This window comes from Panthera pardus, unplaced genomic scaffold (genome assembly GCF_024362965.1).
Source record: "Panthera pardus isolate Hobbes unplaced genomic scaffold, ASM2436296v1 HiC_scaffold_15, whole genome shotgun sequence".
NCBI classification, from domain to species: domain Eukaryota; kingdom Metazoa; phylum Chordata; class Mammalia; order Carnivora; family Felidae; genus Panthera; species Panthera pardus.
The window spans coordinates 51,780,260-51,922,184 of NW_026526710.1; the positions used below are offsets into that span (position 1 = coordinate 51,780,260).

General features: G+C 42.4%; 3 protein-coding genes across 8 annotated transcripts; 2 read left to right on the top strand and 1 right to left on the bottom strand.

Annotated features, from left to right (window-relative positions):
* Window positions 1-262: 262 nt before the first annotated feature.
* Window positions 263-23,143, bottom strand: SLC39A6 (solute carrier family 39 member 6). Of its 2 annotated transcripts, none has more exons than XM_019465387.2 (10): window positions 22,853-23,143; window positions 20,014-20,748; window positions 18,368-18,551; window positions 16,877-17,046; window positions 14,842-15,060; window positions 9,311-9,416; window positions 5,469-5,846; window positions 4,200-4,280; window positions 2,685-2,875; window positions 263-1,557 (listed from the first exon to the last, which is right to left on the bottom strand). In XM_019465387.2, the coding sequence occupies exons 2-10, from the start codon at window positions 20,737-20,739 to the stop codon at window positions 1,405-1,407; spliced, it is 2,208 nt and encodes a 735-aa protein (XP_019320932.1). In that variant the 5' UTR covers window positions 20,740-20,748; window positions 22,853-23,143; the 3' UTR covers window positions 263-1,404. The 2 variants fall into 2 exon arrangements, with proteins under 2 accessions (XP_019320932.1, XP_019320933.1); XM_019465388.2 differs by lacking the exon at window positions 22,853-23,143 and adding an exon at window positions 22,705-22,789.
* A 445-nt stretch (window positions 23,144-23,588) lies between these two features.
* On the top strand, window positions 23,589-67,232 carry ELP2 (elongator acetyltransferase complex subunit 2). Of its 3 annotated transcripts, XM_019465382.2 has the most exons (22): window positions 23,589-23,883; window positions 26,457-26,535; window positions 28,732-28,802; window positions 32,678-32,834; window positions 33,099-33,176; window positions 35,592-35,656; window positions 36,434-36,500; window positions 37,025-37,165; window positions 38,251-38,346; window positions 39,777-39,877; window positions 40,075-40,206; window positions 43,734-43,883; window positions 45,909-46,097; window positions 48,411-48,480; window positions 49,004-49,099; window positions 49,244-49,301; window positions 50,071-50,143; window positions 57,584-57,776; window positions 59,197-59,318; window positions 61,598-61,731; window positions 62,714-62,827; window positions 66,675-67,232. In XM_019465382.2, exons 1-22 carry the CDS (start codon window positions 23,746-23,748, stop codon window positions 66,829-66,831), a joined length of 2,481 nt encoding a protein of 826 aa, XP_019320927.1. In that variant the 5' UTR covers window positions 23,589-23,745; the 3' UTR covers window positions 66,832-67,232. The 3 variants fall into 3 exon arrangements, with proteins under 3 accessions (XP_019320927.1, XP_019320931.1, XP_019320930.1); XM_019465385.2 differs by lacking the exon at window positions 28,732-28,802 and having other exon boundaries at window positions 23,771-23,883; XM_019465386.2 differs by lacking the exons at window positions 61,598-61,731; window positions 62,714-62,827 and having other exon boundaries at window positions 66,675-66,913.
* Window positions 67,233-77,261: 10,029 nt separating this feature from the next.
* On the top strand, window positions 77,262-133,278 carry MOCOS (molybdenum cofactor sulfurase). 3 transcript variants are annotated; one of them, XM_019465381.2, is made up of 16 exons: window positions 77,348-77,459; window positions 80,054-80,207; window positions 83,355-83,444; window positions 86,530-86,596; window positions 87,501-88,142; window positions 90,327-90,403; window positions 92,493-92,692; window positions 99,064-99,180; window positions 100,502-100,960; window positions 108,303-108,465; window positions 114,813-114,891; window positions 116,153-116,274; window positions 121,892-121,997; window positions 125,807-125,945; window positions 131,120-131,224; window positions 133,084-133,278. In XM_019465381.2, exons 3-16 carry the CDS (start codon window positions 83,429-83,431, stop codon window positions 133,234-133,236), a joined length of 2,445 nt encoding a protein of 814 aa, XP_019320926.2. In that variant the 5' UTR covers window positions 77,348-77,459; window positions 80,054-80,207; window positions 83,355-83,428; the 3' UTR covers window positions 133,237-133,278. The 3 variants fall into 3 exon arrangements, with proteins under 3 accessions (XP_019320923.2, XP_019320926.2, XP_053758557.1); XM_053902582.1 differs by lacking the exon at window positions 80,054-80,207 and adding an exon at window positions 79,657-79,707 and having other exon boundaries at window positions 77,357-77,459; XM_019465378.2 differs by lacking the exon at window positions 80,054-80,207 and having other exon boundaries at window positions 77,262-77,459.
* Window positions 133,279-141,925: the final 8,647 nt, after the last annotated feature.

Sequence of the window (141,925 nt, forward strand, 5' to 3'; positions counted from 1 at the left end):
GAAAAACTAGGGGCAGCTTGGAACAGATTGTGGATCATTGTCTTTGTGGAAAAGATTTTCAAACGGAGTTAAGGCCACCTAATAATATAAATGAGTTGATAAGTATACTATAATCTGGATTGTACTTAAAATTAGACATCTCAAATTCATAGAGATGAAAGTAAAATGGTGGTTACCAGGGGCTGCGAAAGGAAGAAATGAGTTGTTATTTAATGGGTGTAGAGATCCAGTTCTGCAAGATGAAAAAGCTCTGGAGACCCACTGCACAGCAGGGTGAATATACTTTAATGAACTGTATACTTACAAATGGTTACGACGGTAAAAGAGAGAAAAGAAAATCAGGTATCTGATACCAAGCCGACATGGGGGATTTATTTTGTAGAAAAGCAACATCTAGAGAATGCCACAGACAGCCCTAGTATGTCTAAAGTACTACATATACACATGATAATTGCTCAAAGTGACAACACTGAAGCACTGAAAGATACCAAAGTACTTTCTGAATCCAAGAAGTCAAATTACACTCAGAATGGTTTTCAGGTCTTTACCTATCTCAAAGTTCTAATATACTGACATCTGGCAAACCAGATAACCAGAACACTCAACAGCCAAGTTTTCTGACCATACATGAACTTACTCGTACTCATCCGGTATATCTCCATACAAATATTTTAAGATTCCAATTTCTTGGTTAAGCTATATATGCTTGGGCTCATTAAATATACTTAGACTTCTCTATTATACAAAGTTAAATGTACAACTAAATTAGTAAAAAGTGCTCACTGTGGTTTATTTTACTCTGACAAAAATGTTTATGCATGTGTACTCTCTACTAATACTGCTTTTTTTTAATTCAAAATTTTCCTGCTCTTTTATAACTAGTTTTGTGACTTTTTGGGGTAAGACATCTGTGTCTTCTTTATTCTTACAGATTCTTCTTTTTATTTCTTAGCTTAAATTCAGTACAAGCTTTATTGGTATCTTAGGCTTTGTGTGCGTCCTTGTTCCTCAACACCAGCAGTTCTTCAGAGGCCTGACATCCAGCACGGGGCTTGCTGTGTTAGATTAGTTCTAGAAAAAGGATTCAAGACATTTTTCCTGAAATATACAGAATATGTCATGCCAAATCTCTTGTTTATACAATAAACTGGTAAAACTGGTAAATTGCACATACAGCTCATATTCCCAAAATAGAATAACTTAAATATTAAAACGTACCTTTATGTTACCACCAAAACTGACCTTATAAAGCACAACAAATGGAAATATTCAATTAAAAAAAACACACAAAATCCACTAACCGTAAAGTCTGCGTATCACAGCGTAAGAACTCTCATTTCCTTATGACCTATTCAAACTACAGACAGCTATATTTTTTAAGCTACTCTAGAATTTACACCCTAATTAGAAATTTATACGAAACACAATTTTATGTTCAAATATGGAAATAAGCAACATAATTCCAAAACCCAGAAGTATTCCAGCATTCTGTAAAAAGAAATATCCCCAGCGGCTACATCCATGGTCACTAGCATCATTGTGCAGCATCTCAGGTACCTTAAAGAAAAAAAAAAAAGGGCAACATTTAAGTTTTCAGAACCACAAATTTGTTTTTATTACAGAACAGTATATAGTATATAGTATACGGTAATATTAGTTGTATACGTAGCTGGATATACTGAGTCAACTCCTTAAAACAGGATCTTAAAACAGGACACGTTGACTCTAGCTAATACTGCCACACAGCATTTCCCAGCAGTTTATCTTTTTTTATGCTTGTTCATTTGAGAGAGAGTGCGTGCATTCGGAGCGCGTGCACCGTCAGCGCAGAACCCAATGTAGGGCTTGATCTCACGAACCACGAGATCATGATCTGAGCCGAAATCAAGAGTCAGACACTTAATCAACTGAGCCACCCACGCACCCCTCCCAGCAGTTTAATTAATAATGATTATTCACAGTATGCTCAACAAGCCACAATCTTTATTGGTCCAGTTTGCTCCGCTATAAGATTAAGAGCTATACTGATTATGCTGCTTCAGTTACTGTGTATAGCTGAACTGAACATGACATATAGCTCACCTAAATTCAGAGATCTGGAACTCTTACATTATATAGAAGTTCGGCAATAAGATTAGCTGGGACTATTGTGTGGATTTTGGTGACAAAAAAAAAAAGTAACTCCTTTGTCCATTAGTAAGAAACTTATGAACAGTTTCAAGTATACACAGCATGCCAACAAAATGTGACATGTGCTGGGTTTCCTACAAATCTATACACAATTCAATACCTCATTACTGAGATTCTACCTTTAAGAAGACACATCAGAAAGGGGTAGATATTTCTGTGTATCCTGATACACATTAGGATAAATGTGCTTGTGATCAATAATCCAAAAGGATAAACTCTAAAGAGCCTGTATTTTCTGTTACCTTACGAAAGTATAGACTCCCTTATCACTACTGCATTTAATATAAAGCCTTTTTATTATTTATTTATTTAAAAAGTTAGCTCTATCCCCAATGTGGGGCTTGAACTCACAACCCTGAGATCAAGAGTCACATGCTCTACTCAGCCAGCCAGATGCCCCTTAATCTAAAGCCTTTATAAAAATAAGGTTTCACTGAGCATTTTCTCTATTTTATCATTAATCAACACTATAATTAAACTTCTTAAAAACTTACCATATCAACCAGAGCAACATACATGAATAAGCCAGCAGTAAGTGCAAATATCCACATAGAAACATTTTCAGCATAATGACCAATGAAGATTCCCGTTGCCATTCCAAGATATGCCAGCATGGCTGACAGAGCATTATAAAGAACAGCCTGCTTAACAGTCATGCCAGCCTTTAGTAAAACAGCAAAGTCACCTTTCATAGAAAACAAAAAGGGACAAAGTAATGAAAAATCACTTTTAAGACACAAACCCAACAGATTTCCCAATTTACAAAATTCTCTAATTTTTTTGAGGGGAAAAGAAAAAGCAGCAAACTTGAGAATTACCCAGGGGTAACAGTGTTAGTGTAAATCACCTAACAGCTCTATAAATTAAGATTTTGGTTTTTAAGTTTGTGATTGTTTGTTTGCTTATTTATTTATTTATTTATTTTGAGAGAGAGAGAGAGGGCAGAGAGGGAAAGAGAGAGAATCCCAAGCAGGCTCCACACTATCAGCACAGAGCCTGATGTGGGGCTCAAATTCACAAACTGAGATCATGACCTGAGCTGAAATCAAGTGTCAGATGCTCAACCAACTAGGCCACCCAGGACCCCTAAATTATTTTTTTCCGGTTTTTGTTATGGCTTTCACTTTGTCGATGAATGATAAATACCACAAACCTACTATTTGTGGTCTTGCACTGTCTTCAACAAGCTTGTAACTGGCCATCAAGAAGAGGAGAGTGGAGAACAGAGGAAATGATTAGCATATGATAAAGGCAATTTATAATTAAGAGCTAAAGAGTCTAATGTTCTAGTTATAAAAGGAGAAAAAGAGACAAATTAAGATAGGAATAGCTGAGAGAGGCTTAATGAAGCATGAAGGATCTAGAATGTGGAACATAAACCAGATGTTGAGGATCATAAACATTGAGTAGGCAGATGGGAGGCCTTGTGAATGGCAGAACACATGCCAAGGAGCAAAAGTGAAAATGGCATCACAGGTGTGTGCACATATGTGTCTGTAAAAAGAAAAACAAGGACATGAACTGGGATCCAGAACAACTCTGGGAAGGTTTTAAGTCCTGGTGACAGAAGAGAAAAATATTCAAAACATAATTCATCAACTTCCCTTTTCTTCAGCTGTAACAAGTCTCTTTGCCAACTTATCTCTGTTAACAGAAGATGACTCTTATTCCTGTGGTCTTATTCATATTGTACGTATGAAGATAATGATCACTGATGTCACCAGCATGCTGGTGTAAGAAGATATGTGGTAGGGAAAGAGGACAAGGGAGGAGACCCAGGTTTCTCTCTGGCAACCCCACATGGACAATTGTGTAATTATACTTATAGGGTCAGAGTTCTGGCTGGAAACAAACTTGTACTCAGTAAGAAAAGAAAGCTAGACAGGTTAGCAGACTTCTAAGAAGGCATGAAAGTTACAAAGAAGTTTGCTGGAACTCTCAATAGCAAAACCCAGCAATACTAGGATACTTCATAACCCTGGAAAATGCCATTTATGTGGTTCTCTTACCTAATTCATGTGGCAACTCATGGCAAAACACAGCAACAGAAGTACTTAAACCACTTGATAAACCTTCAGTAAAAGCAGCCCCTGGGTAAAAATCAGAGAAAGTTTGGCTACATTATATTGTGGGTGTTTTTAAAAACAACTTACCAGCTTACAAAACAAGGTAAAAGATGTGAACCATATTCTGGTCGTAAATAAACAGAACTTTCCCAGCTGCACTCCGTATCTCCTTTATAAGTAATGTTAGATTACATTCCATTAGGTTTACATTTCCCAGTGGAGCATAAGCAGGTATGAGAGAGAAGGGAAAGTTCCACTATGCCTCAGAGTGATTAGAGGATCTTCCCACAGACCCGGGAAGTAACTGCAACCACATAAAACATTTATGTAAAAAATAAACTGATTTAAAAGAAAACACAGCAGTCAGGAGTACAAATATGTTTCGCTGGCCTCAGAAGAATTCACTATGTAATTAGACTTGTTTACATTCATTCTTTCATTGTCTACCAAGGACAGTCTAGGACAAATGGCTCCCCCCATTTTAAAAGCTAACACCATATATAACTGACTGCTTATACAGGGTGACTGAGCACCTGCACGTCCTCCTTTGCTGCTCATGCTGTGCACAGTACATACCGGAGGGAGAGCACCAGGCTTCCAGGGGGCCAAGGCCTGGGCGCATCTGCCCGGCTGCACAACAGCACTACCTCCTGGGGCAGGTGGTTCGCTTTGCCAGGCCTCAGCTGCCTAACCGGTAATTATTTCCATTGCTCCTTCCAGCATCAAGTTACTAAAACTCATAAGTATTCTATTATCTCTTGATTGTGATACAACAATTTAACAGCAAAAACTAGTTTTTTGGATAGAGATTCGTAACTGAACTTATCAGATATGCCAAGATGATTTTGGTATAAAAGATGATGAAAATTCTCTTCCCTTAATACTATTTTATAGACAAGGGAACTTAAATGTAAACAAAAACAAAAACAAAACACATGCTCTGTACACATTAGATCTTGATCTTAAGACTGCAAATTAAAACAACTGTTGATAGTTACAAGTTAGGTAATGGGCTAGGCACTTGTAGCACTTAACCTTACCTAATATTTATTGAGAACTTCGTTGTCGAAGTAGCTACAGAAGAAATAACATTTTGATAATCTTAGAAGTTAATAGCCTTATCAAAATCAACCTATTCTTTGTTAAAATTGGACTGGTAGTTTAATGTGACATTTTCAGAGTCAAACAACAAGCAACTATGTAGATGTATACCAATTGCCAGGCCATCGCTGAAATTGTGCAGGCCGTCGCCCATTATCACCATCCAGGCCAATGTGGCGATGCCGGCGTCTTTCAGCTCCTCCCGAGAGTAGCGCTGACTGTGGCTGTGGGGGTGGTGGTTTTGGTGGTGGTGGTGGTGGAGGATATGATGATAGTCATGATGGTGGTGAATGAGATCGTCTGATTGGCCGAGGGTATCATGGAAATGCGAATGGCATTTATTCTTGCACCCTCGGGGTACATATTCATTATAGACTTCTTGCGGATGAGCATGGGCTATCATGACCTCTTCTTCTTCCAAGATTGCTGGCTGTTGAGAATCAAAGTGGGAAGGCTCCTGTGAGTCTGCTCGTAAATAGCCTTCAGGTCCTAGGTATAAACACAAAGGACATTGGGAAAGAGTCAGAAAACTTCGTTAATGTGCCTGGATACATTTCAAACAGTCCCACTGACAAAGTCCAAAAAGATCTTAGAGCATGGCAAGTACTAAACAGAGTGATGCTTATGAAAAACATCATCAGGCTTCACAGTGACATGCAGAAGAATGAGCCTGGACCACTTTCTTACCCCATACACAAAAATAAACTCAAAATGGATGAAGGACCTAAACGTAAGACAGGAAGCCATCAAAATCCTCGAGGAGGAAGCAGGCAGAAACCTCTTTGACCTTGGCTGCAGCAACTTCTTACTCAACACATCTCCAGAGGCAAGGGAAACAAAAGCAAAAAGTAACTATTGGGACCTTATCAAGATAAAAACTTCTGCACAGCCAGTGAAGGAAACAAACAACAAAACTAAAAGGCAACCTAAGGAATGGGAGAAAATATTTGCAAATAACATATCAGATGAAAGGTTAGTATCCACAATCTATAGAGAACTTATCAAACTCAACAGCCAAAAAACAATCCAGTGAAGAAATGGGCAAAAGACATAAATAGACACTTTTCCAAAGAAGACATCCAGATGCCTAACTGACACATGAAAAGAGCCTCAACATCACTCATCATCAGGGAAATACAAATCAAAACCACACTGAGATACCACCTTACACCTGTCAGAATAGCTAACATTAACAACTCAGGCAACAACAGATGTTGGTGAGGATGCAGAGAAAGAGGATCTCTTTTGCACTGTAGGTGGGAATGCAAACTGGTGCAGCCACTCTGGAAACCAGTATGGAGGTTCCTCAAAAAATTAAAAATAGAACTACCCTACAACCCAGCAATTGCACTACTAGGTATTTATCCAAACAATACAGGTGTGCTGTTTTCAAGGGGCACATGCACCCCAATGTTTATAGCAGCACTATCAACAATAGCCGAAGTATGGAAAGAGCCCAAACGTCCATCGACAGATGAATGCATAAAGAAAGTGTGGTGTGTGTGTGTGTGTGTGTGTATATGTGTATATATATATATATACATATACACACATATACATATATACACATATACACACGATAGAATATCACTTGGCAAAAAAGAATGAAATCTTTCCATTTCCAACTACGTGGATGGAATTAGAGGATATTATGCTAAGTGAAATGAGCCAGTCAGAAAAAGACAAATATCATAGGACTTCACTCATATGTGGAATTTAAGATATAAAACAGATGAACATAAGGGAAGGGAAGCAAAAATAACAAAAACAGGGAGGGGACAAACAGAAGAGACTTAAATACAGAGAACTGAGGTTTGCTGGAGGGGTCGTGGGAGGGGAGATGGGCTAATGGGTAAGGGGTATTAAGGGAGACACTTGTTGGAATGAGCACTGGGTGTTCTTTGTAGGGGATGAATCACGGGATTCTACTCCTGAAATCATAATTGCAATATATGCTAACTAACTTGGATGTAAATTAAGAAAGAAAGAAAGAAAGAAAGAAAGAAAGAAAGAAAGAGAAATAAAGAAAGAAGAAAATACAAACATCAACAGGTTTTATTGAATTTTAAGAAATTAAATGGGCTCACAGATTAAGAATGGATTTTAAACTTTAGCCTTCAATAACAACTGCTCAGATTCTTCCTTGATTTCTTCTGCCTTCTTACGTTTGTTTTTTCTTTTTCAAGTTTTTATTTAAATTCCAGTTAGTTAACATACAGTGTAATATCTGCCTCCTTACATTTTTGAAAGATGACTGTTTTCCTGATTATAAAAGCACCACATACTTTAGAAAAACATTTAAGAAAAATACTGAAATTTGGAAATAAAAAACATGCTTAATCCTATCATCCAACTTCTTCTGTTTTGAGGGCAAAGCTCAAGGAAAAACAAGTACTGTATTTGAAATACAATTATCACCAAGGACCATTTATTGTGCAAAGAGAAGTAAATTAAACTGCAACAATAAAGTTTTGTTTTTTTCCCTTTGTCTTGTCCACTGATGACACTTTTCTTGGGAACATTCTGACCCTGTGGTCCAATCCTAGGGCAGCTATTTCTGCTCAATGTTACATATTTCACTGGACTCCATTAAAAAGGCTGAAGAGAGAAGAGACACAAGAAAAAGAGCAAGAACGTTTCACTTACTCTTTAGAGAAAAAAACATGTGAAAAAACAAAGGGTGGACAGGAAACCTTACAAGTAGGCAGTAGCAAAAAAGTAGTTTTTTCTCCTTTGTCAGCTGGCAACTATGTAGTGAGCACCTACACTGGCCAGTACCCTGCTGGGCACTGGGGATGGAATGGAGCATGACAAGGTCTCTACTTTCAAGGAAGTTACGTTCTTGTGGGGTGACAGCCATATTTGATAAGGAAACACATGTATAAATAAGGTCATTTAAGGCACCAGAAAGCATGGAAAAAAATAGAAAAGGTTAATGTGAAGGACAGTGACCGGGAAACCTTTGTCTTTTGGTGATCAAGGAAGGCCTCTGACCCCCAAATGATGGGAGAAGGAATTTGTGTGAAGATCTGATAAGAGGCTTTCAAGAAGAAACAACAGCGAATGCAAGGCTCCGAGATAAACCTGGTGTGCTCACAGAATGAAAAGACGGCCAGTGAAACTGGACACAATGAACAATGAGAGAGAGTTCATGGCAAGGAGTCTGGTTTAAAAATTTATTAACTCAATCTGTCTAACAAGAAATGCCAAGCTAATAGTCAAGTTACAGGAAAAATAGGAACTTTACAGTGGAGCTTCATGTTAGGTGGCACATCATGTCACTGAAAAGGATACAATATCACGTTGTGGTATTCCTGCCCAAAATGATCAATTAATCATAAAAAAAAAAGAGAGAGAAACCCCAAGTGGGGGACAACTAGACGCAACATTTGATTCTGGATTATACTCTGGACCAATTTTTTCTTTGGGTAGAGGGAGAATATAAAGGAGTCATTAAGACAACTGGAAAACCTTAAGTGATATCTACAGAGACTAGATAATGGCATAGTATCAGCATTAGTTTCCTGATTTCAGTAACTATAGAACACAGTGCCCTTTTTCTTAAAAAAAAAAAAACACATACTGAGCATTTGGGGATACACAGACATCTCATCTGTAACTTACTTTCAAGTGGTTTAGCAAAAAATTGTATATGTGTACTCACAGAGAAATAGAATGATAAATGTAGGTAAAATAACTGGGGAATATATGAAAGAGATACAGAAATTCTTTGTATTATTCTTGAAACTTCTCTGTATGTCTGAATTTACCTCTGGAAAAATAAATATAATATAAACAACTTACAATTAAGAAGAAAAGGTATAAGATATTTCAAAAGTAAAAAAGAAAACATTTAAAAAGGGACATAGTCCCCTTTCTTCCAGATAGTCTAAACTGCCTGTAAATCACGGAGCAATCGACTACCTCCAGCCCTCAGATGTGTTAAGACTTACGATCGTCTGCATCTACTTTCTCCTCATTTGTTGAAAGTTGAGATTCATACTTGGACAGCTGCTTCTTAATCTCCAGATCATCATCATTTTCAGGTTTTTTCTGATTCTAAAATGGCAAGGGAAAGCCATACTTTAAAACAGTTGACTTGCTTAGGTGTACAACTGTAAACAAACAGTTAACCAAAAGATTCAGAAAAAGACAACACAGTAAACGAACTTTACTGGAATAAAAGTCATCCAAAGGCAGGCAGGGCCTATAGTTAACTTATACAGCACCTAGTAGTGTGTTCTAGACATAATAACTGCTCAGAAAGGTGAAGTGTCAAAGTTCCAATAATAGGAAATGTTGCAAAATCACATAGTCATCTTTCTCAATGTCCCCCATGTCATGTACTTTTAAGTGTGCTCTGGGAGCCTGTTAGAAATGAACAATCTTGGGCCACACTCCAGACCTAATGAATCAGCATAGGGATTTTAACTAGATGCCCAGATGATTCATACACACATTAAAATTGAACTCTGCCCCAGGTTATCAATTTGGAATCAACTAGAGACATTTTCTCCAGCATTTAGTGAGCTGCTAACCAACTACTTGGTTCTCTCTCCATTCCTCTTTTGGACACTGAAACCACATATTTCCTATACTTTTTATAACCTGAAACTATACTGTAACACTGATTAAGTATTTCCTATTAAAACTAAAATACTTTTCTTGTAATAAAACACCATTAACAAGCTTTCTTTTTTTATTTAAAAAAATTTTTTTTAATATTTATTTTTGAGAGAGAGAGACAACATGTGAGCAGGGGAGGAGCAGAGAGAGAGGGAGACACAGAACAAGTAGCAGGCTCCAGGCTCTGAGCTGTCAGCACAGAGCCCGACGCGGGGTTTGAACTAACAAACTGTGAGATCATGACCTGAGCCGAAGTCTGACACTCAACCAACTGAGCCACCCAGGCGCCCCCAGCTTTTTTTTCAACAAATCTCTACTGGTTAGCCTTAAACTTATCATTAGGTTTTTTAACCACCTCAATACCATGCTTGAGATATTATCCTTACCTCTGAGCCCAAGCATAATGGTCACCATTTGAACATTGGTGCCTATGTATGATTTACTCATGTAGAAGGTAATATTCAAAATGACATTCAACATCTGTCAATATTCAGTATTCAAAACTGTCACACAAATAATAGATTTCTTATTTGCAGTACTTTTGAATATGACTTAATTACTACTGGATCTGAGATTTCATTCTGGTGACAGCATATAAAATATCTGTATATTTTTAAAGGCCAGCACATAGACACATCTTTTAAAAAATTTTTTTTTTAAATCTTTATTTATTTTTGAGAGAGAGAGACAGAGTGTGAGCAGGGGAGGAGCAGAGAGAGAGGGAGACACAGAATCTGAAGCAGGCTCCAGGCCCTGAGCTGTCAGCACAGAGCCCGACACGGGGCCCGAACCCACGAACCGTGAGATCATGACCTGAGCCAAAGTCGGACGCTCAACCAACTGAGCCACCAGGTGCTCCCATTTTTTTTTTTTTTTTAACATCTTATTTAATTTTGAGATGGGGGTTGGCAACAGGGGGAGACACAGAATCCGAGACTCCAGGCTCAGAGCTGTCAGCATCATAAGCTGAAGTTGGATGCTTAACCGACGGAACCACCCAGGCCCCCACATCTTTTTTTTTTTTAATGATTATTTATTTTGACACAGAGAGAGAGAGAGAGAGAGAGAGAGAGAGGGAGAGAGAGAGAGACAGACAATCCAAGCAGGTTCTGCCCTGTCAGCACAGAGCTGGACACGGGGCTTGATCTTAAGAATGCTGAAATCATGATCTGAGCTGAAATCAAGAGTCAGATGCTTAGACTGAGCTACCCAGGAGTCTCCACAGACATATCTTTATACCTACCCCTGGCTTAATGCCTTAAACAGAGAAAGTGCTTCAATATTTGTGACAAGAAATGAATTCAGGATATTTTATATCACTTCAGTTAATGCTTTCTTATTGGGCAATGACTCACCCTAGAACCTACAGTTTAACCAATTCTTTCATTCTATAAGTATTGGGGACCCATAACGTTCCCTATGCTAAGTGCTGGCAATAAAGCATAAAACAAGATATGCCTGGTCTCCGTTTTCATGGAGCTTATCACCCACAGGAAGGGAGACTGCACAGATACAATGATTAAACAATTCTTCAATTGCTATTTTTGATATGTTTTATAAAGGAAAAACACATAGTGCTATGAGAGTGTATAACAAGACGCAACTAAGTTCCAGGACAGGCTTCCTTGAGAAAGTGATACTTATACCAAGACCTAAAGAAAGCAGGAGTTTGTGGGGGGTGGGGTGGCTGCGGAGGTGCAGAGGTGGATGTATTCCAGGCAGGGAAAAAAGCAGGTGGGAGGGCTCTACAAGAGGAAGGGGCCAGCCCCACCCCACCCCACAAATGAAAGCAACATAAGGTGGTTGGGGCTTAGTAGGTCAGAGACGGGGCTAGAGAGGAGGCTGGGTGGCAGAAAGAGACCTAAACAATGCAAATCAAGTTAAAAGTGTGGACTCTGTCCTGAAAGTATCAACAAGTCACTGGAAGGATTTTCAGTGGTGGTTACAACTTCACCAGATTTTCCATTTAAACAAATCACTTTGCCTGCTCTGTTCTGGACTGGGAGAAGAAAACAATAAAATAATGTAGACAGTCCAGTTAGGAAGTGACTGCTAACACCTAGGTAGGAGATAAGCATGGTTTAGACCAGCATGATAGCAAAGAAGAGGGAGAGAAACTGAAAGACTGTGGATGTATTTAATAAAACTAGCTTGGATATGAGGATAAGGGAGATGTTAGAGATGACTTTCAGGTTCCTAGAGTGAGCAATAACCTTCACTGGAAGAAAAAAGGTTTTGAGGTTGAACTTATTATAAAGGCCCAACTATCTATAAAGTATGAGATGTAACCTAGTCTGCATATAGAGATTTCAGATTGACATACATAGTATGATATATGGAATCGTCCAGAGTACAGAATGGATGTCTTAAGGAAAATGCTAGGTAAAATGTCCTGTTATGGGGCTGACGAAGCTCTCAACACTCACCATATAATGGAGAGTTTTTATTTAATGTTTCTTATACATTCAACAAATATTTGTTAAGTATCTATTATGTGCCAGATGGCATTCTAGGCATTGGGTATGTGGCAGAGGTCCTGGGTCTTAACAGTTTATATTCCAGTAGAAACTATTTTAGAAAAGATATCATCAAGCTTCTTTGACTACAAGCCAAAGTAATGTGTACATAGTAAAAGACATAATACATCGTAATATCACTGCTGCATTTAAAAACATTGGTCATGGGGCGCCTGGGTGGCTCAGTCAGTTAAGTGTCCAACTCCTGATCTTGGCTCAGGTCATGATCTCACGGTTTGTGGGTTTGAACCCCACATCGGGCTCTGCTCTGATGGTGCCAAGCCTGCTTGGGATTCTGTCTCTCCTTCTCTCTGATCCTCCCCCACTTGTGCTTTTTCTAAGATGAATAAACATAAAAATAATTTAAAAACATTGGTGATGACAGAAGACTGATTTCACAACTCATTGAATTATAACCTGGAGTTTAAAAATAATTGTTCTCTATTAAATAAGAGAGAACCTACTTCTTAAGAGTCTCATATTAAAGAGTACCAGATTAAAGAAAAGCTATCTTTAGGTAAATTTGAAAGCTAAACTGAAATTAGAATGTTAAAGAAATGATGGCATTTGAACCAGGGAGACAACAATACAAACAGACCTCTAAACCCCACCTCTTCCAAAAGAAAACTAAAAAGGATCATTTGTTTTTCTAAGGAAAGAATTCCAGAGAATGTAAACAAGTAGGATATATCCTCAAATTAGTCCCAGGGAAGTGCGTGGGACGATGGGAACGTGGAAGAGGACTCCTGGATGAAGAATGAACAAGCTATTCTTATTTCCTTTCTTTCCACTAAATTTAGGTCCAGCAAGGAGAAGGCTCAAAATTTGTAGCTTGAGATTTTAGTGGATGTCAAATCTATCGGGGCAAATAGTCACAGGATGAACGAGGCACTCTCCTGGTCATACACGCACTTGTTTCCCACAGGGAGCTCTGTGTTCAGCAAGAACAACTATGTTCGTTTTCAAACCTCTGCATGCCAGTTATACTTGTTATTGTAATTGCACAATTAAATTACGTACAGCTCAAATTGTGAAATGATGGTGAGAATAGGTATATCTGTGAAAACTTAAGTTGAGTGCTTTTGAAAGATTCAAAGGCAAGGTGCTAAAAAAAAAAAAAAAAAAAAAAAGACTATCAAGTTATGTAAAGTAACCACTGCATAAAACTTTAAAAATTTACAAAACCTAAACTCTACCTTCGAATAGCTTTGCTAACGTATAACCTCTTGCTCAACTTGAGAGAAACTGAAATTGGAGACTGTGGATGAAGTCACATGGCTATAGGAAAACAATGATCATATGGAACTCCAACTCAAAATCTTGGTCAACGTCAAATGACCAGAATATGAATGTATGAATGTTTTATATTAATTAAGACATCTAAGATGTGTATGTGCCATTTTTACAAGTTTCCATAAAGACAGTCTTTTGACTGACTTGCCTGGTCACATCAGACGAGAGGTGGCAGATAACCACAGGCGACACATTGGGTGTTTTTACCAGAGATAAGGAGCTTACTGTTTGCCTTCATACTACTTTCTGGTGTCAATTTGCAAAGGACAAGACTTTGAAAGTCACAAACCCTCTTTTTTTTTTTTTTAAATGTTTATTTATTTTTGAGACAGAGAGAGACAGAGCATGAACGGAAGAGGAGCAGAGAGAGAGAGAGACACAGAATCCAAAGCAGGGTCCAGGCTCCGAGCTGTCAGCACAGAGCCCGACGCGGGACTCGAACTCATGGACCACGAGATCATGACCTGAGCCGAAGTCGGACGCCCAACCAACTGAGCCACCCAGGTGCCCCCACAAACCCTCTTAAATGCAACAGAATATTCAGCTACTGGGTGAATAAAGTTAATCAAGCAGTTAACGCCAACTACCAATAAATACCAACAGTGTATCCCTAATGCTTCTTTAAAAAAACACAAGCAAACCTTTACTGACAGGTATGATTGACACTGAAAACTGTGCATATTTAAAGTATATAAATCAATGAACTTGGGTATATATCCCCGTGAAAGCATTGCCACTATAAAGGCCATAATCGTGATGCTTCTGACCTTTAAGGCTTTAAGGCTCTGCTTGTGTCTTGTTTGGTCATTTACACAGATGTTCATCCTTTGCAGTTCTTACCCTCGCCTGAGTTTGAAAGGAACACTGAAAATAGAGAACTCCCGGGCTATCAATAATATGAATGCCTCTGGGAACAAAAATTATCTCAGGGTACTGAACTCCTCTCAAATGAAGATCACACCCCCTGGACAAGCTCAGCTAACAGTCTAGTTAGAGTACTACTCAAATAAATGTCTGATGTATAGTAAGTACACAGTACTTTTTCTTACCTTTTTCTTCTTATCTTTAAATTGCTTGATCAATGTGAGCACATGTTCGACGAGAAACATGAAATACAAGCCACCCAGAGCTGTCAGACCCTTCCACGTGGAATCAAAATAGGTACTTTCTTCTATGTTTTCAGAAGACAGATGACTGAAAAGTGGCCCTCTCTTTGCTTCCATTGCTGGTTCTTCATGGCTGTGACTGTGCTGGTGACTTGCGTGAGACTAAAGGGAAAACAATGTGTGTTTTATAAATTCATTAGTTTCACACGTGTCAGAAAAACTGGCCAAGATAATAAGGTCAAATACGAAAACATTCAGAATTAGTCAAGTAATGGGATACTTCAGAGCTCAGAGGGAAGTTCAGTACATGAAAATAAAATGACCCGCAGTCAGCTAGCAATTTAGATCTTAATGTACCATGTGCTAAGGCACTTAACAGACTGCATTTGTTTAGTGTGAAGACAGATACCTTCCTTAATAACTCTTACATAGGTAACGGGTATTTTCAATGTTTGACAAGTGACCAGGGCCACAAATAGCAGGGAACTGCCAGATTTAACAGACATACAGTGTTTACTGTCTACACTCCAAACTGAAAAAGCCCACACTAGTCCTGTCACTGTGGTTACAAGAAGCCCCGTGTGTATCACGGGCCCTGGCAGGTACCTGAGATCCAGGTGTGTGGCCCCAGCAGTCCGCAGCTGGGTGCGGTAGGAACTACCACCACTGCGCGTCAGGCAACTGAGTGTGGAGCACACCAGCCGAGACAAGATGGGGGGCGGGGCACGGGGCACCCTACGCATCAGCTGCTTGGTGTAGCAGGTATTCCTGAACAAGTGCCTTCTGGGGCCCGGGGGAACTTATCACAGCAAAATATATGTAGTACTCTAGGAATGATTTTTTTCCCTGCTTACCTATGAACCTCTGAGGAAAATTTAAAGGATGAGATCCGATTATTTTAAGTATTTAATGGAGCTATCAAATAAACTTTACATAATTTAAGAATTTACTTGTGTCAATGAGTGTGAATCTCATAAATTCAACTCTCAAGGAAAATTCGTTTCTTGAGTACACAGAGAATCAGTTTATATTTCTGTCGCAAATACACTAATGTAAGCAGATAATTCACGTTGCAATCTATCACAGTAATAATATCTGAGCAGAATCTGTTTCCTTCTATTAACTGGGTCCAAAAAGTTAAATTCTTTATTTAATAAAGTCCCTTAAAGAAAAAAAGCAAAAAACAAACCATGAACATATATGCAGATCTAGAACAAAAATGCAGCTTTCAGTTACCAGTTTTTTTTTAAATTTTATTAAAAAAATTTTTTTTAACATTTTTTAAAATGTTTATTCATTTTTGAAAGAGATAGAGCGTGAGTTGTGGAGGGGCAGAGAAGGAGACACAGAATCTGAAGCAGGCTTCAGACTCTGAGCTGTCGGCACAGAGCTGACATGGGGCTCAAACTCACAAACCATGAGATCATGACCTGAGCCAAAGTCGGATGCTTAACTGACTGAATCACCCAGGCACCCCTAAAAAACATTTTTTTTAAGTTTTATTTAAGTAATTTCTACAACCAAAATGGGTCTTGAACTCACAACCCTGATATCAAGAGTTGCATGTTCTTCTGACTGAGCCAGCCAGGCACTGCCACAAATATATTTTATTTATTTATTCAATGTTTTATTTTACTCTAAAAGACAGAGAGGGACAGAGCATGAGCAGGGGAGGGGCAGAGAGAGAGGGAGACACAGAATCGAAAGCAGGCTCCAGGCTCTGAGCTGTCAGCACAGAGCCCGATGTGGGGATTGAACTCGTGAACTGCAAGATGATGACCTGAGCCCAAATCAGATGCTCTACCGACTGAGCCACCCAGGCGCCCCTCCAGCAAATGTATTTTAAAATCAACTCTTCTAAACCAAATCTCTAACCTTTTATATATACCAACACAAAGAATTCTAGTACAAACCAAAAGTTCTTGAATTTTTTCAATGTTGAATAAAATATACTAATAAGACAAGTGACTGTACTCACATGTGGGAGGAGGTGTAAAAAAGCATCACCACTCAATGTCCCGACAGCCAGTGCCACAAGGAAACTTAGGAGAAACTTGAAAAACACCCGATTCATGAGAGGCACTAAGATAACGCCCAGCAAGGACAGGAAACTGATGATGGAAATGGCTATAAAGCCACCAACCCAGGCTGTCAAATAAAACACAGCAAAAGGAAAATTACATTAATTGTTAAGCTTTAAGAGTTTTTTAAAAGTTATTTATTTTGAGAGAGAGAGAGCACGCATGCACACAAGCAGGGGTGGGGGAGAGGGTGAGACGGGGGGGGGGGGGCAGGGTGGAGATGGTGGGGGGGGGGTAGGGGGAGGGAGGGAGGGAGGGAGAGAGAGAGAGAGAGAGAGAGAGACAATGAATGAATTTCCAAGCAGGCTCCATGCTGTCAGTGAAGAGTCCAATGAGACGTGGGGCTCGATATCACAAACCTTGAGATCATGACATAAGCTGAAATTGATTTGATTTGGATGCTTAACCAACTAAGCCACCAGGCACCCCCAAGTTGCATTTCTTAATCTTCTTTTTTTTTTTTTTTTTGAAGTTTATCCATTTATTTTTGAAGAGAGAGAAAGAGGGAGGCAGGGGCAGAGAGAGAGGAGGACAGAGGATCTGAAGCAGGCTCTGTACTGACAGCAGAGAGCCTGATGTGGGGCTTGAACTCATGAACTGTGAGATCATGATCCAAGCTGAAGGCAGACACTCAACTGAGCCACCCGGGTGCCACCTCACAGCCCCCCACGCCCCACCCCGCCCCAAGTTGTATTTCTTAAGCTAAAGAAATACAAACTCAGTGGAAGAGGGCTGTGGTAATAGAGCAATAACCAAGAAACCTGCTGCTGGCTCAAATCAACAATCTGACTGAACCCTCCTGGTAAAGAATGTAAGTCTAGTGGAAAGTTCTTTCAGATGGGGGTGAAAAGAGGGCAGAATACTGCTACCAACGATGATTTCTACATCATTTGGGAACTGAGCTTTTCGACTCCCATACAGCTAAATTATGAAAGGGAGAAGAGTTAAAAAAAAAAAAAAAGAAAAGAAAAGAAAGGATGAAAGAGAAGGAAACCAGGAATTCAATAATTTCTTCAGTGAACAAAGCAACTATTCACCATACTTTTTGAGCAACACAGGTCTACAGTAGAGCAGAACTTATCCTAGTTTATTAATTTATTAATAAGAACATACCATTAGGCTCCTAAACAGCAGATATTAACTCTGACCTTCTGAAACAGTGTGACAACATAGAAAAAGCCCAAATTTTGGATGGCCCTGTGGGATGTCCTCACTTACAGTATATTTTTGTTTTTAAGGCAAGGCTAACCAACTTGCTTTGTTCACACTCAGGGCAGAGAACAATTAAGATTAGGCTGAAAAATGAATGGATTCATGTCAATATAGGGAAAAGGACAACATAAATATACCTACTTGAAATTATCTTTACATAAGAAAGGCTACCCTACCTATTTGTAAAGAATAGGTCTTTGGAGGGATTTCAGCTTTCTTTTCACTCGTTGTATGAATTAGACACGATCTAGCGTCAATTTGATTGATGATAGCTGGGCAGAGATAGTTGAACTCTGTTGCATTCAGCAGAACCTGGATGCCCATGCCATGAGACATGAGTAACTTGGACGCATTGAAACACTGTGGGAAACAAAGCAGTGAAAATCACCAGAAAGCATTCCCATTAGACAATCCAAAAAAACTGTCTGATGATACAACACCCTTTCCACACTGAAGCTACTTCCTTATTTTTTCAAGTCAACCCATTAGCATCAACTGTTGTTTTGAGTACTGTGGAACTTGCCTCAAGCTTCTTGGTGATACTGTGTGACAATGGTGGTGTCCCACTTCTTCTGCCTACTTCTTGGGAGAAGCAGTTTAAATCATCTAGAGAGAAAGTCCTGAGCGGAATAACCTTCAGGATAAATGGACATTCACAAGCCTGTTAACTCATTGTATAAACCTATTAAGGAAATGAGCTTTAATATTGAGATGGGAGCTCATTAGAGATTGAGAAATATGTTGATTTAGTACTAACGCTACCCTACCTGGCCTAAACAAGTCCAAAACATGTCACTCTTCCAGCAATGACTGTACTTGCAAAACTTAGCTCAGTTCTATCTCCCTGGCAAAAGCTCTACAAGAACGAGAGATTAAATTATGCCAATTACTCTTGTGGAGGGCAAGGCTGGTTAATAAAACAAACCTGTACCAGCAGGCAGCTGTTTCAACAACGTAATTAGACGACAAGCTCAGTTTGAAGAGAATCCCCTCTAGGTAATCTGAACGCCCCTTCTCACACATACACAAAATTGGCAGTGGCACCTGTTTCTCATCTTCTGTAAAGTTACTTTAACTTCCCACAGTTCTTGGCAAATACTACTCAGAACAAACTTTATTACCGGTGTTGCTATGGGAATGACCATTAAGATTATTTTGGAATTGGTACAGTCATATGGTGATTTGAATGAAGTACTCTTTAAGTTTTGCTCATTAATGTGTACCAACTAATTCCTTGTTCTTGACCTCTCTCAGCCAAGGAAAACTGTGCACAGTCTGGAAGTCTAGTCTAAGAAAAATACATGAATTCAGAACCTCACTGCCCAGACTTTTAATTTGTCCACCACATGGTTCTTGGTAGCTAGGAATCCACAAGCCACAGAGATACCTCTTCCAAAAAGGTAACACTATTCTTCTTGCCTTCTTTTGTGTCTTCAGCCACACCTTTCCCTAAAACATGGATTCTAACTGCTGCTTTTGTGAACTCCCATTTTCTACTTTTCATGAACAAAATCCACCTTTTAAAGGTATTTACTCCAAAAATAACTGATAACTGCCTTCCACATTCATTTTCACTTCTATTAGAAAATAGTTTTAGCTGCCAGCACCATCGTTACCAAAAAACTATCACCCAAGTTTTGTATCAGGAATGTTTATAACACAGTAGAGATCAGGACTTTTGGACCAAATGCCTGGATGAGAAAGCAGACATTCCCTTTTCAGTAATTCATCATTTTATTTTTACTTTATACTCCTTACAACTAAAGATAGAACGGCAATGATGGGACAAACAAGCAGGCATAATGAAAAGCAGTCATCTTACCTCCTGAGTATTTTCATTTGTGTTTCTGGAATACATAAAGCCTTTTCTGGGCTCACTCACAGATTCATTTGTTTTCCTACTGGCCAGCTGGCTCATCCGGCCTTTTTCTGTGATACTGGGTGGAGTAGAACTGCTCACATCTTTGGGGAAAAGTTTTCCAGGTTTTGGAGTGTCTATTGTCTCTAGAAAGTGAGTTCCTTCAGAGACAGTGTTATACATAGTGGAGGTCACTTCACTAGCCGTAACACCATCCTTGATTAAAACATTCCTTCTACCGTTAGCATGTTCTGATCGGTGAGATCCTTTTCCCTGGCTGTTTCTGGGATCTTTACCCGAATTATCAGGCTCATGGTCTGGGCAAAGAGCTTTCCGATTATTTTTATTGGAAGGAGCATGATTACGGTGAGAATGGTGATCATGGTCAGAGTGATGGTCGTGGTCATGGTGTATATGGATTTTTTTAATCTTATCTATGCCTATATTCTGAAGCAATTTCCTGAATCCTTCAACTGACAAGGAATTATTTTCTCCATAGCGATGGAAAAGCTGCTGTAGATGATGTCGCCGTGTGGTGACTGCCAAGTCAACGTTAATGCCAGATTCCCAATTTGTAATAATTTTCTCAGTGGTCTGAGGGAAAGCAGTTGCTGGTTCTAGTTCGTGGAGGGGATTTGTGACTGACAGGGTGAGGGTCAGAATCAAGATTACAGATAAATTCCTCGCCATTGCACTTTCCTAGAGAAAACAGAAAAAAAATTCTTGCTTTCACTTTTAAAACAATTTGAATTAAGAAATTTCATGCTGAAAATTGATACTGAACAATCAAAGTTTACAGAGTATCATTTAGTATGGTTAGTGTAGTGCTACATACAGTGAAAATATAAAGAACTATATATATATATATAACTATATATATATATATATATATGAAATATACAAAAATACAAAGAATTCTAGGCCCTACCCTTGAATATACATGAAACAACTGGAGAACAATTGAGTGCTAAGGGACCATAATTAGCACTGAGAAAGCAACAAGTAATGCAGAAACTGGAGAGATTCATGTGGTTGCAGCCATACTGGTAATTTGTTATGGTAAGAACAATGATTCAAAATGAAACAAAACCCAATTATCTCCACCATCATTATTATTTCATAAAACAATCTTTTTCTTTTTCATAAAACAATCTTTTAACATCGGAAAAAAAAAAGTAGAAACGGTAATCTCAGAATTCACATTTATAACTTTTCTTAACTGTATACAAATCAATTTAAATCTTCTCTCTCCCAATCCCACTCCTCAGAGGCAACCCATTTTGCCAGTTTCTTGTATATCTCTTAGGATATTTTCTTTTTTATTTTTTTTTAAATTTTTTTTTCAACGTTTTTAATTTATTTTTGGGACAGAGAGAGACAGAGCATGAACGAGGGAGGGGCAGAGAGAGAGGGAGACACAGAATCGGAAACAGGCTCCAGGCTCCGAGCCATCAGCCCAGAGCCCGACGCGGGGCTCGAACTCACGGACCGCGAGATCGTGACCTGGCTGAAGTCGGACGCTTAACCGACTGCGCCACCCAGGCGCCCCATCTCTTAGGATATTTTCTATCCATAGTCAAGTAGATGTGTCCTTTAATGACACAAATCGGATCCTTTTTCCCCACTCAACAAATGACACCTTTCAGTGTTGGTACATATAGACTGATCTCATTCTCTTGAATGACTGCAAAATGTCACCTCTAATTTTTTTTTAATATGAAATTTATTGTCAAATTGCTTTCCATACAACACCCAGTGCTCATCCCAACAGGTGTGTCACCTCTAATTAAACTTCATTAAAAAAATCGTTATGTTCCTATAAAACAGTAAAAATTTTATCATGGACTATCATCACTCATTCACACAATAGTATTTGGAACCAAAGGCCTAACCTCCGGGAAAAGAATCAAGTTGAGCCTTGGGGCGCCTGGGTGGCTCAGTGGCTCTTGATTTCAGGGTTGTAGGTTTGAGCCCCACGTTGGGTGTAGAGATTTAAATCTTAAAAAAAAAATCTTAAAAAGAAATCCCATTTTATTAAAAAAAAAATCAAGGCTTGAAAAGCAGAACTCAGTTAAACAAGGGAAGGTATAGTCCAGATAAGCAGAAGAACTGATATCTCAGGACCCAGCAGATGTCCAGCACCAATGATGGATGGTGACTGTGACCAAATTCACCTGCCTTCAGCCAAAGAGGTGGAGGTCGGTTCTAGAGCTAGAGAGCAAGGACGGGGTAACTTAGTTCTCCACTTTCAGCCGTCTCCTGCACCAGGAAAAGCTGGTGCTAGGAGGGCTAGCACCTTACAGGGCTAGACTCCTCAAAGAACAATTTTCCGGGCCTGAAGTTTTGGGAATTCAGTTAATATGCAAAGGATAAAGATTAAGAAATCATTCGCAGAAGAGAAAGTCAAGGACCAGAGTGGGTGGGGACAAACACAAACGGGTGGCTCAGAGGGCAGCTCCATGCCTTTCTCCCGGGAGGATGCTTACTTAGGGCGGTCAAGGACCGGCCGCCGGTTCTTCCCTACAAGTCAGCGTGTGTTGAAGAAAAAAGAAAACCTAAAGACAAGGGCCTGGAAAAAGGGGAGAGTGGAGAAAACGGGAAAAAAGGGCACAAAACTGCTTCCAAAGGCTTTCGTATTTTTAAACACGACAGTACCTTCCTCGAAAATGAGATGAACAGGACAGACCGTTTCCTCCGAAAGTCCTCCGCAACCCATCTATGCACCCGAAACTGGGAAGTCCGGCCTCCACGGACCGCGAGGTTCCCCCTCTCCGCTGTCCCCTCCCGGACCTGCGGGACTCACCTCTCCGCGGCCTCGCCGTCCCACGGCCCGGCCCCGCGCGCCGGTTCAGTTCCCCGCGGGCGGTCCGGAGGGCTCGGAACCGGTCCGTGCTTCTGTCTCAGAAGCCTCTACAGGGCACGGAGAAGCGGCGGTCTCATCTGCCCGGCTGCCCCTCGGGCCGGGCTGGGGTACCGCCGCGCAGCCACCGGGAAGCCGCGCCCCACGCGCCTCGCCTCCCAGGAGCAGGAGGACAATTACTAATTACCGCCGCGCGCAGCGCGCCGCCGCGAACCACCGCCTCCGCCAGCCATGACTGCAGGGCATGCGCAGTGCGGCCCGGAACCCCGTCCCCGTCAGGCGGATCCACGAGTCCGCCTGTTCGCCCGCGCCGCGGGGCTCGCAGGGGCGGGTGAGACGAAGGCGCGGTCCGAGCAGGCTGTGAGAGCCGGCACCAGTTAGGAGCCCTTTCGTCCAGCCTCTCCCCGGCCCTGCGTCGCTCTGAGGCCCGAGATTCGCTCTTGAGTTCCCCCGGCCAGCTTCCGTCCGCTGCTGGGAGCCTGGCCGTGAGGGGCAGCGGGACGTTCCTGACGCTCTCGCGGCACACGAGCCCCGGGTCTTTGTGGAGGACCCTGAGCTACTCCACGCGGGTCTTCGTTCCTGCGACGCAGCCCGTGCTCGGGCGCCGGGCCACGGTCCAGCACAGAGTGCCGCTAGCTAGCTGTGCCCAGACACTAAAGACCGCTCGCGCCAGGAGAGTGGGCGGGCCCGGCGTGGGCGTGGCCGCCTCCGCCCCGCCCTCGGACGCCTCTGAAAAGCGGTGTGGATAACGCCAGCAGGAAAGGCCACCACGCGGGTAGTTCCGCTCCGAGGGCGGAAGTGCGCGTCCAGGCCTCCGCCGCGGCCCAGCCAGCAACATGGTAGCGCCCGTGCTGGAGGTAACTCACGTGTTTTGCTGCCCAAACCGGGTGCGGGGAGCCCTGAGCTGGAACTCCGGGCCCGGAGGACTTTTGGCCTTCGGCACATCCTGTTCCGTGGTGCTCTATGACCCTCAGGTAAGAGAAGTGGCTGGACGCCTGTTTCCACGTTCTTCGGGGTCGGAATCCTCTGGGTGCCCTGCGGCCAGACTGTAGACGCTCCTGCAGAGCGGCAGATAAGGTGTGTGGGCGAGGGGTCGCCTTCGGGCGTGCGGGACTCGTCTCGCACGCCGCGGCAGCCTGGGGTCACCGTGTACTGCCAGTAGCCTGTTAGTCTCACGTAGCCCCCCACCTGTCCCATGTAACTCCCCACATGAATGACAGCCGTTTCTGAAACCTTCCGTGGGAACGGCCGTACTGTTAATGAGTTCGGGTTTTAAAAGATTCGCAATTTAGGTATGGATGAAAGCCATTATCACAGGTGGTACCTCACTTCTGTATTTCCTTCAGATTTACTTAACAAGCTTGTATTGGGTTTCAAAGAAATATTACTTGTATTTTGACTTAGGGAGTAGATATTTTAAAGAAGGCGCCGGTGGGGTAAATGTCAAAGGGATTAGGAGTCCTAAGCAGTGGTTCTAGGGCAGGAAGTACATATTCTTGGAACTTTACCAAGTCAGTTAATTGTTTTCTTGGTGCTTTAACCAGGCTTTTTTTTCTCCCCCTTTAAAACGTTTGTTTATTTTGAGAGAGAGAACGCATGCAGGGGGAGTGTCAGAGGGAGAAGGAGAGAGAGAATCCCTAGCAGGTTCGGTGCTGTCAGCCCGCGGAGCCCAACAACAAGCTCTGTCTCACCAACTGTGAGATCTTGAGCTGACCGGAAATCAAGAGTCCAGCGCTCAATCTCGGGAGTCCAGAGCTCAATCGACTAAGCTACGCAGGCGCCCATAACCAAACTTTCCAAGTGACTAGTTTTTGCAGTCTTACCAGAGTTATTATGACTCCATTCCCACTGTCTGATTTTGGAGGATACAATTAGTATCGCTTCTCAAAAGGAGCCTCAGTGTAAAAAGTAGAGTGCTAGAAATGAAAATGCAATGCAGGAGATAGCTCTATGTATTTCTTATTGTACTGCTTTATTTGATTAAACATCTCATTCTCATAATCTTTTCACATTCAGATTTATATATGAAATAGTTGTATTTTCTGTATCTTGAGCTGGCTTCCTGCCTCTTTGTTTCCTATTGTTGCCATGCATTCTTTTTTTTTTTTAATGTTTATTTTTGAGAGAGCATGCACGTGCGCGTAGGTGGTAGGGGAGGGGCAGAGAGCAAGAGAGAGAATCCTAAGCAGGCTCAGAGTTGTCAGTGCAGAGCCCCAACTTAGGGCTCAAACTCACCATGAGATCATGACCTCAGCTGAAACCAAGAGTTTAAACGGCTGAACCACCCAGGCGCTCCGCCATGCCCTGCCATGCGTTCATAACTGGCAGGAGAAAACATGGAAAACCAAGGAAAACTTTACTGAGACAGTCAACCAAGGACTGACTCAGCTGTAGAGGGCAGTTTTTCTGCAGCCACTTAATGTATTTGTGCCCGTGTCTTCCTTCACATTTTTACTTTTAATGATAGCCTCGTGGCCATGTTAGGGGATTTTAACTTACCAAGAAAGAAGTATGTTGGGCCTAAAAAGTACTTTGTTAAATATCTGTTGTTTGGGCTCTAAATTAAATATAGGAATAAGAGCATGTCAAATGCTAAAGTAAAGTTTTGGTGTGATACTCAGCAGATTTTTGAGGACCCTCTGTGCTAGTCCTGGACTGGGTGGTGATGACACAAAGATAATGGGTAATAATTCCTGCCCATCAAGGAATTCTTAATCTAGTGAGAGAGACAGTGAAATACTATAAATTGTTTCACAGCCTCAAATAACTTATGTGTGAAATATACCAGTTTTTGCACATTCACATCTGAATTTCAGTTGGCATTTAAGCAGATAGGAAGCTTGTGCTGTTCATAGTAAATAGGGAAAGTGGCCCTAAAGAGGAAGGCACTGTAGTCACAGAGTTAATATCTTCAGTGTGTGAAGTAAAATAAAGCCCAAGTGTGGAGGGATGTTACTGAAAGCACAGTCTGAGCGGCTGCTGGGAACTTGACTGTAGCCCTTGAAGGGATCCCATGTCTGAAGACCTTAGTTGTGGCCTGGTAACTTTGTTTCTTTAAGGCTGATGACCCAACATCTGATCAGCCATGGCATGTAAAGAGAGCCATGAATTTGACTCCAATAATCATGAATTTCTCTATTGAGGGGGTTTTTTTGGTCAGTAAAACCCCGAGATTGGTACAAGCATGGTAGCAGTAGGCCCTGAGACCTGTGGGAGCACAAGAAAGAGTTAGCCTGGGGTATCCAGACAGGCTCCCCAGTAGAGAAGGACCAAGGTGGTCAGGAGGAGCTAGCAGATAAAACCTGAGAGCTCAGTGTGCTGAGAACAAGGAACATCCAGAATACGGAGTGGTGACAAAGGCAGGCACACATTAGAGTGAACGGATAGTTTATGGTTTAGAGTTTATGAATTAAGGGAAGTGATTCTGTTTGAAATAATCCTGAACTTTTTATTAGCATCAAAACCATTGACATCTGACTTTTATTAATTTATTAATTCCTCTGTAGGATAATTTGTAATTTACTAACTGGTGTTTTCTTTTGTAAAGGAAAGGGTTGTCATCACCAACCTGAATGGTCACACTGCTCGGGTCAATTGCGTACAGTGGATTTGTAAACAAGATGGTTGTAAGTATTCATCTCTTAAAGGTACTTTCAGTTGTTTTCTGATAAGTATGGTTAGTCATTTTTCTAAAAAGAATTGCTTTTCGATGGTGCTTCCAAAATCCTTTGGAATTTGCTGAAATGTCATATATACCTACTGTGGTATTCTTATGGACTCTGAAATGATTTTATTTTCTATTCCATAAACACTTATTGAGAGCATTCTGAGCCATGCACAAATACAGAATTTGCTGAATAAGTATGACTTTGCTATGATTTTATCTGTGACATTAAAAAAAAAAGTTTAGGGGCACTTGGGTGGCTCAGTCAGTTGAGGGTCCGACTTTGGCTCAGCTCATGATCTTGCAGTCTGAGGGTTTGAGCCCCGCGTCTTTGCTGACAGCTTAGAGCCTGGAGCCTGCTTCTGATTCTGTATCTCCCTCTCTCTCTCTGTCCCAGCCCTGCTCATGCTCTGTCTGCCTCTCTCAAAAATAAACATAAAAAGATAAAAAGGTTAATAAGCCACTTACTTCAATTGGTAATGCAGTATTAGTCATGTTAGGTCAATAAAAACCATTAAATAGTAGAAAGAGTGGCTGTTGGTGCAGATATTAAAGCACAATTGTAATTATATTAATTGCCACCAAGTGACATCAAAGATTACTTGAATTTCAGTATAGGGATTTATTATAAAATGTTAATTTGGGCTTGTATATTTTATCTTTAAAAGTGAGGTTATATAAAATGAATTGCTTGTGTTTCAATGTAATCTGTAACTATTATGTTTGATTTCCTAAGATTAGGGCTCTACCAGTAGATAATTAAGATATTTTTTCTAACCCAAGTATTAGTGATATATAAAATGTTAATAATAACATTTCATAATTTTAGGAGAACCTGTCTGGCTTGGTTTGTAGAGCATGTGACTGGATCTCAGGGTCATGAGTTTAAGACACATGTTGGGTGTGAGCCTACTTAACAACAACAAAAAAACCTTTCATATTTTTATTTTCATTTTTTTAATGTTTGTTTTGTGAGAGAGAGAACACGGAGGGGCAGAGAGAGAGGGGGACAGAGGATCTGAAGAGGGCTCTGTGCTGACAGCAGAGAGCCCAATACAAGGCTCAAACTCACGAACCATGAGATCATGATCTGAGCTGGAGTTGGATGCTTAACCGACTAAGCCACCCAGCTGCCCCATTTCATATTTTTAAAATGTCTGATTTTTAACACATTACTTTTAGGGACCTTATAGTAATTCTCAAAATCATGTAGTTAAATAATTGGCTTAGTGTCTGTGATCCATGAAGAAATTAAAGCCCCAGGATCACAGCTGGCTGGCAGTAGGGTTTGGACATGAACCTCGGACTTCTGACTATGGATCTAATGTTCTTCAGACAGTCCCCCTGTTGCTTCCCCTAAATATCTAGCACACAGACCAGAAGAAACATAAGTGGAAAATTATATTTGATTATTTCTCCCTTTTTGGTTGTTACTCCTTATTCTTCTGTTATCCACAAGAAGTGTTTAAAAGAGCTACTCTGAAATATTTGTCTTATTTCAAAAATATGTCATATACTTGATAGCAGTTGACTGTAAATGTCTCACATAGGTCATTCCTGCTGAAAGTATTTAGCGTGCATCTTACATGTTGAAACAACCAGGTATATCCAAATTGAGGGACATTTGCAAAACAACTGGCTGGGACTGTCATTGTCCCAAAAAAAGGGGACTGGGAAACTATTCTAGGTTAAAGGATATTAAAAAGATATGGCAACTAAATATGCAATTTGTGGTCCTTAGGTTCAGAATTTATAAAAGTTATAAAAGACGTTACTGGGACAATTCAGGGTAATTTAAATATGGACTGTGTGTTACATGATGATACTGTATCAATCAACAATTAAAACTTTTGAATATGTTAATTGTCCTGTGGTATGTACGGAAATGTTCTAATTCTTAGGTTACATATAATAAAGTGTTGGAAAGTCAGAGGTCCTGATGTCTGCAACTTATTTTTAAATGGTTTGTTAAAATAAAGGGATCTATGTATGCGTGTATAGAGAAAGTGAGATGTTAGGCAAATGTGGCAAAATGTTAATAGTTGGTGAGTCTAGATAAGGGTATATGAGTTTTCTTATATCTTTTCTATAGCCTTGAGAGTTTGCAAGACAGCTGGGGAAAAAATAAAAATATTTATGGAGATTTAACTTTTTTCAGCTCCTTCTACTGAATTACTTTCTGGAGGATCTGATAATCAAGTGATTCATTGGGAAATAAAGAATAATCAGGTGGGTGGACATGTTTATAGTTATAAGAAAAGACCTTTATCTGCTTTTATTTTCAGGTCTTTTTGTCCTTTCTACTGTATTCTTTTATGAAGTTGCTTTATTCTTATCAGTAATCCAGGTCCTGTATCTTCTATACTTCACGTGCCCTGTACCCTTCCTTCTGATATTTGCTCTCATATTCACATGCTGTCATTCATTTCTGTGAATTTCTCATCATTTTGTAATAGTTTTCACACTGCACACACAGGGGCTATTTGTTCTGTCTTCACTGATAGCATAAGTTAGTACTGCCTTCTTCACAGGACAGCTGTTACCATGTGGATATAGATTTACATAATTCTGAGTGATGTTATAATATGCAGTGCTGAGTATGGACGGATTTCTATTGATGGACACTAGGTTGTTTCTAGTTGTAAGCAAAGATTAAAAGCGTGTTAGACATTTGAACATCTGTCATGCGGTAGATGTAGATGAGGCAGAATCCTATTCATGATTCATGTACATGGTTTTGAAGGCAAAATCTACTTGAAGAGTTAAAGAACAAGGGTAGCTCCATAGATAATGTGCTCTAGCTTGCTGTACCACAACCGTGGTGCTGTGAGTTTAGTAGAGTTTTAAGAGGTGGTCTTTGAATTGGGTCTTAAAGTATCAGGTGGTTTCCTTGGGAGGAATTAAAAAAAAATTTTTTTTAATGTTTATTTTTATTTTATTTCTTAAAAAAAATTTTTTTTTAATGTTTATTTATTTTTGAGAGAGAGAGAGACAGAACGTGAGTGGGTGAGGGTCAGAGAGAGGGAGACATAGAATCCGAAGCAGACTCCAGGCTCTGAGCTGTCAGCACAGAGCCTGATGTGGGTTTCTAGTCCACAAACTGTGAGATCATGACCTGAGTGAAGTTGGGTGCTTAACCTACTGAGCCACCCAGGTGCCCCTAGTGTTTGTTTATTTTTGAAGGAGAAAGAGACAAAGTGTGAGCAGGGGAGGGGCAGAGACAGAGAGAGGGAGACACAGAATCAGAAGCAGGCTCCAGGCTCTGAGCTGTCGGCACAGAGCCCAACATGGGGCTTGAACTCATGAGCCATGAGGTCATGACCTGAGCCAAAGTCGGACACCCAACCGACTGGGCCACCCAGGTGCCCCTCCTTGGGAGGAATTTAAGGGTCTAGAATTCCTGGTGGGAAATTCCTGGCATGAATGAAAAAGCTCAGTTGATAAAGAAGACCACCTGTTCAGCAGTATCCAGTCTTAACCCAAGCCTAAGCTTTAGGACAGGGCTTTCTAAAAAAGTTTGTTCAGGGAGGTATTCACCTCTCAAGAAGTTAAGTGAAAAAAGGAATCTATGGCCAATCAAGGTTGGGAAACACTATATTCTATACATCCTTTAGAGAGTCCCAGTGCACCGTGAGTATAGTGAGGGCTCTGCAAAGTTCTGACATGGACCAACATGAGTATCTTTAAGTACCATTTCCCAAACTTCTTTCAAGTCTTAACTTTTTTTTCCCCTTTTAAGTTTCTTAGCATTCCTTGTAACTGAGTGACATAGTTCTGGACATGTTTCTTGATAATTCATTGTAGGCAGTACTACTAGAGAAGTACGGTAGGGGAAGATCATGTGGAAATGTAGATACCAGCTTTAAGAGTTTGTTCTTTATTAGCAGGCACTAGGAAGTCCTTGATGATTTCTAAGCAGAAGAGTATGAATAACAGAAGAAGATTAATCTGACAGCAATGTGCCATATCAGAGTAGGAAAAAATAGGAAGAAAGCGATGTGGGGTGTTTTTGAAGGCAAAATGATTTTGACATTGACTAGTTAGTTACTAAAGGAGTGGGAGCTGGTGTTAGGGGAGTAAGTAATAAAAATAGTGGGATTCTGTTTCCAGGTCTTGGGAGAAAGGTGCTTCTACAAAGTAAGATAGGGAAACTGGAGGAAAGATGTGGAATTTACTTGTAGACATTTCACTTGAATTGCTGGCCTGGCATCCATACTTGTCCTCAGAAGGAGAGGGCAGGTGTGGAGGTGGGGATTTTGGAAGTACCTAGACGTGAATGAGAGCAAAGGGAGGTGTAGCAAACTTAACTCCTGTTTGGACTGATCTTGGTAGAGGAATCCAGAGGGAGTGAGTGATTTGAACACTTGATTTTGAGATCTTGAGGTGAGACTTGAAAAACTCTTTCCTCATTGCTGCCCCACGCTTCTGTCAATAGAGGATCACAGACTGAGCAAGTATCTGGTGGCAGCAAACTTCGGGAGGAGCCAGAGGAGAAAATGTGAGGCCAGACAGGGAGGAAGGCAGGAGGGTGAAAGGCAGAAAAGGGGGTTAAAGGGAATAAGAGGATTTAGAGGAAGGGGCCACACATGGAAACCTTAGAGCCTTACAGGCTCCTTTCCGTATGCATTTCCATGTATGCAGGTGTTCAACACACCTTGACTTCTGATAAAAGGAAATAATTCTAAGCTGGTAGAATGAGAGGTTTGTCTTTGAAGAGTGAGCATTGTTTTTTTAACAAGGTGACAAACTTGAGAGGTTTCTTTTGAGTTTTTAAAATTCTCTGATGGTTGACATACACCCCTGCTTAAAAATGTAAAATGAGTATTTTCAAGAGATTTAAATTTGGGGGGAGTAATGATATAGACACATGTGAAGAAATTTTACAGAAAAGCATGAAGAAGGAAAACAAACTAAGTACAGAACCTCAACAGAGTTAACATTCTAATGAACATTGTTGTAGTTCTCTATTTCGTGTGTATAATTATACATACAAGAGATTATATTGTACTTGAGTTTTTTAAAATGAGTTTTCCAAGAAGCCAAAAGTTAATGGCTGCAGGAAGTTAGTGTACAGAACCTTATACACAATTATTTTCTTGAATGGCAGAGTTCAGCTTAATTGGGAAAACAATTGAAACATTTAAGGGACCCCAATATTTTGGGAGATAGCAAATTATAGAAGATACTTCTCAAAGGATATGATGGAATCTCACACATTTTGAACTCTAAAAAATACACCTAAAATAACAGAAATGATACCACAGGGCATAATCTTGCATGGCAAGCATTTAGATGATAAACAAATGGAGTTTCTTAGTTCTGTTTGCCATTTTTTTTTTTTTTCATTTTCCAGCTGTACTTGATTCAGGCAAGTATCATGAGTGTATGCTAAAAATATTTGGTTAAAGTTTGATGGAGAAGTACCAAGTTCCAAAGTATAATCTTACATAACATTACGAAAAAAATTTTTACCTTCGCAGTGAAAAAACAAGGCAGACACTACCTTTACTAGGATACCAAGCTTAACTTCACTAATATTGGCACAGAGTGATATCATGTGCTTCCTGATGGGATGCACATGGATAGTACTGTCAAAATGTATATCATGAATCTATTCATGAGGAAATATCAGACTGATCCGAAAGAGAAACATTCCACAAAGCTGGCTCTAGTCTTCAAAAAATATCAATGTTGTGGTTGTCTTTCCATGTTATCCTTTTTGTTGACTACAGTGTGTATCTACAATCATTTAATCAGTTCCTCTTAAAAATTTTAGGTTGATTGCAATTTTTCACTAGGATAAAGATTGTGTGATGAATCTTTTTCTGCATTCGTTTGTTACTATTTGTTACACTAGTGTGGTTAGCATCTCAGAGTAGATTCTTAGATGTGAGATTGCTGTGTCAAAGGGTATGCACACTTTAAGTGTCCTTACTGCAGTCAGACCAACTTCTCTGAAGTTTACTTTCTCTTCAACTCTAGAGGATGTATTTCTGGGTCAGGTAGTTTAACAGTACTTTTAATTCTGTGATTTTAATTCAGTAAAGGTAAAACTGTTAATTCCTTTTTTATCGCCGTGTTTTTGTCAATTCTTTCTGATGTAGCTTTTAAAAGCAGTCCATCTCCAAGGCCACGAAGGACCTGTTAATGCAGTGCATGCTCTTTACCAGAAGAGGGCGTCAGGCGTTGCATTCCGTACACTGATGGTGTCTGCAGCTTCTGATTCTACTGTTCGAGTCTGGTCTAAAAACGGTTCAGAAGGTAGGTTTAGAGAAATTATAATACAAATGAAATAGTAATTGTCAAGTGACGAAAGAACATACATGTCAATTTCTTTCAGTCTTTGAAGTCCTTTTATTCTCTGTAACGTTGTTAAAAATTGACCATTTACGTCCACATGGTCATTGGGTCTCAGGATTGACTTCTCTCATCCCCTGTTGCACCCAGGGCTGTTGACGATGCTGCCCAACCTTTCTAGGTGGATAAGCTCAGTGTTAGTTGTTCATGGTGTTTTTTATTTCTTAGTAACATGCCTTCAGACCTTGAACTTTGGAAATGGATTCACTCTGGCTCTCTGCTTGTCTTATTTGCCTAATACTGATGGTGAGTATCCTGCTGAGTATACGTTAAAACAGCAGTATAGGTGCCTGGCTGGCTCAGTAGAGCATGTCACTCTTGATCTCTGAGTTGTGAGTTCGAGCCCCATGTGTAGACCCTACCTAAAAATCCCAAAACACCACGAAAAACAGCAATATATTTTTGTATCTCCCTACAACCAGACACGTTAGGTTTTAATATTGTATCTAGATAAGTTGAAACATGGAAAATAGACCTTTTAAAAGAATGGAAGTATAGGGGCGCCTGGGTGGCTCAGTCGGTTAAGCGTCCGACCTCGGCTCAGGTCAGAATCTTGCGGTCCGTGACTTTGAGCCCCGCGTCAGGCTCTGGGCTGATGGCTCAGAGCCTGGAGCCTGCTTCCGATTCTGTGTCTCCCTCTCTCTCTGCCCCTCCCTGTTCATGCTCTGTCTCTCTCTCTTTCAAAAATAAATAAAGGTTAAAAAAAAAAAAATTAAAAAAAAAAAAAAGAATGGAAGTATAGTTGACACAATGTTACATTAGTTTAAGGTGTACAACATAGTGATTCCACTACTGTGTTCCTTATGCTACGTTACCCAGAAGCTACCCAGAAGCGTACTTTTGTTTTCAGTCTTCAAATGATTTGTGTATAGAACATAAAATTAAGAGAAGTTGTAAGAATTTTGATAGCTGTTGAAAATTTAAGAGACCTAATATGTACTTGGGATTGATGCTATTTATCGTGTACGTTATCAACATGTATAGATCTAATTTGGGAAAATGAACTCTTTGAAGGCTGAGATCTGGCATAAGTTGAAAAAAAATACTAAAGATGAACCCTGTGAACATTCCTCTGAAGATGAGAGCCTCTTCACATCCTGCATAATGACCATTGGCCCAAGATCACTTAGAATCTCCCAACAGAAAAACTTCCCTTTTGCTATGAAACCCATCTGTACGTACCTTTGATTGTCCTCCACAGAGTTGTTGGCCAATGTGGTTCAGTCTGTCTCTGCCGCCTCAGTTGTCTGGAGGACATACCTGGTGGAGAGAGGCCACCAGCCTCCCTTGCCCTCTGCAACCGCAACTGCAACTCCATATTACGATGTGATGAACTTTGTGCAGGGGCTCCCCGGGAGGAGGAACTCCCACATTCTGGCTTCATAGCAGAGAATTTAGTTTCTTCCCATCCACAGTGAGGCCAAGTGATTGGAGTTTTTGTTTTTGTGTTTTGTTTTGTTTTTTGATGTTTGTTTGTTTGTTTGAGAGAGCTGCCATTCAGCATGGGAGGGGTGATGAGTGAGGGGGACAGAGAATCCGAAGTGCTGACAGCAGCAAGCCCCATGCCGACTAAGCCACCCAGGTGCCCCTGGGGTTTTTTTTGTTTTTTTGTTTTTACCTGATTTAAAGTGAGAAAATCTTTGAAAAACAAATTTAGAAAAAGACTCCTAATTTTATCTGCTGTCCTTTGGTAACGTGAATTTTTTTAGAGTCCTACCTTTCATAACATTTTAACCATGTATTTAATTACCTGCTCTTTTTTTAAAAAATTGAGGTATAATTGACACGTATTAGTTTTAAGTATACAATGTAAGGATTTGATATTTATATATATTGTGAAATCACCACAATAAGTCTGGTGAACATTCCTCACCATCCATAGGTACAGAATTTTTTTCCTTGTGATGAGAACTTTTAAGATCTATTCTCTTAGCAACTTTCAATTATGAAGTAATTATATGCGCTTTTATTTTGTTCACTACTTGCGTCATGAATTTTGTTTTACTGTTGAATTCTCAAAGTGTAAGGTCCTTGAAGTAACAAACCCTTAAATCTTTGTGCAGTAGCCATGATGCTGGACTCCTACATAGCTCGTACATTTTCTGGCTGTGTTGGACCAGCAACTTTTCATATTAATCTTCTGGTTGACATGGTGAAATGCTGCCAACTTGCTTTTTGTGTTTCTCTTTTCACTGCTGCTTCTATCGTAAATGACACAGAATGGAGGAAAGGACTTGCAGCTAATTAGCAGTGATTCTTTGCTGAGTAGCTGTTTGGTTTTTTTTTTTTTTATTTGTTTTGAGAGACAGCGCAGGGGAGGGGCAGAGAGAGAGGGGGAGAGCGAATTCCAAGCAGGCTCTGTGCTGTCAGTGCAGAGTCCAACACAGGGCTTGATCTCACAAACTGTGAGATCATGACCTGAGTTGAAATCAAGAGTCTGATGCTCAACCAACTGAGCCACCCAGGCACCAAGTAACTAATAGAACATTTGAGATTATTCATTTTATTCCTACAGACATTTATTGAGCACTTTCAGTTTGTTTGTGCAGGGTGTGGGAAATAGAAGTCTGGATTCTTTACCAAGTTCTTAGAATCCATGATAGGTGATAATCATAACATGTGATGGAATATTTACAGTAAAGCCTCTTTTTATCCTCCCAGTACCAATATTAGCATGTGGTGATGATGACTGCAAAATTCACTTATTCGTTCAACAAAATGACCAGGTAATTAATGATTTTATTAAGATACTGGAATTACGTTCTGCTTAATTACACATTTTAATGCAGCCTAGTTCCAGATGATAAATTTTAGGGATGTTCTACTAAACTAAAATAATCCGGTATGAGAATCTTTTTTGAAAGTCCTCTTTTAGATGGTTTTCCACTCTCTTTGAACACAAGTAAGTGCTGCCTTGGCCACCTGGTCCAGAGTTGTTAGGTGGAAATGGATCATTAGATGGTGGAAGGACAGGAGGAAGATGCTGTGGTGGTGGTTTATAAATTTTTTTTTTGGTAAATTCTAAATAAATTATATCTATGGTGAAATACAGCTGGTAGTGTTTGTCTTTCTGAGCTTACCTAGATATTGAGACATTAGAGGAGAGAAGTTCCAGAAAAGGGGTTGGGTCACTTAAAACTTCAACAGTAGAGATACTTCTTTCTTTACCTTCTATAGTAAAGTTTAAAATGGTTGTGAATGTCCGACCACCCGACTTTTTTCTACAGAATAATACGTGTCATTTTATCCTGTAAAAATTTAGAGTATTTATCTATTTATAGATATTACGTACTCAGCATTGCTCCGTTAGATAAGTTAGATGACTATGAGATTTTTTCATTCCCAAATGAGAGCTCTACCTTATGTCTGATCAGATAGTATTGCCAATTTAAAACACAAAAAAAAAGTGCATCAGGACTGGCTGTGACCCCAAATGAAATCACTGATATACATGAAAATTTAAATTCTTACATCAAGTCTGATGATTTTTGTTATCTTACTAGTTTCAGAAAGTGCTTTTTCTCTGTGGACATGAGGATTGGATAAGAGGCGTGGAATGGGCAACCTTTGGTCAGTATGAAATCCTGCTGAAGTTCATATGATGGGGCAAGTGTGTGGAACTTCCTGGAAAGCAGCCTGTTGTGTTTTCATTTAAAATTTTCTTTGTATATGTGCTCGCTTCGGCAGCACATATACTAAAATTTTCTTTGTATGTAACATTTTTCTGTTGTCCCTTTTAGAAAAGAGGATACTTACCCCTTTTGTTAACTATCAATTGGGGTGGCAGAGGATGAAAGCAGTTGATGTTTTAAAGCGGACACTAGCTGACTATTACACACATAGACATTCTTGAACAGTTCTTTGTAGAATTTTGTAGACTGTATAAGAACACATGTCATAACCATTTGTTAGTATTGTATGTATATTTGCCAATGTTACTGAAAAAGAATATAGGTCAAGTGAATAAAGGGCTGGGAGGCAAAGTCTAATTTTTTCAGGAAGTTTAAAGATCTGCATATTGTGGAGGAGAAAGTCTTACACATAAATTTAAGATATAATGTTTAAAAAAATAATAAAATTTGTTGTTTTATTAGGTAGAGATCTTTTCCTGGCGAGCTGCTCACAAGATTGCCTGATACGAATATGGAGGCTGTATGTAAAATCAACATCTTTAGAAACTCAGGATGATGATAATATAAAGCTGAAGGAAAATACTTTTACGATAGAAAATGAAGGTGAGTAATAATGAAAATATTTGATGTTAACAGTTTCCTGACTCATTCATAATATTATTAACACAACACACCTAGGTGAAGGTTAGTTTTTCAAAAGTATCAGATACCTACGTGAAACGGATACTGTGCATTTTTAAAAACAATTTTTTTAAGGATAAGTTATTTTTTGTATATGAAACTTACTTTTCTTCTAAACCACCTTTGTAAGATTTTTAGAAATTGCTGAAAATGTTTACTATTTTCTCAAATTATAAATTATAAGATGCCAAATTTTTCGTTTAGCATCGGAAGATCTAAAAGAATAAAGTAAGTTATCCGTACCTTTACCGGATGAGAGAAGACGAGCCAGAGCCCTACATTTGAGTGGGATGTGTAATCTGATTTTCTTATTGGGTGGTAATCAGAGCAGTACCCCTGCATGGCAGATCCTGTTGGGATGTTGTATTTGAAGGAAATATTTTTAAGTGTTCAACTAAATTATAGTGTTGTTCACCTAGCAGTACTCTCCTTTGTTATTACTCTTCTTGGTTTTGAAGCCCTTTAGAGTTGAGATTTTGGTACGTGGTTTTATGGGGAAAACCTAGAAATCCTTAACCAGCATGTCATGAGTAGCTGGCTGTTCCCAAATATGAAATTTTGTTAACATTTTTATTAATGACTTTGAAAGGTCACAGTACTGATTTGACCTCCTTTATTTCTGCATTTTTCGTAAGTTTTTTTAAAATGGTATTTTAGGCTATTATATGCTGATAATGACTGAGGATAGCCAGGAGGCTGACGTGTCTGTTTTTCCTTTTTCATTGCAGTATAACAGCAGCTATCCCAGAAAAGTTTTAAAATTGGACATACTCCTTAATATGTACTTACGACTAGAGAAAAATTTATGCAATTTTAGAACTTTTTCTCTTGTAATTTTGAACAGTGAGTGAAGTCAATGAAATTCATTTTTTGTTGAATTATTGACTCTAAATCATGTTTCTGTTCCGACTTTTGGAAAGGGAGTACATAGTTGTACAACTTTGTTGGTAATGGAAATTCTTTTTAGAAGAGCTTTCAGGAAGAATATGTCATTCTTTTTGTTGCAGGTATTAAAATGGCATTTGCAGTTACTCTAGAGACTGTGCTGGCTGGTCATGAAAACTGGGTAAATGCAGTTCACTGGCAGCCTTCATTCTACAAAGGTAGGAAGAAAACATACTACATACTTGTCATTTCAGTTGAATCACACATGTAGAATTTTAAGCTGACCAAATGCAGTGGAGCAAGTGTTTTTAGTGTGACCAAGTGCTCGCTAACTGGCTGGCTCAGTCAGTAGAGTGTGCAACTCTTCATCTCGGGGTTGTAAGTTTGGGCCCCGCATTGAGTATAGAGTTTACTTAAAATCTTGGAAAAAGAACAAAACAAACCTAAAAATCTCATATATAAGATATTTTTAAGTTGGCACAATATAATACTACAGTTAGGTTCTCCTGGACATTCAATCCCATTGAAACTTACACTCCTAAGTGGGAAAAGTGTGATTCCTGTTGTGATGCTGAAGCCACCATGTCCCTTTTCACTTGCTCTTTAAATGCTTTCATCTAGTCTTCATGGCGTTTAAGAGAAATTGACTTTTTTTTTAATGTTTTTATTTATTTTTGAGACAGAGAGAGTCAGAGCATGAGCAGGGGAGGGGCAGAGAGAGAGGGAGACACAGAACCCGAAGCAGGCTCCAGGCTCTGAGCTGTCAGCACAGAGCCCGACGCGGGGCTCGAACTCACAGCCCGTGAGATCAAGCCCTGAGCTGAAGTTGGACGTTTAACCGACTGAGCCACCCAGGTGCCCCAAGAGAAACTGACTTTTAAGCCAACTAATCTGGAACTTTTCCCCCTGGAAATAGGAAGTTGGTAATACTGAGCCACATCATTTATGAACAAACAAGACTCTTTCTCTCTCTTTCTTTGGCCCTTAACCTGTCTTTGTGGAGTGATGGTTGCTTGCTGAAGCTGGTGCTGTATTGTACAGCTGAATGAGGCACAGGCCTCATAATCTTCCCCTGACCCCCTCACCGAGGCAAGAATAGAGACTATCATTAATGAATACTCAAGTAACTGCCGTCCAACTGTTATTAATATTGTCATATTTTTGCTGCAATTAAAAAAAAGTAGATATTATTGGTATTGGGGGACCCCCTGTGTATTCTTTCCCGAACTCTTTCCCCTCCATTCTTCCCTTAGGACAACTACAAGGCTGAATTCACTGCATATCATTCCCACGAGTGTTTTTATACTTCTACTATACATTTCTGTAGCCACAAACAGTATTGCTTTACAGTTGTTAAAACTTGATAGCGATATGTATTCTCTTACATCTTGGCTTTTTAGCTTAACGTGTTTTAGAGTTGTACTCGTGTTGATTCATGTAGCTCTAATTTATTTATTTTTATTGAAGTATAATCCATTGTCTAAATGTACCACACCTCGTTTATCTGTTCTAACGTAAACCTCTCTTGTGTTTCTAAAATGTTGCTATTGCTACAAGTGAATGTTCTTACAGTAACGGTATTGTGTTTTTCTGGTAATCTACAAACAATGCTTGTTGATCACCTAAAGGCATTAGTTTTTTTCTTTAGATGGTCTTCTGCAGCAGCCAATGAGATTGTTGTCCGCCTCAATGGATAAAACCATGATTCTCTGGGCTCCAGATGAAGAGTCTGGAGTTTGGCTGGAACAGGTAAAAATGTGAATATTTACGGAACAGAAAATTGGGTTTAATAAATGATATTTAGCCCCCAAGTCTTTGTTCCTAGAGCTGCAGAAGTGTTCACTCTTTCTATGTGTTAAGTAAGTGAGAACATAAGAATCTCTGGAATCTGATTTCTACTGTGAGAATTGTGGACTCTTGATTACCACTTATTTTCTATTGCATAGGTTCGAGTAGGTGAAATAGGTGGAAATACTCTGGGATTTTATGATTGCCAGTTCAATGAAGATGGCTCCATGATCATTGCTCATGCTTTCCATGGAGCATTGCACCTTTGGAAACAGAATACGGCTAACCCAGTAAGAAAAGCATTTTTAAATAAAGCATTTGTTCTCACATAGAGTGAAATGAAACTTAGGTAAACAGTGTTAGGTACTTCCTATACTCTGCCAGAAACATAGTTGGGGTGTTTATGTTCAAATGACGTCTTTCTTATTCACTTCTTCTTGTAGACGTTATACTTTAGTTACACTAAGTGAGAAACTTATGCTTTCCTAAGAGGAAAAGTATTCATTTGTTCAGTATCGTTGGGGTTTTGAAATTTGCACATAGGTCAGTTTTCTATGTAAGTGAACTTTAAGCTGTATAAATTTTTTTTTTTTAGCATTTGTTTATTTTTGAGAGAGAGAGTGAGCTAGCAAGGAAGGGGCAGAGAGAGAGGGAGGCACAGAACCTGAAGCAGGCTCCAGTCTCTGAGCTACTAACAGAGAGCCTGATGTAGCATCTGAACCCACAAACTGAGATCATGACCTGAGCTGAAGTCGGAGGTTTAACTAACTGAGCCACCCAGGTGCCCAAGCTGTATAAATTTTAGGCTCTGCCTTTAAGCTCTATAAATTTTTTGATGAGAATATTTCCTATAATGTGTAACATTCTGTCGTCTTTAAAAAAATTTTTTTTTTTTTTTTTAACATTTATTTATTTTTGAGAGACAGAGTGTGAGTGGGAGAGGGGCGGAGAGAGAGAGAGACACAGAATCCAAAGCAGCCTCCGGGCTCTGAGCTGTCAGCACAGAGCCTGACATGGGGCTCGAACTCACAGACCATGAGACCATAACCTGAGCTGAAGTTGGACGTTTAACCGACTGAGCCACCCAGGTGCCCCATGTAACATCCCTGTCTTCTTAAACAAGATAACATAATTTGGTCTTTTCTTGGGCAGCGAAGTACTCCATAGACAATTACTGGATGAATGACTGACAAAAGGGCAATAGGACCACCTGTTATTTTGTGAAGGAATATATTAATGCTCTCAAGTTGTTGATGGGTGTAATTTTAAATGGTCCTGTAAATACTGGGCTATTTTACATCTTTTTTATAATTGTTAGTTTCTTCTCAAAGAGGGAATTTTCCTTTAGTCATCTAGCTGCCTTTCAGTATTATTCCTTCTCTTTCTTTTTTTTAAAATTTTTTTTAATGTTTATTTATTTTTGAGACAGGGAGACAGAGCGCGAGTGGGGGAGGGGCAGAGAGAGAGGGAGACACAGAACCTGAAACAGGCTCCAGGCTCTGAGCTGTCAGCACAGAGCCTGATGCGGGGCTCGAACCCACGAACCGTGAGGTCATGACCTGAGCCAAAGTTGGATGCTTAACCGACTGAGCCACCCAGATGCCCCATCTCTTAACTTTCTAATTTGCTTCTGATCCACTTCTTTGGGTTTGGGGAAATGAAATTGCAGGAAAAGTGGCTAAGAGCACAGACTTTGGAGCTGGACAGCCTGGCTTCAGGCCCAGACCCCAGCACTTACTGGCTGTGTGCCCTTGAGGTCTTTGCCTAACCTCTGTCTCAGGTTCCTCCTGAGGAGGGTAAATAGAAAATGTAAAACGTGAATAGAAATATCACCTACTCTGGGGTTTCTATGATGCTTCAATGAGTTAATATTTGTATAGTATGTAGAACGGGTCTGGCACCTAGAGGTTACTGTGTGAATACGTTAAGTAAATAAATGAAAGAAATAAGAGCATTGAGTGAAATGTGAGTCAGCAGATTCTGAATGTCCATCTGATGGCTTCCTTTAAAAAGTAAAAATTCATGAGTTTGCATAAACTTTAGTTGGTGGGCTTTGTAATAGTTGTGTCATCTGTGAGGCTTTCTCAATGCATGGAGTGATTTACTCTTTCCCTTATATCTTCCATTTGGAGTTGACCTTCGAAGACTGTTTCTACAAGTATGGAATCAGACCTGTAAATACAGAGAACACACTGATGTTTTGCTGAAGGGGAAAGGGGATGGGGGTTGGGCAAGTAGGTGAAGGGGAGTGGGAGGTACAGGCTTCCAGCTGTGGAATGGGTAAGTCACGGGAATGAAAGATACAGAGTAGGGAATATGGTCAGTGGGTATTGCAATAGTGTTGTGTGGTGACAGATGGTAGCTACAGCAGCAGTGAGCGTAGCATAATGTATAGACATGTTGAATCACTGTGTGGTACACCTGAAACTAATGTTAACATTGTGTGCCAACTGTACACACACACACACACATAAACACATAAACACACACACACACACAACAAAAAGATTGTTTCTACTATGAAATGAGCTAAGGCACTGTTAAAGAGGATATTTTTTAGGATAAAATTTGTTCTTGGAGCTCCTCTGAGTCATATTCAGCTTTAGTTTTTGAGGGGCTTCGTAGAAAAAAAAGCATCAGATGAGTAAAAAGAAACTCAAACCGCGAGACAGAATTCAAGGAAATTTACTTGTGCTTATAATTTGACTTCAAATTTATATTAGCCCCTTACTAAGGTGACTTTTTTTTTAAGAGACTTTATTATTTTTTTTAAGAAGTTTTAGGTTCACAGAAAAACTGAACAGAAATTACAGAGTTCCTATATACCCTCTGCCCCCACACATCCACAGCCTCCAGAGTGGCACATTTGTGACAATCAGGGCTGATTTTAAGAAGAAACACTGTCCTTTAGGACTGTTCTAGTGGAAAACTGTACTGATAGTCCAAAAGTGCTGCCTTTCTTTCAAAACTTTTTGGAAACTGCCATTGGTGCTTACCATAGAATCAATTTTTTCATCACAAAAGAAATTAATAGCATTTCTTAGTCACAACCTTTTTATTTTTTTGACCAGAAAATAATATAGCTTAGCTTAATCACTGTATTCAGCATACTTGTCTTTGAATGACGTTTTATTGATACAAATTTAATTTTTCCTCTAAAGATCACATTTTACCACTACTTGTGATTCTGTGTGGACCAACGACATTTTGTGTATTTCATTGTCACTGTTCACATGGTTGCTGGTACAGGTTCCCTCTGGAGGTGGCCAGCTAGGTTTGATTTGGACTGTGTTCTCTATACCTGCAGCTCCTTTTGTTTAATAAAGCCGTCAGAATCTACCAGTTTTACGTAATACTCTTTATTATGTAGTTTAATAGAAAAATACTCGCATAATACCTAGTATGTGCCAGCATTGTTATGAGTGCTTTACAAATATAAATTCATTTTATTCTCATAACAGCCATACAAGCTTGGTAACTTTCCTACGGAAGAGTTCTTTGAGGCAGAGAAAAGTTAAGTAGTGTCTGACTTCTAGGAAGCATTCAGTAAATGATGAATGGAGGGAAATTTCCGTGGGTTACTGCTTTAAAGGAATATAGCACAGATTTGAATGTTCAAGTTCTCATATGCTTGATTGGAAAACCCGTCCTTTTATTTTAGGATCCTACTATTTTAAGATCCCATCTTTTTTTTTTTTTTTTTTTAAAGCTTTTCACATGCCTGGGGGCATCAGTCTTTTTCATCATTAGCCCTGAGGGCATTCTGAGTAGTGCTGATCTTTGATTATTTGGATGTGTCACAGTACTTTCATTGCAGAGAGAGTGGACTCCAGAGATTGTTATCTCAGGGCACTTTGATGGTGTCCAAGACCTGATGTGGGATCCGGAAGGAGAGTTTATCATCACTGTTGGTACTGACCAAACAACTCGACTTTTTGCTCCATGGAAGAGAAAAGACCAATCACAGGTAAGTGACTTCCTACTTGACTGATCTACATTAAAAAACCTCCATGAGCACATGAAAAGTGGGGCAACATTGTTAGCCCCTGCGGAAGCGCAAGTTAAAACCATGCCGCCATGCACTGTATACCCTCAGCTGAAGTAGACGGTACTGACGGTGAGGAGCGGTGGGAAGGGTGCAGAGCGCCTGCAGACTTCCTGTGTTGCCGGTAGGGGCGCAGAATGCTAACAGCCAGGCAAGAGGGCAGTTTGGTATTTTCTTAGAAACTTAAACATATGTGTACTCTTGCCAGTTGAGACAATTTAAATGTTAGTTGTTTTCAAAATGTGTTTACTTCAGTTCTACATAAAAGTTCAGTTATCCCTTGTAATTTTAGGTTTAATTCATAAAACACTGCCAAGTCTGTAGCAAAAGCTAATTTCTAAAGTCATATAGTATTAGATACTAGTGCTTATAGGCAGTTTTTGTTGAGTAACTTTTCAGTCTTGGCCTTGAGCTCAAAAAGTCGCAACAGAACTTTACCACTGACAAGCCATTGACCTGTGCTATGTCGTAGAGGAAGTCTGTGTACTCAGCTTCAGTTCCTGACAAAAATTCATGGAACTGCCTGTGTGTTGGTTAGTCCACAGAAACGAGTGAAAACTGCCACTGACATTACTACTTCGGTAGCGGTGGGAGGTTCAAATTAATAGAGTTGAGTCAATTAAAAAACAAGGCAAATGATTTTCACTGGTTTTCTGTGGCTCTTTGTGACTTGTTACCCATATAGCTCAGCTGTTGTTTATTAATCATCTATTTAAAAAATAGATAGGGGCACCTATCAGGTCATGATCCCATGGTTTCCGAGTACAAGCCCCACATTGGTCTCTGCACTAACAGCACAGAGCCTACTTGGGATTCTCTCTCCGTCTCTGCCCACCACCACCCCCCTGCCTCAAAATAAATTAAAAAAAAATTAAAAATTAAAAAATGGATAAATCAGACTTGACTAAAATGTAAAATTTCTGCTCCTTGAAAGATACTGCCAGGAAAATGAGAAGTCCAGTCACAACTGGGAGAAAGTATTTACCAAGCACATCTCTGGTGAAGGATTTATATCTAGAGTGTATATGTATGAAGAATATCTCAGAAGTCAGTACTAGGATAATAGTCCAGTTTGAAAAAACCAAAAGGGCAAAAGATTTGAACAGATGTTTCTCCAAAAAAGATATAAGGAAATAAGGAGAGGAAAAGAGTCTCAACACCATTAGTCATTAGGGAAACGCAAGGTAAAGCTGCAGTGAGATACCATCACACATTCACCTATCAGAATGATTAAAGTAAAAGACAATACCGAGTGTTGATGAGGGAGCAGACAGCTGGCACTCTCGTACACTGCTGGTGGGATTGTAAAGTGCATATCCTCTTGGGAAAATAGTTTGGCAGTTTCTTAAAAATGTAAATATGCATCTATTATATCATCCAGCCATTCTACCTATAGGTAGTATTAACCCAAGAAAAGTAGCAGCCCATGTCCATGCAAAGACCTGTACATAAATGTTCACAACTGCTTTCTCAATGAAAGACAAGCTGGAAACAACCTGAATATCTATCAGTATGTAAATGGATCAGTAAGCTTATATATGTGTGTGTGTGTGTGTGTGTGTGTGTGTGTGTGTATATATATGTGTGTGTGTGTATACGTATATATATATATGTATATATATGTGTATGTATACACACACACACACACACACGTATATATATGTATATGTCTCCATACAAGAGAATCCTACTCAGTAACAAAAAGGATTGAATTATTGGTAAATACAACACAGATGAATCTGCTTTGTTGTCCTATTTCCATGCATGATAAAGTATTTTGCATCTGTAACAAAAAGGATTGAATTATTGGTAAATACAACACAGATGAATCTGCTTTGTTGTCCTATTTCCATGCATGATAAATGATTTTGCATCTGACATTTTGCTTGTTGAAAAGAATTTGATTTTTGAAATGGTCATTTTTATTTATCCTATTTTAATATGCAGGTTACTTGGCATGAAATTGCCAGGCCTCAGATACATGGGTATGACCTGAAATGTTTGGCAATGATTAGTCGGTTTCAGTTTGTGTCTGGAGCAGATGAGAAAGTTCTTCGAGTATTTTCTGCACCTCAGAATTTTGTGGAAAATTTTTGTGCCATTACAGGCCAGTCACTGAATCTTGTGCTTTGTAATGTGAGTATTCCTCTGAATTTAGTTATGTGGAGCTAAATCCATTGACTTCATTTAAAAAATATTTGCTTAAACCTGTAAATGGAGATTATGGGTAGAAAGGAAGTCAGATCGGATTTATTATTGTCTTGACAAACTTGCACACTGTGGCATGCAATAATTTAAATGTTTAAACCAGAAATTTCTTTAAAAAGTTGTCTAAGACACTGTGAAGAATTAAAGTGTTAAATCAAGGCAGGAATACCACGTATCATCACTGTGATTGGTACTTAAAACAATATGTGATAGGTCATATTTTCAGGGAGATTGCCTCTAACTGTGGTTAGAGGTAGGGAACAGTAGAACTGAAGTGCTTGCACTTATTACATAAGACCAAGGATTTTTTGGTGGCTAAAGTAAAATATTCATAGAAGGAAGAGGTTACTGTACTAATGAGAAAATGTTTAATGGGACCTTATTTGGGTTTTGAAAGGGTAAATTTTTTTTATGTTTATACTCTTTACAGAAGATTTGAGCTACTGATAAAAATACATAAGTTATAGGGCACTTGGGCATTAGGTTGGGAGTCCACCTCCTGCTGTGGTTCAGGTCATGATCCCAAGGTCGTGAGATCTAGCCCTGCGTCAGGCTGCATGTTGAGCATGGAGCTTGCTTGGGATTCTCTCTCTCCTTCAGCCCTTCTCCCCCTCTGTCATATGTGCATACTCTCTATTTCTCTCTCTCTTTGTTTCTCTTAAAATTAATACATACATAAGTTATAAAAATTATAAAGTAACTACTTTTGAAGGAAGGGAAATTAGGAAAATAGTTGTGTTACATAGAAGTGTACCATCCTATGGTTCTTAAAGTTTGGTCACAAATTTGGTTCTGAGATTGAAAAGGGTAGGTAGGTACACTTGATAGGGAAAAGGGAGGAGAGAGAGAACACACACACGCACGCAGTAGGGTGGCTCTGGCTATTCAAATGAAGAGTAGTATATCCAGAGAAATGGAGAGAATGGGAGAAAGTCAAATGCTGGAGGACCTTGGGAGGCAGGCACAATTTAGACTACGGGATGCTGTTGTAGGTCCCTAAACAAAGACAGTGATGAAAAGTACTTTGGGGTGAAGAGAGAGCAGGATACATTTGAGCCTGGAGACTCTGAGGACAGGGCAACTAGCACCAGTCCGGATAAGACTGGAGAAGAAAGTGTCATTTGAAATAAAATTTCCAACTAAGTTCTATAGAGTGTAGACTGAGCACCCCATGACACAGGCATTCTTGATTATGTGAAGAGGGGTTAAGGTTCTGTTCTGCTTCTTTCTAACCATAATAAACAATGGGAATGAGATCAAAAGGGAAGTCTTGATTGGGATTATAATGCAGTGCCACAGGGTGGGAGGGCAGTTAGTTTCAGGATCTCTTAGTTCTAGGGATTGAAATGTGGTTTTAGGGCTCCATGAGAGCCTTAGTCCCAGGTAGACAATCAGTTCTGTGTCCTAAGCTAACAGAGGTTTCATGGACTAGAAAGCCTCTTGCTGTGTTTTGGGTTTTGTTCCCCTGCTGAATGTTGGGTTAGGTTTGTAGGAGTGCTTCTTACTGCTCTTTTCCATGCAGTTTTTTCTTGGTTTCTGAGATAAAGCATGCTGTGGCTTATGTCCCAGGTGGCTGTTCTCGATGGTTTAAATTCCCATGGCTCATGTTTATGTTGAGTTCCACCTCCTGTATTAAAGTCTAAATTGTGAGAAATGTTCTTAGCATATGGACATATGCCAGTTTTGATGGTTAGCATATCGTTTTTTATGAGATGATTTGGTTGGTATGCATTGCAGAGTATAAACGGATCATTGGCACTTCAGATGGCACTCTAAAAGTTTTTAAAAATACTGAGTTATTTAAATATGTTTAATGAAAATACTATATGCCTTTTTGGGAAACAGCGGTGTCTGCATGCACATCATTAAAGATGTGCTTGGGAGACTCTTGGAAGTAGAGCCCTGGGCGTGCCATTTCAACCCACTCTGCTATTAGAAACGAGCCCAGTGCATGCCCTGTCAGACTCCAAAACTCACTGAGCTGTTAGGGTTTGATGAGCTCATGGATGACAGGATGCCCGACTTTATGGATTGGGTAGATCCATTGGGGGGTTAACTGCAGCCTGTTTGTGGAGAGTGCTTAGCATTGCATCTTTGATTTAGGAAATGGAAGTGTGGGCAGATATCCACACATGTGTTCTTTAAATTGTTCCTCTGCATTTATGGGCATGACATTTTTGGTTGCCTGAGGTAACAGTAACTTTTAGTGTTTTAAAACATGTATCATACTTTTTATTCCAGCAAGATGGTGATCTTCCAGAAGGAGCTACTGTCCCTGCGTTGGGGTTATCAAATAAAGCTGTCTTTCAGGGTAAGACTTTAGTGTCCAACATTTTTGAACCCATTGTATTTTAAAACCTAGTTACACACTTGTATAACATGTTCCTTGTGTTCATTACTGATCTTTTTTTTTTTTTTTAAATCACAACGCATGCATTTGCTTTCTCCACCAGATATTTCACGATAAATATTCCGTGCATACACAGACCCTGAAATAGATACAGTTTTCACAAAGTGTGTTTCATGGAGCTCTACCACCACACATGCTAATACGGGTAGCCTGAAGAATGTGTCTAAAAGTTTGGGAAGTGTTAGGTCAAAGAGAGAGGAAGAAATCGTTGAGGAATTGACTAGTGCTTCAAAGAACACATTTGGCAAATACTGGAGTACTGGAAGTACCCTTGGATTTGGAATTGCATTGATACGTCTTGAAGTACAATCAGTACTTTGAAGTTCCACTGCTTTGTAATTGATGCTCTTAATATTAGGATGTATATAGGATGTATAAATACCGTGACTATATACATGATGTTGACGTGTTTCTTTTAAACTAGGAGATCTAGTTTCTCAGCCTTCTGATGAAGAGGAGCTATTAACGAGTAATGGTTTTGAATATCAACCAGTGGCCTTCCAGCCTTCCATACTTACTGGTAAGAAATGGTAAAAAGGTGGTTTGATAGTCATTAGTACACATAGTATGGTACCTGTCACTATTGACCTAAAAAAGTGCTATGGAATTCACTTATTTGCGTGAAAATAGAAAAAGTAATTGCAGTGCTATCCATTTATCGTAGAACCTCCCACTGAGGGTCATCTTCTGCAGAATACTTTATGGCCTGAGGTTCAAAAACTGTGAGTTAAACTGTGCTAAGCTCTCTGATCTGATTCTGTCATATCTTGTGATTTTTTTTTTCCCACACAACTTGCTTTTTTCCTTTGCTTTCTTCATACCTACATCCCCCCGCCCCCCGATCTAAAAATCTTCAGTGGCCTTCCCAAGAGGCAAGAATCAAACTTCACATAGATTTTTATATTACTATGCATTCTATTTCCTAGATTTGTTTATTGGTCTTAATTTTTAACATTGTATTTCTTTTCCTTTCTTAAAAGGGCTTCTAAGATTTATTATTCTGTTTTTTGTTTTTGTTTTTTCCCTTTTGGTGGCTCTCCGTCAAAACCTTTCCCAGATATATTGTGTATTGTATACACTAGCTAGGGTTGAAAACTTGTATTTTAATCTAATTGTTTGAGTAACTTGTATCACTTGTAGGAAGCTGGCATTTTCCCCAGTATCTCTGTTTTTTCCCCAAATGTTTGCCTAGACAGAAATGTCCCCTGAAAGAATTGCCTGTTAGCTAGATAGATTGATGTTGTTCTTCTCACGTTTTAAAACTTTGCAGCATGAGAGTAGGTACTTTTACTAATACAGGGGTCATGTATTTTCTCTTAAATTTTCTCTTAAATTTTAGATTTTCTCTTAAATTTTCTCTTTTTAATTTTAAAATTTAATTTTTTAATTAAAATTAAAAATTTTAATTTTAAAATTTAATTTTTTAATTAAAATTAAAAATTTTAATTTAAAAATTTTAAATTTTCTCTTAAATTTTCTCTTAAATTTTAGATATGGACACGGTTATGAAATATTTTGTGTTGCTTGTAGCAATTCAAAGACTCTGCTTGCCTCAGCATGTAAGGTAGGGGATTATACTTTTTTATTCCACTTGGTCACATGAATCACATGAGTCCTCAGGCACCTGCAGGTTGTGGCGATGGAGGCAGCAGAACCCTACGTGAAAGGCCACTGGGGCCTGCTTTTTCGGAGTTTTGCTTTCTCAACCTCTTTTTCCTTCTGTCCTTTCAAAAGCTTGCAGTTGAGGAGCTCCTGGCTGGCTCCGTCCTCGATAAAGCGTGTCAGTCTTGATCCTCGGGGTCATGAGTTCAAGCCCCAAGTAGGGGGTAGAGCTTACTCAAAATAAAAAGCTTGCGGTTGCATTTTAAATCTGTTTCCGCCACACACTTTTGTTCTTAAATACTTGGTTTGACCTGATCTACACCTGATTTATTTAATCAGGTATTTTTAAATGACCTAAAAATGTGATAAATAATTTGAATAATTAGAGTCCCGGAGACACAGGGGAATGAGAAGATGAAATCCAGAGTGCGCTCTGTTTGACCGTTTCTCTAGGAACAGACTTGGGACTGAGCGAAGTGCATGGGGTCGCTCAGCATGTGCCAGGATGGGATAAGGTGGTGGCCGGCTCACTAGCATGGGGCACTGCAGAGTAGTACTTTTCAGTGTTTGCTTGTGAGACTAATCTCGTACTCCCTAGTCCGTATTTATCCCTGTTCTGTGCAGTGAACTAGTATGTATGGAGGATCGTCTGAAAGGTCTTGAGACGCCCCCCCCCCCCCCCCATTTTATCTACATTGTCTAAAGTATATTTACTTGTTTCAAGCGTGATGATGTGAGTTGCCTATCTGGCAGGTCCCTCTGTCCCTGCTTTTGCTGCAGCTTCTTGCCGCTAGCCTGTATTGAGAGGCATCATAAGAAATACCGCTGTGCTCCTTTGCCTGTTGTCCCGTCTGTGAGAGTGCTACTGAGAGTACTTCTTCTGTTACAGGGGCCTGGGGGGGAGAACAGAGCTTGGTGGCAGGAATAGCTATGCTTCTGCTGAGCAGCCAGTTCGTTTTTAGCTTTCAGCGCTGTCAGTGATGTGTAATTGATTATTTCCTTTTCAACTTGGCTTGCTTGTAGCAAATGTGTACTTGGTTTTTGTTATTTGTATACTTTTTCTAAGTATATTTTAATAAACAGTAGAAAAGAAGTGTGGTTGATAGTGGGGCTTGGAAAGTTTAAATCTGAAGGTTTGTCTAAACTCACCTGCCCAGTAGAAGGGTAAATAATCCATGGAAACTTCTAGTTCTTCTGGGCACCAACCTGAAGGTGGCTTGGTTTCTTGAACGGAGGATGCCGGCCACAATTTTGTTTTTGACTGGTAAAGCAAATGATTAGATCCATCTTTCTTTGAAACTTAACATTTTAAACAATTTTATTTAGATGTTGTTAGCTTATTATAAGTTGTGTGTTGAAACTGGCTAATTTGATAAATTTTGACATATGGTTTATACCTGTGAAATCATAACCACAATTAAGATAATGAACATAGCCATCAACCCCAGAAATTTCCTCTGCCCCTTGGTAGGTCCTCTTTCCTGCCCCTTCTTACCTTCTCCTGCTCCATCCGTAGGAAACCACTAATCTGCTTTTTGTCATGGTAGAGTACTTTGTGTTTTCTAAAATTTATATAAATGGAATATGCAGTTCATTCTCTTTTAGTGCTAAGTAGTTTTCCCTTCTACAGATGTATTACAATTTGTTTATCTCTTCACTTATTAATGGACATTTGAGTTGTTTCCACTTTTTGGCTTTTACCTATAAAAGCAGTTGTGAATATTTGTATAATGTCTTTATTTGGGTATATGCTTTCATTTTTGTTGAATAAGTACCTCCGAGTAGAATTGCTAGATTATATGGTAGGTGTATATTTAAAGTTTTAAGAAACTGCCAAACTATTTTCCAAAACAGTTAAACCTTTTTACTGCCCTGCCAGCAGTGCGAATTCCAGTTGCTCCACACCCTCACTGACCCTTAGTATGGTCAGTCTTTTTAACCATTCTGTTTGGTGTGTAACATCTCATTGTGGTGGTCATTGGCATTTTCCTAATGACTAATGATATTGGTCATCTTTTCATGTGCTAATTTTCTTTCTATATCTTTTATTGATGAAGTACCTGTTCAGATATTTTGCCCATTTCTTTCTTGGATTGTTTGCTTATTGCTCAGTTTGGAAATGTTCTTTGTATACACTGGATACAAGTATCAGATATATGCAATTTAGATAATTATTCCCAGTGACTTATCTTCATTTCCCGTTTTTCAAAGAGCAGACGTTGTATGTTTTGGTGAAGCTTAATTTACCGATTTTTTTCTGTATTGGGTTGTGCTTTTTGTATAGTAAGAAATCTTTGTCTAACTCTAGGGCACATCTGGTTCTCTGAGTTTTATAGATTTTAAGTTTTATGTTTAGACCTAATTAATTTTTGCATTTGGCCTAGAATATAGGTTAAAGTTGGTTTTCTTGCATGTGGATATCCAATTGTTCCATATTTGTTGAAAAGACTATCCCTTTACTTACTGCCTTTTGCACCTTTGTCAAAAATCACTTGTCCATATATGTGTAGGTCTGTTTCTGGACTTGTGTTTTTTTCCATTCATCTTTTATTCTTGATGCCAATACTACATTCTCTAAATAGGTATAGCTTTTTGTAATATGTCTTAAAACCAGGAAGTAATTATCTTCCAATTCTCTTCAAAGTTATTTTGGCTATTCTAGGTTCTTCACTTTTTTATATAAATTTTAGAACCAGCTTGACAATTTCTACAAAAACACTTACTGGAATTGTTTGGGGATTACATTGAATCTATAGCTCAATTTGAGGAGCATTTTAACAATATTGGGGGTTTTTGGACACACAAATACAGTATGTCTTTCATTTATTTAGGTGTTTAATTTTTTAGGAATGATTTTTTTTTTTTTTAATATTTATTTTTGAGACAGAGCAAGCAGAGGAGGGGTGAGAGAGAGGGAGACACAATCTGAAGCAGGTTCAGGCTCTGAGCTGTCAGCACAGATCTCGATGTGGTACTTGAACTCCCAAACCATGAGATCGTGACCTGAGCCAAAGTTGGACGCTTAACTAAGCCACCCAGGTGCCCCAGGAATGAACTTTTCTTTTTAATAAAGATTTTATCTTATTTTAATTCATTTTATTTTATTTTTTAAGTTTTTTATTTTATTTTAGTAAACCTTTTATTTTAGAGTAATTCTAGATTTAACAAAATGTTGCAAAGATAATAGAAAACCTCTCACCCAGTTTTCCCCAGTTAACATCTTAATATTATTAGGACTGTTTTATAATTTTCAGTGTCTGATCTTACACATATTTTATCAGATTTACCCTTAATTTGTATATTTTATGTCTATTCATTATTTACACATGGAAATACAGTTGCTTTTTGTTTATCAATCTTATATTCTGTGAGTTTCCTAAACTTAATTATTAGTTCTTGTAGCTTTATTGTAGATACTGTAGCATTTTCCATATGAATGCTTATGTTGCCTATGAATAAAAAGTTTTATTTCTTCCTTTCCTATAAGGATGTCTTAATGTTGGATACCAATGGTGATAGCAGAAATCCTTGGCCTTATTCCTTACCTAAGGAACAAAACATTGCTTCTTTGCCCATGATGGATTATCCCTATGTCCATTATGGATTTTGTGATTCTTCTTTATCAGGTTGCCTACAATTTCTAGTTGAGAGAGTGCTTTTATCAGGAATGGATGATAGATTTTGTTGAATATTTTTTCTTCATCTGTTGACATGATCATATGGTTTTCCCTCTTTAGTTAATTAACATGGTGAATTACATTGATTGGTTTTTCAAATAATAAACCAAAATTGCATTCCTGGAACCAAACCCCATCTGTTTGTGATACATTATCTTCTTATATAGTGTTGGGCTTATTTTACTAAAATTTTGTTTAAAAACTTTTATGTATAGTACATGAAGGATATTGTATATAGTTTTCTTTCTTTACAATGGCTTCATCTGGTTTTGGTTTCAAGGTAATGCTAGCCTCTTAGAAATATTTCCTCTGCAGTTTTCTGGAACAGTTTGTGTAGAATTTGTAACGTTTATTTTTTGAGAGACAGAGCGTGAACAGGGGAAGGGCAGAGAGACAGGGAGACAGAATCTGAAGCAGGCTCCAGGCTCTGAGCTGTCAGCACAGAGTGCAACGTGGGGCTTGAACCCACAAACCATGAGAACCAAAGCCAAATTTGGATGCTTAATGACTGAGCCACCCAGGCACCCTGATTATTTCTTTTTCAGATGTTTGAGAGAATTCCTCAGTAAGCCAACTGATGCTGGAGTTTTCTTTGTGGGAAGGTTTTAACTACAAATATAATATCTTCAGTAGATATAGGACTATTTAGGTTATCTAGTTTTTCTTGAGTGTATTTTGGTAGTTTGTATCTTTCAGAAAATGTGTCCTTTTTACCTGAGTTGTCAAATTTGTTGTCATAAAGTTACTCATAATATTCTCTTATGATACTTTTAATATCTAAAGAATCTCTGGTGATACTACCTGTCTTATTCTGCTATTAGCAATTTGTATTTTCTCTCTCACACCCTCTTTTTTCTTTTTGTGGGGGGAGCATTCTGAGAATTGATAAGGAAACTAATGATACTTTGATATTTTCAAATAATTCTACTTTTGGTTTTGTTGATTTTCCTCTGCTGTTTTTCTTGTTTCTATTTCATTGATTTTTGCCGTTTTTTTTTTCTTTTACTTAGATTTCATTTCCTCTTCTGTTGCTAGTTTAATAAGGTTAAAGCTGAGGCTATTGATTATAAATCTGTCTTTTTGATATGGATGTTGAGTGCTATAAATTTCTAAGTATTATTTTTGAGATATTCCATAAATTTTGATATGTTGTTTTCATTTACACTTAACTAAAAATATTTTTAAAATTCCCTTTGATTTTTGTCTTTTACCTATAGGTTATTTTGAAATTTATTATTTAGTGTCCATATACTATTTTCCAGATATCTTTTTACTATTGATTTCTAATTTAATTTCATTGTGGTCAGAGAACATAATATGATTTGAATCCTTTGAAATTTAATCTTGGTAAATTTCCATGTTCACATGAAAAGAATGTGGATTCTGTTTCTGTTGGGTGGAGTGTTCTGAAAATATGAATTATGTCAGATTGGTTGATAGTATTGTGCAAGTCTTTATCCTTTCAGTTTTATTGAGAGTAGCATTTTGAAATCTCTGACTATAATTGTGGGTTTATCTTTTAATCTTTGTATTTCAGTTTTTATATATTTTGAGGCTGTCCTGTTAAAACATTAATGATTGTTATATTCTCTTGATTAGTTGACTAGTTTATCATTATGGAATTATTCTCTTTCTTTTTGGTAATATTTTGTGCTCTCACATCTATGTTGTCCAATGTTAAAATAGCCACTCCAACTTTCTTTTGAGAAGTGCTTGAGATAAATATCTTTTTCCATCATTGTGCTTTTAAGCTACTTGTTTCCTTTTATTTTCAAGTGGGCTTCTTAAGGGCAGCCTACAGTTAGGTCTTGCTTTTTCACTCATCTTGATAATTTTCCTTTTTTTTTTTTTTTTTTTTTTTAATGTTTATTATTTTTGAGAGAGAGCACAATAGGGTCAGGGGCAGAGAGAGAGAGGGAGAGAGAATCCCAAGCAGGCTTCATGCCCTCAGCACAGAGCCCAATGTGGGGCTTGAACTCACCAACCACAAGATCATGACCTGAGCTAAAACGAAGAGTCTGCCGCTTAACCAACTGAGCCATCCAGGCCCCGATAATCTTCCATTTTAATAGGGGCATTTGTTAGACCATTTACATGTAACATAATAACATGCTTGGATTTAAATCTGTCATCTTGCTATTTATTTTCTATTTGATCCATCCTTTCTCTGTTCTGTTTTACTTATTTTGGATTAATTGATTACTTTTTATGAGTCCGTTTTATTTCATTAGTTTGATTAGTACATATAACTGTTATGTTATTTTATTGATTGTCTTTCATTTTATACTGTAATTTTTTTTTTCAACGTTTATTTATTTTTGAGACAGAGAGAGACAGAGCATGAACAGGGGAGGGGCAGAGAGAGAGGGAGACACAGAATCTGAAACAGGCTGCAGGCTCTGAGCGGTCAGCACAGAGCCCGATGCAGGGCTCGAACTCCTGGGCCGTGAGATCATGACCTGAGCCAAAGTCGGACGCTTAACCGACCAAGCCACCCAGGTGCCCCGATACACTATACATTTTTAATTTGCCAACATGGGCCTTAAGTGATGTTGCACTATTTTAGGTATGATTTAAGAACTTTACAGAGGTATACTTTTGTTTCCTTTATGGTATTGTTTCACTTCTTCATAGAATTAACACCATATATTGTCATTTTTTCTTTGAGTAGTCTGTTCTCTTTTGAAGAGATTTAAATAATACAAAAATTTCCAGCAGATACCATTGTCCTTCTGCCTAGAGGATATCCTTTAACATTCCTTATAATGCTCTTCTGCTGGTCGTGAATTTTTTTGAGCTTCTGCCTGTCTGCAAAAACCTATTTCTCCTTCATTTTGGAATGATTTTTATAGTGGGTAAAAAAAATGTTGGTTTTCCTTTCAGTACATTAAAGATGTAGCTCCGTTTTTCTTTTTCTTTTTCTTTTTTTTTTTTTTTGACTTGTATTGCTCTGATTGGAGTCTGCTATAATTTTTTTGTGTCTTAGTGATGGGTTTTTTCCCCTCCAACTGCATTTTTTTTTTATGGCTGATATTAAACAATTTGCTTATTGTTGGTATAATTTTCCTCATGTTTTCTGTGCTTGGGTTTTTCTGGAACCTGTTGGATCTGTAGGTTCATTGTTTCTATCAAATTTCAAAATTTGTCAGCCATTATCTTTTTCAGTATTTTTTCTTTTCATCCTTTTTGGAGGCTCTAGTTATACCTTTATGTTGCTGCTTAAAATTGTCCTAGAGTTTAGTGATGGTCTTTTCTTTTTCTTTTAGCTTTTCTACTCTGAGTTTCATTTTGTCTCTCAGAGATCAGTGTTCTTTGTTGCCAGATATCTCATATTTTGGAGTGTTGTTATTTTCGGGTGTTAAGTCTAGTTTTTTAGTTCTGTCACACCAGTGCAGTCTCGTTCGTCCCTGTTACTCCATCATGTTGAGCAGAAGTGAAAGTCTCTAAACTATTAACTATACAATTAATATGCAAATATATGCTTCTTGTAAAATGTTGAAACTCTGTGATGACAATGCCAGTCTCTGATGAGTCACCTATCTTAGTCCCAGTCTTCCTTTTCCCAAGGTTACACTGGCTTGTAGTATGTATCTCCTCAGAATTTTTTTTCCATTTATACATGTACATAGAATATACCCATAGAAACAGTATACTGTTTTTTAAATGTGTTTTTTTTTCAGTTCATTTTAACTTAAATTGCTTGATTGTTTCATCTCTATCTACAGGCAGCTAAGAAAGAGCATGCAGCTATCATTCTTTGGAACACTACCTCTTGGAAACAGGTGCAGAATTTAGTTTTCCACAGTTTGACTGTCACACAGATGGCCTTCTCACCTAACGACAGGTTCTTACTAGCTGTTTCCAGAGATCGAACTTGGTCACTGTGGAAAAGGCAGGACACAGTCTCACCTGAGTTAGGTAAAGTAGCTTCTGATTGGAAGATTATTAGTGAAACACTTGTGAGCATTTTATCTCCCTTGAGTAGCTACTAGGTGAAGAGGAATAGAAATAATAACAGGGTGAAGGACAGAGTCTCTGTTATGAAACCTTTCAAAGTTGTGTTATAAGTGAGGAAGACTTGACCTTCCTTGTAAGATTTAAATGCAGACGATCTTTGAGTTGACTTCCTTGTGATTATCTAGTTGGGATGGCATGTGTTCAGACATCTCAGTTAAACATAAAAATACAAAATATGAAAATATAAAATACAAAACATATATACATATAAGAATATAAGCTATAAAAACAGATTTTGTGGATGGTTACAGAATGCCAGTGTAAAACCAAATGGATAGTATATTTTGAGCTAGGATTTTATGGTACAGGATTAATGAAGACACAATTAAATTATGAAACCTAAAAGGACATTATTTTTACCCTTTTCCTACTTCCCCCTGTCACTTTGATAATTAGGAAGGGCATTTTCGGTATCCGTCTGTGAATACTGTGGCCCGTGGGCAAGATATTAACACCTACCTGCGTTCTGTCCTGAGCCTGGCATAAATTAAAAACAAAAGGGAAAAAAAATTGTGTTGTTGGAGCAAGGCGTATTTGTATTACCCTGGTTTCTTTGGGTAAACTTTAGAGAGTATTTAAAATATCTTTGTGTTATTTAATTCTGTTTTAATTTTTCTATTGATTGAACTTACATGCAGATCTATCTTGTGATATTCATAGTCTTTTAGTTTCTTGTATTTTAGAGACTGACATATTGAACATTGTATGTTAGAACAGACTGACTCCTTTTGCAACTAGTGATTTTAAAAAGTTAATGTGATACTAAAAATATACCCATAAACTATTGTGTCTTTATGGATTACGAATTAATAGATGCATTCCTCTTCCCTCTTTGTAAGTAATTAATGTGTTTTAGGTTTAGTCCATATAAGGACTAGAAGTTACCTTACATTTAAATCTTACAAGGGTAAAGATTTTTTAAGGTTTTCATTTGTTTTTTGTTTTGTTTGTTTTGTTTTTAAGAGTACATTAATCTTTTTTTCATATATGTAAGTCGGGCTACTTCCTGAGTAAAGTTAAATTGTTCAGGCTTCTTTCATGGGCGTAAGTTGAACCTTCAGTTAAGTGCCTGGAAGATGGTTGCCATCTGTCACTAGAGAGTGACTAGCAATATAAAAGCGTTCCCTACCAGGAAACTAACTATATGCCTATTGCCTTCTGATGAGGGTCAGCTGCTGAGCCGTGGTCTGTTGCAAAAGTCAGCATCTGTAATTGGTTACTACAGGATGTGATGTATATGGCACATAAACATAGATTTCTGACAGAGAAAAACCTAGATTTCTGTCTGCCTTGTGAGTGGTGTGTGTGGTGATTCTTTCAGACCCAATTTTCAGCCTCTTCGCCTTCACCAACAAGATAACTGCTGTGCACAGTAGAATTATTTGGTCTTGTGATTGGAGTCCTGATAGCATGTATTTCTTCACTGGGAGTCGGGACAAAAAGGTAATTCTTTTTAACGTCATATTTTTCTAAATGTGAAATAATATTACAGGTATGTTCGGATAGAAAACACATAATCCTGACTCTGATACAATTTTTAAAAATCTGTGTGTACTGTGTTTTTTTGTATGCATTCATAAAAAGGCTTTCTTGTTAAATTTTGCAAATACCCATCTCCAAAATATCCAATATGAAAAGAAAGCCTTTCAGACACATGATGGTCATCAAATGGCCCCAATGGGAGTGAAGTAGTAAATGAAATGGTCCAAAACTAACAAGGAGAGCAGGAGGCGGTGAATGGGCATAAGGAGGAAAATAGTTGCTTCTTTTCTTTTTCATACTGTTATGAATTAAAGATTTTTTTCTATAGTAGATGATTATTGCCTTTTCATTCATGGGAGGAAGCAGTGTGTGTGTGTATGTGTTTCTCAAGCTTCAAAAAAATAAAACAAGTTAGCTAGTAGTAGACTCTTGACATGGCCCTCACCCTGGCCTCTAGTCTTTGCTGTTCTCACATTCTTTTCTTTTTCTTTTTCTTTTTCTTTTTCCTTTTCCTTTTCCTTTTCCTTTTCCTTTTCTTTTTCTTTTTCTTTTTCTTTTTTTAAGTTTATTTATTCTGAGAGAGAGTGTATGTGGGAGGAGCAGAGAGAAAGAGAGAATCCCAAGCAGGCTCCACACTGTCAGTACAGAGCCCGATGTGAGGCTCAAACTCAGAAACTATGAGACCATGACCTGAGCTGAAACTAAGAGTTGAACACCCAACTGACTGAGCCACCCAGGTGCCCCATCGCACTCTTTATTTAAAAGGTCCTTTCTGGGGCGCCTGGGTGGCTCAGTTGGTTGAGCGTCCGTCTTCGGCTCAGGTCATGATCTCGCGGTCCATGAGTTTGAGCCCCGCGTCAGGCTCTGTGCTGACAGCTCAGAGCCTGGAGCCTGTTTCAGATTCTGTGTCTCCCTCTCTCTCTGACCCTCCCCCATTCATGCTCTGTCTCTCTGTCTCAAAAATAAATAAACGTTTAAAAAATATATAAAAATAAAAATAAAAGGTCCTTTCCTTGGGGTGCCTGGGGGGCTCGGTTAAGCATCCAACTTTGGCGGTTGGGTTCATGAGTTTGAGCCCCGTGTTGGGCTCTGTGCTTGACAGCTCAGAGCCTGGAGCCTGCTTTGGATTCTGTGTCTCCTTCTCTCTCTGCTCTTCCCTCACTCATGCATTCTTTTTCTCTCAAAAATAAATAAACATTAAAAAAAATAATAAAATGTCCTCTCCTTTTTCTGTAGTGCCTGCAGACCAGAGACGGCGAGGCAATGAGCATTTCCTTTCCTCCCCTTGCCCCCTCCAGTTGTCGTGATGGTACAAATCACTGAAGCAGGGGGCTAGCATGGACCTGCAAACACGGAAATGTCAGCCTCTAAACCTGTTTCTGTTAGACTTTCACTTGCATTCATTTGCCTGTTTATTTCTTCCCTGGCATTTATGTGCCTGTGCTGTGCTCACCGCTGAGGAAGCAGGACTGCTTCTGCCCTCCACAGCCCCCCCCCCCCTCCCCCCCCCCCCCCCCCCCCCCCCCGCCCAGTAGCAAATGGTCCACCTGTGCCTCTAAGCTGAAGTGGACAGAGAGTATCACCACCACACATTCTCAGAAGTGTACTTCTGTGTACTTGGACAGAGCCTTCTGCTTGGAATCTTGCTTTGGTCTTGCATTTTATAGCTCTTGTCCACTTCACTTCCCTCTCTATTCTTTGTGACCAGTCCCACCCCCCGGAAGTGTGAGCTTCCAGGGAAGCTTCCTTTCTTATGCAGGGTATCGTGAAGGTTGGGTCCTCGTGACTGCTGAGTTGTTCCCTTAGTGCCAGTGGTGGTGTAGAGGAAAATCCAGGACTTGATCGGTCCCCATACGCTGTGCGGTAGCTTCTTGGAGAGGTGCACGAGCCTCTTGGTGAGGATCTGACCAGTGGACTCTCCCTGGATCAGAACTGGTTTCCTGAGCATAAAAGAGCATGCTAGACAATCTCTGGTCTCTGGGCAGGGAGAGTCCATCTTTGGACCGGCACAGTTAGGTAGTTGAGGACTCAGAGACTTGTGTCTATTACACAAGTCGTCTGGCTTCTCTCTGATGCTTGAAATACTTTGAAATCTAGAACGTAATCCACAAATGTAAACGAGGCATTTTTTTAAATGCTAGAGTGAATATTTTGCATTTATCTGTGCCATTGATACTCTAATGCATTGCTGGAAGTCTTGCAAAGAGAAGTCTTCACAGAATTTGATCTCTCTGTGTTAGGTGGTTGTCTGGGGTGAGTGTGACTCCAGTGATGACTCCGTCGAGCACAACATTGGCCCCTGCTCCTCTGTCCTGGATGTGGGGGGAGCAGTGACAGCCGTCAGTGTCTGCCCTGTGCTTAACTGTGCCCAACGGTCAGTCTCTGAGTGGGACTTTGTTTTAAGTTTTTGCTACAACCACTTGGTTTCTTAAGCTGTAGTCCTCTATACTTTAATTTGTTATTTGTTATTTCTTTTAGCTTCCAAGTTGCTATTTTTTTTCATAATGCTTATGTTTCTCGTAAGAATTGTTAAATTGATAGAACTTGATCATACTCGGAGTGGGGAAAACGGGGATTGGGAGTGTGGATCAGAGGATCGTATTTCACCAAATTTAGAGCCTGGTGCTTTCTCAGTAACTGCATCCGCAGTAGAACAAGGGTCCCTGCAGCCAGCCAGGGCAACACTGGCTTGTGGGCTTTGCTAGCAGAGGACGGGGGAAGACTTGGTGCACCCTCGGTAGAGAGGAGGCTCCATGAGGATGTAACAGAGCAGTGCCTGGTCTCGTGGGCTGGTGCTTTTCAGTAGAGCCTTTTGAGGGTGCCTGGGTGGCTTAGTCCAGCTTCTGACGCCTGATTTCAGCTCAGGTCATGATCTCACAGTTCTTGGGATCAAGCCTTGCATGGAGCCCCGTGTCGGACTTGGTGCTGACAGCGTGGAGACTACTTGGGGTTTTCTCTCCCTCTCTCTCTCCCCCTCCCCCATGCATGCATGTGCACACACGTGCTTTCTGTCTCTTTCAAAATAAGTAAACATTAAAAAAAACAACAGCCATTTGATTTTTAAAGTTTATTTGAGAGAGAGAGAGAGAGAGAGAGAAAGCAGACAGGTAAGTGCAGAGAGAGAGAATTCTAAGCAGGTTCTGCACTGTCAGCATAGAGTCCGATGCGGGGCTCGAACTCCCGAACTACGAGATCATGACCTGAGCTGAAACCAAGAGTCAGATACTCAAGCGACTGAGCCACCCAGGTGCCCCCATGGACAGTTGGGAGCACTGTAAAGAAATACTTTAGAGTGATAATGGAGATAACAGAAATTCATGCTAATTAATCACTGTCTTCTCCTCCCTTAAAAATAGATACGTTGTTGCAGTAGGATTAGAGTGCGGAAAGATTTGTTTATACACTTGGAAAAAAACTGATCAAGTTCCAGAAATAAATGACTGGACTCACTGTGTAGAAACAAGTCAAAGGTATTTTACTATTTTTGCTTCCATAAGATTAGATTTTGTTATAATTATACAAATTGTAATTATATTTGTTATAAAGCATTTAGTGGCAGTTTTTTTCCAGTTTTATTGAGAAGTAATCGACATACGTCACTGTGCATGTTTAAGGGGAACAGTAAGATTTACATACACCGTGAAATGATTATAGCTTCAACTTACATCCATCTGCTTGTGTAGCTACAGTCAAAAGAGAAAGAAGAATAAAGAGAAAAAAATCTCTCCTTGTGATGAGAACCCTTAGGATTCACTCTCCAAACAACTTCCCTCTGCATCATCCAGCAGCATTCTTTGTAGTCATCATGTGTACATTCCGTCCCTAGTACTTATTTGTCTTACTATCGGCAGTTTGTACCTTTCGACCATCTTCCTCTGATTCCCCCTCCCCCACCGTCTGCATCTGGTAACCGTAAATCTGATCTCTTCTTCCATGAGTTTGTTTTTGTTTGTTTTTTTAAAGATTCCATGTATAAGTGAGATCATGTAGTATTTGTCTTCTGTGGCGAGTTGATGCCACATTCACATGGAGAGGAACACAGATCTCGATTAAGGTGCTTACCACTAAGTGGTACTTCTGTGTTCTGCGGTAGCCTCTTGAGATTGATGCTTGCTGCTGTGTTGCACTTGGTTTTTAAAAGTTTGCTTCAGCCGGTTGCTTGCTGCATACTATTGTCTTTATACACAACACGTTTGAAGTGGTCTAGAATGTGACTACGGTAGATTTTTAATAAAACTGGATTAAAAATGTTGGTGATGTTTTGAAATGTGGTAGATTGTGTTTTGGTAGCCTCATCTTGTTTGAACATGTCAGCTCAGATCCCATGATGGGGAGCAAACTCAAGTGCCCCTCAAAGCCACATGACTGATTTTAAGCCCGGTAAGTGCTCCCTGGGCACAGGCCGTTGCCTCCTGCTGGCTTAGAGCACCTGTCATTTACACCCTTCTCCCCACCCTCACCCACCTAGACAGCAGGATCATTTGTTAACCTAATTTTAATCCATTTTATGCTTTAACAATGTCTAAATTATCAAAAAGTCAGTAACCCCATTCTGTCAGATTTTTTTAAGGATCCTTCAACCTTCATATGTGTGAACTGTTCAAAATAGAATTTCAAATACAATTCCAAATGACAGTGTCATGATGAAAGTGATGGGCTTGGTGGAGAAAGACCTGTGAGCCACACATCTTTTATGTGATATTTCATCCAGGGGAGTTTGTCTCCTTGTTAGCAAAGTATGTTAGTGCTCATAATAATTGCATTTGTTAAAATGTGATTTCTCTTTATTCCTGCTGCCCTTTTGGCTTCTTTCCCACCTCTCTGATGCTGGGTTTAGCAGTTGAAATGGTTCATGCTGTTGCTTACCGAAGAAGGGAATACGTCAGTGAAGTATTCATTTGAAATTTCATTTTCCAGTCATTTGAAATTTTCTCTCTTCCTGGACTCCCCTCCCTTCTGTTTTCCTTCCTTTCACCCTGCCCTGCCTATGGTGCTTGCTCCTGTTAACGTGCTAGATTTAAAGAATATTACCCAAAAAAAAGAAATGCACCATCTTAAAGCTTGTATAGCTAAATAAGTACTGTTCCTCAAAGTAGCTCCCCTGGGAAGCAGTATACAGTCGGTCCTTGAACAACATGGGAGTTAGAGGTGTGTACCTTTCAACTCCACAGAAGCTAATTACTAATGGCCTACTGTTGATTGGAAGCCTTAGTGATGAACAGCGGATTGACCCATATTTTGTATGATAAATGTATTAGGTAGTGTATTCTTACAATAAAGTAACCTAGGGAAAAGAAAATATTAAGAAATCATAGGAGAAAATACATTTATGAGACTGTGCTATGTGAATTGAAACAAATCTGTGTATAAGTGGACCCGTGCAGTTCAAACCTGTGTTGTGTAGGGGTCAACTGTATTATATATACTTGTTTCAGTAATGTGTCAGTACTTCCACCATTCCTCTGATGAAATGAGAAATCTTTAATAGTATCAATAACGAGCTTCCGGTGATGTTTGTGTCACTTAAAATATTTCTGGAACTTCTCTTTAGGAATTGTGTTCGGAAGCAGCTCACTACGATGGAAGAAAACCAATTCTAATACCTTTTTATAGTTGTACTCGTTTGGTCCCTTTTTTTTTTTTAAGTTTGGCATTGATTTTATTCGTGAAGCTCATCTCCAGAGGACTCTTGACTGCCTCCGGTAATGAGATTCAAACTCGTGGAAGGGTCCGTAGCGTTGAGGGTAGTGCTCAAGTCCTAGCCTGCAGAGAATGGGAGCATTGCCTTGAGAAGACGTTCAGGAAGGGCTACTGACGACAGCCCTGTCAAGCCGTGTGTAACCTCCAGGGTGGCCACTTGCAGGTCCTCACAGTCGTGTGGTTGTGTAGGCTGTGGTATGCTGATTTTTAAAACGCGTTTCTTTACCTCAAGGTTGTGTTTCATTCCTACCGAGAGCGCATCTGGTGACACGTGGGCTCTCAACAGCTGAAAGTATAATTGTGTGCTCTGGTATTGTTTTCAGGGTTGACTGCCTTAAAACCTACTTAAGTTTTTTACTTTATTCTTCCTTGGTTCAGAGGTCTGATTTGCAGGTTGAATTTGTAGAGGGTGTTCTATTCTCCTAGGGATTTATTAATAACCTATGGTAGCATTCTAGGCCATGGGGTTGAGGGGGCATTAACAGGAGTGTGTTGCCCAAGGTCATGCAGTTAGAGGTCACGTTGGAGTCCAAGGTTGTTTCTTTGGGCAGTTTATTAAATCTTTCATTATCTTTCCTTACCTAGCAGTAAACATGTGAGTAAGAGTCCCTTCTATGTCAGAGGGATGTCAAGGGAATAAAATAATCTGGAATATGTTGCAAAGTTAGAATTCCTTATTTTCTTTTTTTTTTTTTAACGTTTTATTTATTTTTGAGACAGGGAAAGACAGAGCATGAACAGGGGAGGGTCAGAGAGAGGGAGACACAGAATCTGAAACAGGCTCCAGGCTCCGAGCTGTCAGCACAGAGCCCGACGCGGGGCTTGAACTCACGGACCGCGAGATCATGACCTGAGCCGAAGTCGGCCGCTTAACCGACTGAGCCACCCAGGCGCCCCAAGTTAGAATTCTTTAAAAAAGAAACCCATTTAGTAATGTTACCTGAAAGACAGATTTTAATAGCCATTTCGTGAATTCCACTGATCATCGAAAGAAAATTCGACAGAAATTCATTGTCTGTATCTCGCTGGTGGTGTCCTTTTTCATTAAGATATTTAGTCTGACAGTTTTAAGTAAATAGAGTAAGATGTTTTCAAGGTTAGGATAAAATTGCAAAATTATTAGTGATGGTATTTTAAAACCTGTAATTTTTAAAAACTTTTTTGCCATTTTTTTCATTTGAGTATAGTTGACATACAGCGTTACTTTAGTCTCAGGTGTACAACTTAGTTCATACATTATTCTGTGTTCCCCACAAGTGTAGCTGCCATCTGCCCTTTTATATCACTATTACTGTACCGTTGACTGTATTCCTTACACTGTGCCTTTTATTCCTGTGACTTACTCATTCCATACCTGGAATCCCATATCTCCCTCTCCCCTTCATCCGTTCTGGCCAACCCTCCACCCCACAGCCCTCTGACAACCATCAGTTTGTTCTCTGTATTTGTAGGTCTGACTCTGCTTTTTGTAAAACCTGTACATTTTGATGTTCAGGTTTTGACTTCCATTTATGTTAACATCGATAGCAAGGGCATAGTAATTAAGTGAATATGTAGGTAAAATATTTTGTAGTCACAGCATACGTTCATTTCATGATTTCTCTGTCTTTGTTTTAGCCAAAGTCATACACTTGCTGTCAAAAAATTATGCTGGAAGAATTGTAATGGGAAAACCGAACAGAACGGAACAGAAGGTGCTGAGTGGTTACACTTCGCAAGTTGTGGTGAAGATCATACTGTGAAGATACACAGAGTTAACAGACGTGCACTGTAATGGACTTAGTAACTACAGGCATACAGGCACTGGTGTCTTAAGCTATTTGTCATGTAAATAGATGACTTTCTTTACCTCATAATTTCATTGATTTTCATTTTTAAGTCCTACAGTAGTAGTACTACTCACTGGGTCACAGACCCTTTGAAATGTGATGACAGCTGCAGACTCTCGTCACAGATGTGTATATGCATACACCCTTGGAACCTTGCCCACACTTTGAGGGGTCCAGACCTGCATTTCTGTGTCCCAGATTAAGAACCAGATTCTTCGTGACTGAATTTGCCTAATTTTGTGTTAACGTGTGGGGCCTTTTCTTTTCATATGCCTGTCTTTGGGACATTGCCTTGTTTATTACCCTCTTCAAAGGGAGGACATAGAAAATAAAAAGAGATAAAACTGAGATTATTCAATTTTAACAGTTTTTGTGCATAAACGGATCACACTTTGTGTGGCCTTGACCCTTCCTTCCAGTACACACCAGCCATTCTAGGAATTTGGCAGGTGGTTGTGAGTTTGAACTGCAGTGAGTTCTTTTATTATTTAAAAGTGCATATATTGTTTTACAGTTTGACTTAACGCAGAATATCCTGACACACTGATAGACGGAGGGGCTGAAAAGTGGAGTTCTGTGGCGATCCTGTGAATTGATGTGAAGTCACATACATGAGTCATGAGAAAAAGAGGGTGTCCCCGAGGGTGAAGGAGTAGTGGGAGCAGAGGGAGGAAGAAGATGCTAGAAACAGAGTGTTGAGTGTGCCAGCTGAGGTTTGGGAGGTGGGCCGTGACAGTCGGGAGCTTGGGAGTTGGGTGGAGGGAGGTTGAGCCCGGGAGAGCGCTACTGCGAAGGCTGGCACGAAAGTGGAGGAGATCCTAGAGTCATCTGGCAAATTGGCAGTGAAATGAGTGCCGTACATAATAAATATGCTGAAAAGAGGGAGGTGAGGATTTTCTTGGTTGGAGTTTGCCATTACCTAACATGATATTTCGCTTCCAAAGGAGTGGCGATACTTTGTTTAAATGGAGATTTCTAGACTAGCATTATCCACTATCTCTAGCCCAACAGAAGCATAATGTGAGCTGTATAAGTAATTAAAGGTTTTCTGGTAGTTACGTAATAAAAATAAAAAAACAGGTAAAATTTATTTTAGTGACATGTTTTATTTAACCTAGTATGTCCAACATAAACAAGCTATACGTTTCAACATAAAGGATTGTGGAGGTATTTTACACTTTTTTGGTATAAAGTCCTTGTATGATATAAAGAACGTTTCATACTTCAGTGTATACTTAGAGTGTTTTATACTGAGTGCATCTCAGTTTGGATTAGCCACATTTCAAGTGCTCACTAGCCACATGCTGTTAGCGGCCATCTGTATTTGGACAGTTCAGTTCTAGACGATTGAGTGTGTAAAGTTGTCTTACTCCCTCAGGCTTGTGTGTGCATGTATGCACCAAGGCAGGGAGACCCTGAGTTCCAACCTCAGAAACCAGGACGGCCTGCAGTAGTTCCTTATTTATCAGCTGAGGGATCTGAGTCTTTACCCCCACCGGCATGCCGGGATTTGTTGGGACTCCAGGGCAGAATCCGTGAACTAACCTGGTGTTGTAGAACATTTTCAAGCACAGAACTCAACCCCCTAAGGTTCCCTGAAAACAGGCCTAGTCCTGGGAAGACTGAATTCGTAGGTATTATTTTAATTCGTCAGTTGTGTTTGTGTTAGACACTTTGCCCAAGTTGTCCTGAAGCACCTTCCTCAGGAACAACCTGGGTAATTCAGTTCAGTAAGCGTTCAGAGGTCGTGCTATTCACGTGGGCAGTCTGCATTGTAATTCATACACATACATCGTAATTTGTCACGCATCTTAATCTGCTAAAGGAGCACCCTTTGAAGCATATGATTACAAACCATATAGTTCAACACATCTGAAGCAAAAAGGTACCCTTGGAACTTTGCTCCAGGGGAGTTGATGGGGTGTTTCAGAGTCCCTGACCTGCCCTTCCCCATTCCCCCCATCTCCCTTCTCTGCCTCATTCATAGCATCGCAGCTCAGATTGATGCCCAGCGCCAGCCTAAGCAGTCGCTGCCTTCTGACCTGTACAACTTCCCTAGACGGGAGAGGTAGTTGGGTGGTTCTGAGGACACTGTTACCTTCAACAGCACAGAGCCAAATCCCTTCCCAGTAGCCTCGGGAAGCAGAGTCAGTTATTGATTTCAAAGGGGGAATGTGGGAAATGGAGGGAGAGTGCACATTCAGGAATAAAATGAAAGAACAGAATCGATCTCTTTGAAGTTAGAAATTCTGGCCACCCCAGAAAATCCTGGGCTGTCCAGGGAATGCCAGGCCTGCGAACCACTATGTACAAAGCCCGTGTGTTTCTCAAGGCACTCTAGGTGGGGGTTGGAGCCTGGATGGAAGGAATCAGAAGCGCCTTTGATCCTGGCTCACACTGGCAGCGAATGCAGCTGTTTCCCCTCACCTCTAAATGCAGATACTACCAGTGGATCAGTCTGACTTCAATTCGCCTATGTGTGAAAGAAAACGCCAAATGTTCTTTCTGGCTTTTGCAAGGTAGAAGTTTTCTCTCAAAAGGAATCAAGATAGGCAGACTGTGACAGACAGGGGGACTTCTCAACATGATTGGGGACGCGGGCTCTTTTTCTTTGGGGTCCTCCATCCTCAGTGTGAGGCTTCCTCACCAGCCAGGGTGGCTGCTTGGCCTCCTGCCGTGATCTTTTGCATTCCGGCCAACAGAAAGGAAAGGCTCATCCAGAGCTTGAAGAAAACTTCTTGGAAGTCCACACAGTTCTGCTTCACCTCCTTGGCCAGAATCTAGGCTTGTGGCCACCACCTCAAGAGAAACTAGGAAATGAAATTTTCATTCCAGAGTCCTTGCGTTCAGCTAGGAATTGAGGTGTTTTATTTTGGAAGAAAGAACAGATGTTAGTCTCATTTTGCAAAAAGCAACTACTTTGTAGGGTTGTTTTGAGGATTAAATGAGGATTTCAGTGCATGAAAAACGCTGGTTTAGCACTGGGGTATATATAATAAGACACCAACTATTAGGATTAAGTACATCTCAGCTCATGTCACCTCTGCAGAACCTTAATTCCCTTCTTTCAAGTATTTCTTTCTCTGAATGCCACCGTATTTTATTCTCATTGTCTTTTATGGCATTTCTCATGTCCTATCGTTTATTTACATATGTCTTACACTATATCAATTAGATTCTGCGGTAAGAAAGTTGGTCTCAAAATGATTTGGGGAATCATTAGATCACATGATTGAAAACAAATTTAGTGCTAGGACAAAGTTCAGGTGTAGTTTCATCAGGACACTCTTGCCCGTTTGTCTACTTCTTTCAGAGGACCTCTCCATGGGTCAGCGTTCTTCCAAGGCTGCCCTCCCCCATGGATGAAAGCAGCCGTTAAAGTTACAGATTTCCTTGCTCGTATCAAAGGGAATACATTTTTAAACATTAAGTCCCTAGCTTTGCTCAGCGGAACATCCTGAACTAAGCAGCGGGCAGGGGAAAACCCGCACGTGGAGTGGCGCGGGCCTGCCCATCTGACGCGGCAAGAGCCATGAGATCACTCTGGGACTGAAGGCAGGGTTGGTCCCATCGGGACCTCATCCTGATCTGGCTGGGGTGGTTTTTCCAAATCAAAATCAAGGGCAGTGGGCGGTGGGTAGGCAACCAATGAAATCCCGCTATACAAGCCTACCAGAGCCTAAATATCTGGGCATTAGATTTGTTTCTTGTTCTCCACAGCATCTAGCACAGTGCGTCTAGCAGCGTGTTGTTAAATATTTGCTACATTTAAGGGTGAGTAAATTTGACAAAACAGATGGCTGGCTGGTGGAGGACGGATTCTTCAATGTAATCCACTAGTCAGTAAATAGCATGACTGGTATCAGATCCTTTCCCTGGCATAAAGGTGGCATAAAGGAGTAGGAGACAAAGAGCAGGAGAAAGGTGTCATCCAGAAGGGACCAAGAAGGAGGCAGGCTGGTCCAAACCCGCCCCTGAATGAACACAGAGAGAAGCTGAGCCCCCTGGAAAGCAGCCCTCAAGAAAATTCCCCCTCAGGGTCCACCCACCCTGTCGCTGCTGTGGTCTCCCTAGCACTGGTGGGGTTTTGTTGTTTGGAATATTATGGATTTAGATATAATGGAGCTTTGTTCATGATTCCAAACTGCCCTTTTAGCTTCTATTCACAGAAAAGGTCTCCTTTCCCTCTAGGGGGGGGAGCTTCCTGAGGTTTCTGATCATTCTTTCCACTGCTTCCAAGTTGTTTCTCCCAGAACTTCTACAGTACCAGGCTTTGGAGAAAAAGCTGCTCCATTATTGTCTCTCTTAGTCCTGTTGTGTAGATGTCCGAGGATCTCGGTCAGCAGGTTCTAGTTGTTAAGGGGGGATGCATTTCACTCTAGCAGGAAATAATAAGTTCACTCTCCCAACCAGATTTCGCCTCTGCAACACCCACCCTCTATCCTGACTACTTGGCAGGAAATGGGAGCCATCATAATTGCAGCCCCCAGACACCTTCAGGATCAAGAGCCTTTGGGGATTAGCCAGTAGGAAAACCTCTACCCCTCATCAGCATTTAAGACTTGAATGGAGCTTGTAAAATGGAGCTCCCATCCCCACCAAGATAAAAGTGTCTCACTTCGGTCACCGCACACCCCCTAGCCAGCACATTCAATAATCTGATTGGCCCTTGTCCTAACTGGCCTGTCGGCCTAAGCACCCCAAGGTGCTGGCTGTCTCCCCACCTCTCTGATCAGTTAGCAGCATGGAGGCAGACACCACTTAAATGTTGCTATCCCCACGGCTCTGTCTCTCCCAGAACACTCCAGAGCCCCTGGGGTGACCTCTGCACAGGCCTCTTCTGTGAGTTGTGTCTTCAACCCCCGACACCGTCCTTCCTGAGTCTGGGCCCCAATCTCTACTTAGATGTCCTGAACCTCTTGTGTCCCTGTGCCTGACCCCCACCCCCTGCATCCACCAAGGCATCCACTCCAACACTGTTGAGTCACCCAGAGCCTGTCCTCCCTCAGTCCCCATTTTCCCTGAATTTCATCACCTCCGCAAGGGTCATCTGGACCCTCATTGCCCCTCACCAGGACTCCTGCCCAGACTCTCTACATGATCCTCAGTGCTGCTGGGGTGCCAGAAACACCTTTGACACAGCCACTGTCCTGTGGGCACTCCGTGGCATCTTCCTGTCCCTTCCGTCTGCAGAGTTTGGCTCGCTCCCTTTCCTCACTCCCCATCCCACCCCTTATCCCTGCACAACCATAGCCTGTGCTCCAGCCTCACTGAAGGTCCTGCTTCTGTAATTTTTGGGGCCTTTTCCTGTCTCCAGCACTTGCACCTGGAATACTGCCCTCCCTCTCTCGCTTTCTCTTCCAGGACTTCTGGAGTCCCAGGTTGGGGAGGCTTTCTCCCCCGCAGCCTTGACCTCCTTGGGAAGCCCCCTTCTCTGGCACTGTGCATTGTGGAAGGGTGATCCAACTGCGGCCCCATCTCCTTCCCTGTCCTGGGGCCTCCCAGGCATGCAGGCTGCTTTGTTGACTAATGTCTCCCCGGCTCCCCAGTGAACACTGGATGATGCCCCTGCCAAAGCCCACTTTCACCTCTGGTGCCTCAAGCCTGAGGTTGCAGGAGGTTGTAGCCGGTCCTCTGCCCCCAGTTCTTACCACCGCATCCAGCCTGGTCATGGCCATTGGATGGCCTGCCTAAATCACCTCTTGGGAGCACTTTCTTGCTCAAATATTTTCAGAATGAAATTCCAGTCCCTTTGGGTGACTTATGCCTTCCAAAATCTGCCCTCAAGCCTACCTTGCCTTTTTCTTCAACCACTATAAACTTTAACTCTGAGAAGTACTCGTTGACCTTTTGCCGAGTGAATGAATGAAGAATATATGAATACATGCCTTGGGCATAGTAGTGATTTCTAGAAATGGAATCTATTGCCAGGGGACGCTGGGGGTGGGGTCCTATAGAAGTCTGTTAACGTGGGAGCAAGTGTTTTTGGCAGATATCATCCTGAGTCGAAAACCAAGCTCAGTGAACTGGACCAGGGACAAAGCCTTCCCCAGGGGGAGAGATTTTAAGTACAAAATCAAGGCTCTCATGCCTGACCAATCTGGCCTTTAGGCACATATTTTTCATGGCTCCCAGGCGAGACAGAGCTGTAAGTAGGAGCCTAAGAGCTGTTTACCTACGAAGCTCTAAACTTTGGGAGCAGAAGCTAGCTTCTTGCGACCTAAACGTGGACTGGCTCAGGCTCCTCCAAGACCCCAGGGCCAGTAGCTGGACCAGGTCAGACGAGGCAGTGGCAGCCCCACAGCACAGGACCCAGGAGCTCGTTGAGTGATGAACACGCGTAAGACATTCACCAGTGGGGGCAGGGTAAGAATGAGCAATCGGATTTCTGACAGCCTCTTTCTGGCAGGAGAGGCCTGGGGAATCTTGGTGAAATAAATCTGAGAGTGCCAATTAGAGGCCGAGCCTGCCAGCGTCCTCAGACCCCACTACTCTCCCTCTCTTTTTCATAGGCTCATTGCTATGGCCCAGGTCAAAGGCTTCCTCCTTTGGGGTGCTTTCCCTGAACTCCCTGGTTGCAAGTAGCCCGCTTTCTCTTCCCTGCAATTCTACACCTGCATCCTGGAGCAGTGGTAGGGAACCCAGGCCTCATGGCCTTGTGGCTGGCATTCAGTAGTTCATTTCCCTGCGTGTCTATAGGTGAAAGTCCTTCCCATCCTCCTGAGCAAGCAGTGCTCTGGGAAGAGCCAGGAGCTTAAAGATGTTTCTTTCTTTTTGAGAGAGAGAGAGAGAGAGAGAGAGAGAGAGAGAGAGAGAGAGAGAGAGAGAAAGTGAGCAGGGGAGGCAGAGAGAGAGGGAAAGAGAGAATCCCAAGCAGACTCCACACTCAGTGCAGAATCTGACTCAGGGCTCAATCTCATGACCATGAGATCATGACCTGAGCCAAAATTGAGTCAGGCACTCAACCCCTTTAAAGATATTTCTTGACTGAATAGTAGTTCAGTGACTTTTAATGATCTTCAAGAGTTCTGCACTGTCCATAAAAGGATACGATTAACAAAGTGAAAAGCCATCCATAGAATGGGAGAAAATATTGCCAATTATATACCTGACAAGGGGTTCGTATTCAGAAAATATAAAGAACTCCTACAACTTAACAATTAATTAAAAAAAAACCCAATTGAAAAAATGAGCAAAAATCTTGAATAAGCATTTCTCCAAAGAATACATACAAACGGCCAAAAAGCACAGGAAAAGATGCTCAACATCATTAATCATTAGGGAAGCGGACATTAAAACTGCAATGAGATACCACTTCACACCCAGTAGAATGCCTACTATAACAACAGCAACAACAACAACAACAACAAGAACAACAACAGGAAACAAACGTTGGTGAGAATGAGGAGCAACGGGAACCCTCGTGCACTGTAGGAATGTAAAATGGTGCAGCTAATGGAAAACAGTATGGCGGTTCCTTGAAAATTAAAACTACAACTGTCACATGATCCAGCAATCCTACTTCTGGTTATAGACCCAAAAGTAGAGTCTCAAAAGAAGTATGTGTATATCCATGTTAAGAGCAGCATTATTCACCATAGCCAAGAAGTGGGAGTAATCCAAGTGTCCATCCATGGATGCACGGATAAAGAAAACGTGATATATACACACGATGGAACATTATTCCGTCTTAAAAAGGAAAGTAATCCTGAAACACACCACAACCTGGATGAATCTTGAGGACATTATGTAATTGAAATAAGCCAGTCACAAAAAGACAAATATTGTATGATTCCACTAATGTGAGGTACTTAGAATCGCCAAATTCAAAGAGACCGAAAAGAATGGTGATTGCCGGGGGCCAGGGGAGGGGGGAAATGGGGAGTTTTTTTAATGGAGACAGACTTTCAGTTTTTGCAAGATGGAAAAAGTTCTGGAGATTGGTTGCACATAATGTGAATATACTCAACACTACTGAACAAGTACACTGCAAAATGGCTAAGTCGGTACATTTTTGTTATGTATATTTTACTACAATTAAAAATTAAAAGAAAAAAAAGAGTTCTGCATTGAGTTGGCCCATTCAGATTATTCACTAGGCAGGCTTGCCCGAAAGCAGCACCATAGTGGATTTGCGATTTGTTACTTGGCCACAGAACACCGCGAGGAGAGAGGTAGGTACTCCTTACATTCCCAGGGAAATAAGGAAGGCCTTCGCTCCTCAGAGTGCAGTTCATGGACCGACTAACAACATCACCCAGGTTCCTTACAAACAAAGAAGTTCAGGCCCCAACTTAAACTTGAAGAATCGGAATCTGCATTTTGATAAAAGGCTTCCAGGCCACTCACGTAAGTTAATGCCTGACAAACGTGGCCTGGAGGAGATCCTCCCTGGGAAGTAGGGCAGTAAAGGAGGGGTGAGTGGCACACACAGCATACGGTGTCTGGGACAACCGGCTCCCACCACCCTCCCAACTTAGATGTGGGGAGACTGAGACCCTGAGGACCAGAGAGGCTGCTGAACACATTTCACTGGTTGGGCTCTGGAGACTGACTTCACAGGTGCTGGCTTGTCCATTCTCTTCCAGCTGTGTGCTCTTGAGCAAGTTACTCTATGTCTTTGTGACTTAGCGTCTCCACCTGTATGAGTCACCTCATCGATGTGCTGATTTAATTGTGGACCAATTAGTACAGGTCAAAGTGTACAGGTGCCCAGGGCAGTACCTGCTCGTATCATTGTTGCCAGAAGTCACATTGCAGGAAGGAGCGCTGTGGAGAGGAGTCAAGATGGCACCAGAGCCCAAAGTTCCAGCTACAAGTGTGGTCAGAAGGTATGCAGAAGAGGATGGGGGTGGAGTCAGTGAAGCCAATGAGCAAATTCGGGCATTCGTTCATGAATATGTTCAGTCCTTCCAGAACAAGTATGAATGCTTGTCCAGTAAGAACCTGGAGATCTGGCAGAGAGGAGGATGCGGCTACCTAAGCAGGGGGAGCCCCGGGACTGGCTCTTATGGATGGGGAACCTCTGGCCAGGGCCATATAGACACCCCCCCCCCAGTGCAACCGGGTATTGGGGGGCTGGGCTAGGAGGGGCAGGACTGTGCATGGCCTTCTGGCAGCTCTCTCAAGCTGGGTCCATCCACAGCCCTTGGGATGCTTTTCATATAGGCAGAGGCTGGGCCCACGAGTTTGCAGTGCACATCATCAGGCATCCTAAGGCCCCGGGGCCCCAGAGACCCACGCACTGGGTGACAGTGGGCGTGGCTGTAGTGAACTTGTGTCATGGGCACTCTTTCCACCTCCTCCCACCATGGTATGCTTCGAAAGCCAGTGGAACACCCCACCTTGGGCCGGTGGCCCCAATGGGCCTGCACCTGAGTCCCTTCACCTGGGCTGCCAGCACGTTGTCCCCCCTTCCACAGCAGGTTCTGCACTAAGTGGCCCAACTTGGTTCCACACCAGGCACCTCGCCCAGGCCCCCATTACTTGGTCGCCTTTCATTCCATGCTCCAAAGCGGGCCCCGACCCTGAGTCCTCTCTGTCGGGGGAGAGCGGCCCCGATCGCACCTGAGTTCTCCCTGTCGCGCACCTGGGCCCCGTGTTGTGCACCTGTCCACTCGCCCTGACACCGGCTCTACACTTTCTTCCGACGCATGGGTTTGGCCTGCCGCTCAGTACTGAGACAATGGAGGCCCGAGACAGAGCAGCTCTGACGCCGGCACCCCGGATGCAGGCCCAAGGGCGGAGCGCCTCCGGCGTTAAGGCCCGAGTCGCATCCGAGCTACTGTTTTCGAACTTGCGCAGCCACGGAGACCAAATTAGCCAACCAACCTCCTGGATCCCCAATCTTTTTCGTCTTCCACCCTTTGCTCAGCCTCATTCTCAGACACGCCGAGCACACAACCCAGTGGGGAGCAGCAAGGAGAACTCTCCTTGCAAACACCCCACGAGTCCCCCCCGCCCCCCTCCACAGGGAGCGAGGGTCCCGGGTGCTATGCCGGGGTCAGGACCGGTAGAGTCAGGCGGGAGGATGCCCAGGTTTCAGGATGCCGAGCAGGAGAAAGCAATGCGTTACTTCTGCCACTAGCCTTTTCGTGGGACCGTAGATAAACGAGAGTTTCGTGTTCCAGGGGTCTTTGGGGGCATCTCCCTGGGCTCCACTGGGAAGCTGTTTAAAGAGACAATGAAAGCGGGCACTTCCTTACCCCGCCCCCAGGTGGGAAAAGGGCCGGAAAGAACTGCAACCCTGTGAGTCAGCTCCCCTGGGAGGCCGGGCCGCCGGGAGAGGCGCCACCCTGGGCAGCGGACCAGGTGCCCCTGGAGGGCGGGGAGGCGCTGCCGGGGCGCGGCGGGGGCGGAGTCGGGCGGGCCGGCCTCGGCATTTCCCCCCGGCCCGGCGGCCACTACGGCACGGGCTGGCGGGCCTGGGTCATGGCGGGCGGGGCGGCGCCGCGGGGGGCCGAGCTGCTGGCCTTCGCGCGGTTCCGGGACTCGAGCCCGCAGCCGCTCGCCTACGGCTATGGGACGCGCAGCCTGCGGGACATGCGCGAGCGCGAATTCGGCCGCCTGGCAGGTGAGGCCAGCCGGGGCACCTGTGCGGGGTGGGCAGGGAGGCCGTGGAGGGCACGCGTTTTCTGGCACTGGCGTGGAAGGAGCTTTTGCTTTAGGTGGGAGCAGCGTCACCTCATTTGGGATGTGTTTTGGATCGAAAGACCCGGAGGGACACGTCCGCGCGTCCCTGAGTTCCCACCTGCAGCCCAAGGCTTCTTGCTACCCTAGCTCCTTAGACTTCCCCGTGGTGCAGGACTAGCCTACTCCTTTCTCACCTGTGCTCCCTCTCCGCGCACCACGCTCAGGAGTTCTTTTGCCCTCGCCCGCCGCGACACTCCCGGCTCTAAAGGTCCAGCTGGAGCCAGCGTTGCGAAAGGCAGGAATGTGCAGCGGCCATGACTGTTCAGGTGCTCGCCTGCGGACAGGTGCAGTGATCCGGGTGCGGACCGCGAGTCTGGGGGCGTGTGCGCTTGGGGCCGAGAGGCTACGGACACTAAGCTCATAAGCAGCTTTATTTTCGAAGCCCATTTTTCTCATTCGTGCCATCAGAACAATGCCTTCGAACTCTAGCTCGCTGGGCGACTGGAATTAGCAAACCGTGAAGTTTGAGCTTTAAGTACATACAGGGCGAGCCTGTAAATTGGACACGAGTATCGATCGCGATCACATCATCCTTTTGATACCCGCAAGGCGGAACAGGCTGGTTAACTTTTAAACGAGCTCGATGTGGCCCTGTGGCCTTGCCAAGACGTCACAGCCGGGCGGGAGGGCTCCCGCACCGGGTCGGGAACCTTGCGTGAAGGTCTTCCTGGAGCCTTTGGACCGCGTGCCGGTTGAGCAGGGAGGGACCGCAGGTTAAGTGGGCATGGTCGTGGCGCCAGGATTTGAGGTGTATTTATTCTGTCGCAATTAGCAACTGGTGACTGCTCCCTTGCTTGCGGCACAACAGCGGCCGCTGTGACTTAACGTTTCAGTAATAGGGTAGCTGATTGCAGCTCTTTTGAGTTATTTCCTCATGTTTGGGATAGTGACAATGTTTTCTGTTTGGGAGCTTTGAGGGCTGTGGCCTCCTCCTTGTGTGTCCCCTGTCTGTACTTCAGTAGGGAAGCCCGGGAGGGAGACAGGGGACCTTCTGGTGGCCTCTCTACTACCTTGCCATTCTTGCCAGTGACACATTCACCTGCAGGAGACAGCATCTCACCCTTCCGCTTCCACTTGCCGTCTCTGAAACGTTTTACTGTGGAAATTTCTACCCGTAGAAATAGACTGATACAACAAACACCCACAGGTGTGGAGGGAGAGAAGGAGGCTCCCCATTCTTTTGAAGTAAATCTCAGAGGCTGTTTTCTCGAAGTCCATAATTATTTCAGCACCACACCTGCTTAATCCCCTAATCCCTCCAGCTCTGATCCCTCACACCCATCACTGGCTGACCTCTCCCCGCAACGCTACCTTGGGAAAGCAGAGGTATGTTCTGGGCCCCTACTTGTGTTCCTTGTGTCCTTCAGAGAACGTTTACTTAAATGTAAAATTTAAATGTGGTAGCCAGATCCCAGGCTGCCCCTCAGAGCCCCTTTAACATCTATCTTATCGTATTCTTTCTTTCTCTGTCTGTCGTCTATCTAGTGCAAGTTCCTAGCATTTCCTCTACACTATAGGGTTGAAGTAGACTTTTGTGGATTAAACCCATCCCTCCCACGGTTGGAAGTCTTAGAACATATCCACTTGCTTTCTCTCCTAGTGCAGGGAAAAACAAACAAAACAAAGCAAAATAATGTAACCTTCACCTCCTGTTCTTTCCCCTTCCTCCTTCCCCTCAGAGTTTTTGGGCAGGCTTGAGAGTTTATCTGGTTAAGTGGTAGCTCTAGATAATTACATGCTTTATCTTTAAGTGCTGAAATATGTTGCCTAACCAATTGGAGGGGGATTCCCTTGTCTTGGTGAAAGGAGAGTATTGGGTTTTCAGATGTGGTTCGAGTGGTTCTTGAAGCCTTAGGGTGCTGCTGCATGGCCACTCACCCTGTGTGGAACTGAGAACTTAAAGAGCGTGATCTAGAAGAGATCCTGGAATTTCCTTTCTTGAAGACCCAATACCAATGGGTTTTGGGGTCATTTGCCTCCTTCTATTAATAATAGCCAAGTCTTAGAGCATCACTGTGTGCCAGGCACAAAACTGGGCTCTGTTATACCCACTCATTTAACCCTCATCCCATTTGCAGATGAAGGAACAGGGACCCAGAATGGCTAGTGGTGGAGGAGGATTCAGTCAGGTTGGTTGACTTGAATTCTGCACTGTTAACCACTGTGCTGGCCGATTGCATCTAAGATCTGATCTCTAGCTGATCTAACATGGCTGCCTTGTTTTGCAAAATTAACTACTGGACCAAAGGCCAAAGCAGCCTTCTCCCAAATGGCTTCCTGGCCCTGCAGAAGGCTGTGGGTAAGGCATGTGATGCTCCCTGGGAGCCCCTCAGGTTTCACATGTGTGCTGTGGCTTCACATGAGCATGTCCCTGATGGCTGGGCAGACCAAGGCCTTTCTTTTGGTGTGGTGCATTTGTATTTCTGAATTTTTGGTTCAAGAGACCATTATTCTAACACTAAATTTTTGGACTAGGTAGTACATTTACACAGCACTCAGAAGGTGCCAAAGGAGGGTAAAGAATGCCCAGGGAGTCCCGCTCACTCCAGCTGCGGCCGTGGTGACGGCCCCAGGGTCAGCTCCTGCTACTCGTGTCTGGTGTGCCTTTTGACTTGTGGTCTGTATTTTTGTAAGTGTGTACTTCTTTTTTAATTACACAGTTGAGCCGTAACATTCATTATCTGACATAGTTTACATTTATTTGTCTTTCTCTGTCACTATCATACCAGCTTCTCTCTTTTGTCTACTTTTGTGTCTCTTCCACTTAGAACAGTGCCTGGCACATGGTCAGTACTCAATAAACATATCTTGAACATCAAAATACAATAAACTAGGAAATCAAATGACCTCATAAAGGCTGTCTACAAAAAACCCACAGCTAATATCATACTTAATAGTAAAACACTGACAGCTTTACCCCTAAGAGCAGGAATAAGACAAGGATGTCTGGACTCACCATTTCTACTCAACATTGTCATCAAGGTTCTAACCAGGACAGTTAGGCAAGAAAATGAAATAAAAGGCCTCCAGATTGCAAGGGAAGAAGTGAAACATCTCCATTGGCTGATGACACAATCTTGTATACGGAAAAACCTAAAGAATCCATATATAAAACTGTTAGAACTAAAAAACACGTTCAGCAAGTTTGTAGGATACAAGCTCAATACACAAATATCAACTTGATATCCAGATGCTAGCAAGAAAAGCTGTGAAAATGAAATAAAGGAAAGCATCAAAAAGAACAAAATACATAAGGAATAAACTTATCAAAGGAAGGAGAAGATTTATATACTGAAAACTACAAAATGTCATCCAAGGAAATAAAGGAAGACCTAAATAAATGGAAAGGCATCCTGTATTCATGAATTTGAAGACTAAATATTGTTAAGATGACAATATTCCCCAAACTGACCTATAGACTGATTGACATTCTGATCAAAGTCCCAGGTACTTTTTTGCAGCAATTGATAAATTGATTCTAAAATTCTTACAGAAATGCAAGGGACCCAGAATAGCCAAACCGACCTTGAAAGAGAACAAAGTTGAAGGACTCACATTTCCCATAAAAGTAAAATAAGTAAAATGTATATAAAGTTACAATAATCAAAACAATGTGGTACAACTTTGGTGGTACAATTTTGTACAACTGGTACAAAAATAGATGTGTGGACTGATGAAGTGGAATTGTGAGTCCAGAAATAAACCCATATGTCTATGGTCAGTTGCTTTTTAACAGAAGGCCAGGACTATTCAGTAGAGGAAAGAGTAGTCTCTTCAACAAATAGTGTTGGGGTAGCTGGCATGCAAAAGAATGAAGGCGGACCCCTACTTCACACTGTATTAAAAAATGAACTAAAAATGGACGAAAGAGCTAAAAATATAAACCTCTTCGAAGAAAGCATAAGCAAAAATCATCAGGACCTTGGATTAGGCAATGGTTTCTTATGACACTAAAATCACAAGCAACAATAACAACAAAAATAGACAAATTGGACTTCATCAAAATTAAATACTTTTATGCTTCCGTGGATACCAATAAGAAAGAACAACCCACCAAATGGGAGAAAACAGATGTCCCCACAAATCTTGCACATAGTCATGGTAGCATCATTTATAATAGTCAAAAAATGGAAGCAGCCCACATGTTTATCATTGGATGAGTGGATAAACAAAATGTGGTACATCCATACAATGGAATACTATTCAGTCCTAAAAAGGAATGAAATGAACATATTATGCACCTTGAAAATACAGATGCATCTTAAAAGTATTATGCTAAATGAAAGAAGCCAGACACAAAAGGCCACTTTTGCATGCTTCCATTTATATCAAATGCCTAGAATAAGCAAATCTGTAGAGACAGAAGTTCGATTAGTGGTTGCCAGGGGCTAGGGCTGAGTGGATTGGGGAGTGATTGGTAATGAGTAGGCGCTCTCTTTTTGGGATGAATGAAAATGTTCTAAAATTAGATAGTGGTGATGGTTTATGAATCTGCTAAGTGTACCATTAAAAGGGTGAATTTTATGGTATGGGAATTATATCTCAAAAAAGATGTTATAAAAGAAACCAAAAAGGGGCGCCTGGGTGGCTTACTCTGTTAAGTATCTGACTTCTGCTCAGGTCATGATCTCACAGTTCATGAGTTTGAGCCCCACTCTGTGGGCTCTTTGTTGACAGTGTGGAGCCTTCTTCAGATCCTCTGTCTTCCTCTCCCCCTGCCCTCCCCCGCCCCCCCCCACTCTCTCTTTCTCTCTCAAAAATAAATAAACATTAAAAAAAGAAGACACCAAAAAATCTATTTTGCATAAAACAACAACAACAACAACAACAACAACAAAACCCATTTAAGTGAATGAAAGAAGGAATGAATCTATTCACATTGTATATTCTTGAAAAATGCATCTCAGAGTTTGCTCCATGTCTACTTATAAAGTACTAGTTGGAGGTGTAAGAATTCTTTATTTTAAACACATGTTCATGGACATTTAAGTCATTTCCAATCTCCTGCTATTGCAGACAATGCTGCACTAAATGTCCTCATGTGCAGGCCAGTTCAAAAACCATAGGTATTTTCCTAAAAGAGGAGTTGCTAAGTCAAAGAGGGTTTGCATTTTAAAGTGTGGACGATATTGCCAAATTGCTGTGCCTAAAGAAGTTGTATCACTGGAGCCTCCTATCCATAGCCATGTGCCAGCTGGCCCCTGTTCCAGTACCCTTGCACACACGGTGAGTTATCCAGCCATCTGGTCTCCCTCCTCTGATGCGAAAACCTTCGTAGCTCACTCTCATCTAAATTTGCCTGTCTCTGTTTATGAGAGAAGCTAGAAAGCACATTTACATTCCTGGTCATCTCCAAAGCTCTCCAAGCTGTTCTAGGGTTGAGGGATATAGAATTCACTGTGGGAAAGCATAATCAGGGCTCGCCCACCAGGGAAGAGGCAAGGAAATCCCAGATAGGAAGTGAGTCATAATGTGAAATTGCTTTACTGTCATTAATCACAAATGTCTGTTGGGCTCCTCCTCTGTGTGGGATGTGCAGGTTCGTAAAAGAGCTGGTTAATCAGGAAGGCTTGCTTGGGGCTCTAAAGGTCATTCAGTATTGAAAGTGCAATCTCACATTGCCCATGCCTTGGGTTAAGAAGCTCATATCAAGAGGCTTGGAGAAATCAGTGGCCTGGTGGTGCCCACTGCTCAAGCTCACACAAATCACATCTAGGTAAAATGAGTGGAATACCTCTGGAAAATAACCCCAGCTCGATTCTGTGTTTTCTTTCAGGAACCGTCTACCTTGACCATGCAGGAGCCACATTGTTCCCCCAGAGTCAGCTCACAAGCTTCACAAATGATCTCATGGAAAATGTTTATGGTAAAGAAAAACACACCCAAACCGACTTTTATATGAATAGTAGCCAACAACATTCAGCTGATCTATCTCTGCTTAATAAATATCAGATTTATTTAGGACAGTGCTGAATAGACCCCATGGGAGAAGGGTGTCAAGCAAGCACTCAGGTCGGTCCCTATGATACATGTGCGGCCAGGATAGGAAGGATCGGCTCAGGGACACAAGGTTTACTTCCAGAAGAAGGGGTCAGTGTCAGAAGGGCACAGAAATACAAAGCTGCTGTGTTTGACAGGATGACCCTGTGCAGAGGGTGGGGTGGTGGGAAGGACATTCATTTATTCTTTCACTCCAGAAATGTGTGTTGAGCCACTTTGCTGTGGGGGGCACAGTGGTACAATGAAAACAGAGGAAGCACAGGCTCTGCCTTCGTGGACTGTGATCTAGTCAAGACAGGACGTTAATCAAGTGAGCTCCAAATAAATGTAAATGACCAACTATCTGAAGGGCTGTGAACGAAAGTCCCATGATACCACGGGGTCTGTGGTTGTGGTTGTAGAGTGACAGGGCTGGCAGTGTGAGTGTCAGAGAAAGCTGCCTTAGGAGAGGGGTGACTGGAGGATGAGCAGGGATTCACTTGGGCACGAGGAGAACGGTATTCCAGACAGAGGTAGTAGCATGAACCAAGATCCTTTAGTGGTTTCAGGAATTAGCCCTGGAGCACAGAGGAGGGGAGGAGAGTGGGGGAGACATGAATGGAGAGGTAGGTAGGGGCATTGTAGGTGCTCTGCAGAGTTTGATGTTTATTCTAGAAACAATGGGCAGCCCTGGAGGACATTAATCAGCAGCACCGTGTGATGAGGAGATAAGTGTGGAAAGGGAGCTTGCACTAAAAACAGCTCTAGCTGTTAATGGTAATAGCAGCAAGCACCCTCTCCTGAACACTCACTATACACTTCAGACACTGTTCCAAATGCTTGATCTCTTCTCTCTCCCTCCATTCTCCAGCCAAACGAAGGCACAGGTTCTGTTTTCAAACAAGCTAAGGTACAGGTTCTGTCATCACTCCTGTTTTACAGGTGAGGAAAGTGGGCCCCAGGGAAGGGAGGCAGCTAACCAGAGGCCATACAGTCAGAAAGCGCTGGAGCTGGGGGAGTGGCTCTCCAGGCCAATGGGCTCCAGAGCACAAGCCCTTATCCCTTAGCAGACTGCCTCAGTTCATGACAGTCCTATCATGCCACACTAAGGTCCTGGGCAGTCAGCATATATTTAAATCTGGGGAGTCGTTTGTAGGGGAGATGTCACTGAGGGACCTTATCTTGATTTTACTCCATGATTTGCAAAGAGACCCACAAGTCTTCCTTAAATTTTGCAATTGTCCTAGCTGTGGGAAAGGTGCCGAGAGGTGACGATCTGTAGACTGTAGGTAGTGCTGACGGTGCTGAGCTAAAAACCAGGGTGGCGAGAGGAAGCAAGAGTAAGTACCAAGTCCCTGGGTTACTAGTGCCTATGGAAAAGGAGCATTGGTGGCTTCAATGACCAGAAATTCAGTGTGACCCGACAGTATATATGAGAAAACAAACAAACGAACCCTAAAACAAAAAAGGTCAAGACTGTGTTAATGTGGTCTTGTGGTCCTGCTCCTGAGAAATGCTTGTGCCTCACCCCTGCACATCCGGCCCCTTGAGAGGTCTGTGTCCTCGTCTGGGGGCCATGTTGTGAGGAGGTAATGATACTATGGGTCACACTCATGGGGCATCCAAGGAGGGGAGGAGAACTAGAAATTGACAAGTGAAATTAGGAGACTTGGGGCGCCTGGGTGGCTCAGTCGTTTAAGCATCCAACTCTTGATTTCAGCTCAGGTCATGATCTCATGGTTCATGAGATCAAGTCCTGTGTGGGACTCTGCACTGTCAACATGACACCTGCTTGGGATTCTCTCTCTCTCTCTCTCTCTCTGTCCCTCTCCTGCTTGCTCTCTCTCTGTCTCTCTCTGTCTCTCAAAGTAAATAAATAAACATTTAAGCAAATCTTAAACAAAAGAAATTAGGAGAGACTCTAGCCTTGAGAATGGGCTAAGGGGAGATGTGATGGTCCCTTTCACATATTTGGAGGAGATAGATGTGTTTCTGTGGGAATGATGCCGGTAGCAGCGGTGTGAATGCAGGGCAATAAATGGGGACTTAGATTTAAGTGGCATTCATGGCTCTGTCTCATGGTTGGGGGCAGGGCCGGCGGCAGGGGGCAGGGAGAAAGGGCAGCCTCCTGAGGTTGTGTACTTGGTTCCCTGGAGTTAATTATCAGAACCACCTGTCAGGGAACTTGTAGAAAAGGTTCTTGCATTGGTCTGGCTGCCTGAGAGCTGACTTCCAGCTCCAGAATGTTCTTCCTCGATCCCATCTTGCTTTACTAGTTGGGGGTGGAGGTTGGTTGGTTGGTTTAAAAAAACTGAATTTTATTTTACATATCATAAAATTCATCTATTTCAAATGTATAATTTAGCGATTTTTAGTAACTTTACCAAGTGGTGCAACTATCATTATAAATCACTTAGAACATTTTCATTCCCCCACTAAGATCTCTGATGCCTATTTATAGTTAATCCCTGTTGCCCCCTCAGTCCCAGGCAACCACTAAATCCATTACTTTCTGAATCTCTCTCTGTACAGTTGCCTTTGCTGGACATTTCATATAAATGGAATCATATACTGTGTGACGCCTTGTGTCTGGCATCTTTCAGTGAACATGTTTTTGTGGTTCATTCATGACCTAGCCAGCGGGTTCCTTTTTATTGTGACTACTTTCCCATTGTGTGGATAGATCACATTTTGCCTATCTGCTCATCAGCTATCTGCTGTCTGCTCACGATAGACATTCATGTTGTCCCCAGGATTTGGCTTTACCAAAAAACCTGCCTGTGAGCATTTCTGCTCACGACTCTTTGTGTGGATGTATGTTTTCACCTCCCTTGAGCGTATGGGAGGGGCATCGCTGGGTCAGACAGTGGTTGTATGCTTAACTCTTTGAGAAACTGAGGGAGAGGATTGGGAGGAACACAAGAAGAGAGACACAAGTAGTGGCCTGATGGCCTTTCTCTGTAACCTGCCAGGTAACCCTCACAGCCAGAACATCAGCAGCAAGCTCACCCATGACACCGTGGAGCATGTGCGCTACAGGTGAGTGGCAAAGGTGCCAGCCCGAGCGGGCGCCCCCAGGTGGCTGGGCTGCTTTCCTACCACTTACCGCCTCCCACAAAGGTTCTGAGCTGGTTTCGGGAAGATCACGGTCAGCTAAATGGTCAAGTGCACAATGATGAACATCAGGGGCAGAGGACGGGAAGGTGAGAGACAGTGGGTGTGGAGCAAGGCGGAGCCGAAGCGCAGGTGGGTGGCCCTGAGGTGCTCATGGCCGTCTCAGGTGGCTTCGGGCTGGTGCCAGGGTGCCCGGGGGCCAGAGCGACAAGGAGCGACCACTTCCCAAGTCTCACCTTCAGAGAGAAGAAAAACATTCAGTCTGGGCTTTCCTTTCGCATTTCATTAGGCGCCTTGTTTTACTCATCCCCAGCCCACCCAACCTTTTTACGAGTATGCGCGCCTCGGACAGCTCTTTATGTTTTTCCACAGGTGAATAGTTAGTTTTCGTAAGTAATTTCCGTGGGGTGCCTAACGTTCCTTCAATTCCTATAATTTCAAGTCATTTCCAACTGGAAAGTGGTGCTGGGCTGCCACGTATGAAAAGTGCTGCGAAACAAGTTGGTGACCTACCACTTGCCGTGGCGGAGACAGAGAGCTGACCTGGGAGAGAGTGTGTCCTGGGATTACGATCATCGTGGGTTTTTGCCTTGTCCTAGGAGGGTGTGGACTTGGGAGGCGGGAGGTGCTTTTGCCAGTTTGAACCTGCTCGTCAGCTCTTCCTGCGGCCCGCTTGGCCCCTGCCCTAACTCCGAGAGGGTGGCCAAGCCGGTGTGGGTCTTCTAGATGTGAAGGTAGAGAGATGTCACATTCAGTAGAAACGCAGCTACCGCTGGACGTTTAACACTAGTGAGACCAAGGAGTTGGCATGATACTGTGCTTCTTCCAGGATTTTGGAGCACTTCCACACCTCCACAGAGGACTACAGCGTGATTTTCACGGCAGGGAGCACGGCTGCTCTTAAACTGGTGGCAGAGGCCTTCCCGTGGGTGTCCCCGGGCCCGGAGAGCAACGGGAGTCGGTTCTGTTACCTCACCGACAGCCACACGTCCGTGGTGGGCATGAGGAAGGTCACCACGGCCATGAACGTCACTTCCATCCCAGTCAGGCCAGAGGACGTGTGCGTGGTGGAGACACGGGGCACTGCTGCCAGTGACCCTGACTGCCAGCTCCCGCACCTCTTTTGTTACCCTGCTCAGAGTAACTTTTCCGGAACCAGATACCCCCTGTCCTGGATAGGAGAGGTCAAGGCTGGGCGGATGTGCCCCGTGAGCGTGCCTGGGAAGTGGTTCGTGTTGCTTGACGCGGCCTCCTACGTGAGCACCTCGCCTTTGGACCTGTCGGTTCACCAGGCCGACTTTGTCCCCCTCTCCTTCTATAAGATCTTTGGATTCCCCACTGGCCTGGGCGCTCTGCTGGTGAATAATCGTGTGGCTCCTCTGCTGAGGAAAACCTACTTTGGAGGAGGCACGGCCGCTGCGTACCTTGCAGGAGAAGACTTCTATATCCCAAGACAGTCGGTGGCTGAAAGGTAACTCGCCACGGGGATGGCTGGCTGGAGTTCAGCCAGGCAGGGGTCCTGCATGTGTCCCCTATTAGGATCATGCAAGGGACTGGGCTCGGCCACCAGGGTTAGGGGGTTTGGAGGCAGGGACGGAGGCAGAGGTCGGCTGGAGGGTGCCCCAGGCAGCTCAGTGAACTGGGCCCCCGTGTGTGGGCTTGTCCAGAGCTGTGAGAGGACAAGGGCTGCAAGCGGAGGCCGTGAAGGGCTCTCAGGAGGGTAAGGAGGGTGGGCCACCGGGCCTTTCCCCAGAGCACAGGCAAGAGGTGCCGCAGTTTATCAAAGCGGTCTTTTAAAAAGATGGCATCTTCTGGAACAAGTGTGCGTGCATGTTGACGGCACAGCTGGTTTTCAGCAGCTGGAATCTGCTCAGCTTGGTGGCTGGCTGGCAAGAAGAATTAGTTAATTCAGAAGCCACCAGACATGTGGGGTGTTGTGAGCAGGCTCTGTGAGCCCTGTGAGTGACAAAGGGAAGTTTGGGGGCAGAGAGCTACTTGCCTGCAAGTGGCAGAGGCCTCTGCCCGGGTTTGCTGGTGTATGCATCTTCCTCAGGCTGCGGGGCACGGGGTGCGGGACAGGCCGAGGAGCCCTCCCACAGGGTGATGGCTGGGACCCATGAGGTCAAATGCGTGAGAGGATGAAAGTGACAGCTGACCCAGGGTTCTGCTGGGGCCAACAGCGGGTAATACCATGGGATTGGGCCAGGGGGCTAGTGACCCTGCTGGTGCCTGAGAAGACCCGGAGCCTGGATGGGAAGGGGGTCAGATCCCCCATAGACCCAGGTGGAGACTCAGGGTTCTGCGGATGGGGGCGTGTCCCTGCCGGTAGAGTCATGGGTCAGATCTGTGGGACCCAGAGCTGGATTGCTGGCGGTGAATCCCGGCTTCACCACGCACCAGCAGCAGTGGGGACAGGGGTGTATGACTTGACCTCTGCACCTAGTTTTCCCTATAAAGTGGGTCTCTGAAAGCCTACGATTATTGAGAGCTCGTATAAGTGAAGTGCCCAGATAGAGTTGGCGTCGGTGGGGCTATTTGGTGTCTCTTTTATTTCGGACTTCTCCATAGCTGGGGGATTCTGGAACAGGAGCTCTGCTGTAAGACATTTTGTATCCGGGTGTGATAACGTAGTGAGTAGTATAACCGAGCGGGAAGAGAATGACAGGCACAGCATCACATAAATTAAAGGCAGATCACAATGACAACTCCAACTTTATGGAGCCAATAGGAACGTGTGGAGGCCAGGAGAAGTGGGGCAGTGCCTACCGGGCAGGATGGGGGTGGGCTGAGCTGGACCAGACCTCTGGCCTTCGACTGGGCGGGTTGCCTCACGGCAGGTGCTGCACCAAGATTCCTAGAAAGCGGAATGGTTATTCACCACTAGAAGTCTCATTTTTTTCTAGTGGGCTTAGGACTAGAACTCGAGAGATTTAATACCCAAACCAAATATGTTTTGAACATGTACCCCGACCATGTTCTTAATTGTTTGATAACCCAAGAATGTACAACTTTTGATGGAAACAAACAAACAAACAAACAAACCCTTCCTTTTTTCCAAGAGTCTATTGATTATTGGTTAATGAATAATTATTTACTATATATCGATAACTTAATTCATTATTAGCTAATAATGTTTAATTTATTAGAGATTATTTATTAATTCACTGGTGATTAATCAGTTAGTAATTGATTCATTATTGATTAATTCATTATCATTATTATTTTTTAAAGTTTTTAATATTTATTTTGAGAGACAAAGAGTGCAAGCAGGGGAGGGGTGGAGGGAGAGAGAGAACAGAGAGAGAGAGAGAGAGAGAGAGAGAGAGAGAGAGAATCCCAAGCAGCCTCTGCACTGTCAACACAGAGCCTGATGTGGAGCTTGAACTCACGACTGTGAGATCATGATCTGAACTGAAATCAAGAGTTAGACGCTGAGCTGACTGAGTCACCCAGGCACCTCTTATTATCATTATTAATTCATAGTTAATTCATTAATTGTTGAGTCATATAGCTAATTCATAATACATTAGTTTTATAAGGAAATTAAGATTGCAGTAACAGGGTTCTGAGCAAATCCTCTCCCTAGAATATTAAACTACAAAGCACAGTATTTCCTTCCATTGAAAGCTTCGGCTTGCTTTGTTCACTGTTACAGGTTTGAAGATGGCACCATCTCGTTCCTTGACGTGATAGCACTAAAACACGGGTTTGATGCCCTAGAGCGCCTCACAGGTCAGTGGATCCTTTTATCCAGTTGCTCCCGTTGCCTGTGTCCTTGAGGGTGTCCCGGCACGGGTGTGATTTAGATAAGGACCCAGGGGCTGTGCAAGGGGCTGGCACAGGGCAGCTGTACAGCGAATGCAGTTGAAGCTAATTCTAAAGAATTTCGGAATGACTTCCGAGGCAAGAGCAAGAGACTGCACCACATTTTTTTTTTTTTAAATTTTTGTCAGTTAAAAGAACATTTTAACCAGTAAGAGACGTTCCAAATCAGGAGATTAGTCGCTTCACAGAAGCAGAAGACCCACCCTCGGTCCCTGGTCTGGGAATGGTTACAGATCCTGAGACCTTATTCTGCTGTTACCTTGCTGGGTCCTCCCTCCTGTCTCAGGGGGTGGGGGGGACTGTGTGATGAAGAGCTAATGCTCAGAGAAGTTAAGTGCCTTCTCCAGGGCCAGGGACCTCGTAACTGGGAGGGTTGGAGTTCCAACCTAGGCCATAATAATGCCTAACCCCGAGCCCCTGTCTCTGCTGCTGGGCTTTGCAATGATGCACGTTGTGTGTCCCGGCAAGTATTTGGGGTGTTGGGCAGGTGGGGGACACTCACTGTGGGCTGACACACACACAGATGCCACTCCCCATCGTGTGGGGCCTGACACAAACACATAGGACTAGAAGAACCTCTGCCTTACGAGCCAGGCACCCGCCCTCCGTCATGCTCCTGGGCACTCCTCCAGAGGCTGAGCTTCTAGAGCTGGGTGGTGCTGCTTGCACCCTCCATATGGAGGCGGGGTGGTGGTGAGCCAGGGGTGTGGCTTAAATATTAGGCAGTCCTTCCTTTCTCTCCTTTGTCACAGTAACGGGACCTTGCAGGTTCTCAGCCTGAGCCCAATATGGGGCAGGCGCGGAGGGAATGGACAGGCTTCACGGGAGAGGAGGGTGGCACTGATGGTAATACAGGGAAGTGAACAGACAGCATCCAGGACAAAGAGGAGATAATAAAGACAAGCACTGAGAAATGAGCACTTTCCCCAGAAAGATATTAATAGATGGCCGAACAGCAAGATACAGGTCTGATAGCTCCAGGGGCGCCTCGGAAAGCGGACTGACAATACCTGCTCCGTAATAAGGCAAGCCCCTGATTGTTCCTACCTCATTGCTCCTTTGAAAAAAGGTGTAGTGAAGTACACATAACATAAAATGCATCACTGTAGCCAATTTAGTGTGCATTTCCGTGGCATTAAGCACGTTTACATTGTTATGCAGCCATCTACCACTGACCATCCCTGGGACTTTTACATCGTCCCAAACTGAAACCCACTACACAGTAACTCCCCATTTCCCTTCCCTCCCAGACCCAAGTAATCTCCATTCTTTCTGTCTCTATGAATTTGCCTCTTCTAGGCACTTAGATAAGAGGCATAATACAATATTTGTCCTATTGTGTCTGGCTTCTTTTACATAATGTTTTCAAGGTTCACCCATGCTGTAACATGTATCCTTAATTGATCTGGATCCTATTGAAATGATTTACACATTGAGGGTGCCTGGGTGGTTCAGTTGGTGGGGCATCTGACTTTTGATTTTGGGCCAGGTCATGATCTCAGGGTCGTGGGTTTGAAACACGTGCTGGGCTCTGCGCTGAGGGTGTGGAGCCTGCTTGAGATTCTCTCTCTCTCCCTCTACCCCTCTCCCGTTTGAGCTCTCTCTCTCTCTCTTTCTCAAAAAATGATTTAAATGTTAAAGGTACAGCAAAAAAAGAGATACTTTTAAAGATAAGGTGGTGCTTTTTTGCCATTTGTAACCCAAGGGTCTAAATTCTCCGAATGCTTAAGTGGCATTATTAAAGAAAGAAAACAAAGAGGATGACAGGAATTCCTATGGAAGATTCCACAGAAACAACAACAGTAAGGTGTTGTTCAGTCCCCCAGACCTACACATTAACCATATGGACAGTACCACACCATATTTACCCATACTTACAATTGTTAATCTGAGGTCCAGCTTTGCCGGTTAGAATGATCTTGTGTTCTTAAAAATGACTGAGTGAATTACGTGGAAAGTTCATGATTCTGTCTGACATTTCACAATCGCTTTCGAGGTGGAATGGAGAATATAAAGCAGCACACCTTTACCTTGGCTCAGTACACCTACACTGCCCTGTGTGCTCTCCGGTACCCCAATGGAGCCCCTGTGGTGCGGATTTACAGCGACTCTGAATTCAGCAGCCCAGAGGTGCAGGGTCCTGTCATCAATTTTAATGTTCTCGACCACAGTGGGAACATTATTGGTTATTCCCAGGTGGGTTTTCTCCTTCCCTTCCCTTCCCTTCCCTTCCCTTCCCTTCCCTTCCCTTCCCTTCCCTTCCCTTCCCTTCCCTTCATAATTTATTGACAAGTTAGCTAACCTACAGTGTATATAGTGTAATCTTGGCTTCGGGAGTAGATTCCTGTGATTCATCACTTACATACAACACCCAGTGCTCATCCCAACAAGTGCCCTCCTCAATGTCCATCTCCCATTTTCCCTGACCCCTCAACCCCCCATGCCCATCAACCCTCAGTTCTCTGTATTTAAGAGTTTCTTATGGTTTGCCTCCTTCTCTGTAACTTATTTTTCCTTCCCTTCTCCTATGGTCTTCTGTTAAGTTTCTCAAATTCCACCTATGAGTGAAAACATATGATATCTGTCTTTTTCTGATTGATTTATTTCACTTAGCATAATACCCTCCAGTTCCATCCATGTTGTTGCAAATGGCAAGATTTTATTCCTTTTCATCGCTGAGTAGTGTTCCATTGTATGTATATCCAGGTGGGTTTTCTTGTCACCTTGAGCACCTGTTCACAACAGAATTTCTTTCCCCTGGAACTCTGCAGCCTTTTGGAGCCCTGACATTTGCAGTCCAGGTCTGTGAGTCCTTGCAGTAGCTGTGAGAAAGGCAGCCCATGCATGATTGGAGAGGCCCAGCCCTTCCTTAGAGGCTCTATACTCTCATAGGCACTCCGTTCTAACAGGTGTGGCTATTTAGTTTACCAGCTCTCCTTTTTTCAGCCAGAAATGGTCATTTTCAGGCGTGGAGAGAGAAGGTCTGAGTCCTTGATAGCACTGGAAGGTGACAGCTGACAGCTTGCCAGCAAGGGAAGACACGCTAAAACAATGGAGACAGAAAAGCAGTGTAGACAGAATGCCACGTCCGAGGTCATTTCATGTATATTCAGCATGGTAGTCCCAGGGATACGTCAGATGGTAGGTATCATGGGATTACACAACATGGGCCTGCTACCACCAGGTCTTTGAATGTGGCCTGGAATTCAGAACTCTTTCTTTATGGTAAGCAGAAGTGCTGTCCTTAGTATCACAAAAGTCCTTGTTTCTGCCATAGTTCGTGCATATTATGAGTTGGAAAGATTTAGTAGTTCGGTTATAACATAGTTTGTGCAGAATACCCTTTGTATCTATTTTTCCCATGAACACAGTGCAAATAGTGGTTTGTGTTTTGGGAACTGCTTGGGTCCTTGCCATAACTGAGTAAGCTGGTCACTGCTCAGTCCATCAAAATGTCCAGAGGCATACCAGGCACTCTGCCATGGCGATAGATGGTCACCAGATGTGTTGTCCCAGACTGGCGGGGATGGGGAGCGCAAGGCCCTTCCCAGAGCCTGGGTTCCTAGAGCAGCTCTGTGAGGAGCAGGTTCGATGGTCAGATAAGTTTGGAAGAAGGTGTTCATCTTCCCCTGAAAGCCATACTCCCTATCACCTTTGTTAAATGCAGAATTTCTCAAGGAATCATTCCTCCACCCCTTCTCAATAGCCATAAACTATCTGAGGAACACAGTTGAGAAATATTCTTCTGGGGACGTGTTAACTCTTACTCGTATCTGGGAGTGGACCCTCTACAACCACAGGTTGTCTCTTGGGTGGGTTTACCGTGCAGACACCCCTTAGTTTACCCTGGCAGCATGACGCCACTAAGAAACAGGCAATTTTGAATGCTTTTGGTGGTGGTGGGCGGGGGGCGGGTGGCAAATGGAAAATGCATCAAGAGTAAAAGTTTTGCCTTCTTAAATGTGTTATTCTGGGTGATGGGTAAAGTAAGTTTCATTCTTGGACCCAAATAAGTTGTACTTCCCTCGAGGTGTGGAGGAGGGCAGGCGGGTGACCATGACATGTGCGGTGGTAGGCAGAGCAGGGAAAGAATTCCTCGTTGTCCCAGAGACTTCTCGAAGAGAAGGAAGAGCCTAGGCAGGGAGAGCTTCCTGTCTGGGTGCCCCGCTGACTTTACCAGGATTCTGGTTCCCCGAGGCCACACACGGGATGTGTTTCTCCCTCTGTGCGTTTGTAGAGGAGGCTCGTATCATGAATGGATTCCGTGGCTGAGGTGTGACCAACTGTGCCGGCTCAAGAAAGCCCAGCATGGTTTTCCTGGGCCACTTCACCATGTGGAAATTCCACAGGGACTTTGGTGGCCTTTAGAAAGATCAAATGCATCATGGTGGGGTTTGGCTCTCTTTTCACGGGATGTGTAAAATAATTGAGCTTTCTTTCTTTTTTTCTTAAAAATTTTTAATGTTTATTTTTGAGAGACAGAGAGAGACAGACAGACAGTCAGAGCACAAGCAGGGGAGGGGCAGAGAGAGAGGGAGACACAAAATCTGAAGCAGGCTCCAGGCTCTGAGCTGTTAGCACAGAGCCCGATGCAGGGCTCGAACTCACAAGCTGTGAGATCATGACCTGAGCTGAAGTCAGACGCTTAACTGACTGAGCCACCCAGGTGCCCCAAGGGTCTCGTTTTTGATAGCCAGGGCTCCTAATTTCATTCTCCCCACTGTGGAAGTCACTCTACACAGTGGTTAAGAATGTGGGTCCAGATTCTGACTGCCTTTTGCTTGGCTCTCTCAGCTTGGGCAAGTTAATGTAAGCTCTCCAAGTCTCCATGAAATGGGGATAACTAAGTACCCTGCTGATAGTGTTGCTGATGAGGATTAAATGAGATATAGTATATACTGCCTGAGCAAGGGGCCCTGGTATGAAGCAAGTGCTCAATAAACAGTGAGCATAGAGGCTCCTGGGCGGGGAGGCTCCAGTGTGCACTGTGGTCAGGCTGGTTCCTTGCCTTCCAGGATGCAGTGCTCATCCTGCCGCAGAAACCAACTCTTTCACCTGGCTGGGCACAGGCTGGGATCCCATAGGGCTCAAGGTGAGAGGGTACTGCCTCATGATGGGGAATTAGGAGGAAGCATAGGTGTGGCCCAGAGAGCCTCTTGCACCCACATCCTCTTCTTGATGGGGGCCTTCTCTCTTGAATCTCAATGGGTTTGTGACTCTCTCATAACCAGTAAAGTGCCACAGAAGGTGACGCTGTGTGGTGGAAAAAACAATGCCACATCAGCATTATTCCTTGGGACATCCACTTTTGGGCCCCAAGTTACCATGTAAGAAGTTCTACCCTGAGGCTGCCATGTTGTGAGGAAGCCATGCCATGTGGAGAGGCCAAGCACAGACATGATGGTGGCAGTCCTGCTTTGAGCCTTCCTGGCTGGGGGACCAGACACACACATGCATAAGTAAGTCTCCAGATGATCCCAACTCCCAGACACAATGTCACTCCCAGCCTCAGAGACTTCCCAGCTGGGACTCGAGAAATCATGGAACAGAGTCAAGTGTCTCCTCTGTGCTCTTTCTGAATTCTTGACCTACTGTAGCTGTGAGCACGATAAAATGGCTGCTACTTTATCCCCCCACGTTTGGTGGCTTGTGTCGCAGCAGTGGTAACTGGGACAGTGAATGTGGGGTGGGGGTGGGGTGGCCACTGGAGCCTTCTAATTCCGCTTGGCAGGAGTTGGGGTGGGGCAATGAGGGGACTTCCCTAGCAGCTGCCCGTTGAATGGAGACCACCTGACTCTGGAGATGGAGTGGGCCAGACCCAGTGGTGCTGCTAGGTCTCAGCTCAGAGAGCCAGGGGACCCCTGGATTTCATTAGCAGGCCTCCACGTCACTGAGCTACTTGCCCAGAGTAAAGGAGCAGAGTTGTTTTCCTGAGTCCCCCTCCGTTCAACCCAGACAATGGCTTCTTCTCTGACAGTCCAGGGGAGACAGCTAAAATGAAGACAGCCATGGTCTCAACAGGGTGGGAGGCACCATTGCTGTGCACAGCCTGGCTGGGAGCATGTGCTGGTCGTGTGGTGGCCTGTGGTCTGTGGAGAGCACCGTACAGCTCCTGGCTGCCTCTGGCCATCCTACACTATGAATTCCCAGGGAGAAAAGTTTCAAAGGTTTGCCCAGCTGGGCACGACGTGTTTGTTTTCCCAAATGCAGTTAGGTGACTCCCCTGAGTTTAGCCTAAGTCACCCAGGCTGAGGACTCTCATCAGGCTCCTAGACCCTTGAGAGAATGGATCCCTCGACTCATAGCCAGAGGAACCCGGCAACTATCCCTCATGCTAGCCCTGCCTTTGAGCCTTGAGTGAAAGCAGATCACCTCCCAGAGTCTTCAGGAGACAGGAAAGAGTCTTGGAACTTCTAGATTGAACAGCAATTCTGTGATTCAACCCCGAGTAAGGGACACAATGGAGAGCAAATTGATAATGCACAGTGTCAACACAGTAATGTGTGTAGGCCAGGCTGTGCACCCCGACAAGGCTGCTCCGAGGGGTAGCTCAGCTGGGGACTGCTCTGTGATCAACCCTGTGCAGAGGATGCCAAGGAGCCACTCCACGTCTAGGCTGCAAATCTCACGGGAGCATGTGGTCCCTGTTTAAGAAAATTAAGTTATTATTTTAAAAAATTGAGATAAAATTGGGCACCTGCATGGCTCAGTCGGTTGAATGTCTGACTCTTGATTTTGGCTCAGGTCACGATCCCAGGGTCATGGGATCGAGCCTCACATCGGAGGCTTCCATGCTGGGCAGGGAGCCTGCTTGGGATTCTCTCTCTCTTTCTCCCTCTGCCCCTCCTCTGCTTGCATGCACACTGGCACTGTCTCTGTCAAATTGAAACAAAATTGAGATAAAATTGACGTATAATATTGTATTGCTTTTAGGTGCGCAACATAATTTTTTGATATATGTATACAATGTAAAATGATGACTACAGTACATCTAGTTAACATCCATCACCATACATAGTTACACATTTTTTTTTCTTGTGATGACAATTTTTAAGATTTACTCTCTTAGCGGGCGCCTGGGTGGCGCAGTCGGTTAAGCGTCCGACTTCAGCCAGGTCACGATCTCGCGGTCTGTGAGTTCGAGCCCCGCGTCAGGCTCTGGGCTGATGGCCCGGAGCCTGGAGCCTGTTTCCGATTCTGTGTCTCCCTCTCTCTCTGCCCCTCCCCCGTTCATGGTCTGTCTCTCTCTGTCCCAAAAATAAATAAAAAACGTTGAAAAAAAAAAAAAAGATTTGCTCTCTTAGCAACTTCCAAACACACATATAACAGTATCGTCAATTATAGTCACTATGCTGTACATTACATCCCTAGGACTTATTTATCTTGTAACTAGAAGTTTAGAAGTTTGTATCTTTTGACCACCTTTACTCATTTTGCCCACCCACACCTCTGACAGCCACCAGTCTGTTCTCCATATCGATGAGTTTGATTTTTTTTTTTTTTGGTTCCACCTATAAGTGATATCATACAGTATTTGTCTTTGCCTTTTCTTAAAGTTGTATCTGATTTTTAAAAAATTTAAATCCAAGTTAGTTAACATATATTATAATAATGGTTTCAGAAGTACAATTTAGTGGTTCATCACTTACCTATAATGCCTGGTGCTCATCACAGGTGCCCTCCTTAATGCCCATCACCCATTTAGCCCATCCCCCACTCATGTCCCTGTCTATGTCTGACTTATTTCTCTTAGCATCATGTCCTCAAGGTCCATCTATGTTGTCACAAATGATAAATTTCCTTGTTTTCTTTTTTTATGACTGAAAAATATTCCTTGTAACTGTATACTAATTTTCTTTATTCATTCATCCTTTGATAGATACTTAAGTTGTTTTCATGTCTTAGATGTTGTAAGTAATGCTGCGAGGAACATGGGTGCACATATATTTTCAAGATAATAGTTTCATTTTCTTCAGATAACTACTCACAAGGGATTGCTAGATCACAGGGTAGTTCTACCTTCAATTTTTTGAGGAGGCTTTATACTGTTTTCCACAGAGGCTGTGGCAATTTACATTCTCACCAACAGAGCATGAGGGTCCCCTTTCTCTACATTGTTTCTAACACTTGTTATTTCTGTTTTCTTTGTAATAGGTGTGCAGTGATATCTCATTGTTCCTTTGACTTGCATTTGCTGGATGACTAGTGATATTAAACATCTTTTCATGTACCTCTTGGCCATTCGTATGTCCTCTTTGGAAAAATGTTTATTCGGATCTTCTATTCATTCTTAATGGTACTATTTGTTGAAACATAAGCTCCTAACTTGGGAGTTTGGCCTGAATTTTGTATTTTCAGTTTTCTCAAGCATATATTATAATCCATCTGGATAAACTGTAATTATCAGTGACATTTTAATAAACCCATGACAGATCATGGCACTTGGGAGCAAAATTCCAAGCTCATATTTTCATTTTATTGTTAGGAAAGAGGTCCAGATACTGATGCAGGTGATCAGAATAAAACGACATCCTTAACACTGGTTTCGTGTCATATTGACCCCACAGGTGGATAAGATGGCCAGTCTTTACAACATCCATGTGCGAACTGGCTGCTTCTGTAACACTGGGGCCTGCCAGAGGCACCTGGGGATAAGCGACGAGATGGTCAGGAAGCATCTTGAGGTTGGTAATGGTGGTCAGCAAGACCCAGTGGTGGCATCTTCAGCCACCCTGGAGGCTGGTCTCATGGCTGGGGTGAGGGCTGGTTCTGTGGGCTGGGCTCATTTCTCCGAGCCCACCCTGTGGATCTGTGAAGGAAAAGGGGTCAACAAAAAAATAAAACATAGCACCGTTGTAGCATTCATATTTTGCTTTGAGGGCAAAAATTTAAAGGCAGAATATGGGTGTTAACAGGGGGCAAACATATGCAAGAATGTGCTTCTATGTGCAGAGGGCCCTTACCTAGTTCAGTCCTACCAGAACATCTTCACACTAGAGTTAGCTCATCACTGGGCGAGGGGACAAACTCTTCCAGGGGCCAGTCTGCATCTCCCAGAATCCTCTCATCCCTGCCTCTCCTCCTGGCTGAGGTTTTTCACTTCAGGGTACAGCTAATATTTTGAACCATTTCATAAGAATAGTTCAAGGGCAAAGATAAGAACTGTTCAAGTGGCAAAGAACTCTTATTTAGTTTGGAGTAGTTTCTAACTTGAGTTTCTTTTGTTGTCATTAAATAGTGTATATACTAGATCCCAACCAACCACGAACTGGATTTTATTTCAAAAGAGAGAGGAAGTCCCAGAATACAAACAAATGCAGTTCCAGATATAATATTTGATCCTGCGGAGTACTGTGGCCCCAGCTCTTGTGTGGCTGGCCTGGGTTCAGTACTGAGGGAGTTGGGTGGCTAGAGCAATGACTGACCCTGGGCAGCCCAGCTTGGAGAGGCTTGGGGATTTCTTGCCTTTCTCTCTCCACCTCCCAGTAGGAGCACCCAGCCTACCTTTGGCTTTGGATAGGCCTTGTCTGGTCACTCCCAGAGGGAGCATGTCTGTCTGGCCTTGTTGTCAAGGGCAGCTATCAGGGACATGGCCCTCCCTTTGGTTCTGAGGGAGGCTCCAGGGAGCAGCCAGAAGGTGTTTCTCCTGCCACAGCCCTGGGTAGACCAAGAAGCTGACCCATAGTGCTTCTGAAACTTCGGTCCATCTTTTGAGGGATCTGTGGGTTGGCATTGTGTGTGGCTCTGGGTAAATGCCTTCCCTGACGTATTTCTTTTAAACTTTTTAATGATCCCTTGAGATTGGTATTGACCCCAATTTATACTTGAGCAAAGTGAGACTCTAGAAATGGAGTCCTTGTGCTCAGGAAACCCTGCCTCAGGCACACAGCACGTATTAGTGTTGGTCATTTTGTTTTCCTGGATTCATTTTCTTGTACAAAACCATTTCTGATTTATCCCTGAGGAATGAGTCACTCTGAATGACTTATTTCCCTTTTATTCTAGGCTGGTCACGTCTGTGGAGACAATGTGGACCTCATAGATGGGCATCCTACAGGATCTGTGAGGATTTCTTTTGGATATATGTCTACACTTGAGGATGCTCAGGCCTTTCTCAGGTTCATCATAGCATTGCAACTGCACCAGTGTGATGGCCAGCCTCTTCCTCAGACCACCCCTGGGGAGGTGGGAGCCCCATCAGAGAGCGAGGCTCAGGATGCCGTGCCTGCCACCGTGGACAGATGTAGTTCCTCACCTCGGGAAGATGCTCCCACAGACTCTGGGGTTTCCAACGACTTGTCTACCATTGTGGCTGCAGTGGGTTTGCGCCCACCTCTGCCGATGGCCACCAGAACCCAGCAGACCCCTTCAGAGAAAGCAGCAGGAGTCCTGGATGGGGGCCTTGGGCCACATGTCATCACCAACCTTTACCTCTACCCGATTAAATCCTGTGCTGCATTTGAGGTAAGGGTTTTAATGGCAGCACAGAGACAGCTTTTTGTTTGTTTGTTTGTTTGTTTACTTTATGACATTGTTTTGATAAAATGAAGAAAAAAGTACAGAAAGCAAAGCATGCAGAAAATCAAAATAATATTCAGAGTATTGTGACATGAAGAGTTGTTCTCCTGCCTCTCTTGGTTTGGGCTGACTTTTGAACATGGCTCTGCTTAGGACTCCTGAGAGGCCCTGTTTCTGAATGGTGGATACCTAGTTACTCTGCATAATTATGGACGTAAGTTTCACCGAGTGTATGTGCTGGTTCCCTGTGGAAGTATTTTGCCTGCTTTGTTTGGTTCCATCTTTGAAACAATATGTGGAGTGCCTGAGTGGCTCAGTCGCTGGAGCGTCTGACTTCGGCTCAGGTCATGATATCACGGTTCGTGGGTTTGAGCCCCGTGTCAGGCTCTGTGCTGATGGCTCAGAGCCTGGAGCCTGCCTCGGATTCTGTGTGTGTGTGTGTGTGTGTGTGTGTGTGTGTGTGTCCCTCCTCTGTTCATGTTCTGTCTCTCTCTGAAAACAAATAAAATATTTTTTAAAAAGTTAAAAAAATAAAACAACAATTTGCAGTGCATGGTAATGTCATCTCCATTTTATAGATATGGAGCCTGAGGGCTATTGAGGTTAGGTACTTTGCCTAGTAATCAATGATAGAGTAAAGATTTTAGCCCAGGTCTGCTGATTCCTTGGGTCAATGCTTTTTTGTGACTTGTTCTGCTTAACCCTCCCTGTGGATATGAACTACATTATGTCTTGAGACTGACCAGTCAGTCCTGATACCCCTCTATGGCCAAACCGAGGCTATCTTCCTATAATCTGAGTGTGTCCCAAGTCCCAGGCAAAGGTCTCAGACTCCTGAGGCTCTGGGATAACAGGCTTGCTGGTTCCTAGTCAGAGATATCATGGTCATGGCTGTTTGTGGCCTGCCTTTCAGGGTGGCCCCATGGGAGCCTGTCCTCTAAGGAGACCATAAACAGCCAAGTTCACCTTCACTCTCTAATGGAGGAGGATGTGGAGTCCATGTTTCCCCTGTGTGTCAGCACTCTTATTTTCATGGACAGGTCATGTTCCATAGGATGGCCACATAGCGGAGATACTCTGGGCGGGAATTAGTGTCCCATTTTACAGATGGGGACACTGATACTCAACAAGGTTTGCTAAAGGTCTTCTATCCATCTGCTCATTCAACAACTGCATACCAAGCACCTGCTACCTGCCAGGCCTTGGGCCAGCACCATTTTGATGAGCAAATGGAAATTGTTCTTCCCTCAGAGAGTGCAACATCTCAGAAGGGAAACAGACACAGGACCAAACACCACCTATGAATAGAATCACACTGGTGATAAGAGCCAACAAGGCAAGAAGTGGGGTGTACGAGAGAGTTCTGGTGGATGGATATCTTAGTCCATTCAGGCTGCTCTAGCAAAGTATCATCAACTGTGTGGCTTGTAAACAACAAATATTTATTTCTCATGGTTCTGGAGGCTGAAAATCTAAGATCTAGGTGCTGGCAGTTTTGATGTCCAATGGGGGCTCACCTCTCATTCATAGAGTTTTCTTTTCTTTTTCTTTTTTTTTTTTTAATGTTTATTTATCTTTGAGAGATAGAGAGACAGAGTACAAGTCGGGGAGAGGCAGAGAGAGAGAGAGGGACACAGTATCTGAAGGAGGCTCCAGGCTTTCAGCTGTCAGCACAGAGGCCGATGCAAGGCTCGAACTCACAAACCGTGAGATCATGACCTGCACTGAATTCAGACACTTAACCAACTGAGCCATCCAGGCGCCCCTCATAGAGTTTTCTCACTGTGTCTTCATGTGGCAGAGCTCTCTGGGGCCTCTTTTATAAGACCTTTAATCACATGACAGCTCCACCCTCATGACCTCATCACCTCCCAAGTCCTCCTAACCACCCATGTGATGGTGTTATCTGAGGTTTCCTTATGATTTCTGTATTTTGGGCAGAAATTCTGTAAGAGTCATACTATGCTTTCTCAGTGTATCCCAGAAGGAGACATAACTGTTGATTTGTTCCAATGCTGGTGACTTAACTTTTATCACTTGCTTAACATGGGGTCTGCCAGGTTTCTCTACTATTAAGTTCATTAATAAATAATTAACCATTGTTTGTGGAGGGATAGTTTGAGAACATGTAAATACCCTGTTCCTTGTCAAACTTTTATTCACTAGATTTAGCATCTATTGGTGGGCAACCTACATCAGTGCCTAAATCAGTCTTTGGTATGATGACTGCAAAATGGTAATTTAAGAAATTCTATCATTCCTTCTAGATTTATCAGTAGGTATTCTATTATAGGGTAGACCTTTCTTTCTTCCATATTTATTTCATCATTAATTCTTCTGTCTCTCTTTCTTTTTGTATCTGCATGAACTCATGTATTCTTATTTTGCTCAAAAAGTTACAACCCATCATTATCAGTACTTATTTTTTAATTTATTTTTATTTTATTTTTAAAAATTTTTTTTTCAACGTTTTTTATTTATTTTTGGGACAGAGAGAGACAGAGCATGAACGGGGGAGGGGCAGAGAGAGAGGGAGACACAGAATCGGAAACAGGCTCCAGGCTCCGAGCCATCAGCCCAGAGCCTGACGCGGGGCTCGAACTCACAGACCGCGAGATCGTGACCTGGCTGAAGTCGGACGCTTAACCGACTGCGCCACCCAGGCGCCCCTTTAATTTATTTTTAAAAATGTTTATTTATTTATTTTGAGAGAGAGAGAGCATGCACACATGAGCAGAGGAGAAGCAGAGAGAGAGAATCCCAATCAGGCACCACATTCAGCACAGAGCCAGACACAGGACTCAATCATGTCCCGTGAGATCATGACCTGAGCTGAAATCAAGTGTTGGATGCCTGAGCCACCCAGGTGCTCATCAATATTTATTGTGATGCTTAAATTGCCACAGACTTGGCCACTATGAGCTCCTTCAAGTCAGCTCCTGTGTCCTTTTGATATGTCCCCATCATTCTTCGAGCATTCCTTTACTTTCTGGTGCAACAATAGCTTCTGGACTCACTCTGTATTTCCCCTGCCTGAGAAATGGAGTTGACAATTTCATCAAGGCACTTCACTTCTTACATTAGACAATAAATGATGCTGAGAAACATATATTTGCTTGCTAAGTCTGATTCTTGCTTCTGGGATGTTATTACTCCCAAGCCCTCTCAGTGTACAGAGCTTAGAAATATTTGCTGCTGTGACAAATTATTGTAAACTTTTAACAGGACTTATCTGATGAGATTGGGCCCACCTGGATAATCCTGGAAGCTCTCCCCATCTCAGGGTCCTCAGCTTTAATCATGCCTGCAAGTCCCTTTTGCCTAATTCCAGGGATTAGGATGTGAACATGTTTGGGGGTACCATTATTCTGTCTACCACATATATGTATGTGTTAAGACTTTTGGAATACTCTGCATACTTGTGTGTACACACACATCTCTATCTATCTATCTATCTATCTATCTATCTATCTATCTATCTATCCATCACCTATGTCAGCTAGCCATGCTCCTGATTTCCCACTAACACCTCCACTTTCACTCCAACACCACAGAGTTTATTCTATCTATCCCCCTTTCCATACTTGCAACCCCTGTGAGAAACCTGGCTTCCATATCTTCAACAGATGTTTATTTGCTCAACTCCACCTTATGTAACCAAACCCCACCTTACTGGGGTTCCCCTCTCCTTTAGCATGTGCACACTGGCTGAAAGCTTGGCTCAGATGAAGAGGAAGAAGAAAGGAAGAAGGGGGAAGCCAACACATTAAATTTTAAGGTGACAAATTAAAGGATAGAAAATTATAGACCTATTTGAACAAATAGTTGTGAAGAACTGTGAAGAGTCTGAAGTTTACCCTCCTTGTAAACTAACAAGATAGCCTACCACAGTGTCCTCAATGCTGGCAAAAGTCACGAGACTCCTGGTTCAGAGATAAAGGGCTTTATTACTCACAGAACAGCAGGTAGCATGAGCTTCGTGGTCGGATTCCTTCTCTGTGCCCCCCAAGTCCCAACAAGGGGTACAGAGGGGCCCAGGTGGATGCTGTGCACATGGCTGAGGAACCCCTTGCTCAGGGAACCTGACTTGTTTTCGTAATGGGATGCGAGTAAACCTGCCTGGTTGTTGCTCTGGAGGAAGACATTATAATACTAGACTATGAGCAAACCTGTTCTCCTCCCCAGAGGTTATACAAACATCTTCAAAAAGGTAGTCTGGAACAAAAGGGAAATGAGTATTTCTGCTTGTTACAGCAGACACACAGCAGAAACGAGAGACCATGGAGAATTGTCTCCAGTAATACATTGTCTTCTAAAAAACGATTTGTAATTCAAAACATGTTTTCCTATAGAAATAATGATTTAATGATGGTTTCTGGGCTCACCCATAAAGGCTTAAATAGACCATAATATTGCTGAGCTCGGGTGTTGTACTAACAGAAGCAGCTACAGTTTATGGACAGAGTATTTGATACACAAGAAAAATTGATGGGAGAGGTAAAGGGATTAACATCTATTGATTATCTGATATATTTTAGTTGCTTTACATTTTATATTTCATTTTAGTTTTTAGCCAATACTATGAGAAATGAGAATAATGTCCATCTTACCTATGACAAAGCCAAGACTCAGGAAGGTTTGGAAGTTGTTCAAAGTTAATAATGGTTGAGGTGGGATTTAAACCCAGGTCTCAGTCTCCAGAGTACTCCCACCCCCCATTACATGACATTTTCATTTCCTGTATTCTTCTTCCTTGAGTTCTGCACCCTCCCCCTGTGCCAGGCAGCTCTTTCCTTTACTTTCTGTGGTGCGTCGGTCTTTCCTGATGTCCTCTACTGGAAGACCCACTCCCCAAAATGCTCTTTTGTTAAAAATTGCTTCCCTTTCTTCGTTACCCGCAAATGAAGTCTTCAGGTTCTTTCGGGTAGCTGAATCTAGTGCTCAGAGGAAAACAATTGCATGAAATTGATTCACAACTGGTTCAAGAATGATTGTCTCTTAACTATTTCACAAGCGTTTTTTTCCACCTTCGCCTGTGCTTCTCTTCAGTGGAGAGCTGGCTCCAGAAGAGCCCTCACTTATGGGGCTACTGTGCATGTGCTGTCACATGAGTGCTGTTAGCAACTAAGCTGTGGACAAAGCTACTATGAAGACCTGGTCATACTTCAATTAAATGTCGTGATTTTTCCCCTAATGCCCTTTTTCTGTTCCAGGATCTCATCCAGGATGTCATAGTATATTTAGCGGTCATGTCTCCTTAGGCTTGTATGGGCTGTACCAGTTTCTCAGACTTTCCTTATTTTTGATGACCTTGACAGTTTTGAGGAGTACTGGTCAGGTATTTTTTTAGCATGTCCCTCAGTTTGGGTTTGTCTGATGTCTTTCTCATGATTAGACAGGGGTTATGGGCTTTTTTTTGGGGGGAGGAAGACCACAGAGGTAAAGTATTATTCTCATCATATCATATATATCATATATCATATCATATCATATCATAACAAAGCATATCATTAGTACATACTATCAACATGACTTATCACTATTGATGTGAACCCTCTTCATCCAGGTTGAGATGATGTTTGCCAAGTTTGTTCACTGTAAAGTTTCTCCTCTACCCCCTTTCCATACTGAACTCTTTGGAAGCAAGTCAGTAAGTATAGCCCACATGTAAGGAGTGGGGAGTTAGGCTCCACCTTCTTGAGTGGGGAGCATCTACATCGATTCTTTGAGGTTCTTCTGTATAGGAGATTTAACTTTTCTTATTTACGTATTTGTGTATTTATTATTTATTCAAGCATTTATTTATTTTGGTATTGACTCATGAATATTTATTTTATATGTTAGGTTATAATCCAATACTACATCATTATTCTTATTTTTGCTCAAATTGTTTTGAGCAGTCTTGGCCAGAGGCATGCTTTCAGTTGACTCCTGCATCCCTTTGCCATACTCCCATCATTCTGTTTTTTGGATACTTCCTTACCTTTCTACCACCACCAGATTCTCCTGATCCAGTCCTAGAATCAACCATTTCTCCAAGGAATCCCAGTTCTTTTATATTGGAGAGTGGTATTAGATTGCAAGATCAATATAGGCAGTGGGTGTAATTTACATTTTAATTTTGTAGAAATATGAAGAATTCGGGAAAACTTATACACTTAAAGTGGATCAACTCAGTGACCACTCCAGTGTAGCCATAATTTGTGCAAGAAATATGTCTGCAGTATCAGGGTATGCCTGTACAGGAATTCACCACTGTGGAAGGATATACAGAAAGCAGGAGTGATGGAGGCTTATGGGAAGGGGAGCTTGGGGACTGGGTGGGGTGGAGACGTACTTTCCATGCACACTTTTGTTCTCTCTGAATGTTGCTCCATGCACACACATTATCCATGTAAAAGACAGCTTGATGGGAATGCAAGCTGGTGCAGCCACTCTGGAAAACAGTATGGAGGTTCCTTAAAAAACTAAAAATAGAACTACCCTACGACCCACCAATTGCACTACCAGGCATTTATCCACGGGATACAGGTGTGCTGTTTCGAAGGGACACATGCACCCCCATGTTTATAGCAGCACTATCAACAATAACCAAAGCATGGAAAGAGCCCAAATGCCATTGATGGATGAATGGATAAAGAAAATGTGGTATACATATACAATGGAGGATTACTCGGCAATCAAAAGGAATGAATCTTGCCATTTGCAACTATGTGGATGGAACAAGAGGGTATTATGCTAGGCGAAATTAGTCAGAGAAAGACAAAAATCATATGACTTCACTCGTATGAGGACTTTAAGACACAGAACAGATGAACACAAGGGAAGGGAAGCAAAAATAATATAAAAACAGGGAGGGGGGCAAAACAGAAGAGACTCATAAATATGGAGAACAAACTGAGGTTTACTGGAGGGGTTGTGGGAGGGGGGATGAGCTAAATGGATAAAGGGCACTAAGGAATCTACTCCTGAAATCTGTTTCACTGTATGCTAATTTGAATGTAAATTTTAAAAAATAAAAAATAAAACAAGTTAAAAAAAAAAAAAAGACAGCTCGAAGAGGAGAAAGGTAAGAAGTGGATCTGGAGGGTGAATGGAAGGTATCTAGCTCTCTCACGGTCTCTTTTGCATTGTCTTCTTTGCTTTACTTTCTTTTTTTCCTTCGTTTCCTCCTCCAAGAGTATGTCCTGAATTCGTGAAGATTGTCTGTACTTGTGCAGCCACTGTGCAATAATGTGAAGACCATTTTTGAGGAGCCCTGCCCTAAAATACTTACCTTTTTCTTTAGGTGACCAAGTGGCCTATAGGAAGCCAAGGGCTGTTGTATGACCGGAGCTGGATGGTTGTGAATCACAATGGCGTTTGCCTGAGTCAGAAGCAGGAACCCCGGCTCTGCCTGATCCAGCCCTTCATTGACCTGCAGCAAAAGATCATGGTCATCAAAGCCAAAGGTGCGAAAACTGGGTTGTCTTTACGAATTAACTGTCAACAGTAGCTTTTCTTCTCCCATGAGAGAAAAATAATAGGTTTTCCTCTGCCAAATATTAAAATAATCCTGAAGGAAGTGAAATGATGTCTGAAAGACAACAAAATGTTTCTGCTCCTTGTGTTTAGAGAAATTTCTGGAGAGAGGTAAAGATCTAATGAATCACTCGAAAAATAAAGAAATATAAAATTTGATCTTTTTACTTATATTCTCTTTATTTCCATCACCTGTCATGATATGTACTCAAACTTCAATTCTTCCTTGTTGATTTTTTGTTATGAACTATCTAATATATATAAAAGTATAGATCAGCTCTGTGCAATGGAACTTTATTTGATGATGGAAATGTTCAGTATCTATTTAGTCCAGATTGGTAGCCATTAGTTACCTGTGGCTATTGAGCACAGGAAATGTGGCTAGTGGGAAGTGTATGGTTCAGGAGTTTTTTGGTGTATTCACAATTGCCTCTTCTGAATGTTTCATATAAATGGGATTGTGTTGTATGTGACTGGCTTCTTTCACTTAGCATCATGTTTTTGAGGGTCATCTATATTGTCGAATAATATTCCATTGCATGGATATACCATTAAAAAAATCCATTTATTAGTTGAAGGATATTTAGATTGTTTCCACTTTTTGGCTATTCGAAATCATGCTGCTGTGAACATTTGTGTACAAGTTTTTGTGTGGACATGTTTTCAATTTTCCTGGGTCTGTACCGAAGGGTAAAATTGCTGGGTCATGTGGGAACTCTGTGTTCAGCATTTCCAAAGTGGCTGCATCACAATTTTATATGCCCACCAGCAATGTATGATGGTTTTAATTTCTCCACGTCCTCAACACTTATTATTTTCTGTTGCTTTTGTTTTTTAATAGCCATCAGAATGGTGTGTAGTGGTACGTATGTGGCTTTGATTTGCATTTCCTTAATGATTATCTTTTCATGTGTTTATGGGTCATTTGTATATCTTCTTCAGAAAAATATCTATTAAGATTCTTTGCTTGTTTGTTTTTGAATTATTGAGTTGTAAGAGTCCTCTATATATTCTGTGTAGAAGTCCCTTTTCAGATCTATGATTTTCAAATATTTTCTCCCATTCTGTAGGTTGTCTTTATACCTTCTGGATGGCTCTTTTACTTTTTTTTTAATTTTATTTTTTATTTTTTAAAATTTACATCCTAATTAGTTAGCATATAGTGAAACAATGATTTCAGGAGTCGATTCCTTACCCATTTAGCCCATCCCCCCTCCCACAACCCCTCCTGTAACCCTCTGTTCTCCATATTTATGAGTCTCTTCTGTTTTGTCCCCCTCCCTGTCTCCCTGTTTTTATATTATTTTTGTTTCCCTTTCCTTATGTTCTTCTGTTTTGCCTCTTGAAGTCCTCATGAATGAGTTCGTATGATGTTTGTCTTTCTCTGACTAATTTCATTTAGCATAATACCCTCCAGTTCTATCCACATCGTTGCAAATGTCAAGATTTCATTCTTTTGGATTGCCGAGTAATACTCCATTGTGTATATATACCACATCTTCTTTATCCATTCATCCATGGATGGACATTTGGGCTCTTTCCATACCGTGGCTATTGTTGATAGTGCTGCTGTAAACATTGGGGTGCATGTGTCCCTTTGAAACAGCAGTCCTGTATCCCTTGGATAAATGCCTAGTAGTGCAATTGCTGGGTCGTAGGGTAGTTCTATTTTTAGTTTTTTGAGGAACCTCCATACTGTTTTCCAGAGTGTCTGCACCAGCTTGCATTGCCACCAACAATGCAAAAGAGATCCTCTTTCTCTGCATCCTCACCAACATCTGTTGTTGCCTGGGTTGTTAATGTTAGCCATTCTGACAGGTGTGAGGTGGTATCTCAGTGTGGTTTTGATTTGTGTTTCCCTGATGATGAGCATTTTTTCATGTGTCGGTTGGCCATCTGGATGTCTTCTTTGGAGAAGTGTCTATTCATGTCTTTTGCCCATTTCTTCAAAGGATTATTTGCTTTTTGGGTGTTGAGTTTGGTAAGTTCTTTATAGATTTTGGATACTAACCCTTTATCTGATATGTCGTTTGCAAATGTCTTCTCCTATTCTGTGGGTTGCCTTTTAGTTTTGCTGATTGTTTCCTTTGCTCTGCAGAAGCTTTTTATTTTGATGAGGTCCCAGTAGTTCATTTTTGCTTTTGTTTCCCTTGCCTCTGGAGACGTGTTGGGTAAGAAGTTGCAGCAGCCAAGATCACAGAGGTTTTTGCCTGCTTTCTCCTCGAGGATTTTGATGGCTTCCTGTCTTACATTGAGGTCTTTCATCCATTTTGAGTTTATTTTTGTGTATGGTGTAAGAAAGTGGTCCAGGTTCATTCTTCTGCATGTCGCTGTCCGGTTTTCCCAGCACCACTTGCTGAAGAGACTGTCTTTATTCCACTGGATATTCTTTCCTGCTTTGTCAAAGATTAGTTGGCCATACGTTTGTGGGTCCATTTCTGGGTTCTCTATTCTGTTCCATTGATCTGAGTGTGTGTTCTTGTGCCAGTACCATACTGTCTTGATGATTACAGCTTTGTAGTATAGCTTGAAGTCTGGGATTGTGATGCCTCCTGCTTTGGTTTTCTTTTTCAAGATTGCTTTGGCTATTCAAAGTCTTTTCTGGTTCCATACAAATGTTAGGATTATTTGTTCTAGCTCTGTGAAGAATGCTGGTGTTATTTTGATAGGGATTGCATTGAATGTGTAGTTTGCTTTGGGTAGTATCAACATTTTTAGTATATGTGCTGCCGAAGCGAGCACTGGGTAGTATCAACATTTTAACAATATATGTTCTTCCTATCTAGGAGCATGGAATCTTTTTCCATTTTTTTGTGTCTTCTTTAATTTCTTTCATAAGCTTTCTATAGTGTTCAGTGTATAGATTTTTCACCTCTTTGGTTAGATTTATTCCTAGGTATTTTATGTTTTTTGGTGCAACTGTAAATGGGATTGATTCCTTGATTTCTTTCTGTCGCTTCATTGTTGGTGTATAGGAATGCAACCGATTTCTGTGCATTGATTTTATATCCTGCAACTTTGCTGAATTCATGAATCAATTCTAGCAGTTTTTTGGTGGAATCTTTTGGGTTTTCTATATAAACTATCATGTCATCTGCGAAGAGTGAAAGTTTGACCTACTCCTGGCCGATTTGGATGCCTTTTAGCTCTTTTACTCTTAATCTGCCTATATCACTATATTTAAAGTGAGTTTCCTGTATCCAGCATACAATTGGCTTGTGCTTTTTTATCCACTTTGACAATCTCTGTATATTTATTGGTGTGTCCTGTTGGGATTTTTATTGCAAAATCACATATTTTGCAGTCATATATTTGTAATCATATTTTGATTGTAGTATCATATATTAATTTCAAAAGAACTTACATCATATAATATCCAGTCTTTTATTTACAGTGTTTCTCTCCATTTAAGACTTTTTAAATTACTCCAAAATTTAATAATATTTTCCAGAAACTTTTACACTTTTTTTGCTATGTAATAGTTTATTGTAATATTTTTAATACTATCTTTTTTTCTATTAAATATTTTAATGGCTATCAATGCATATAGAAACACTATTGATTTTTGTATGTTAATGTTTTACCCAGTACTTTTTCTGAATTCTTATTAGTTTTATTAGTTGGTCTGAAGATTTTCTTGCATATTCTGTGTAAATAGGTATATTGTCTTCTAATAATGGTAGTATCATATCTTTCTAATTTTTATCTTCTTTCTTTTTCTTACCTTATTGCTTTGGCTAGGCCTTCTTATATAATGGTGGAGCAGTGATGGAAGATATCCTTCTTTATTACTGATTTGAATAGAATGGCTTCAAAGTTTCAAAAATAAGAATGATGCTTACTGTAGGTTTTTGGTAGATTTGCTTTACCAGGCTAAAGTAGTTCCTTTCTTATTTAGCCAAATGATGACTAGTAGTCAATTCTTATTGAATGCTTTTTCTGCATCTGTTGGTCATCATATTTTTTTTCCTATAGTCTATCAGTGTGATGTCTTACACTAGTAGATTGTCCAGTAGTAAATTATCCTTGGACTCTTGGGGGGAAAAACACTACATGACAATGATCTTTTGATACATTGATGGATTTGGTTTGCTAATACTGTGTTTAGTATTTTTTTCTGCCTATTTATTAGTGAGATTGATACATCATCTTCTCTTACTGTGCTTTTCTTATTTAAGTTTAGGTACCCAGGATATTAACTTACAAAAATAATTGAGTAGATTGCTTCTCTTCCTTTCTATTCCCTGAAGCATAAAAATATATATCATGACTAAGTAGGGTTTGTCCCAGAATGTAAAGAATGGGAGAAAGAAAGAAAACAAATACCCAATATCTTCCCCTCCAAATCAGCAGCACTTTGTGAGGTGGTGTTGTACCCCCTCTCACCATGTATCAGATACTCTGCTCACTTTCAGGGGACTCCTGTATTGTGGGTGGAGTAAGGGCATCCTCTGGCAATGCATGACAGGACAAACTAAATAATAAATAGTAAAACAAGACATTTTAATGGTTTCATGTGTGTGATTTGTCACTCCCAAAGATTTTAGGCATCCAGAGGTCAGGCTTTTTTATTTCTCAGTATCTCTGATCTGAGCATAGGGCTTAGTACATAATGAACTCATTTGCCATGAACTTTGTTGGGGGCCCTTGAGTTCAATTCATGGATGGCTTCCAGACTTTGTGGTCTTAACCAGAGGCCTGCAATGACCTTTAGAAGGCAGCTGAAGGCCAAAGACCCTGTGTGATTTATTTAGAGCCTTGGGTAAGGATACAAAGAGGCTGAGCACAGGCCTGCCATTGGCTGTCCAGGGTGTGCAACTGTCCACATTGTCCCCACTGCTGTGGTTACTTCCTCATAACCAATGCTCCAAGCTTGCTGTACTGCTCTCCCCTGTGCGTGCATACCTCCACCATATCCTTCTCCCATCCATACTCTTTTGACATGACAGCATCTATAATTACTCAGCACAACACATTCCTTCTCTGAAATTTTTGAGCATTCTGGGTTAGTTCTTCTGGCTTTCCCCACACAGGGCCAGGAGTGTGGAACTGGCTGTGCATGTGTAAGGTGCAGACAAGCAGGGGACGTAGTTCCCTATGGAATTCTAGATACTCAAATCGTTGCATCTCTGTCTTTGTCGTGGTGAAAGCCCTGTTGTGATGGACGGGGCCTGAGCAGCAGGCATGATCTGAAGGCTGTGATGCACCAGTTTGCTGTGTTGTGTTGTGCTCTGTGTGATGAAGAAGGACCAAGAGGGGCAGGGATGCAGGCGAGCATGACATGAGCTTGCCTGAGGGACAGTGTGAGCGGTGTGACTGGCAGCCATGCTGAGAGGGCTAGAGGGCACAGGTGAGTCACACAGGAGGAGCTCCTTCTTTGAGTGTCCACAGAATAGGGGCCACCACACATTCTGCTCAGGTGCCTTGGCTTCCTGCCTTTCCCTATACTCTTAATGTCTCATGGAGGACAAGGAGTGCAGAGTGACAGAGGGCCTGGCAGTTTCAGCCTTTACCAAAGGTCTTTCACACCTTAATGGCATTGGGCTAGTTTCCTCTCATTTCATCCACGTATCTCACTCTGATTTTATTAAAGAATGGATACCACTTTAGATGACTAATGGGTACATGAGTGTTAACTATTATTCTTTAAACTGTTACATACATATGCTCTATACTCCTTCATACATATGATACATGTAACTAATTTTTTAAAAAGCTTCCCAACCCCACTAACATAGTAACAGTTTTATTTCTGTCTGTCTGTCTACCTGTCTATCTATCCATCATGATAACAATGATTGGCGCAGGAATCCAATTGGATGCTGACTCCCAGGAGCTGTTGAGAAATACCGCTCCATGCTGATATCTTTACAGAATGAATCTTCATGCCTGCCTATTTCTAAAGGATGTAAGGGAAAACAATGGCTTTAGTATGTGGAGTCACCCAGAGGTAGAGAAATCTTCTAAGGGATTTATAGTGTTATATAAATATACATATGTGGATGTGACTGTGGTGGATGTGACTGCGGTGGATGTGACTGCCTGAGTGCAGGGTCTTCCGTAAGAAGGCTGTTTGGTGTACAGGCTATTGTTGGTGATGACCATGCTAAAGAGAATCTCTGTGTTACAAAGAGATTTCCAAGACCTGGCCAATTATTTGATGCAATCAATTTCCAGGGTCATGACAATTCTTGTATACTTTGTGATAATGGACTTACACTTATATTGTTGTTCTTTTTGCGTGATGGTAAATCTGTCTCTAACCTTTGTTCATTAGGGATGGAGCCTATAGCGGTGCCTCTTGAGGAAAATGGTGAACGGACTCAGATTTGCCAAAGCAAGGTCTGTGCGGACAGGTGAGACTCTGCCATAGGTAAAAATCTCAGGTCCATCTGCAGGGTGGTACAGAGGGGGAAGAGAGCAATGCCCTGTAGATCTGCCCTCAGGTGCACCGCCCCCTCCCATCCAGTCTGCTGCCTCTTTCCCCTCATGAACTCCATGCTGACCACACTGCCCCCTGCTGTTGTTCAAACCTACCAAGCATGTTCCCTAGCCATTTAGGGATACCTGCTGTTATTTACAAGGTGCATTCCTGGTTGTACATTTGAGAGGAATGCTGTTTTCTGGTTAATAAAGAGGTAGTTAGGTCTCTTCTCAGATCCATCAGTGCTCAGATGAATGAAAACAGACTTCAGTGCGATCTCTCAAAGCATCGAAGAGAATGTGAAACTAAATGAGGTTTCATTCTACTCTTCCCTTTCTACATACAGACAGGCAGCTATTTGATCCAGGAAAAATTAAGAACATGTCTATCTTGTAATCCCAATGTAGGTTATTAGCAATTTTGCATTGTGGATTCTGGTGATGGGTAGATTTTAGAATAATTTTTAAAAATTTAAATTCTTGGGGCTCCTGGGTGGCTCAGTCGGTTGAGCGTCTGGCTCTTGATCTCAGCTCAGGTCTTGATCTCAGGGTCAAGCCCCGTGTTGTTCTCCATGCCCAACATAGAGCCTACTTAAAAATTTAAAAACTTAAAAAAAAAAATTTAAGTAAAAAAATTAAATTCTTTAAATTATACTTTAAAAGTCTCTAATATTAAAAGAGTTTTTAAAAAACTGGATCATTGAATGCACTTATACTGGTAACTGAGAGGCATAGTGTTCTTTCCACAGACCAAACCTATTATTCCATGTGGTCTGGCCATGAGGGAAAAGATTCGCTGGTGTGTAGTAAAAACCCAGAACGTATGTCTGGGGTTCAAGGGCTTCTTAAAACAAAATATTGCTCTGGAAGCTCTCAAATTCTAAGCTTTGTGGTATTCAGTGGCTATAATGGACATAAACAAGGTCTTTTAAGAGGAACTTCCAAAGCTTCTTATCTGATCTGAAGGCTTCGCATGAGCACCGGACCTTGGGTCTTCCTGTGCTTTGGGTATTCGCCTGCAGCTTCCTGAGTGCTCCCTTCTCTCTGGGGCCCAATACTGTATTTACATTACATTTAGTATTATATTGTATTGTATTGTATTATATCTTACAATTGAAAATATTTTTGCTATTTATATTATTACTTAAAGGAATACTATAGAACATTCACCACCCCTCCCCTTTTTTCCCCCAGGGTAAATACTTATAATTGTGGAGAAAAAATTTCAAGCTGGTTGTCAAGATTTTTTGGCCATCCATGTCAGTTGCTCAAACAAAGTTCAAACTTTCAAAGAAGTGCAAAGAAGCGGGTCAAAGGTATCACATTTCTGGTTGGTTCTTAGGGGACAGGAACTTGGGTTTACTCTTGCATACATCAAAATCAGCCCATGATTTATGAGTTCGAGCCCCACATCGGGCTCGCTGCTGTCAGGGCAGAGCCTGCTTCAGATCCTCTGTCCCGCTTTCTCTGCCCCTCCCTTTCTTCTCTCTCTCTCTTCCTCTCTCTCAAAAATAAAAATAAACATTGAAGAAAAAATCAGCCCCTGAAGTGAATTCCCAGGGTGACTTGCTCTTGTGCAGAAAGCAGGGTGGTCCACAGGACCCACGTGTGGTCTCTAGGATGACGCTGAGGAGGTAGAGGTGGGGTTCCACCCAGCTGTTTCGCCTCTGACAAGTGCTCTGTCTCAGTCTGTCGTGTTTAGAAGCACAATTTCATTGGGTTATATAAAAACACTGGTAGCTTGGGGGCGCCTGGGTGGCTCAGTCGGTTAAGCATCCGACTTGGGCTCAGGTCATGATCTCACAGTCTGTGAGTTCGAGCCCTGCATCGGGCTCTGTGCTGACAGCTCAGAACCTGGAGCCTGCTTTGGATTCTGTGTCTCCCTCTCTGCCCCTCCTCTGCTCATGCTCTGTCTCTCCCTGAAAACAAACAAGCAAACAAACAAACATTGGTAGCTTGCTATGTCCTCAGTTTGTATGTGGGAACGAGAAAACCTGGTTGCTGGTCTTGGCTCTGTCACCACATGCCTGAGAACTTGGCCAATGCGGAGCCTCTTGGTGCCCAGACAGGTGTAGACTTCAATGCCTTCGACTTATAAAAATGCTGGTGGTTTTTCCTGCCGTAGCTGTTGTGAGCTGAAGGGAGAGCAGAGAAGAAAGTACAGTAGAACCTTGGTTTGCAAGCATAATTCGTTCTGGAAACAGGTTTGTAATCCAAAGCACTTTTATAGCAAAGTGAATTTCCCCGTGAAATAATGGAAACTCAGATGATTTGTTCCACGACCCAAAAATATTCATATAAAAATGATTATAGTACAGTGATATGATACAAAATAATAAAGTAAATACAAAATATAAAGAAAAATTAATCTGTACTTACCTTTAAAAACCTTTGTGACTGGTGTGAGGGAGACAAGAGAGGAGGGTTATTATATAGGACAACTTTCATTGTCACTAACAGATGTTGACTACAGTACAGTATTTAAAAAATTTTTTAAACGTTTATTTATTTTTGAAGGAGAGAGAGAGAGAGCCTGAGTGGGGGAGGAGCAGAGAGAGAGAGAGAGACACAGAATCCAAAGCAGGCTCCAGGCTCTGAGCTGTCAGCACAGAGCCCGACATGGGGCTTGAACTCACGAGCTGTGAGATCGTGACCTGAGCTGAAGTTGGACGCTTAACCGACTGAGCCACCCAGGTGCCCCTACAGTACAGTATTAATGAACTCTTGTCAGGTACTATGTTTAATGTTACTGGCAATAAGGCAGCAGAGGAAAAGGTCTATATCTGCAGGCAGCCTGACCTAAATGAAGCAAAACATTTCTAAGCTTCCTCTTGTATGGAAAAGCAAAGGACTGTCCATAGGTGCTTTGAAGTGACAAAAAAATACGCTAGTGCCAGCTGTGGGCACCTTCCCACATTCTGAAAAATCACTGATTTCTGCCAAACACTGCAGCTTGAGACTGACCATCCAAGCATGGGACGTGATCACCCACAATCCCACAGTGAGAGAGAGAGAGAGAGAGGTTTGCTCATCTTGCGGAACACTCAGAGAACAAATTTCTCGCAATCCAAGGTTTTACTGTACTTGGAAGTTAACAGTACCACATGGGAAGAAGAGATCGCTTTCAGGTGTCTGCTCAAGTGCCAGCTTCTCAGGGAAGCCGGCTTGACTGCTCTCCTCAGGACCAGAGCCCCCACCTGAACCTCTGTGGTTCGTTCCCTGTTTTATTTTCTGTGGGGTGCTTTTCGCATCTGATAGGCCATGCATTTCACTCAGTTATTCTGTTTATTAGACTGTGATAGATTTTAAGCCCTAGGAGGATGGGGATTTTTGTGCACTTTGTTCAGTGCTGCATCCGCTGTGCTCAGAACAGCGTCTGGCACATAGTAGTTGCTCAGTAAATACTAGATGAATGAATGAAGGGGTCACTGCCACATTACTGATTTGTGTAAGGATGACCTGGCTTAGTGATTAGCTCCCAGAGAGACTGGCTTGTAAATCTGAGTAACATTGTGACAGTATGGGGACCAGTGACTGGATCTAGTGACCTGCACAGATGAACCCATGAATCCCTGAATACGTATGATAGAGAATTCAACGGATGTAAAATACTTGCACATTTTAGAAGTGTTGACAGTTTGTCATGTCATAAGTTGTGCAAGAATTTGAATTGCTGTGTGATGGAGAACGGGAATAAATGTATGCTGCTCTTACTGAGGGGGTGAGCTGATGGTGTTTGGGAGTGGGTAAGCTTAGAGATGTGATGAAAGGGGAGAGAGAGATGGGCACTCCGAGTAGGGACATGCAAGGAGTGGGGCTCGACGGGACCAGGGCCACCATCTAAATGAGTTGATAGAATAAGGCCCAATGGTTCCTGGTGCCTGCTGTATACTTGGGGCTCAGCTGGGTCTTTAGGATGCTGGCTGAGATTATGAAGCAACGGCTGTGGTCCTCCAAGATCTAAGTTTAGAGGCAACGACCTACCAGTACACAGTGACACTAACATAAAGGTGACAATAAAGGTCTATGCAAAGGGCATGGGTTGGTGGGGGGAGGTATCTTCTACACAGGGAGTGAGTCACGGAGGGCTTCAGGGAGGAGATGACTTTGGCACTGCGTCTTAACATGAGAGCAGGAGTTTTCTAGGCAGAGAGAGGTGGGAAGGTTAGTCGGGAGCAGTATGGCAGGCCTTGGCATTTCACGGGCCCAGAGAGGTGTTTAGGAGGGTTGAAGGTGGGAGGGGAGCCATGGGGGGGAGCTGGGGAGAAAGGATGAATGCTTGGCTTGAGGAGTCAGTAAGTGCTACCTTGTGGTTGGGGGCATTCATTGCAAACTCTAAGCTGAGGAGTTTCGTGATGCCACACATGTTAGAAAGATACTCTTGGTGCGATGTGGAGGCTGCTTCAGAGAGGGAGGTGAGAGAAGCACAGGGGCCAGGCAGGAAGTGGCAGTGACTGTTCTTGTGGGAGGTGGGGACCTGGGTGAGGCAAAGGTAGGTGCGGAGAGGTCTGTCCCCTGCATGATGCAGTGTCAGGGAGCGTCAGCTTGAGAACATTATACTTTGAGGATGCCTTTTATGGTGGAGACGTCCCTGACGGTCTAGGCCACTGGTCTTTGAATAATTTTAGGTTGGTACACCTGAGAGGAACCTTTTTAAAGCTACGTTATTTACACTGTCATCCAAATTGGCCAGTGGAATTTCAATATTTAGTGGTTTGATTTTCAAGAATATTCATTAAAGTATATGTAAGGACAAACTGTCTTTTGATGGTCAGGAATTTTCTTTCTTTCCTTTCCCTTCTTCGACTTATACTTCCATTCCACTCCCTTGACGGAATTTTATCTTAGTGTTATATATTGTATGCTTGAAAATCTTTTCTTGTTCACTCTACCATATTTATGTGAAGCCACAATTATATATAAATTGAAATGTATACACATTTTCCAAGTTTACAGTGATCACGAGTCTGTTAGGAGATCTTTTTGGTTGAGTCCCTCTTTAATGGTACACAGTTTATGAAAACAACAGAAGTATATTGTACATTTTGAAAAATAGTTAATGAACAGAAAGAGAAAACATTGTTGAAAAGGAATCTCTTACTGAGATGCCTGAACCCTCCCCCACCGCCCCACCCCTGCCATTCATTCCCGTATCCATGAATGAATGTCACCTGTGCCCAGAATAGCCCATGCTCAGCACTGATTCTTTTCTGGAGAACCCTATTTAAGTCATTACAGAGCTGGGGCCTGAAGGAATTTGGTTAATGCACTGTCACTCAAACCTTTCTTCTGAGGCACATGACCAAAGCACAGGGATCTAACATTATGATGACTTAATCATCTGTCATGTGGCCACTTAATTAGGTTGGGCAGTTTTGTGTATAGTGAGGAATGGGAACCCATCTGACCTAGGGGAGGCTCATTCACCCAAGCTTTAGAGGCTTGTATTTTCTCAGCACAGACCCCAGGGCTTTGAATGGGGCTTTTGTTTTCCACCCTGGAGTTTTAGCCTCCATGGCAATGTGCTTTAGGAGAGGCGAGCCTTTCTTCTGGGAAGTGCAAAAAGGGCCTTTGCGGAGGGGGCCGGGATTCCACCTCCCTCCTCTGACAGAACCATTTTAGCAAAAAGAACATTTGGAAGTAGAGGATCTGAAAAGCAATTGTCTTAAAAGTATCCATTCTTGTGTGTGCTGGGTTCCACACATTTGGTTCGGAGACAGCTCGCTAGGCTTTGGCCCAGCTGACACTTTTTCTCAACATCTCCCGTGAAGACAGCAACGGCCTCCCAACGAATGGTCTGACAGAAAGTGCTAGCAGTTCTGGGCACGCTTGATATTTTCTTTCGCTGGCTTTTTCCCCTTCTAGTAGTTTTAAAACTTGTATTAGTTATTTCTGAAGTCAATATCACACACTTGCCTAAGGACAAAAGACAGCTTTCCCTGACCGGACTCAGACCTTCCTGGGCCTGTGGCTCTCATCAAGGTCCCGCTTTCCACCATCTTGGGGAAGCTCCCTATCCCTGCCTCCCTCTCACTTCTCCTTCTCTAAATGTTGCCTCCCGGTCTTCTTTGCTGGGGACAATTTCGCTTGGGCATTTTATTATTATTATTTTTCCAGATTATTAACAGCTCATTTTCTATTTCTGAGAGGTTTAAGCAATGCTTAGAACATTTTTATTATTTCCAGGCCACCATTTTTTTTTCCCTTATAGAAATCGTCTCTCCTTTTTAAAAATGCAAGCCAATGGAAGCAGGATTCGTTTGCATGCCGAGAAAGCAATTCTTCTTTTTAATTTATTTAAACTTTTTTATTGAGGTATACGTGACATATAACACTATATTAGTTTCAGATGTACAGCATAACGATTTGGTATTTGTATGTATTGAGAAATGGCCACCACAATAAATCTGGTTAACATCTGTCACCATACACAGTTAAATTTTTTTCTTGTGATGAGAATTTTTAAGATTTATTCTCTTAGCAACTTTCAAATATGCAGTACAATGTTATTAAGTATAGTCACCACGGTGTACATTACCTCCTCGTGATGTATTTATTTCATAACTGAAGCTTGTATCTTTTGACTCCATCCCGTATCCATCCTGCCCACCCCCACCCCCTGCCTCTGTTCACCACCAGTCTGTTCTCTGTGTCTATGAGCTTGTTTTGTTTGTTTGTTTTGGATTCCACATATAAGTGAGATCATATGGCATTTCTGTCTGACTTACTTCATTTAGTATACTGCCCTCAGGGTCTATCCATGTTGTCACAAATGGCAAGATTTCATTCTTTTTTATGGATGAGTAATTTATATATATATATATATAAAATGTACATATATATATATGTACATTATGTGTGTGTGTGCATGTCTGTGTGTGTGTGTGTGTGTGTATTTAGCAACTTCTTTTAAAAATACCCCATCACTTTTAGATCAATCTGCTGGTTCAACAGCCACCCTTTCTCTGGTGAATGAAGCACAATATTTGCTGATAAATAGACCCAGTGTTTTGGAGCTTCAGCAGCAATTAAATGCCAGGTAAGATCCTTTGCCTTGGGAATAGCAGGCAGGTGTAACCAACTGACTCTGAGGGTGAGCCTTGCACCTGCCTGGGGAGTCGTGGAGTGCAGACGAGAGACTGAGGCCCCGAGAAGTTACAAAGCCCTTTGGGTCCAGCTCCCACGTCTCTCTTGATGACTTCATGATGTTTAGCGAACCCCAACTCTCATTTTTAATCATTCCATTTCTTAGCATTTGCTTTAATGGAATTGAACTTGACCCAGTTTCATTGCCCATCCTCCCACTGCCGCCTGTTCCCTAGGAGCCTTGCCCTATTTCCACAATCATTTTGAGTGAAAAGGGTGGTTATGAAAGCTTTTAAAGTTGTAACTGTAGATATTATATGTTTGTATCAGCAGATAGAACCGAGAGCACTGGCTGCTCACTTCCACCCGAGGTGCTGCTAAGGGCCCTGACGTATTAGCGGGTCAGCTCCAGAAAGAGTTAGTTCAACCCCCTTTGTTGTAGTTAGAGGAAATTGAAGTCCCAAGGGAATCAGACAATTAGGGCAAAAAATGGCCCCACTCTTATGTGACAGCTGTGTCCGGCTGCTTATTCCTAGCCTACAGGCCAGGAGAGGTGTGCACACACCCATCACCGTGAGCCAGGGATCCTATGACTCTTACGTGCCTTGTGGTCTTGGGCACATGTGTGCACACTCAGAAACACGTACAAAGGTAGCTTAATAAAAATGACAAAGATGGGCTGTTTGTAGTGATTGCTGTTTGTAGTCGTTGGCAAAAACGTGCAACACAGTTCCCTGGCCATGGCCTCGCTCGCTCTCCTTGGGTATAGAAGTATGGTGCAGCTTCATGGTCTCTGGGTGTTCACCGAGCTATCCCGGCATCAAGTGACACTCCTCCTCAGGGACCCAGAGCCCTGGAGAGAGCAGGTCAGTGGTTTTCTAGGGTTCTTTGTGTGGAAAAATAGGAAGTGGAGACCGGCTTGCTGCAATCCTGGTTCCTACCAGGAGGGGACCGTGTTTCCTACTGGGTGTCTGAGCGCAGGGCTGACAAGCAGGCAGTGGGTGTGACAGGTTAAGTGGACCAGCCTGTGCCTCGTGCCTGGGAGGGTCGCTGGGGGCTGTGGTTGCTGTATCTCTGTTCTACTTTCAAATTTGATGGACTCTATAATGCATATGCTGATCATATCTTTTTTAAAAAATTTATATCCAAGTTAGTTAGCATGTAGTGCAATAATGGTTTCAGGAGTAGAATCCCCTGATTCATCCCCTACATAGAACACCCAGCGCTCATCCCAACAAGTGTCCTCCTTAATGCCCCTTCACCCATTTAGCCCAACCCCCACCCACAACCCCTCCAGCAACCCTCAGTGTGTTCTCTATATTTAAGAGTCTCTTACGTTTTGTCCCCCTCCCTGTTTTTATATTATTTTTGCTTCCCTTCCCTTTATGTTCATCTGTTTTGTATCTTAAATTCCACAGGAGTGGAATCATATGATATTTGTGTTTCTCTGACTAATTTCGCTTAGCATAATACCCTCTAGTCCATCCACATCGTTGCAAATGGCAAGATTTTATTCTTTTTGATTGCTGAGTAATACTCCATTGTATATATATATACCACATCTTCTTTGTCCATTCATCTGTTGATGGACATTTGGGCTCTTTCCACACTTCGGCTCTTGTCAAAAGAGCTGCTAGAAACGTTGGGGTGCATGTGTCCCTTCAAAACAACACAACTGTATCCCTTGGATAAATACCTAGTAGTGCAATTGCTGGGTCGTAGGGTAGTTCTATTTTTAATTTTTTGAGGAATCTCCATACTGTTTTCCCGAGTGGTTCCACCAGCTTACATTCCCACCAGCGGTGCAAAATAGATCCTCTTTCTCTGCATCCTCGCCAACATCTGTTGTTGCCGGAGTTGTTAATGTTAGCCCTTCTGACAGGTGTGAGGTGGTATCTCATTGTGGTTTTGGTGTGTATTTCCCTGATGATGACCATGGTATCTTTTGAACATAAAACTTTCCCTTTTACAAAACACAAAGGGAATGTTTGTAACTTGGAGGCTAAATCCAGAATCCAAGGATTTTAGGACTGGAAAGTGCTAGCCCTCTCATTTCAGATGAAGAAACTGTAGTTCTCATTGCTTATGGGAGTTGCACGTAGTGCTGAAACTAGACTTGGTTACCTGGTCCCGGCTTTGCACTCACCAGCCCCTGCTGGAAGGGGATTGGGATATTACAGCCTTGTCCTCCACCAGGGCTGTTCAGCTCTGTTTCCAGGGAAAATTCCGGGTGTACTTTGGGACTACCCCATCCCCCAACTTAAAAAAATTTTTCTTTGTTGAAGCACAACAAAGCACAAAAATTGTAAGTACATATCTCAATTAATTTTTACATATATATATACCCATGTACCACTGCCCAGACCAATTAGAGAACATTTCTAGTATGCCAGAAACCTTCTTCGTATGCCCTGTCAGTCCAACAGAAGATCACCACTATTCTGACTCCTTTTATCATCGATCATTTTGCTTGTTCTTGAACCCAATATAACGGGATCACACAATGTGTTCTTTTGTTGACGTTTTCAGATGCTTTATTTAAAAAAAAATTTTTTTTACATTTATTTATTTTTGAGAGACAGAGAGAGACAGAGCACAAGTGGAAGAGGGGCAGGGAGAGAAGGAGACACAGAATCCAAAGCAGGCTCCAGGCTCCGAGTGGTCAGCATAAGAGCCTGACGTGGGGCTCGAACTCACAAACTGAGAGATCATGACCTGAGCCGAAGTCAGACGCTCAGCTGACTGAGCCACCCAGGTGCCCCTCAGATGCTTTATTTTTTGTTCTTTTTCCCTTTGGTGCACGGAGGTGCAGAGAGCCATTTTATGGGACCTCATGGCCATAAACCAAAATCTTAAACAAGAATTACAAAAATAGTGAATGCTCATTAAAACTGCAAATAGTACAGAAGTTAGGAAGTAAATTTGTTTTTATGGAGATAAAGTTGACATACAACATTATATTAGTTTCAGGTGTACAATAGCATGATTCGTTATTTGTACATAGTGAGAAACAATCACTACAATAAGTCTGGTTAACATCTGTCACCCTATATAGTTACAAATTTTTTTTCGTGTGATGAGAACTTATAAGATGTACTCTCTTAGCAACTTTCAAATATGCAGTACGGTATTAACGACTATGGTCATCGCCCTGCACGTTATATCCCCATGATGTATTTATTGTATAACTGGAAGTTTGTGCCTTTTGGCCCCCTTCACCCATTTTGCCCGCTCCCACCCCTGCCTCTGGTAACCACCAGTCTGTTCTCTGTGGGAAATCAATACTGAAACCTCCCATATGTACGCATTGTTGCTTTATGGCATTCTCATATCCAAAAACAAAGTAGGAGCTCTTGGAACATCTTAGGTCCTTGGCAGTTAAGCCTGTTGACACTCCTTAAGCGCCTTGTCCAGACTCGCGACGCAGAACTGGTCTTTTCGTAGAAGTTTGTTCATTTGACTCCTGTTCCCTTGGTTTCCAGAGTCCTTTGTCTCTTCAGCTAAGATCTACTTACTCTTTGCACTGCCTCTTGTGGGCCTGTCCATGGAGATGGGATCATCTCCCATGGAACACCATCAAGGTCTGCCTAATGGATGCGTGTCTGCTGGTCTTAACACTTGTGGTAGAAGCTGGTTCTGATCATCTAGGCTCGGGCCTGAGAACAGTTGATGAAGTCAGGCATTAAGGGCTAGAAATGTTGAATAATTGCGCCTCCATTGTCTGCTCTTCCCACTACCCCCCTTTTGGCATGTCTTAAACAGTGATGAGAATGGAAAGGAGGAATTATTCCCGATGAAAGAACTCATCTCACGTTTCCGTGCCAATATTATTACCAGTGGAACAAGCCCTTTTGAAGAAGAGACGTGGGATGAGATTTCAGTCGGTTCCTTGCGTTTCCAGGTGAGTCGGGGATGTTCAGTTATCCTCCCTCAAGGGTTGCCGATGGAGACTGACCTCCGTCTGTGGCCAGGATGGTGGCCTGGCCGGTGGCAGGTGGGAATCCCCTGTCTGTCTTTGACTCTGACCCGCAAAGCCTCAGCTGGGGGGTTTGTGACATCTGCATTCTGGGACTCCCCTTGGAAGGATCCATCTCTTATTCCCTACGAGGGTGGCAGCAGTCAGTTGCCCATGGGACAGAGAGAAGGTGCTCCTACAGGTGGTCAGGGCTCAGTGCCGCCTCCATCTCATAATTATGTTTGGGCTTAAACTGTGTTTTCTTAGAATGCTTGTGTCTATGGGAACATTCTCCTCCTGGAACCTGTTGCACTTTCCTGATGTCTGGTGCTGGTGGAGGAGGACCCAGATGTCTAGTGGTCCCTCAGTGTCCGTGGCCACCACTCTACCTTCTTCCCACACCCTGGCTTCCTGCCTTGCTGGCCTTTGTGGAGGAGCTTACAGTCAGAGAGGTGAAGCTGCCCCCTGCCCTCTCTCCCCAGGCTCCGGGCCCCCCAAACAGTGCTGTGGGCTTGAAAAAATGTGAGAAAGCCTTAGGTTAAAACCTACATTCTTCCTTGGAGACAACAGGGCTCCTGAGACCTGATCCCCCTGACCTCTCTAGCCCTCCCGTTGCCTGCCACACCATCCTTCTCTACATTTCCTAAACACGCCAAGCTTCCTGTCTCAGCGTGTCCCTTCTGCTTGGCGTGTTCTTCCTGCAGCCACTTCAGGGTCTCCACTCAGATGGCACCTCCTTGGGAAGGTCAGACTCTTAAGCATAGCACCTGCTTATTCCTTCAGAGCACACGAGGGTGGGGACTAGTATGTTTTGTTCAGCTGTACCTCTAGGGCCCAGAACAGTCTTGGCCCAGAGTCAGTGCTCAATAACCATCGAGAGAATGAATGGACAGGAAAGATAAGGAATAGCTAGGGACAGAAGGATGGGTCATCTGCACAGAATGTCCTTGGTACTTTAGTGGGGGATGATATTATCTTAATAGTAACATTATTAATCTTGGTATACACCGTCTGCCTTGGGGCTATCTTGTGTCCCGGCTCTGCACTTGGAGGGAACACCACTGTGGTATCCGGAAAAGCAGCAGGCAGTCATTTAAATCTTCCTGGAAAAATGGTGGAGGTCTAGGGTTGTGGAAGGCACTTAAATTTCACGGCATGAAGAAGTCCCAAAGAATTTTTTTATCCACTTACCTCCCCAAACCTCCTCTTATCCTGGCAGCTTTTCTTCCTTGAAAAAATAATCTCTTCTCTCCCAGACATTGACGCCCACAGGCCTCTCTCTGGCACCAGCCCTCCTGCTGTTCCTCCTCACCCCTGCGTCTGACTTACTCTTCTCTTCCTCATTTCCTGTTTCTCTGTCCCTGCTGTGTCTTTAAAACACTTGCTCTTAAGTATCCTGCCTGATGCAGAGTAGGTATTAATACCTGTTGTTTGATAAATGGAGAGAAGGAGGAAGAAGAAAAGGAAGAAAGGGAGAGGAGAGAGAAGGAACTAGAATGAGCTTATTGTCACTGTCAGACAATTCTGACACTGTTGTCACTTGGCAACAATAGCATCTGCAGTTTGTCAGCTACCTGGGGCCATAAATACAAGTAAGATTCTTTAAGAAATTTTTCTGAGATGTTCTGCTCTCCTTAATTTTTATTAAAAAATTTAAAAATATTTATTTTTGAGAGAGAGAGAGAGACAGAGCACGAGGAGGAGAGGGGCAGAGAGAGAGACACACACACAGAATCTGAAACAGGCTCCAGTCTCTGAGCTGTCAGCACAGAGCCCAACGTGGGGCTCAAACTCACGGACTGCGAGATCATGACCTGAGCTGAAGTCGGCCGCTTAACTGACTGAGCCACCCAGGCGTCCCAATGCTTTGTTTTCTTTAGATCAGTGTTCTTAATAAACATTCATTAGTAAAAGTTAAAATATGCCTGCCCTTTGGCCTAATTATCTCACTTATAGAAATCTAGTCCATAAAATACACCTGTACAAGTATGCAGAGTTCTATTACAAGTTTATTTATTGTAATGCTTTTAGAAAGATGAAAAATTGAGGGGCACCTGGGTGGCTCAGTTGGTTAGGCTTCCGACTTTGGCTCAGGTCATGATCTCACAGCCCATGAGTTTGAGCCCCGCGTCAGGCTCTGTGCTGACAGCTTAGAGCCTGGGCTGCTTCAGATTGTGTCCCCCCCCTCTCTCTGCCCCTCCCCCACTCGTGCTCTGTCTTGTTCTGTCTCTCAAAAATAAATGTTAAAAAAAAAAAGTTTGCAAACCAGGAGCCCCCAAACCAAAACATGAAATATGAAAACTTGGAGGCCATCAGAAATATCCATAAAAGGGAGATTGTTTAAATAAATTATGCTATATTCATACAGTGTAGTCCTGTGCAGGCACTAAAAAGTGTAAACTATAGTTAGTACTATGCCTTGCAAAAACTAAATGCTTAAAAGATGCTTGCCGATGATAATACTCAGGCTGAGGCTGTTACAATGCAAAAAGACTTAGCACATCTCTTTTAGAAAGTCATTTTTCACTGGGTATCATCAAATCATAAAAACTTTTATACCTGGTGGCTTTATAATCTCATTTAGAGAGATCAAACCCCCTCCCCCCAAGTTTTAAATCTCTTTTAGAAAGTCATTTTTCACTGGGTATCATCAAATCATAAAAACTTTTATACCTGGTGGCTTTATAATCTCATTTAGAGAGATCAAACCCCCTCCCCCCAAGTTTTAAATCTCTTTTAGAAAGTCATTTTTCACTGGGTATCATCAAATCATAAAAACTTTTATACCCGGTGGCTTTATAATCTCGTTTAGAGAGATCAAACCCCCTCCCCCCAAGTTTTAAACAGCAAATAGGGTTATGTGGATTAAGACCTTCACTGCAAAATTATTAACAGCTAAGAATTAGAAACCGGCTAGTAGAACTTGTCTTCATAGAACATCACCCTATAGGAATGCCAGGCCATCATGAAAATCTCAAGCCCAAGGATGAGGTAGGTGGTCTCTGTGTATAGACATGGAGGGCGCCCAGTGTGTATTGTGGAGTAATGAAATCAGGGAAGACACCCCGCGGCCTCTGAGAGCTCTGGGAGTGTGTTGCATGGGTGCATGTGTGGTTGTGTCCAGCTCCGAGCTGCAGTCTGGAGGGATCTATAGCCACATCAGCAGCACTTGCCTCTCAGGACAGTGAGGGAGGCCGCTGCTGAGTGCTTTCTCTTTAAACCTTTTTTAAATGTTTATTTACTTTGGGGGGGGGGGGCAGAGCGCGCAAGTGGGGAGGGGCAGAGAGAGGGAGACACAGAATCCAAAGCAGGCTCCAGGCTCTGAGCTGTCAGCACAGAGACTAACTCAGGGTTTGAATTCACGAACCGCGAGACTGTGACCTGAGCCTAGGTCAGACGCTTAACTGACTGAGTCACCCAGGCACCCTGAGTGCTTTTTTTTTTAACTCTTAAAGCTGCTCTGTATAGTTTGAGTTATTTTTCAAAGAACATGTATACTAGTAAACAATTTTTTTAAATGCCAATGGATGAGAGGGCTAGAGAAAAATGCTTAAAAAATGATGATGTTTTAAGAAAATTGATTTCTTCGCCTTGGTGTTTTAAAAAAGTGTCTGGAAAATATTTTTCCCTCTGCCAGCTTGAGAAACTTTTAAGAGAGCCTTTTGGCCAAAGCGACAGGAGTTTTACATGAAGTGCTATCTGTCAGGTGGCAGCTGGGGCCCAGGCCCAGGGCTGGTGGGTCGTCCGTTCTGTGGGACGTCCATTCTGTGGGACATAGCTCTGCAGGGCCAGAGGGAGCCTGGCCTGGGAATCATAGTTTTCTAGGCAGAGGAGGTAGCGTGTTCTGTACTTGCTCTTGGAGGGCTTAGTGTTCTATCTTGAGGCAGTCTTTTTCCACCTCAGACATTCTTGTGCACGAGAATCCTGGGTGTGGCATCCTAGAAATAGTGTCTGGAATCCTCACCAAATCAAGCGAAGGGGCTGAGTGAGGCAATGAGGCCTGGAGAGGTCATAGGTCTGCTCAGTGTCAAGGCGAGTGCCGGGCGGAACCCTATACAGCACACTCCAGCTGCTTGCAGAGGCCTGGGAGCCTTGACTTTGGTGCTACCTTGAGGTTGTATTTCCACTGGTTTAGGGTCCACCAGCCAGAAGGCGAGTGCTAGGAACAGGCCAAGACACATCCAGATTTAGCCGTTTCTAGTTTCAGTGTGTACTTGGTGTTTGCCCCCAAGTGAGCAGAGGAGCAAATGTGAAAATCAAGTCCCTTCGCCCTTTTTATAGGTGCAACAAAAGCAGCGTCTTGTCACTGCTAAGCTGCATGCTTTCTTGTTTTGTGTTAACATTTGTGGGAGATTTTTCTCGCTACAGAGCAAGTCTTGCTCGTGGCAGACCAACAGGATGACCCTTGTTAAGAAGCTGTGTGTGTGTGTGTGTGTGTGTGTGTGTGTGTGAATACACATGTAATTTTCTTTCCTGCTTATTTCACTTATAAATATTTACCATTTTAAACCCTTTATAGATTAATTTTAATACCTGCACGATATATTCATATACCTGTAGTGTAGCCATTGTTCTCTACTATTTGATGTTTAAGATGCTCTCAGGTTTCCCCGATCACAAACAACATGAGAAAGATTGTACACGAACCTGTGTTTGTACTTGGGGTTCTTTTCTTGAGTGAAATTCCTAGTAGCGAAGTTTCTGGGTCAAAGGACACGGACACAGTAAGGTTCTTCTGATGAGTCAGTGCTGGGCCGGTGGGTGTTTATCTTCTCCTAGTTTACCCTCCAACCACTTAGTTCTTTTCTTCCTGGGAGGATCTCCAAGATTCTCTGATAACCATCCGAGATTCACAACAACTCTTTTCTTTGTCTACAAAGCCCAGAAGCAGCAGTCTTTCAGTTGATGAACAAACATGGATGATCCCCCAGGACTGTGTGAGGAGCAGCTGCTTTCTGGCTCCTAGCAGTCAGAGCAGAGTAGTGAGCATTGCTGTGTGAGTGGGCCCAGAGAACACCTCTGACAACCAGTCCTCCTGGACCCAGATTCCTCCCTGCACTAGCAGGAGCGTCTGGCCACTTTCACGGCAACGCTGTCTTTTCCCTTCTCGCCCCCTCTAGGTTTTAGGTCCTTGTCACAGGTGCCAGATGATTTGCATCAACCAGCAAACTGGGCAGCGAAACCAAAATGTTTTCCAAAAGCTTTCTGAGAGTCGTGCGAGAAAAGTAAGCATGATTGCAAACTGTGACACCTGTTTTAAGATCCTGTTTTGTTTTTTAAGTTTATTTATTTATTTGGGGGGGGGGAAGGGCAGAGAGAGAGAGAGAGAGAGAGAGAGGAAGAGAATCCCAAGCAGAGCCTTTGGCGGGGCTCAAATTCATGAAACAGTGAGATCATCACTTGAGCCCAAACCAAGTTAGACACATAACTGACTGAACCACCCAGGTGCCCCTAAGATCCTATTTTAAGATCCTGGCTTGTTATCTACACCCAAACTGTAGTTCTGAGTAATAACAGTGTGTAAGTCTGAGAAGTGAGGAGACATTCTGAGGCTGATCGGCTACCATTAAGGTTCTGATCTCATCCATGGCACCATCTTAGGTTTCTTTTCCATTCATTTTCTTACTTTTTGGGGGTCTTATGTGTATTTTTGATGCTCTCAAATTTTGTTGAAGAGATACATGGTTTAAATAAGAAATAAGTAAATAAGCCAAGTAATTTTATTGTCTCGATCATTATTTTCTTCACCACAGGTGTCTCATGAGAGTAAAATGCCCTGTGGTGAATAGAGTAATTGCATAGGCAGATTCAGTAAATTTCACTCTGAGAAGGCTGTAAATCATCTTCTTGAAGGTTAGAATGACTAGGTGTGGTTTTTGTGGATTCCAGGTTATAGAAACTGAATTTCTAACTGACTGATTCTTTAGGAAGATTTATGTCCAGGCTAGGGCTTTCTGGTTTTGTTTGCAAGGAGTTCTAGGAAGTCAGGTAAGCAATCAAGGTTGCATGGAACATTTCTTGAAAATTAACTGAATTAACATAAATATTCAATATCTCTCTAATAATAAATTAGAAGGTAAACTCATGGTAAAATGTTCCACATCGGTTCCCATGTTTCTCCAAACCAGGGTTTCGTTTCACAGTATTTAATTGCCACAGTCTCCCTGCAGACACGGGGTAGATATGATCTTCACTTGAGTGTTTTGTCAACATGTCCGTTCCCTCAGCTGAGGCAGGCCGTGTCACCTGAGGGTGTGAGGACCTTGAATCTGTGCCATGCAGGTTGCCAGAGGACAGGGGATGGGTGTGCACAAATACTATGATGCACGGAAGGAAATCACTGTACTTCTGAGAACCACTGTAACTCTCTTGTGCACACACCTTTCATTTTTTAAAAAATATTTTGGAATAATTTTAGATTCACGGATAAATTGCAAAGAGAGTACAGAAAGTTCCTGTGTACCCTTCTCCCGCATGTGCACACATCTTAAGGAATTAATTTGGCCTCAGCCCCTAGACTGGGTCGTGGAACATGGGGGCACCCAGCTGATGTTATCACAGGGATGAACAGATCTGGGAGTGCATCACATGCTCCAGGGAGTTCTTACTGACTCACTCGCATTGATGGCAAACTCTGAGTAGACTCACACAGCTCTTTATTTTGGGCCTCCCATTTCTGTTCTAGAGACTTTGGAGAACTTAACCTACATCACAACAACGACAACAAAATCACCTCAAAGAAAATGCAGAATTTTGCTGTTACTTTCACAAAATAGTTTTTACATCAGGGAACAGAGCAGAAACTGGCCTGGTCATGGTCAGAAGCAGAGAGCAGGACGCAAGCCCTCCTACCAGAAGCTCAGGGTATATAGGAAGGAGAAAAACTGGTGTGGGGTGGGGGGGACTGTCGGGAAAGAACATTATACATGACAATCTTTGTCTGAAATTGGGATTCTTGTTTCCCACTACATCCTAGTACCTGTCTTTAAAGATCTGACTTGATTTTAGTTGATCATTATTATTTATAAAATTATTTCAACTGCTAAAATAATCTGGCTTGTTGTTGCCGCTGTCTTGTTCACAGGTGAACTTTGGAGTGTACCTGATGCATACATCTTTGGATTTTTCTTCCCCAGCTTTCCTGTCTGTAGGATCTCAGGTGCTCCCTGTGTTGAAAGAAAACACAGAACACCATGAGTTACCTGCTTCCACGAAACATCAGGATGTTATCTCCTAAAAAGTATTTTCAGTGTAAATTAAAATTTCTCTTTTACACCTATGTCTGCTGTAATTCACGCTGGCACATGGCTCAATAGAACAAGGAGAGTTCTCTTCGGGGGGTAGGGGAACTCTCGTTGGCCGCCTGTAACTTCCACTCTCCACGTGTGCACTGGCCAAGCTCACGAGGGCAGTTTTGGGCCCTCTGTGCTTTCCACAGCTGTGCTGCACCCAGCAAGGTTCCCATATGCGTTTGAAGTAGGATTATTTTATTTTATTTTATTTTATTTTATTTTATTTTATTTTATTTTATTATTTCTTTTTTGAAGTATGATAATTTTAATTAGGTGAGGTTTTTTTTCCAGTTATAATTCTCTCTCTTTATTCTATCACTATTAAAAAAAATTTTTTTTAACATTTATTTATTATTGAGAGAGAGAGACAGAGCATGAGCAGGGTAGGGACAGAGACAGAAAGACACAGAAGCTGAAGCAGGCTCCAGGCTCTGAGCTGTTAGCACAGAGCCTGACGCGGGGCTCGAACTCATGAACCACGAGATCATGACCTGGGGTGAAGTGGGAAGCTCAGCTGACTGAGCCACCCAGGTGCCCCATCACTATCTTTTTAAATTTAAGTGTAGTTGACACACAGTGTTAGTTTCAGGTGTACAGCATAGGGATTCACTATATCTACATGTTATACTATGCTTACTACAAGTGTAGCTAACACCCGTCACTGTAAAAAGGTATTACAGTACCATCAACTATATTCCCTATGCTGTACCTTTTATCCCAGTGACTTCTTTCTTTCCATAACTGGAAGTAATTAGGTGAGATCTTTACGACGCTCCCTGGGAATGCTGAAGCTCCATTTTGCCATTTTCCCACATGGTTACTTTGTCTTTAGAAAGAATCTCTAGTGCTTGTCAATCCCTCTATAATGAGGGTGGGAGCTTGTGTCCGGTGATCTTGAGGGAATGAGAATGTGCCCCTTTCCTCTCGTGGACATAGAGGAGGCGGGCTTATGAGTTGTGGTCACGTTCTTTCGGGGAGATTTGACCAGGATATTTATGTGTTGAGCAAAGGCACAAGCTGGCAACCTCCCCCTCCTTCCTTCCTATCCCGGCTCACTCCTCCTCTCCCGCGTTGGGTTGATGTTCTGGGGGGTGCTCATGAGCCCGAGGCCACACTCAGTGACTGCGGTGCTCTCTGAGCAATCATGCTCCCTCGACAAGCCCACCGGGCCATGTCAGCCCACGAGCCACCCAGTCTCCAAATCCCAGTTCAGAGAGGAACTTTGGAGGTTCAGGGGTCCCTTCCCTACCACCTCTGACCCTGCTCCTGCAGCCTCCAGTTGAATACGTCCAGTGACGGAAAGCTCTCTCTCTAATGAAGCTACCTATCCCTCTGAATTGTTGAAAAGCTCCTCCCTGTATTGAGCTTGTCTCTGCCTCCCCATGACGTCCGGCATGGGTCTCGTCCTGTCATATATAGCCATATGGAGCAAGCATGACATCCTCCTACGTCCGCTCTGCTCAAGTCCTGAAGCATGGAGTCCACATGGGAGCCCCAGGTCCTTGCTAAGGCCCTCAGCACCTCCCACCTGGATTGTTCATGAGTGCAATCACCTCTTCCCCAAACCCCTGCCCACCACTGCCCACAGTGTCTTCCTAAAGCCAGTGTCCTGCTTCTCCTTCCTGCCCAGTTGTCTGCATATCAGGCTCAGGTTTCTCTGCCTCACTTACTCAGACCCCTTGGTTAGGGGTCGGTTTCTTCCATTATATCATTTGCAGAACTTTGTGATGCTTTCAGTACTATGTGGGGTTTGAAAGATGTTTTCAGCACTATGTGGGGTTTGAACGCTTGCCTCTGTTCTTGAGGGTTTGCTAGGACGGAGCCATGCCCTTGCACTCTCATTTTTCATGCAGAGTTAGGTGTAAACACTGACTTTCCGGGTGTTCCCTTCATGGTTCTTGTAGCTAGGGGAGAGATTCTCTTCTGCCTGCCTTGGGGTAACTACCAAAACTCCTTTGAGGAAGGTGGTGGTGTTGACTTCTTCCCACTGAGACTCAGCCTTGTGGGAACAATGAGGGGGCAGGTGGTGATTCCTTCCTCCTGTTGAAAGATATCCATCCACTTGCTTTTTTTTTTTTTTTTTAATTTTTTTTTCAACGTTTTTTATTTATTTTTGGGACAGAGAGAGACAGAGCATGAACGGGGGAGGGGCAGAGAGAGAGGGAGACACAGAATCGGAAACAGGCTCCAGGCTCCGAGCCATCAGCCCAGAGCCCGACGCGGGGCTCGAACTCACGGACCGCGAGATCGTGACCTGGCTGAAGTCGGACGCTTAACCGACTGCGCCACCCAGGCGCCCCCATCCACTTGCTTTTTATTCAATATGTGCCATTCAGCTTCTAGGTAAGGCTATAGAAATGCAAGAAACAGAACAGGCATTCAACGATCTCACCACAGAGACAAAAGCAAGGGGAGAAAGACAGACCAGTACATACTCAGGTGTTATGAGGAATGTTTCAAAACCATGCTACCAAAGATGTCCTTTGGTGAGAAGATTCTAGAAGGGTCACAAGTACACTCAAATATTCCTGGATATTAGTGCCCCGTGTTATAGTTTGACTTCTAGGCTGAGATAGATGGACTGCATTCCAGGTCATGCAGGCTTACACTCCTTTAGAATTTGTCCCTCCATACACGTTCCATATTTGGTTTTATCTAAGTGAAAATAGAATAGCATATTTATAACTGTATTGTGAATACCCTATGTTGGAAAGGGCCTAAATGTCCATTAACAGGAGAATGGATATAAGGTGGTAGTGGAAAGTGAAGGGATTAGAACTACATGGGTCAGCATGGGTGACCACGGTGTTGAGAGAAAGAGGCAAGTTGCAGAATTCATGTGGTAACATTGAAGGTCAAAGATGAAAAAAAAAACCAAACAGACCAAGCAGAAAACTCCTATACCTTGCCTTAGGGGTACATTCATATGCAGTAAAAGTATAAAGAAATAGAATGATAAATTATGCATTTTGAGGGTGAGGTACTAGAAATAGGGAAGGTATATAGGGGCATTGACTCTATTGGGAAGGTCTTATTTCTTAAGCTGTAGGATAATAGATGCATAGGAATTAGTTGTAGTATTCTTTATATCTTTTCAGATGACTTAAGTGTTTAATAATAATTAAAGAAAAGTTTTCAGGAAAATTTCCCTTTAGTTCTTTCCATTGCTTAAGAGCAAAACATTGAGCAAGAGAGGGTCCCAGCCTGCTGTCTGACTTCTGAGAGCGTGCCCTGCACTAGGCTAATAGATTTGCTATATTGGTAGCAGATAGTGTTGTCCGGAACTTACGAATTGCGTTCTTAAAGAAGAAATTTTTTAATGTTTATTTATTATTGAGAGACAGAGCATGAGCAGAGGAGGGACAGAGAGAGGGGGAGACACAGAATCTGAAGCAGGCTCCAGGCTCCAAGCTGTCAGCACAGAGCCCAATGCGGGGCTCAAACTCATGAACTGCAAGATCATGACCTGAGCTGAAGTCAGACGCTTAACTGACTGAGCCACCCAGGTGACCCTATGAATTGCATTAAAAAAAAAAAATTTTATGGCAGTAAGAACACTTAACATTAGATCTAACCTCTTTTTTTTTTTTTTAATGTTTACTTATTTTTGAGAGAAAGAGTGAGAGAGAGCACTAGCAGGGGAAGGGCAGAGAGAGGGAGCCACAGAATCCGAAGCAGGCTCCAGGCTTTGAACTGTCAGCACAGAGCCCAGTGCGGGGCTTGAACTCACGAACCACGAGATCATGGCCTGAGCTGAAGTCGGATGCTCAACTGACTGAGTCACCCAGGCGCCCCATGGGATCTAACCTTTTAACAAATATTACGTGTACAATAATTATTGTTGACTGTCAGTACAGTGTTGCATAGCAGATCTCTGAGAGCGTACTCATGTTGCTTAACTGAAACTTTATGCCTGTTGATCAGTAACTCCCAATTTCCACTCCCCTCAGCCCCTGGCAACCAGCATCACCTCTTTGATTCTGTGAATTGACTATGTTAGATACCTCATATAAGTAGAATTATACAGTATGTCTTTTTCTGTGACAGGCTTATTTCATTTATCATAATGCCTTCAAATGTCACCCATGTCACATGTTTCAGACTTTCCCGCTTTATTTTGAAGGCCGAATAGTATTCCATTGTATGTATGTGCCACATTTTCTTTGTCCATTCATCAGTCAGTGGTCACCTAGATTGTTTCTACATTTTGGCTGTGGTACATAGTGCTGCAACAAACATGGGAATTCTAATGTCTTTTCAAGATCCTGATTCCAGTTCTTTTGGATAAATACCTAGAAGTAGGATTGCTGGATTATTTGGTAGTTGTACTTTAATGTTTTGAGGAACCTCCATGTTGTTTCTCAGGGCAGCTGCACCAGCTTGTGTTCCTACCAGCAATGTGCATAACTCAAATTGCTCTGCGTCCTTGCCAACACTTGCTGTCTTTTGTTTTGATTTTGGTTTTGTTTTCGTTTTTGTTTTTGGTAACAGCCATCTTGACAGGTGTGAGGTGATATCTCATTGTGGTTTTGATTTGCCTTTCATTGATGATTAGTAACATTGAGAATTTTTTTTCATCTATCTGTTGGTCATTTGTATGTCTTAGTTGGAGAAATGTGTATTCAAATATTCACAAATCAATCAATGTGATACATCACATCAAGAAGAAAAAGGGAGAAACACCATATAATCCTTTAAGTAGATACTGAAAAAGCATTTGATAAACTACAACATCCACTCATGATAAAAACTTTCAACAGGGTAGGTTTAGAGGAAACATACCTCACCATCATAAAGGACAAATGTGAAAAACCTACAGCTGATATCACACTCAATGGTGAATAATGGAGAACTTTCCCCCTAAGACCAGAAACGAGACACAGATGTCAACTATCACCACTTTTATTCAACATAGTATGGAAAAGTCCTAGCCACAGCAATTGGACAAGAAAAAGAAATAAAAGGGGTCAAAGTTGGTAAGGAAGAGGTATAGCTTTCACTATTTGTAGACGACATGATACTATATATAGAAAATCCTGAAGACTCCACCAAAAGTCTGCTAGAATCAATGAATGAATTCAATAAAGTCACGGGATACAAAATTAATATACAGAAATTTGTTGCATTTTTATGCAGTAATAACAATGTAGCAGAAAGGGGAATTAAGAAAACAACCCCAGGTACTATTGCATCAAAAAAGAATAAAATACCTAGGAATAACCAAACATAACCAAGGAGGTGAAAGATCTCTACTCTGAAAACTATAAAACCTTGATGAAAGAAATTGAAGATGTCACAAACAAATGGGAAGATATACCATGCTCATGGATCGGGAGAATAAATATTAAAATGTTCATACTACCCAAAGCAATCTACAGATTTAATGCAATATTTATTAAAATACCAACAGTATTTTTCACAGAACTAGAAAAAATAATCCTATAATTTATATGGATCGACAAAAGACCCCCAATAGCCAAAACAATCTCAAGAAAGAAGAATAAAATTGGAAGCATCACAATCAGTGATATCATGATATGTTACAAAGCTATAGTGATCAAATAGTGTGTTACTGGCACAAAACTAGACACAGAGATCAAAGGAACAGAATAGAGAGCCCAGGAATAAACCCACAATTTTATGGTCAATTAATCTGTGATGAAGGAGGGAAGAATTTACAGTGGGAAAAAGACAATCTCTTCAACAAATGGGTTGGGAAAGCTGGTCAGCTACATGCCACACAATGAAGCTAGACCACTTTCTTACACCATACACAAAGACCATGATGCTTGGATGGATGTCCAAGGGCGAGGGGCACATTTGGGAGTGTGGGGATTGGCCTGAGGTGGGAGGAAGGGAGGAAGGTGATCGGAACAGTGCCATCTCCTGTGTGTGACAGAAAGCTATTCAGGCTGAAGCGGCCATGTCCACATGTGGGCCATGTCCCACAAATGTCTCTGGCCTCCAGGGCCTTTGGCAAGGGAAGAGATAAAAAGACCATTTTGGAACACACCCCAAACTTCCAGCTGTGGTGAGAGAAGTTAAGCCCAGCAAAGCTGGCTCCAATGAGGGCCATTTTCTCTTTAGAGTGACCCTGCCCTGATCAAAAGAAGCCATTGGGACCACTGGTGCTCCATCTTTCTCAGCTTTCCTTCATCCAGAAGGGAGGTGGTGAGTGGCTGAGGAGAGCACAGGCTGTGGGGATCCAGTGCATCCAAAGACCCACTGTTAGAACCGAATGCTGGTGGGCACTTGAGTGTTGTGAGGCAAGGTGCTTGGTGGGGATCCAGGCAGTGGATAAAACCTTCACTCGGCAGGCAGAGTTCCAAGCACCCGTTATCTCTGAGAAAGGCCGGGCCTCCTCTCGCTGCAGGGCGAGTTCAGGGCATAACTGGAAGCAGAAAGAAAGCTGGCAGACACTTTTTAGCCTGCCTTTTCCCAGTTCCCCTGTTTTATGCTGACAGAATTGACTTCTATGTATCGCATTTTGCAAACTCCCAAATTAAAGTCTCAGCAAACCTCATTGTATATGAGCAAGCTATCGAGCATCTCTAAGCATCATCCGAAAAGTGAGGAAAAGGACAATACTTGATAAAATTGAGAATTAAATGAAACGTTTGTGTTCAGCATGTCTCAAATTGTGCTAAGTAAGCCACGTCTACCACCTAGTGGCAGCATTAAGTAACCGCAGAGTTTGTTACTTAAGGAGGCTGAAAATTGGTTCAGATTCGGTGGGCAAATCCCAAAGGATGGCAAACATCTCTCTGCCTGGCTTCCTTAGTGGAAGCTCCGAGAAACTTTTCGTTATTGATGTTTGCATGTTTTAAAAGTTAGGACCTGAATTATTTCTTGGTCAGATTAATTTTCAACTGGCATCGCACCCATCATTCTTTTGGAGTCCTCTATTTTCTTTCTTTCTTTCTTTCTTTCTTTCTTTCTTTCTTTCTTTCTTTCTTTCTTTCTTTCTTTTTTTATGTTTTTTTATTTTTGAGAGAGAGAGAGAGAAAGCAGGGGGAAGGGCGGAGAGAGAGAGACACACACACAGAATCCTAAGCCAGCTCCAGGCTCTGAGCTGTCAGCACAGATCCCAATGTGGGGTTCGAACTCACAAATCCCGAGATCATGACCTGAGCCAAAGTCAGACACTTAACTGAGCCACTCGGCGCCCCAGCTGCAGTGTTTCAATAACATGCTGCCTTGGCTATTTCAAGTTCTCTAGTCTTGGTCTCCCAGGTGAATCACATGAAAAATATACTCCCTTTCTTCCTTGGTGTAACCCCTTGTTTTTATGGCCACTTGTTATCTCCTAGGAGGCAGCAGATGCAGTCTGAAGAAAATGAGCCAGAATGGCTTCAGGATTTAGAGAAAGTAGGAGTGTGTCTGGCACTAAGAAGTGGGTGGGGGTGGAAGGTAAGGGACGCTGTGCAGAGTGAACAAGTGGCCCCGCCCCTCCCCCCACCCAGCTCTAGTGAGGCAAGGAGGCAGAAAGATGCTGGTCTACTTTCAACGTAGGTTGAAATGGCCTCCTTCAAATGGCGGCCCATTTGCCATCTGTCTAAATATTTAAAATTCATAAATTGAACAAAATGGTGAGTACGTTCTTCCTACTTTGACAAATACACCTTTATGACAGCTTAGAAGGACCGATGTGAATTTAGAACTCTGACTCCTTGGCCCTCTGAATGGGAATAGGATGACACTAGGAGGGTTGGCCCAGGCCCTGGTTGCCAGCCACAGCCTATACCCTTTTTCTTCCCGCCCTTGAGCCATGCATGAACCCCAGATGTGTGGACACCTGATCTCATATGGCTAAACTCTGCCTCTGTTCCACTGTGAACAGCCACTCCTTAACCTCTTTTCAGGCCTCCAGGGAAAAAGCACACATAGGCCTTGAAAATATGTTCAGGGTCATCCAGTTGCCTGGAGAACAATCTAGGGAGAGAATAGCCAGGTGGGCATGGACTCTTGGTGCTATGGACTCCTTGCCATTTAGGGAGGGCTAGGCAGGGTGAGGCCCTCTAAACCATGGAGCCTAAGGCAGGGGCCCCTCTTTCTCTGGGTGAAGGACAGTACTGGTAAGAACTTTTCTGGGTAAAGTAAACTACCCCAGAGAAGACCCAAAGACACTCCAGAAAAAAATCCATTTGCCTACCAGCCTGGCCTACAGTGAAGCCCACCAAAGTGTCTCTGTTATATCCTAGAACTTCCAGTCAGTTTTTAATATGAACGAACAGCTGAGGATCACAAGAATTTGGGAATGACCTCTGTTACAAAAGAAAAAGGCTGAAAGTAGGGGGGGGGTGCGGGAAACACATCAAAGAACACATACACAGTGCAATGAAATGAAAACTTTAAAGAACATGTAATGAATCATATCAAGGAAATGAATGCTAACCATTCATTTGTGTAATGAATGCTATTACAGCATGTAATGAATGCTAACCAAGGAAATCCTGGAGACAAGAATAAGATACTTCTAAAAAGGAAAAATGGAGAACAGGAAAGATTTTCTGAAAATTAAAAACATGAATGCTGTAATTAAAAATTCAGTAAAAAAGAAGGAACATATAGTTGAGGAAATCCCTCGAAATGGAGAGCCAAATAATTAAAGAGACTAACAGGGTGGGAAAGTTA

Excerpts from the sequence above, each read along its gene's own strand:
- SLC39A6 (XM_019465387.2), bottom strand. The coding sequence starts at position 20,739 with ATGGCGAGGAATTTATCTGTAATCTTGATTCTGACCCTCACCCTGTCA. Across the intron at positions 18,552-20,013 it reads CAAATGAAAATACTCAGGAG|TGTTTCAATGCGTCCAAGTT; the intron begins GTAAGATGACTG and ends TGTTTCCCACAG. Across the intron at positions 1,558-2,684 it reads ATGTTGCTCTGGTTGATATG|GTACCTGAGATGCTGCACAA; the intron begins GTAAGTTTTTAA and ends TTTTTCTTTAAG.
- ELP2 (XM_019465382.2), top strand. The coding sequence starts at position 23,746 with ATGGTAGCGCCCGTGCTGGAGGTAACTCACGTGTTTTGCTGCCCAAAC. Across the intron at positions 39,878-40,074 it reads CTGGAGTTTGGCTGGAACAG|GTTCGAGTAGGTGAAATAGG; the intron begins GTAAAAATGTGA and ends TCTATTGCATAG. Across the intron at positions 49,100-49,243 it reads CCAGCCTTCCATACTTACTG|AACCTCCCACTGAGGGTCAT; the intron begins GTAAGAAATGGT and ends CATTTATCGTAG.
- MOCOS (XM_019465378.2), top strand. The coding sequence starts at position 77,318 with ATGGCGGGCGGGGCGGCGCCGCGGGGGGCCGAGCTGCTGGCCTTCGCG. Across the intron at positions 77,460-83,354 it reads CGAATTCGGCCGCCTGGCAG|GAACCGTCTACCTTGACCAT; the intron begins GTGAGGCCAGCC and ends GTTTTCTTTCAG. Across the intron at positions 83,445-86,529 it reads TCTCATGGAAAATGTTTATG|GTAACCCTCACAGCCAGAAC; the intron begins GTAAAGAAAAAC and ends GTAACCTGCCAG.